Raw genomic sequence first — 117877 nt, 5'->3', positions numbered from 1 at the left:
ATATATAGGCGGTGTTTCTCGTCTGCTTGTGTTCGTCATTAGTTTTGTCGTTGAGAATACGCTCTGCTTCCTCGATCGACAGTTGTAATTGACGTATTATTTTAGCGGGCCACTTGCTCCTTCTCTCTACTGTGCGTCTGAACGATATTTTCGGCTTTTAAACGTACTATAACCTTTTGCATTGTTCGATTGTATAACACGATTGCTGTTGTTGATAGTGTTTAGACAGTCGTCGTTGGCTTCTAATTCTGTCGTTTCCACTGTTCTTGTTAACTTTTTTGTTATCAGCTTTGCCTTAAAAAAATAAGGAGAAACAAAAAACAGAAAAGAAATAGCAACCAACGACTTTTCGACCGGTCGAACGGCTACCGGCCGGCAACCGATCCTTCCAAGCGGCAACAACAACAACATCATCAACAACAAAAACAACAACAAGGACAGCGGACAAAGTGACTCGACGCGTTTTTCCTCGTTGCCATCTTCGTACGTTTGCTCGTTTTGCTGTCCAGCCGCACCCCTCTTCTCGTCACCCAACCTAACTGTTCCGGAACCCCTCCCTCCTGCCCCGGCGCTTGCTTGCTCCATTCCCGCTGTCTCCTCCTTGTCGTTCTGCTGTTCGCTCCCTTGACAATTCGATGATCAAATAATATATTGGCCAGCAGCAACTGTATTGAACCACCAGTAGGGCACCGGTGTGGAACAAGCTAGAGGTTGAAACAGCAGTACTCGAAGCGGCAGCACCAACGGCAGTAGCAGCAGCAGTGGCAAACACAAAGACCAGCTGAAGCGGCTCGTTGGCCGGAAGTCCACCGAAGGACAATGCTTTGAGTATGTGTCTGCGTAAGACAGATTCTGTGGGCTGCACCCTTACGCCCGCCTTCTCCCCAATAAGACCGTGTCGGAAACCGACCTCCACTCCTTAGCACATACGATGTCTAGCGAGTGAAAAAAAAAAAAGTTAAAATTTATTGTCTTCTCGTTCCCTCTACCTCAAATCGGATCCCTAAATTGACATAGTTCAAGTGGCTCTATCGCTACTTTGTCCATTTCCATCAGTAGGTTCCATGCCTATACGAAAACGAGGAATCTAATAGAAACGGAAATGGCGCAATCACTTCCTCTGCTACGCAACTATTAAACTACACATTTACAAACATACATACGTAGTGCAGCTACTGTCTTCTCTCTTTATATATTCCATTTACCCGTAACAAGGGCGTTGTTAGCAATAACGAACTATGAGAAACAAGTAGCGTGACAGTCAACGTTGGATGATCATTGTCAAGTTGCCTACGCTACCTTTTTCATTGCGAACATTTGTACTATTGTTTGTCGAGCTTAACACAGCAGTGTCACCTGCATAATTCATGCATGGCAGCTTCATGCAAGAAGGGGTCTTGCTGTTGCGACTTGAGGCTTTTCTCCGCAGATTAGGCCTTGTACTGACCTGTGTAGGCAACAAATTGTCGGGCCTCAGGAGCTAATATATGCGGAAGGTAGCACTAGACGAGATTCGTATAGATTGACGTTTGTGCAATAGTTCTTTAAAAAAATCGCTTTTCCAGATAGGCTGAAATTGCCACGGATGACGCTGCTTCTCCTATTAGGTTTATCGGAGCGGTACGTTCGTAATCGGTTTTGCATTAAACAGCACAACGCTTAGTCGTCTAACGGCTATTTCTATCTACATCTAGTTGTATACTGTAGTTCAATCGTTCACAAAGGCTGATTGAATCTACAAGGTGATACCTTCCAGTTGCAGATGGACGAATGTGGCCTGCCGAACCTGGTCATGCGAATCATACCATGTCGTAATCCTCCGAATATCATGACCCTGCCTCGGTGCTTGTTATTTTAGCCGCTACAATTACTACTTTAGGTTTGTTGGTTTTTTGCCCGTGATCTTTCCGAAGATGGACCAATGGCAATGCTGACGCAGCTACAGCGTAGGAAAAAAACACTCGCGAAAAACGCAGCGAAAGCGCAAATAGGCCACTCGCGTTCTTGCTGCTACTGCGGGGACCTTCTTGTTAGCTCTCTATTTTACGCATACACAAATAGATCGAGCTTTTAATTATTCTTATTCATTTGATAGACATTTATTTTTGAGCCGAGGAGGGCCAGCTGCTAGAACCGTCGCCTGCTACTTATCGGCTACTACGACGAGCGAAGCCAACTAGACATTGCCTGCCCGTGTCTCTGTGGAGTATAGACAATGCCATATATATGTATGTATACATGAAGCATGATTAGACAAACATGACCAAATTGTTAAGAGCGTTATTCATCATATCTTCAAACTGGTACTGAGGGGTAAAAAAAATGGGTGGGTAAATCCACTGCGAAGCTGTAAAGTAGGAATTCTCTCGATGAGTAGAAGTCGCATTATCTTCGTGGTCGACGTAACGAGTGTTACATGGTTCCTTTGCAATCAAAAATAGTTGCTACTATTTCAATAGTTGCTGTTGCCGACTAGACCGTGCACCGAGAGCCGAGTCAACGTTTTGTTGTTTGCTTTATCTTTTCTCTCGTCGCCGTCGTCATTCAAGTGGTCGCTTTTTCGGTCGTTTTGTTGATGGCTTAGTGTTGTACGGCCACAATACAGCGTTGGTTCGGCCTGGCGGCCGCCAACAACAGCAGCGTCACATCGCACGCCCTATCTACAACATTATTGCTTCTGTCATTAGGTCACGCCCAGGTTAGCTCGTCGCGTAAGGGACAAACGCTTTGGCAGCCCTTTCTTACTTCGTTCTGATGAGAAGAAACGGCTTCAGTTCCTCAGGGCGGACCGGAGATGACGGGTTCTTCATCCATCCTTTCTGCTTATTTCACTGCAATGCTTGTCTGCTAAACCATAGGCGGCGTGCGTTTAAGACAAATAGTACGCGACATATTATCCAATCGACTGTCGCTACCACCGGTGATCCTACAGCTGTCTTCATCACCAAAGTTTGTTAGCAACGACATTATTTTTATTGCTAGTATCGTTGTTGTTGTTGTTCTCCAGTAATTGCGCTGTCGGGGGAACGAAGGGTGGTAACGCACGCATTAAACACTAGCATGATAATCATCACCATCATCTACCACCGCAATATGATGTTATAACACGACATGGGCAGAGCCACCGGCAGCGGACAATATCGTTGTCGTCAGACATTTCATGCGCCTTTAGGCTGACGCGGTGACGCCGCCTTTGCGGCATGACGGAATAGGCGGCACAGCGTAAGCGGATAAACACCCGCGAAGCATGTGCCATCGTTATTATAATTTATCGCGGATCTTCCGTACAAGCATACGAAAAAATGTATGTATACGGACGAAGGCTGTGGCATGAAGGAACCATTTCTTGAGGGCGCAAACGCCCCGACGACGCCGCCAGCAAAAATCGACTCGTTTTCTGTGCTCTTTAGCCTTCCAGTGTTTCTTTTTTCTTTTGATTTCTCATTGTTATCGTTGTGAATACTTAGATCGAGTTTTCTTTCTCCTCGAGGAAAAAGAAAACTCGATCTAAGTAAGAAAAAGTGCATTTCAATATCGTTACTGACGGGCGTTTCCAGCCTTGTGTCCCCTTTTTTCTAGTTAAAAGCCCCTCCTCTCTGTTTGTTGGGCGCTTCTGTTTGACCTTCTCATACTGGTCGTAGTCGCCTTGGCATTTTTTCGTCGACGTTCGGGTGTCATCGTTCATACACGATTCATAATATTCTGCTTCCCCGTGTGATGAACGAGGGTCCAGGTGGTCCGGTACTCAGGGACTGTCAGCAGCTGTTCATCGGTTATTTGTGGGTGTCGCTAGGATAACGAAGTACGAAAGGCTCACAACTGACGTCCTCTGTATAAACTGGTAGCAGCTTTGCATAAGAGAAGAGCGCTTGTCAGGGCCGCTTGTGGCCAATCAGTATGGAACATAACAACGTAGACTATTCTGCATTGAAGAAGCGACTGCTGCTTAAGGCTGGCTTTTGCTATTCCTTCTCCTCCGTAACAGCGTCAGCACAAAAAGAAAAAGCTGGTACCCTTTTATCATTTTGGAACGAGACCTTTTAAGTGAAAGGAAAAAATCACAGGCTGTGGTAATGTCCCCGTTGTGGAGACGACAGCAGTAGCAGTGGAAACATTAACTAGACAGGCCAAGCTTCGACGCATGTGACACTATCGCCGGCTGTCCTCATCCACGTAGCTCAACTTCGTGTTGGGGCGCTATGGTGATAATGGCAAGCATGTTAGAGCTTCTCTTACTTGATCTCGATGGACCGGAATACCTAGTAGAACACTAACGCGAATGGGGAAATACAGGCATGCACATTTGTGCTTTTGGCATTGTTCTCCACTCTTAAGCTTTTGTTAAGTCTTTGCATAGAAGACTCGAGCGCGAGAACGTCAAAGTGCTCTATTTTATATGAATTACATAGGATTTGGAGCTCATTGGGTTAACGAGAGGTTGACGTCGTCTGAGTATCAGCTGATTGCACCCTCTATATAGAAATGGTATGTATGTAGATAAATATACCTATTTATGCGCGTCTATGTATGTGTATCTTAGCAGGAAAATGTTGAATATTGTGCGCTTGTGGCTGGTGGCTGTGGTCAGTGGGCCACACTCAGCAACTCAAAACTTTGTCGCCTGTTCTACTGCTGCTGTCGATCATTTTTAACCACGTAAAAGCCGTCTGCGGCAAGCACAATCAAGAAGGTTTTGTGGCACAACTCTATGGCAACGGTGATGGTATTGATCGAGTTTCAACCTGCGATTGTTTCGCCGGCAAAGCGGACCTAACAGGATAGGCCAAAGGATGGGGTGGGACAAAGGTGTCATTTTTGCGCCTGTGACTCGCGTCAACGATCATGTTAGGCACTACGAACAAGCCTACCGGTAGCGTTCGTTTAGAGGTCTATGCAGTGTGCCGTTTGTTCAGCAAAATAGCAGGATCGATAAGCAGCCGATCAAAGACACGACAATCGCAAAAGCAAAAAGACAATCCGTCAAATAGATGGTCTGCACATTTACAGTCACCGCTAGTGACGCCCTCTTACTTCTCCCGCCACCCCTTCGGACGGGTGACTGCAAAACAAGGCGCACAGTGCGGCAAAATGATCATTGTTTGTCGCTGGAAGCTCGCTAAACGACTTTAAATTGTGCGCGCGACGCTACCCCGATTATAAGAGTACTGAATAAAACACGATGTCACCCACTCAATCGTTGAAACATGGTCTATACTATCAAGTATCTAGACGAAGGATTAACGCTTGTTAGCTATGTAAAACTGTTGAGAACATGCGCGGGGGAGATCTGGAAGAAAGAGGTTATTACGACGATTACGGTGTAGCGGTTACGCGCACCGCAGCGTCCCTTGCGGTTTAAAAGATGAGCTTGGCACATCCGGCGTGCTCAGATAGGCGAGACAACTCTTCTCGTAGGTGTTGATGTCAGATAAGCTGGCAAACCGCCATTTCCAGTGTAACCGTTAGGGGTGCTTCATACAGAGGTACACCGAAGAGTGTTGCCATTTATTAGATAGCGCAGTGAAGCATTATCGGCTGATAGGTTTGTCATGCACAGCGTCGTCAACGGCGTGATCCAAGTAAGTAATCCTTCGCGGTACGGTCGCTCCGCCCGGGAGGCACAATCAGAGTTTTTGCTAATGTGCTATCTCGAAATGATCAGACAACCATGTATTCTGCCGTTTGTCAATCTCTCTGGCTCGACGATATTTCGTTCAAGCCATTGTACTTTTCGAAATTGCAATATTTGCCTACTTCGAGTGATCAGCTATCCTTATACGAAATCTAATGTAGTAATCAATATAAATCTACAAGAAGTATAATTCCGAAGCACTGTAACCATTAAAACAGCTTAGCAAGCGCAAACTGATAGAGATTTATATGACCTATAATGATTAGGTGAAACGATGTTACTATAGAGTCGCTTTATTAAACATGTACCTTTCTTCGACATCGTTTTAGTTTGGTCGCTTTAAGCGGGATGCACTCCGCCACCGCACACGCTATTGTTCTATCGGGGGTGGCGTGCTGCATGGTGTCATAATGACGATTATGTGCACGCGTACATATTGGTCTTTGGCTACATGCTTTTGTTCGATTAACCCGCTCGAGCCAAGAGAGCCACAGTTTAGTAGAAAGTGAAAATAAGAAGAGCAGCATTGTCGTGGTCGTGGACTGAAGCTAATCTGGGACCAGTTTGGCCTTTAGTCCGCTCGTCTATCGGCTACCGGGTCGGTTTTTCTGCCTGTCCGTGAGTGGACGACGGCAGACTATTGGGCCGGTCAGTAGGCAGTCACAAGTGTCATTAACTCTGCTCCGTCGTGCTGTACCACTGTGGAGTACGTTGGTGCCCGTGATAGAGGCGTGCGGCCATGAGCAGACATCTCCTGGCAGACAGACAGGCAGGCAAGCAGGTTGACTGCTAGGGTATAGGCAGCAGAGAGAAAGTAGGCAGGCGAGTGAACGGATTGTCAGTTCGCCGATGGATTTCGCTCAAGAGCGGATACTATGGCGTTGTAGAGACTGCAGCGCTGGTAGTGGCAAAGTCACCTTAACCCTAGTAGGCCTCTGGCGAAACACGCGGAGCTATTTTCTACTAGAAACAAGCGCTACTCTTCGTCGAAATGGAAGACCAGTCGAGTGAACGTGAGAAAGCAATGAAAAGGAAGGTTGCGAGAAGCACTTCCTTTCCGCTTCTACCCACCCGTTTATCCTTCTCTCTCTAAATCTCTCGTGCTCCTCGAACTCGTTGCTCCTCAAAAAAATTATGGACCAGGCGGGCATGGCGATGACGGGGGACACAAAGGCAGGGCATGACAGCGGCTGACTCGGAGGTTGCCATAGCACAAATATGCTTGTAGGGCCCTTCTTGAAGGCCTTTATCAGCAGCTGACCAACAGAGTCGGAGCATCTGTTGACTTTATTAACGCGACCACTTTAAATAGATCAGGGACAAGCTATGCCGTACAAATAGAAGAACAAAGAAGGGCAAATTGGAGTATGGCACAACTGAATAGTGATAGAAGAGAATGAAGACGAATCCATTCGTTGGCACTAGAAAGAGGTAAGAAAACTGGCGGGGATTGGAGTGCAGAAATCTGGCAAATGGCTTTCACATCATGAAAAATGACAACAACAACAACAACAACAACTGCTGAAAGCGACCGATGTAGAGATGGCGGCAACAGGAAAAGCAGGAAAGCTAATGAAACAGAGAGAAAATCGTCCATCCATACTATACTGTAACAAATTACAATGGAAAAGACGTTACATTGACGAGCTTCTTACAATATACGACAGCGCCCGCTAGCCACAACACGCAGATAAAGTGAAGCAAGCATTGCTTTACCATTTTCTCTCGGACCGTCGTGCGCAATCTGTCACTCGTACGACTATTTACATATAGACCTTTTACTCGTTCGTTTGCTTTCCGCTTAAGAGGCGATCTTTGCTGGACATTTTCAAGAAGGTAAACCTCGAAATAGAACAAAGCACCAATAATATGAAACTGTGACAAACGCTTCATAAGATTTGCGACTGCGGACAAGCCGGCGATCCGTTATCATCCGAAAGCCATTCTGTTCTCATTGCTATACCATCGGATGTCTACATTGCACTGCTGAACGCTTCAGTCATAGGCGAACCTTGGTTTTTTTGATTTTTGGCATAACTCACGGTATCCGCAAGGTACTTCTTTGCGAACCATTTCGCAATGGGTAAATTTGTCCGGAGTCAACCGTTAAACTCTATCGTTACCACGTTTTAGGCCTGTACGACAACGTCACCTCGTGCCTATAAACCGTGATATTCACCTTTGATCCATTTGTCAGATTTCTAACAACAACAAGTTTGTTTGTTCTAGTGTCAGCAATATATATATATAAGTATCATGATACACGAATCATATGTTTATGTCTGATGCCACTTCACTTGCTCGTTACTCTCTCGTAACGTTGTTAATTATAAATTATGCCATTAGAAATATTATATGTTTTGCGGGCTTCGTCTTATCTAATTCCGAAAAATTCGATCTGATCCTTTGTGTTAATCGAATATATCTAACGTGGCCACGTGTAGATCGCGAGAGACTACTGTAATTAATTGTACTGGACAATTACCAGTATAGCTGCTAACTGTCATAGATAGTATCACAAGTATTGCTATTGTTTAATACTAATTTAATAATGTAACACTATTAATAATAATTTAATCAACGGCTGTTTTTAAGGGCGACCGAAATCAATAAGGTTACATCTGCAATTTACAATAGTTGATGCATACGTACGATAGCACGACTTGCCTCTAAAAAGTTTTTCTAATGTTTGCATTTTCGAAGATGATCTAGGCGAAAGGTTTGAAAAGGTCGACGGACCAGTGTTTCAACATCTGGCGTTGTCCATTATTGCCACAGTTGCTATGGCGATACATGTGGGCGTTGCAAAAGTCCTTCTCGTTTAGGCGGATCTGGCCGCTGCTGATCGAAACAAAGTATCCCTCACCACCGGCCACCAGCTAAGAATAGTTCATTAAGAGGAACATTAGAGTATAGAAAAGGGAAGGTTGAAAATAGTTAGCAAGCAACACTTGAATTGCTATTCGCGCTTTCTCGGACCTCCCGACCTGCCTTCTTCTTTTTCTCTGTGTTACTTTCGCGGAGAAACTAGCAGTGATGAACGGGCGTTTTTCATCATGCAAGATAGCCAGCTGCCGTCAGAGTGAGCCACCCAAAGTGGCTTGAGCAACGTGGATGCCCGGCTATGGTAGTATATCCTGAAGTGGGGTCGACTACCGATACACTGTCATGACTACTTTGGGTCGTTTATTTCGAAGATTTAAGGCGGAAAAACGAGGCTTAAGCTATGGAGCTGTTGGCTGATACCACTCTGCGCGAATATGTATCTAGCAGTTTCTTGTGTTCAATAAACCTCAATATCGCTTGGCTTCCGGCCTCGATTGTTGGACGATAAGCGAAGGCCGGGCCAACATGGGTGAGTCTAGCTTAGGTGGCCTTTGTGTGTCTTATACGTAGATTGGGCGCCTGCAGCAAGACCTACCTAGCACTCAGTTGTTGTAGAACGACAACGTCACATACGAAGTGGCGCGGTCGTCGTCGGCAGACAAATCGTAGTGTGTGTATATGTTCTGTAGTCGTTTTTGGGACTGGCTTCAAAGGCAATGGCTAACTCGGCGTTTGGTGCTGCTAACGACTGTCACCGTTGCCATAGCCACATCGGTTACCACTCATACAATATATTTCTCCTTCAAAAGAAGAGATTAAATGCCCGGAACAGCTGTTGAGCGGCCGGGTGACGGACGAGCTACTACAGGAATAACGCTACAGCGGCTGCCGTAGAAGGACAAAATCAGCAATCACCTTGGGTGCCGTTGTTGTTGCTGCTGCTGCTGCTTTCCCGTTAGCCAGCCGGGTTGTGTCACCTAGTCGCACTAGGAAACAATGTCAGATCTTAATAGTACTTAACAAATTACGGAACATTTTCCTTTTTTTGTGGAACGGAAACACGATAAATGGGAAAATAAAACTTCATTAATAATTCATTTTCACAAAGCTCAAAACTATTCTAACCGTTAATACCCGATATATGTAAAATTTACGGATATTTTGCTTCGTTCAATGCGGCGCATAGCAGTAGGTCTCTTCCAATGTCAGGGATAGCCATGCTTTAATTTTACATTTCATCGATGAAACACGGTGAATTCAAATAATAACTCTACATGCAATTACTATTGAAGTCAACTAGAGTATAGGAGAGTGATAAAATCTATATTTACGATATAAAGCTTGATCCATCCGAACGGTTGGCGACCAGCCACAGCTGCTCCGTATCATAGCATATGATTTCTAATTCTAGCGAATCTACGAGCACCGATCGTTGTCCAATGGACATTACTACTGCATATATAATGGAAACATACTTTATCTGCATTTGTTTTCGTATCAGAAACAAAAGGACCAAAACGAAGATTAGAAGCGCCATGACTCAAGTGGCTCTTACGACTGTTGCTAGCGAGCGAGTACAATTCACTGAGCTCTGTGGCACGCTTACACGCAGCAGAGAGGCGAATGAAGGAAAACAGAGTATCTTTTGCGCTAGGGAGAGAGGAGCCCGGGGGAAAAAGGGAAATGGAGGGCTGAAAGGTAGATCAAACGACGGATGTAGGGAATGTCAAATGGTAGACCAGCCTCGATGCCACTCAACCATTGGGCTTCTCCTCCTTCTCGAAAAGACTCATACATTGTGTCACTACTACGGAGCTCTCTGACGAGAGAAAAAAAACAGGCCGAGGAGACGATTTCTACCACCAAAAAGCTGTTCGCTGTTTACCTGCTGCCGTGACATTGTCGCAGCATACTTTCCCATTCGTCCGTCCGTCGCTTGCCGCCGATTGCCAAGATCAGCAATCGCGAACCGGACGCGCCACTGAGCTCGGCGCAAAACGTATAAAGCTGCACTCGTTACGCTCTACGAGACGGCTCGTAGGGCTCAAGCCTATTACATAAACCAAGAGCAAGCGAATTAGATAGATACTGACTGGGTAAAAACAGCAAGTGGACCAAACAAAAAGCACCAATCAAGATAAGCACAGTAAAAAACCAGTGGAAAAGAACATAGAAAGGGATGAACCCGAAGCAGTAACGGGCAAGCGACACTGATGGCAGGAGAAGCCCACAACTGCGTGTATCTTTGTAGAGAATGGTCAAAAAGCGCATTCAGCGGCCGAACAAAGACAACTACTGATTCGTCTCTGAGACAGACAGCGCCAGGCGCCACAGCATCCAGAATTGCAGCCAAGAAGGATAACGTGACGCGTCAAAGAGCAGCAGGAATGGATAAGGGCGCCGGTCAAGCAACAGAGAAAGTGGCTAAGTAAGCGATTCGTGAAATCGTCGACGACGGAGCTATATTCGCTTAAGGGTGAGCGATGGCCCCCTAAAGCTGTTTGAACTATAACCGACCGCTTCCAACTGACGTCACTCAACTCCGATGGCGAAACGGAACAGAGAAAACGTGAGAACTCGCATCAGGTAAAAGTCAGAGCCTCACAGTTTTAATACAGTACGTAGATAATCAAGTGCGGCTCGATATGAATGTACCTATTACTGTTTGGCTTTACTTTGAGATCGAGAATACATCATCGCTATTCTGGCGGGATTTTAACGAAGCAAGGTGAATTAAACTTTCGTAGAGTCCAGCCACGCTCGCCTAGTTCCACTGCTTGTAACAGCAATGGTTTTCTATCGTTCAGATAAAGTAAGCAAAGGAACCGAAGGAGAACGCAAATAGATAAGCATTTTGCTTTGACATTGTTGCTGGCACTAACGGATCCTGTCAAGCCGTTAGCCATTGGAGGGGTCCACTTCGGCTCAGTTTTTAATGTCCGAATGGGTAGAAGAATCGGATAGAGCCCGAGTTATGCTTTTGGCGTGCTATGGCAGAGTTAGCGTTCATTGCACGACGGGCTAGCGCAGACGAACGACGACGACGCTTACGATGTTGGGCTACTGTTGGCGGCTAAGCTTCAAAAATGCTGTATACGCTCGTGAATATGTTTGTGAAATTTGCAAAGCAAAGAGGAAACTATAGCTGTAAGGAAGCAGTTTAATCCTTGACACTGGCTGGAGAAGCATTGGATGGGTAGATGATGGTTTAACAGGTTCGATAAACATGAGGTAAAAAATAAGCGATGCGTTGACTTAGCCCGGCAATCAAGCACGCTAAACGTGTACTGCCAGTAATGATGGCGTGGGTTGTTGTTTACGGCAGCGCCAGCTATTGGCCACTATTGGCAACAGGAAAACGATATCATCACTATCGTCATCAATGGCAGCTACTGCTTCTGCCGCCGCGGGCTGTAACGACGCAACGATGCAGCCATAAAACGGAAACGAGTAGGAAACGGAAAGGGAAAAGAAACGCCGAGAAAGCAACGAATGGTGGCTGACGCTCAGCTCGTGTCGTTGTTATCGACACCGAAGGATCTTCCTCACTCTGGCTGTACGGGATTCGTTGTGCTTAGTGAGGCGCAATAGACCTTAAAAACATCACAAAGATAGGCCATCATCTTGCACGGTATAACACAACATTGCGCGATGAACCGGACCTTATTCGTGCATGTTAGACGCTGCATAAAGTATGACGACTTAACGAATCTACTTTTTCCTTTTGTGGCATAAATTACGACTTCAGCCAATAATGCAATGATCCGATCTATGATAATTCACTGATCTCTTGCACGGGCCGCTTTGTACCCGCACTAACGAACTGTTAGGTAGGCCCCATCTTGCTCAATCCACAGAAGATTGCAGTTGAAAATGTTTTTTGCGTCCTGCATTTTAAATATACTTGTATATATACTTACGTACGTTGAAAATCGGTTAGCATCGTTAGTGTGTCATTTTATATTTGGACGATCGGGCATCGTAATCAACATCATAATAATATAATGTATAGACTTATACATTCTTACGGATAAGGGCAAAAAGTAAATCTTTATTTAAATTGCTCATTTCGTCGGCTCTTACAGAAACTTTTTTTCTGTCTGATAACCTAAGGAGGGCCTGAGGAGTCTATAAGGCCATTTCTTCAGACAATACGTACGAAACGTTGTCAACTATGGAAACAGCAGATATTGCAAACATCGCAATCCTGCTAGCAGCAGTACTAACCGAAAAATGAAACGCTTCAACAACACCTTGTGTTTCTTTACTGAGATGAGCACCTTAAGAAATGAAGAGGCAATATATATATATATATATATATATATCTCGATTGTGTGACACCGTTGCGACTTCGCATGCAAAATTTACCAAGCATTTCTACCTTTTTAGCGAAAAAAAAATGGATCCTTATTTGTGGATAGCAGTATTAGGGGTCGCTAGGGGCAGAGCGGACGAACAGATTCCAGTTGTCGTCATCGCATATAGGAAGCTATCCTGGCAGGGGCACTCCGCATCCACCTTTCGCCCTTTACGCCAACGACATCGCTACATAATTGATTTGATTAACGTCGTGGACTCGATCGCATTGACGAGGATGAGTCCGTAGACAAACAGACAGACGCTGACATTAGCGCCATTACTAAAAAAATTCGAAAAAATGATGGCTGATGCAGAAGAAGATCTACTAATCATTTTTCACACGAGAACTTTATCAGAACTTCTAACAATGTCAACGTGAGCTCGCCGAACGCAAAGTAAACCATCTTCTCACAAGACGAATCTGCGGAAGGGAACAGACGGTAGAGTCAGCAAACGGCGACACGAAGCTACTACAGACCATTTCTGCTTACACGCTTCCCCTAGAACATCTCCCAGACCTTTTTTTGGCTCTTGTATTACATCTTGTCATTACTTCCTCGACTGATAGCGCTGCAGTTGTCATCTACGACGAAGTGAGCATTTTCCTGCACGTACGCATATTTATCTAACTAAACAAAGCAACGCTTTGTCAATACCACAAATAATGTAGTTCGTCATTTGGACATGCGCCATCATTTCCTCTGAACACGTACGATCTTACTGACGTGGTCTACGCAGCTTATAGGTCAGTACTAGCATTGTCCTCCGACCACAACAAGAGTTTAATTTACTAGACACGGGGTATACAGAAGCTCATATATTCTCTTTCTTACATTTCTTCTCCTCGGCATCATTGTTATTATTATCATCAGCATCAGCATCAACATCGGCATCGCAGTCTGAGTCACTGTGGTGAATCTCCCGCTCGAGGGGTCGATGGGGTCTTTTTGTTCCATCACAGTTATGGCTATGACATGATGCTAGGCAGCCAGGCTACAAAAATTTGCCGCGCTGTCTGTTTTTCTATTTGCTTAGTTATTTCCTTTTCGTCTGCTTTTGCGCAAATCGACAGCTAGGCAAGAGGAAGCCGCATTTGCTGATATGGCCGTTGTCTTTGCCGGTTGTGTTGGCTTGAGATAAGAAGCGAGCGATAGCTGGCAAAGAAAAGCCATGAGAACGAGTGGCAAAAATCTAGAAGCGAATGACGAATGACTGGAACAGATATCAAGTCCGAGCCGTGACAGTTCGTGGTTTTTGCGTTACGCAGCAGCTAACGTAGAGACGCAGCAAGTACGCACCAAAATATTAGTAGTCGCGTTCTGTTGAATGAAGCGGCAGACAGAGACAATCCTGCTGTCGATCCGAGGTGGCAAAGCCGTATGGGCAGACGAGATGTATGTATGCGGTGGGGGCTAAGCCAGCGGCAAATCTGAAAGCGACAGATCTTTTCCACTGTTCGTAAATGATGATCGCAGACTCATACAGACAGACAGACAGACAGACACATACGCGCGTAGAATTGCGCTGAATTGAGAAACAAAACTGAACTATCAGATATGGGAACGGAGCACCACCGTTAAATGGTGCTCCGAAAAAGCATTGTAAAAGAGTGCGGAAATAACTATCTGCAAAATTCGTGCCGACACTTTGTGAGTGCGGATCAATTCGGCAAACGGTTCCCCTTCACACACTGCCGCTATGGTGTGTGTACCCTTTCTGACTAAACAGAATCACTCCATATTCTGAATGCAACTGTCGACTCAAAAAGCTAGACGCTATCACAGAAGATAGCGGTCTCAAAATTGGTACCCCGTTTAATCTTCCATAGCATTCAAATGTTTTAGATTATAAAGCGAATCCCGAATATTCCGATACTTCGGATGACAATCATGCTTGTGCATTTGACTTTAGAAACCTTCAGATGTTTCACTCTGATGGCATACGACATTCTAGTAACAGTTGTTTGAACCTCATAGATAAGGTCTGGCCATGTGAACTAGGCACACAGGGAAAAAGGGCATTTATTTTCGGGGAGGCAGGAGCAGTAAATAAGCGTTCGTCGACTTGTTTGGCTCGCCTTATTACCTTAATGTATGGTTAATGAACAGTTAGCTTGTGCTCTGTACAAATAAACAATAAATTAGCGTCTGCCAGCAGCTTTTTGCAGCGTGTGTCATATCTAGATGACCTGAGACATAGGCTGCACCAGGACAACATTGATCTGTTACGCTTGTCAAAATTCGTGATTCATCAAAAAGTAGCCACTATTTAAGAACAATCTATATTTAAAATGAGTAATTCAATGCATAGTCAAAATGACTAAGATCAGGGTTGACTCATTCAGATCCCGATGATTAAAACTACGCATTACATAACGTAGCTTGTTCCCTCATTTAATTCACTGATGACGTACGTTTTGCGCTACGAAGAAAACCAACTGTTTCGTTGCTTCGGTGTGCCCGTATAGCATTGTCTTACTTTTTCCGTGCTCATACAGAATGGCTAGACGTTATAAAAGGTGCGCGTATGCCTCGCCGCTCATTTAGTATTCATTTCAGGCAAAGTGGGCATCACTTGTTCCGTGAGGCAGTTCTTAATGACAGTATCTGACGTGAAATTGAAATATTTAATTATGTGTCATTTAGGCGAGTATTGCTTCAGATTGCGTCTGCTGTTGTTTTTTTGCTTCGCTGAGAACTCGCTGAGAAAAGGTTGTCTATGAAGTGTATAACATTAAATCCCTATCTTCCTTTCTCTATTCTACTGGTTAGTTTTCGCTAGCTACATTCTCGATTAGCGTTGTCCATGACGCGGCAATCTGATGAGGTCATGGGGCATCTATGACAATGACAATACTTTGTGATAAAATAGGCACCCACGATCATCTCGCACTTTTTCCTGCACTCCATAATAATATTCAATTTGCTACTAAAATAATAGTTGAACTACGGCGGTTTCGGGATGGCTAGCGGGTTGCGAGTCAAAGCCGCGGGTTCGACCCCTAGCTACCGCACTGTGTTTTTCTTTATCTTCATTATGCGTGCTTACGCAGTTATATGAGATCGTGCGTGTAGTGACACTTCTTCAAACAGTTGTCCTCCTCTTGTCACAAACCTTATAGCCCCTTAGCACCGTTGACACGGAAGTTCCTCGGGAGTGAAAACTAAAGGCATAAATAAATACCAGCAACTTTCTAACATGTCGTTATTAAATATAATAAATTGTATTCTCTATGTGGTAGAAATAAATGATTCATTTCAGTATTATTTATGCTCTTTGGTCGCATATATACATTCTAATACCTTGCGCTCAGATGTACACGGTTGTCTGTAGAACACCTATTTTTTGCCAGACAAGGTTGAGTACTAACGACAGCGGTATTGGTCCTCGATACGCAGCTGTTCGTATTAAGAATAAGCACATCCCAATGGAGCTCTTGTATCATTTGATAATGCACTATAGATCAATTAAGGCTTTTCTCCTCATTGAGCTAAGCTCGATACCGAAATGGATTATGTCATCCGAAGAAGCACACTCTACGGGTGACTGAAAAAGTAATAGGTTTGGATGTGTACAGAATTATGCCTTCGACGTAGCTGTTGGATTCTCATCTAAATAGAACATTTAATTCTATGCTACTCTTTGTAGTTAGAAGACGAACTAAGCGGGTAGTTGCTGCACAAAATCGGCTTCATAACGTGACTCAAGACGTGACATCATTAAAACATATATCAGAGCATTTTTATCGCGTCTAATTAGGGTTAACGTGTGACTGAGATACGCTTTTCCCATAGATAGCTATGTGCTTTCGCGCACATTGTCTCCAAATACTCTGTTTAAATACAAATTGAATATGCGATACGAAAAGCATGCATCTTCTCACCGACAAACTAAAAAGATCTATGTAACAAATTATATTATTTTAGCTAGATCAGGTTTTTTCCATCGTTTCAATATTGCCTGTTCGAGATGAAGTAAAAGGCTATTGCCAATGCCACAAGGGCTGTGGCCCGCTTTCTACTTTCGACAAGCTGCGAGAGTACGTAGCCAGCTAATGAGAAAAAAAGAAAAACAGGATAAAACATGTGGAAACAGACAGACAAACAGACAGACAGGCAGGCGCGAAGGCAATATTGCCAGCGCTCATGGCATTGCGCTGTGGAGCATTGCCCCAGGTCGCTGCTTCGCCCCTGAGAAAGCAAACGGGCTTCCCTATTCGACCCGCATCCTCTGTATGTGGACATGCGTTGTCATGTCGCTGCATCGCCTCCAGAAATCGCTTGTCTAAATCTTGAAGCACAGCAATCACCTGAGATGTAGAGGTATACAAGCCGTCGACAAACGTGACAAACAAGGACGCACAGAGCCATACATACGCATGGACGATTATTACGTTGTGATTACAGTATGATAGCATCACTGTTACTCATCCTGCTGATACTCGTGTGGATGACTCTTTGATCCCACATGTTGATATATCCTTCGCAGCTTCAAGACTGTCTTTTGCAAAAGAGAAAAGATTAAATCAAAGAGTAAATTCTTTCATTTAGCGAAATATACCAACTAGTTAGCCAGATCTATTCACGGAGAAGGCTGGCAAACTCATGATTTACGAACATGCCAAAAAAAAGCCAGGCAGTCTAAATCTTAGCCCCAGTTATTTACTCACATATATGCCGTTTAAATGAGAAAAACGCACCTTGTATTTTTTAATCATAATAGTAGTATTACTAACATTGTTTTGTCGGGCTACCGGGGAACCATTCTATTATTCACCGATAATATAACAGAAAAGAAAAGAACAACAGTAATCATACATAACAATATACTTTCTAATCACCTCGCTAGCGGTGGGCGTAGCATAGTGATCTCCGTGGTTTGCGATATGGATGTTGTATGTTTAAGGAGAAGGATAGGTATATACGTATATCTCTCATTATTTGTACGTTAAAATAACGGTAGCCTCGGGGTGTACGACACGGGTTGTTGTTGTTATTATTGTTTTGTCTGCTTTATGGGCACCTCTCTGATGTTTTGTGTTTCGTTCCAGGTATATCCACGGTGGCGTGCCGACGTGGTGGTGGGGCCGGGGGTGGGGGTGGGACAAACGCCGGTGCAGCAGCCTTCTACGCGGCTGGAGGAGGGGGAGGAGGAGGAGGAGGAGGAGGAGGAGGCGGCGGCGGCGGCAGTGGTGGTGGTGGTAACGGTGGTCTGCACTCCCCGCAGACAGGATACCCTCACACTGCCACTGATGAGCTGTCGGCTGAAGAGCTAACCGATGACGGAAGCAATATTTACGAGCAGGCCAATCCACCGCCTGGTCCCTGGCAGCCCAACGTTGTTGGAAGCAGCGTAAACACTGCAGTAGGAGGAGGACACAGCGGCCACACTAGTGGCGGCATCCCTCTCGGAGGTAGCCAGGGCGGCTATGGGGGACTACATGGCCAGGGGGTGGCTCTGGGGAGTCTCGTTTCATCGTTGGCGGGATCACAGCGCTACACAGCCCACCAACAGGGCGGGGGACCACCCGGTAACGCTACTTCTCTAGCCGGACAACAACAACAACCAAATGCCTGCCATAATCAGATCATTACGAGAAAATCCAATGGAACAGGCAGTTCAGGTTTGTCTTTTTGTCTTTCTCTCTAGACCGACATGGCTATATTTAGCTCTTGTCATGTTTCAGTCGTGCTAGTGACGTAGTTAATAATATAACACACAAATTATGATGATACCATACAGCGGCACGGCCGTCGCTATGTTAACTACGCAGCGACGAAACGATGTTCGTTCTGTTCTATTTAGACCAATCGAAGAGAAAAACCTTTTCCTGTCTTGACAGATGACAGAAACTCTGGAACAGCCTTGGATGCGCCTTACTACCAACATCATACTGATATGGTTCGCACTTTCTTCTACTCTATCTATCTATCAGAGGCGCAAGAGAGATCGTTCTATTTGTATTGTCGAATTAGGCCACGCCTTAAGGTTAATTGATCGATCATTATGAGATATTGGCATTTGTGTACCGCCATTCTGCTAGCTAAAATGTGATTTCCATACTACGAGCCATAAGCTGTAGTGATTCTATTGGAAAATTTACAATGAAAACAGTTTTATGCACGATTGTGTTTCACAAGACTCGATAAATAAAGAATATTGCCGGCGCTTATCCAGGTACAAACTCTGATGATGATGGAACGTACGCGAATGAAAGCGAGTTGACAGCCCTCAGTTCAACTGGCTCATCATCTAACAATAATAACAACAACAACAATAGTCAACAACAGCAGCAGCCACAGACAACTGCTATCACGACGGTGGCCTGTACGGGTACGACAAGCACAGGCCCGTTGCTAAACGGTTCAGCTCCAGCCAACATCACTGCCGCACAAGCAGCCCTCATGCTTCAACAACAACAACAACTTCAAAGGAGTGAGTACCCGCCATCAATCTCGACTCGATCATTATCATTCGACTGATCAATCTCAAACTTTACCTCGACTAGCCATTTGGCACTGTCATATCCACGTGCAACGTTTAGGCACGCTTCTTGTCATACAGAGCGAACCTGCATGATCAGAGGAGGGCCTGCATAGGGGTGTATTTGCGCCAATGATACGATGACTTTAATCAGATATAGAATCTCTTCTCTTAAACTAACTGTGAGCTTGTCAAAACAGAAGTCAAGGTCTACTTTAGTTTTCGTCTCCTTACAGTCAATGACCATCAGCAATAGACGAGGAAAAGGCTGGGACGAGTCTCGCTGTTTATTCCTTGTCTGTTTCGCATTCTGCCCGTTGCGCCAGAACGGGCAGTGGCGGCTCCATTAAGGGCAAAGACGCCAATTATTAACCAACTCTTATGAGCCTGACCTACGACTAGTCTCATTGGTCAGACTAGACCATATAACGAACATATTTATTTACTAGCAGCCATTAGCATTATATATGCAAGCGTTTGTATGCTTCAATGGTAGTATCATCCAACATTCATTAGTATTAATAGACTTACGTAGAGAACGTGCTAAGGAGCTGTCAAGAAGGAATACTCCCTCCCATCTCTGAGCCACACACAGCGGTTTTGTTAACATACAACCGATGTGTGAACATTGTAGGTTCCGGATCAACTCAAATCGTGACCGAATTAACTGAAACCAGGGAAATACTTTATGATAAAGTTCATGCGTCTGCTACGATTGTAAGCGATTGTTTATATTTCATTGAGTTTCGCCGCGGCCCCTGTTATTTTTAAATTCATCAGTAATGTGATGTGTTCGGATGCTTTACGTATCCGAAATCACTCTACATTACTGATTCGGTTCGGTAGTTGCTTATTGGAAAAAAGGTGTGAATCATCGAACGACGGACCATAGAACGGCAAGCGTAAGAGATTCATTTAAGTAGAACAGGATACGCCAGATGCTATTTGTGTTGCCATTATAAGCGAGCTTATATACTGTCAAGCTAAATAACTCTTATCTATATAAGAGAAAATTTTTGAATCGACCGGTTTGCCTCGCATCGTGTCGTAAAAAACTAAATACACTTTAGTAGTGTTTTACCTGCACTGTTTCAAACAAAAAAAAATGTGTGTGTGTGTGTGTGTGATTTAAATCACTAAGATAAACGGTACCGTTGACGTGCCTGATATGTGCATGCTCTCGTAAATACGATGAAGGATTTCGATCTTCTTCGCGCCAAGGTCGGTGTACCGGTCGAAATGGATGCATACAGAAGCTAACCCTAGCGTATTGCAGTCTGCATGAACGGTGGGTGACAGGAGAAAGGGGCAAATTGGAGCTAATAAGAGAGGCATTCACAGTTTATAAACATGTAGTTTATTAGTGCAAGTGATTGTAGCCTTCAAAGCAACCAGGCTCGAACAGCAAAGAATATATACGCAGGGCTTTCCCGTATTCTTCGCCACCATCGAACACCGCTTATTATCGATTAAATTTTCTTTATTATTATGGTTTTTAATTATACTAGATTTATAGTGATCTCGGCAATTACGTTAAATGGCCTGCTTCCGAGGCTTAATCTGAGACATATACTATTCCGTTTGACAATGACGGGTATAAGGAGCATGTTGAAGTTTTTTTCTGAGTGGTATCGCTAGTACGTGTCTTTTAGCACATTATCTACCTTGAATACTATAGTACTGCTTTGACGTTGAAAGGTGTCACTATTATTACGTTGTCATTTTGTTTTGCTACACGTTATGTAGGTTCTATAGATTGATATAAGATTTTATTAGTAATTATGATATTATATGGTAGGGAAAAACAAAAATATAGGCTAGTGATAATACTGAATGTTACTCATACATGTACACAGAAGCCGATTATCATTGACTTCGTTATTGTCTTCGTACGATTGAATACCTACAGACGTGCGAGGGCAAAGCCCCGCTTCGCGTCACTATGGTAATCAGTTTAGCTGCGCCTACGATATTGATAATAGAAATTGATACTGGACGGCGGGTGATACTGACTGTCGAGTACGAGCTGTCGTGTACACTCAATCTATGATCAGTGGGGCCACCACCATTGTTTTTTGTTTAGCAAACATCGATGGCTTCGTATATCGTACCTACATTTACGGCCGACTTTTTTTTTATATGGATCAAGCGCTGACAGCTAGATTTCATTTTCTGCCTTATTGATAATATAAAGGTTCTATCTGCTCTTGTTAGTCAATGCTTGCACCCGATAATTAAATCGCAGGCAATGAAAAAGGCCGGCTGGAAAGCTCGTGTGAAAATTGTGTCGAAGAAAAAAACTCTCCGATAAAGCTGAACATACGCTCTTCCATCAACTGATGACCGATGTAATATTAATTATTATTGTTGTTGTCACTCGGTTCGTTAGTTAGTAGGTAAATATTTAAATAAGTTGTGTATATTAAGTTAAGTCAAACTGTGCTGCTTCTAGAGGCTGTACTTCAATTGTTCTGATCCTGTACGCCATTCTAAAACGAGGACCGATCTGTGTGAACTTCAATACACATTTCTTTATGAAACATGAATATAGAGCATTAGATACCCTCTACTTGCGCACGGAAATCACCAGGCGTATGTATGCCTGTTTCATGCCTTGTTCTAGGTTCTCCTGTCAAGCGAGCAAATCTAGTGCTACCGCATATGAAGCAGATAGGAATATGTATGCCGAGCAGTATCATTATATTGTCATCGATTCCCGACGACCGGTCGAACTAAAAAAAAACACATAATGATATTGTATCGTCCCGATAATAAGAATATATCAATATCGTCGTTGTTTCACCCTCGGCTCGGTCCACGACATTCTGTAAAGCTTCGTAACATTGCTTGGCCGTTGTCGCCGGCGCCGCATGGATAATGTTATGATAACGATAGACCAGATACGCAGATCATTGCGCTGTCATGACCGCAGAAAATGGTTGGAAGGACGGTAGGAGGCCAGATCTAAACAGCAGAGCAGTAAGCAAGCGCAACGCCAAGAAAGAAGGCCGCCGAAAGAACCCCAAGATGGCTCAGAACGCACTGTACGTGCGTCATCTGCATTCAGCTTCTTTGTGCTCCACTATCTGTGGGCGCTGCTGGTTGTGGCTGGGTGGGCAAAAGGGTGAGCATGCGAACCCGAAGTAGACCAAGTGCAGACTGGGCCATGACAACGATAACATCTTGGGAATCAAGACGGAGAGGAAAGCAAGAGGCGAAAAACGGTAAGAATACCGAGAACGCGAACACACCTGCTATTATTACGGCGGTGCATACCTCTCCGAGAAGCAGAACCGTCATGAGCGGTAGAGGCAGAAGCTGCATACGTGTCGGTCGCCATCGCTTGGCTATCGTTATACGTAGACTTATATTTGCATGGCGAGCTTACAATGGTGCACGAGCGTCTCTAGATAGATGTAGACGAACGGCGGCTGACGGGCCACAAACACAAGCTGGCAGCGAAAAGAGTGGGTAAGAACAGAATGGGATAGCATCGGAATAAGGGGAACAGGGAACGTGCGTGGCTGTTGTATGCAGCGAAAGTACCCTCTGCGCTACACCCGAGGCAAAGCTTTTCCGACTACGGCCACACAGTCGGTCTGCAGTATAGCACCATAGCCCCACATCTCAGTATGGACCGGAACCGCGGCGGCTCTCCGTTCCTCCTGAAAGGAAAACTGGACGGTGCGCAAACGTGTCTACTGATGAGGATTTAATTACTGTATAATGCTCCAACAGAGCTGGCGTCGCTAAGCGGGAATGGAAAATAAGGAGATAAGGCAAAGTGAGTTTAAGTAGGGGGAAGGGCGTGAAACTTTGAAAACTTGCCACGTCACAATATAACTCTAGCCTTTGTCTGACAGCGGGTACGAGATGCTCCAAACTTGTAGCACACAGCAACCATGACATTGCACGATGTGCATGTGATTAACGGCATGGTCTGTCTGGCCTGGAACCTGGAGCTTGGAACTATTCCGTCGGATCTAAGTTTCCGTTACCCGGTACCCGCCTGCTTATAATGTTAAGTACATCTTCAATGGATACCTTACAATACTAACGGCGCATGCATTAGCTTCTTGACCTATTCCTGGATAAACTCTCTGAAGAGCATTGGGCATGTTGGCCTTATTCGGTGGATTCACGGCCTACTACAAAGAAGTAACTCTGAAGTAAGTCGATGTGTGAAAGCCCTTCATGGAGCAATGATTAGAGCCATCTAGCAACGCGGGTGCGTAAGAGCCGCCCGCACAACTCAGAATCAGCGTCGTCGTCGTCTTTGACTTGTAGATGAATCGCAACGCTCCGATTGAGCGCTGTTGTGTTAAGAATCACACGCGTGGTATAGTATATTCGGTGGAGAAAGAAGAGAGAGAAAAGGAAGCTGGTTATCAAGTAGGTGGCTTTTACCTTTTCAGCGATTATAAGTTTATAACCCTTGTATCGTTATCGCTGATGATGAAAGTGGATTCGCTAGGATTGGCGCCTTGCTAGCTAAGCGGGAGGCATAATGATAGGCAAGAAAGCGTTTGATGGGTGGCGAACGAAGATGCGAGCAAGCATAAACTTGAATGTGAAGACCTGGAATAGAGATAGATAGGTGAAGTTAGCTGTAAAGATGGTGAAGAGTTGTCCTATCTAAAAAATCCCTTATAAATTTGTTTCTAATGGCATTAAATGCCGCATTGCAACGATGTAGCTGTTTTGTGATGGGTTACTTGAAAAATAATTTGGAAAAAAAATCATCTTAGAAAAAGGTGTACTTTCGACCACGAAGCCCTGTAAAATACAGAGGTGGTGCAAAATATGTAGAGTGATGGTCAAGCGTTCCGCCTGGTCCCTTCAGAGAAAGCATGCAACGGTACTCCAACCTCAGCCCTTTGGTACGGTCTCACTTCTTTATAAAACAACTACGGTGTATCAATGTTAATTCTATAGTATACAATGTGCTTATTTTCACATTTTGTTTAGGCTTATATGCATACAAAATACGCATATACGTTTAAACATATGGATAGCTATAAGTTATCGAGCTAAATATAGCTGTACAGCCTGTAATCATAATCTTACGTGGTCTACAATGCGTTGCTCGAGAGGCATAATGAGCCTACAGGTAAGGGCTGTGCCGCTCGGCATTCTCGCAGACATCAGACCTGATCTGCATCGAAGCAGAGTGCTACTAGATAAGAACGAAGATTCTCTCCTGTTATTTTACATTTTCTACCATTGATGTCGACGTCGTGTCACGTATTGGTGCTTTGTCCGCGACGCGTATAGGAGAGTGACGCCACTCGCTACTCTTACCCAGAAGTGCCGCCTCGTCGTATGCCTTACGTCGCCATCGTTTTGGTTTCTTCCATCCATTTAAAGAGCAGCGAAAATACCGTAGATTGTCGCGTTTAAACCGAAATCACACATTGTGAAACTCTTCGTTGTCTTCTATAGGTTCTGATTGACTAGTTTTAAAGTCCTGCTGCGGCCAAGCTGAAATGGTCTCTATTTTGGATGTAAAGCAAGTTGCGTTTATGCAGAATATACTCCTCAGTAGATTTTTCTGACTTAAAGTAAAGCCTACTCGTCGCCATTGCCTCTGGAGGTTGTATGTAGACGAAGCTAAAGTTCCCGCTTCGTTTAGCATGGAAGCTATTAGTAGTCTTTGACAGTTTGGTAAGCGCGTCCCTTAGGAGGTACCTTTTTTTTTCACGAGGCCTAAGCCACGTATAGCAGTAAGTGCTTTTAATATTTGGCAGTTGGAGTGAAGCTAGAGTGCTGCGCAGTACCTAGCTCCATCACGTACGTAACGTGCACGGAGCACGCACAGTGTAGCGTGATACCTGCACAACATTGGTAAGCATCCACGATTTATGATGAACCAACTTTCAGCTTTGTAGAAATAAAAAGAAAAGCTTGATAAACAACAACTATAGATATATTTATTTTCTAGTTGGCTGACATCGAGAGGATGTGTTTAAACGGTGCTGTAGCTAGAATTTATCCTTAGGGACAGACTGACGCTTAGGGAGATTAGACGTGAAGCGCTTCCCTATACAAAGTTTGTATGCGTTTCAAAAGTGAATCCTTTTAAGGAATTGCCCAGACAAGGCAGGTGGGGAGAAATATGTTGTATTAGCATTGGTCGAGAAAACACGGAGCTCTGCTGATTGCTGACATATGCTTCCTTATGAACACTACGCAAACAGACACCCTATCTTGTTAGAAATGCGTGGCCGGGCCTGATCCGGATTGAAAGAACAGAAGGAATGTCTGATTTATATACTAATATACGTGGAGGTCAGTCAAAATGGGAATTGCCAGTGATACCAGAATTTCCTTTTCATATATCTTTAGGAGAAGACAGGCTTTTGTAGTTTGAGCCTTTGATTTTGACGCAGCGCGATAGAAGGACTCGAGAGGTAAAGCTGCAGAGAATTCGAACATGGCTTCGAAAGGAGAAAAAGGAGTTGAGTAATCCGAAACAAGTGAATAATATCTCAGTATCTGTCGTATCAAAGGCAGAAGCAGAGCGTAAAATTCTTAACTTGTTAGATACTTGAGGATGCATCGATTTCCTCTTACCCCAAGTATGAAGTGACTTTGCGAGTTTTACTTGATCTGAATAAGGTTTCCGTTACGTAGGCTTTGGAACACAGCAACTAAAGCCTCTTACGCTTTGCAAGATCGGAGACGGTGATGGGACAAGTGATAGACGAACTCGTGTGGATTCGAAACGGAGGACTACTGAGGTCCACACATTGGCCGTACGAAAATTATCAGATAGTGTCGAAGAACTACGTCTTAATTGTTTCTCCGATAAGAGCTTTTCTAGAGATCGGAAACCCCTTGGGGCTTGAAAGTTAATTGACTCTATAGGCTCTATTTTTCATTAGTTGAGAAGAAACTCAGGGTATTGTGAGCTCGGTTTTAATTGAAAAGGGTTTCGACTTCGGGGAGTGACAAATTAAGATACTGAAATACGGTTATCAAACATAGAATTGGATCTTGATAGTAACTAAGGTTATCGCGTTATTGACAGTCAACAATCGTTTCAGTTAGACTATTCTGGCATACTTCATTTAGGGTTCTCCAGATGATGAGCGATTCTAGAAATAAAAGCCTTGATTCTATGTCTCCTGACCAATGTTCAAGTGGGTGGAAAAAAAAAGGCAGTCAGTTTGTACTTCAAGGATCGGAGCACGGCAGGAGAATCCTTCATGAATGGACAAGAAGCAGACAGCTCGGTCGTCTGGGACGGCGAAGAACTTAATTCGAAGGGGCAGTATGCACTGGCAGCATCTAGGCATACACGCAGAAAAAACTGGATTTCGAGAGCGTCAAAGCAGGGAGCACAGAGGGTAAACGAACATCAGACATCGCAAGGAAAACGGTACTACGACGAAGGAGACAGGGAGGAAGAAAGCATAGGGAAAAAGAAGCACATATGAACTGAACGCACGAAAAAGGGTCTTCGGAAAAGAAAGGCAGTCGGCTGCTTTGCCCATCTGGGGACCGACCAAAGGCAAGGGCCAACGATGTCTTACCCGATAGGGACCCCACTGGGTGCACCACCAGCGGGATTTCGGAATTTAGATTCGTTCGGTCATCCATCAGCATCAGAGAGATTCGCAGTTCCCCCTCGCTTTTCTCGCGCCTTCCTTGCTGAGCTCTTCCATCATCATCATTCTGAGACAGAAGGAGCAGTAAAACCAGCTTCATGGCCAATACAGCCAGTACGAAGCTGAACGAAATGTTGTTACTTCTATACCCCGGTCTTGGAATAGCCAGCAACAGATGAAATCATGATTTTCCCGTATTCAAACGAAACGACTATCCAGCAGCGAACAGTACTGCTGATTCTGTAGTGATTCTGTCGGTACCCGGTTGCTTCTAGCCTGCGTCACTGAACTATTCTCCGATCCGTGCGCTCTATTACTGCCGCCGATCCAATCTAGATCGACGCCGACTGATTGGAGGATCCATAAGCAAGGCATGCGGCCACATAGATACATGTGACAACATGCTTCATATCAATTCATTATGAACTGAGTAAGCCGTAGAAAAGGTACAGCGGCGACGAAAGCCTGAACAGAAGCAGTAGTAAAGGCGGTTGGACAAATGAGGTGAAAAGCGAAGCAGCAAACTCTGCGAAGGGAAAAACAGAAATACAAAGCGCTCCATTTCCCGTTCTTGTTTCTAGCGTCTCATTCCCGCGCACTCTTACACTCACGCTCAGTCGTCCTTGTTGTTGTCCTTGTTATTGTAGTTCTCTTTTGGCTTCGTTTTGTCTTTTTTTGGTCGCGAACCACTCGAGCAGGACGCCTCCTTTTGTTCTTCTGCACTTCGGCCTTCTTCTCCGCTTCTCAACTGGTTCATAATTCGTCCGTCGAAGTTTTGTGAGCAGTTTTCATCTTGCGAAAGCATCGCTGCCTAAATTCGTGCAGCTTGTCGCTGGCCGCCTCCCTGTCACCAGCTTCGTAGTGTGTTGACACGTATGCTCAGTTCTCTGTTTTATGCCCAATTTCTGGGCTTTGTTCAATACGTTTGGCATTGACCCCCTGCACTTTTTCCCTTCGTGCAATGAGTATGTACTAATGGGAATGAGGTTGTAGCTTCAGTAATCGCCGAAGACCGTCTGCTTGCTCATTTGCTTACTCACTGTCGCTGTCCGATTGCAATTGAAATAGTTGTTCGGGTATGAACACTGTCCTACCTTCCCCATTTACGCATCCTTTGAAGTTCCAGAAAGCTCGTCCAAACCCTTTTGCATGTGAGAACCGTCAATCCTAAACTATTATCAGACTTAACAGGCAAAGGTTGAAATGTTTTCTGAAAGGTCGGTAGTTACTGGTCGTTGAGGTCATAACAATTTTAATGCAAGGTTATTGAGCACAGTTTTGGTTGGTTAGACGTTGAGTTGCATTACTATGATCAAAAACATTATACACTAATAAATATCCTCGTTTCTGTCCTTAGCCTGTTAACTCCACCGCTATTCCTAAGGCTGTATGTTATGTTAGAGTAAGCAATGGAAGTAAGCGTTCAGTTTTTGCTAAAAATTCGAATGATCATTTTAAGTGCCAGTCGTGAATAGTAGGATAGTATGGCGATACGTGACACTGTCTCTTCTGCCATCCAGCGTTATAGTACGAGTACAAGTAGGGATGAAGGTGCGAATTAGGACGGTTATTTATGTGATTCGTCGAGGAGCGCGAAGTTCACATCTTTCAACTGGTAATTCAGTTGTCCACTAGCTTCGTCAGTGGCCATCTTGCGTAAGAAAAGCTCTGCACTGAACGGACTTTGTTGCACAGCTGCTAAGCAACGGCAGTTTCAGCGCTTATATAAGGAGGCACGTCGGCAACCCGGACTTTCTGACGCTACCTGTTGGGGTGCGGCGTTGAAAGTGACTCGTAGCGTGGCCCGCTTGGTGACGGTTTCATTGGTGCCTAGTGGTAAGGGGACAGCAGCAGCCCAGACGACCGCACTCTTAGCCTGGAGTGTGGGTACGAGGCAAGCCCCTATTCACAATATCAACGTCGCCTTCCCCATTCTTCGCGCCGCAGGGTGCAGAAACAGTCTCATTGCTACTATTCGTTACCGCACCGTTGCTACGTCACTGCAGCTTTGATAGTAGCAGCCAACGTTGTTGCTGCTGTTACCTCTGGGTGTGGGCGTTCGGAGGTTGAGGCCGTTGTTATTATTTGGGCAAGTGAGGTGGGCCGAGCGTGCCTCGCCGAGCGTGCCTCGCCGAGCGTCCGCTTGACTAGAGCAATTGTGCGACTATAACTCGAACCGTTACCGTCGAAGTGAGTTCTGCACTCGGCTCGACTTGTACGATGCCCATTACGCTTTCTCGTTTCTGGTGCTTCGTCCTGGTTGCGCGATCAGCTCACTACCGCCGCTATTGCCGCGAGTTAGGCAACGAGCAGTGACACGAAAGGCAACGCGAAGGCAGGAGAGGCAGGAGGACGTGGAGCAGTAGTCCGTGGAAAAGCCCGTGACATGGCCTACTCGAAACGCCCTGAACGCCGGTTGTTTCACGTTTAGTCCCCTCATCCAAGCCCCAACCACTGCTATTACCAAAAGTTTTTTGCCTATGAAACACTTTATCCTCGAGTATATTTTCGTGGAATGAAGAAAGCTTTAGCTCGCAAAAGCGTCAAAAAAGGCGCTGTCAGGATAAATATCGCTCATCTGACTCGAAAAAGACGTTAAGAAGGTTTGTAACGAGCGCCAAAAACGAGTATTTGCGCGTACGCTATATGATGACGTTCGCCTTAAGTAATGTTACACGTTTTGTAAGCTTTTTTTGCTGCTGGTGAATATTTTATTGGTATTTAGAGTCATGTAGGAGTTGCATTTAAATATTAAATACATTTAAATGACCGGTTTTATTATTCTTCAATATAGGAAAAGTAACTTAAGTTACATAAACTTTTATTTCTTTTTCAAAGAGATCAAATATACGCTTTTGCGTAATAGTTTAATATTCTAATTCCCGTTCAGACATCATCATCATCAGATATCAACCATAGAAGGAGTCCGTGGTGATAGACAGAGTGAATTAAAGGTACTAAAATTTTCCTTGTTATCTGCCATCACAGATTTACTCAAGTCAGCGGAGCTCCTTTTTACCACCCGTGGGTCCTGCAAACACATACACGCACACACACACATACATATATAATATACACATATATAACGGAAAGAAAGAATATAATAGGACAATTATCGTAATCCACTTTATTAGCAAGCAAGAGGAGAAAGCAAAGGCGGCCTTTCTATGGCTCCTGGATTCCCAATATATGGCTATCCCAGCTAGGTATCTCTAGGCAGAAGAGCGTATTGGCAGCAGCGGAAAGTTCGATTTGTAAAGTACGAGTTAGGTTTTGCAATTACACAAAGTCTCAGATACTTTAGAGTTTTCGCGCACGGCACAAACTGAAAGCAACGAAAACATGAGCAACTGTATATAAACGCATTCGCACATACGTGCCAACGAAGTAAACCTTCGCATCGTTGATTGATTGCGGCTGAAGAGGCGTTTGAGCCAGTCATATCAGTACTGCTGCAACGCTTGACCAAGCGACAATCCGCACTAAGTCAAAGCTTCAGATACAACTGAACAAGCTGAAATATTAATTGAAACTGTATTGTGACCTATCGAAGGAATGCACTGGAAACTGACTGCTGAAATAAGCAACAAAAAAAAAGAGGAATCAGAACAATGAACGGCAAATGACAGACACACGTAACAAGGGCGTGACAAAAAAACGCACGAGAGAATGAGATAGGGTCAAACAAACGGACAAAGCAAAAAAAGATGAGAAGTTCACTCTAAACGACTAGTATCGTTGCAGCTACTATGAATTGTAGGTCTTTTTGCTCTTCTCTTCTGCACTGTTTCGCCATTTTCCGGTGCTGCTCCTGCCATGGCATTTCCGTACATTCGTGAATATTTTTGCCTGGCTTATTGACGTATCGATTTCGGCTAAGGACGGTCGTAATGGGACAGAGTTTCAAATCTGTCGCTTGTGCTACCCCTCCAATGCGTCCTCTCATGTACTTTCATAGAAGAACCACCGAGCTCATGGAAAGTAAGGGGAAAGAGATCACGTCGTACGTTAAGCTAGGGAGTACAAATAAATCACTATTGGTTGGTTGGTTGGTTGGTTGGTTCATTTAAATATATTTTGCTTTTTTTACACTCTTCTGCATTCAATCGTATAGCACAAAAATATGCTCTTCCCATTGCTTCCCCCTTTAGAGTTCTACTTTAACTGATTTGCGCCACTCAACTTCACTCGTGCATTTCCACCGCGTTGAAGATTAGCATCTGCTGCTTTTCCAGCGAGATTGGCACTTGAGGGAATCCATCAAAAGGCGTGTCTTATCAGCTAGGACCTAAATCAAACGATGGCAGCAGCTATCCTACCATATCTTACAGAGTAGTGTTAACTAAAGGACAAAAAAAGCTTTACCTCACACATTACGTATTTTGGCTGTATCTATTATTAATATTGTCATGAATTGATCTAATTCTTGATTTGTTCACTGGAACCATCTGGAACCGATATAATAAATATTCTTCTTTCTTACGCTTCTCTTAATGATATTGTAATGCTGGCTTTGTACGGCAATGAAGCTTAAGTGAAGGTTTGTAGCTTACGAAGGAGCTCCCACTGGTAAACTTTTGGACTACCACTTTTGGGGGGTAAACTGCAGTTCTTCATTTATGCTATTCTAGCCTATTGGGACTTTTCCCTTGCTTAGTTTTATCTGGCCAGCCCTTCCTGCGTTTTAAACAGGGCTGGATAGCCCAGGGCCGTTATGTTTCGTTGACAAAATTGTGCTTTCGATCGATTTTTTCTGTAAGTCCTTATTCTGGATCTTTCTCGAAGTGCCGCGAGTGATAGTGGTGCTCAACGGACTCTGTTATGCTGTTTATGTTTTGACCACTTTTCCAGTTGTTCTGTGACCATTCCATTGTGTCCATCGTTGTGTCATTTGTTGCGAACTTACGTCGCCTTCTTTCTTCCATCCTTCTGTTGCCGCAAGGTTTTTTTTCTTCTGTGTTCGGTTGTCTTTTATAAACATTTGTATGGTCTATACCTTTTGCCTGTTGTTTGCTTATCGTAACTTGTCGGAGCAGGCTTAGTAGGAATTTACGAGGCGAATACTCGTTGGGCCAGGCCGACAGTATCATTCTATTAAAACTGCTATTTTATTGACTTGCCTCGTCAGTCCCTTCGACTGTTTTCATCATCGCTTTGTTCGACGTACCACCTCTATTTTGATCGTGTCGGCCGATCGAATGGTTGGCACGTTAATACCTTCAGGCAACGTGTCCTACGGGCTGCTACGGTCACGGTGCACCACTGCGCCTAATAGATGCGTGCCCGTCCGCGGTAGAGGTACAAATGTCTCCCGTACGTGTATTGTGGTTGTGCGTTGACGAACTGGAACGGTGAGGGGAAAATTTTTAGGCCTGTAAGGTCAGCTACCTAGTGAACCACCAGAAGAGCGTAGCTAACAATGGCAGAACCTAACGAGACTATGACAAATAGGGAAGTGTCTGGAGATTTCTTACAGGAAGTGGTCTTCGCATTCTCGCTTTCACTTCTGCTGCAAGGACGTGTGTAGGAAGTATGTGTAGTGGTTTTCCTTCCGAGATAAAACAGAAGGACTTAGACCGCGTTTTCCTTTTTTCTTATGCTTTTGATACGATGAAGCTTATAATGATTTGACTCGTGATTGTAAAGCTTTCCGATACTACCCATAGGATATCGAAACGGAATACAAAGCTATTAGTATTTACACGCAAGAGACATCTCGTTGCGTTGTATAGTTGTCTAGAAATTACACATTTTTGTCGATATCTTTTAAAGGATGGGCCTATTTTATTTCAAGAATTGAAAACAAAGGCAAGCTTCTGTGCGTATTTTTATTCTTATGGTAGCCAGACTCAATCTACACTCTTCGTTAAGAACAGTAGCCGCCAAATTCCCTAGCAGAATTCAATAACAAAACTATAATTTTTGTTTTGCGTAGTTTTGAATTTCGGCTTGGCGGGATTCAGTAAGAATTTTATCAATTATCTCGCAAATGCAGTGTTTCAAGTCGTGGGTAATTTTTGTTCTGTCCTCAAGATAGTCCCACAAAAACCAACGAGAAAAGTCAAATCATCGAACCAAGATGGCCGCTCAGTGTCATAGCCACACGTTGAGACCAGTTGATGTAAGGGCTTGATCTCAAATAATCTAATTCCTTTTTGTGCGATGTGGCAAGCTGCCTCATCTTGTTACAGTGAAATGTCTTTGCATCGAAAGCTTTGTCCACGAAAACATCTTCAAGATTCAACGTTGATCGGCTATGCTGTTTCATTATCTACCCCAATGGCAGTTGCGCCCAGCGAGCCGCACTAAACATTATTCTGCAAGCTAATTTGTATTGACATTTCCTGGCCCCCTGAGCTCTAGATGGAACAATTGTGTTTACCAACATAGTCAATTGGCTAAGAACTAACTTCATAGGTGAACATAGCACTTGCGGTGTGTCACCATTTCAATTTTTTTTAAGTTTTTGCAAAAATCAAACGTTGCTCCGAACTGTAGCGCTCACTCATCAGAAACCACACGCGCTGATGCTGTGTTTATCGCCCTAAAGCCTTCGACTGTTTACCAAAATAGGGTATAGGGGCGAAGTCGAACTTAGACCTTGCGCCCATATCCTCTGTTTCGTGTTTTTTACGTCCGCCACCACTGTAACACATCCTATCAAAGGGCTGGCTCTCAGCACAGAGCAGGGTATGTTTATGCCCGGACGCGAACCTAGACCACAATGTGGCCCTAAAAAGCCTTAGTAGGCAAATATGTAACCTAATAAGCTATCACGGAGATCTACTCTATAACCAAATAAAAGACAGGTTATCGAAATCGCGTTTGTACTAGTAGAGTAAGCTATTGAACATCAGAAGTTATTGATGTAGTAGAACTCAGCGCTTGTAGACACATAGAACTGCTTTAACATCACTCTTGGATTGGAATATAAGCCTAGAGAACTAGTAGGCCGTGTTCTGCTTTTTACATTTCTCCGTCTGTGCCTCTTCTCCGCAATTCTCTAGGCCGCAGACATCTATATGCGACTCATCCAACCGGCGGTGACCTCGCTTTACCGAAGGACCACGAGTCGATCTTGTTAGATTTACTAAGGAAAGAAAACGGACATTCGTAGTCGAATAGTAGCAGTCCGACTACTTGCCGGCGGCCAGTACCGCTCAAACGTTTTGTGGTGTCACCAGAAGCCCTTCAAAAGGGCAGAACAGAAACAGCAGGCGCAGCTCCAGCAGAGGCAAGGGGGAGGTTTCTGCCGTGCCCTTAAATACCACAGCTACTGTGCTGCCACGCTGGAGCTCACTTTGATGGACTCCGTGTACCAATATAGACAACCTAAGCCTATACGACCCAGCTCATGGATTGATCCAGATTCACTCACTGCACACAGAAACTTACGCGCCAGCAGGAACAACAACGACTAGTTTAGTGGTGTTGCCCTTGCTGTTTATGTCTGCTGCTACGCTGCAGACTGAGTATATATACCCGCGATCATCGCTAGCCCGACAACAGCGCAGCGTTGGGGTGGTTATTGTCTCATCTTCGTTTGCTGTTTACTATTATATGGACTTCTATCCGCTTCTTCATAGGTTTCCTGCTACGGCCCCAGCGGAGTCTTCCGGCTTGTTGCTACTACAGCCACCGGAGCTTTGGCTAGGGCAGCTGTTCCGTTGCTGCTACAGTTGTTGATGCTATCTGTTGTTTGGCATAATCGTATTACCACGGGAGCGGCAGCGGTAAGCTGTGGGCAGCGAGCGACCAGTGGCACATACGACGTGGATAGGCAGACATGGCGGTTAAGTCTCTTCCGCCTGTGCATTGGGTCACCCTTTCTGCCACCACCTGCGCAAACCAAAAAGATAGACAAGTCGATAGGTAGCGTACACACGAACCTGCCCTTCAGTGGGTTCGCCCAACTTGCAGCTGAACGGGTCAAGATCTATAGTAACCACAGGGGATATGACGACGACAACAACAACAACAACAGCAGTAATATTACATAGATAGATGGGCCCAACGTTCTGCAACGCAAGGTGCAAAGAAACTGGAGTGATTTTAACTGTAAAAGTTTTTTTTTTTCTTTATTCAGTAGCACCAATAAACGTATAGGCTAATCGAGACAGAAATTGAGAGGTGTACGGAGGGTATTTGCATCTTCAATACCCCACCACAGAGCAGCATATGTCCGTAAACAGAATCGAAGAGCTTATGAAGAAAAAAGCGACAGCAAAAAAGAGCGAATAAAATAGGCCTTCAGTAGTATCTTTAGTACCGCATAGCACCTAAAGTATGAGCCGGCTGGCTTGTCTCCGCTTGGTTCGGGGGTTTCGCGGTCGGGAAGTATATGTAGGCAGTACGTCGGCTTGAGGCTTGGTTGCTTTGGTTGTGGCGAGGGTTGATTCGCTGTGGGACGGGGGCTCTCATACGAAGACTCACGCACGCTGCTAGCTGCTGATGCCGATCTTTGGGGCATCAGCTAAAATTGAAGTTCGCTTGAACGTCCGCCACTCTGTTGCGTTCAACTTGGGCCGGGTGGTTCTGGGGTCGAAATCGGTGACTCGATCAAGACGCGTCGAAGGCTACGCGGCTCAAATTTTAGCTTGTCTCTTCAGCCCTCAAAAACACCGCAAGGTTTCAAACCAGTCAGCCTCAAACAACGCTCAAACCGGTTCAGACAAACGAGCGGATCTAGAAAGAAATCCTGGTTCTGTAATGGCATTGCAGATGCACTATATAGTTGTGTATGTGTGTGTAAACGTGCCTCTCTGAACGTGTGCAGCAACTAACCGAAACGAATATAAGTTGAACTTGTTCTCTACAATGGATTATTTCCCGTCCGGCAGGGAAAGCACTCTTTGTGTCAGTTTACTGTGAATGCACAAAGTCTGTCCTCCACATCCGAAAGCTTGTCCTGTACTTTTTGTGTCCATGTGAGAATCCCCATCTACGTTTCTACTGTATTATTAGATTCGTACAAAATTACAACGGTATGTGTTCTACGCGCTGTGGAAAATTACACTACGGAAAATTATTCTAGGGTTTTCGATACGAAATTAGAGTTTCCAGAGAAGACGCCGTTATTAAGCAGTACGCAGTTATCGACTTCGTTGCCCTTCGAATCACAGGCATCCGCTCAATGAACAACCAATCTACCATAATTTCATTATCTATCGTATATGGGATAGACACAATCAATAGATACAAATGCGGTCGTATATCGTTAATCTAATTCTTTATTGTTTAAGCTGTCGCTTAAAAGTATAAAATGTAAAGGTGTCTTCACACATTTACATCACTCGAAATCCTCAAAGCAGATACGAAGGTCTGAATATTATCCGACGGAGCGTCTGTATAATTTAGATCTTAATAACTATTGTTTTGTTAACGCATGTAATGCATATAAGTCTGGGTTATTATGGCATAGACTTTCAGGTCTGATTTGTTGCAAAGAATTTTGATTTATTATAGATTACCGCAGATCTGTAGATTCGGTGTACAGTGTACATAACCGGTTGAGGTAATAAACGACTTCATTTTTGTCTAACCGGTTAATCTATCTGGCCAGCGCTGTTAATATCCGGTCGTTGAGGTCGTCTTAACTGATTGACTGACTGTTGTGTGCAACATTTGTTATAACGATGCTTTACATCAAGATAATTAACTTCCCCCTTGGTTCATGCCAGATCGTATCTGCGCTTGCGATCGTGGGCGGGCCGTACCCCCCGATACATACACACATTCTCAGTTCATACAACTGATGCCATAAATACTACGAATGTATAAAATCGCTTTGCAGAGCCATTCGGGCGTTCGTTGAGATAAGACTGAGCAAGTTGCCATGCCAGTGGTTACGGGGAAGTTCAGGGAAGGAGTTAGTGGGTAACTCTTCCATGTGGATGAACATCGAACGAAGACGATATAAGCGCCGCCATTATAGTTTGTCACTATTCATTCTCAGCAAAAACTCGAATAAACTTCGTGGCAATGTTTGCTTATGATGTGGGCCATATCGATACGCGAGACGAAAACCAGCCATATTCTCGGACGGAATACGAAGAGTGGCACCATATTTGAACCTGTCGTTCAAACATGGTGTCCTTCAGCATGGCAGGCGAGCAGGTAGTCGACCCGTCAGCCGGATTCTTCACATGCCGCTTGTATCGTCGCCTTAGGTACCGCTGCTTGCGCGTTAAAGAGATAACTGGCCAGGAATGAGCGGATGTACTGCGTGGGCCGGTCGGTCGGTAGGTAGGTTGTTGTGTCCGTAGGGTTTCGTAGGTTGACCCGGTAGTGGTGTATGGGCGCTTTGGGCGCCGACCAAGCAACCCTTAGACGAACCACGCAACGCTTGCAGCCACCGAGGCCGAGCAGACCATGAAATGCATGTAGCCTGTGTCGTAGATAGAGAGGGCTGTATAGGCTATACGTATACCATTCTTCCGTAGGTCGCTTGACTTCATTTGGTCTATTGCCGGTCGAGGTGGCGGTTGTTATAGTAGTTTAGAATAGAGGGTAATAGCATTCTGCACAGTGGGCCTTACTCTCTGCGGTGTGCCAGTATACATTATGTATGACACCACAGCTCCTTCATCCTACAAGCACATGGCTATCGCGCCCACACAGAGACACTGGTGCGGCACTGGCCGATAAGTCGCGTGGCATGCCGCAACCACAGCTGCCACTACGGCCACTGACTAGCCTATCGCCTAATGTGATTGATTGTGTATTTTTCGACGAATATATATATATGTATTGCGTTTACCATGCTGTGTGTATACCTTTGCAATGAGACATGCTCTCAGTCACAACCGCAATACGGACGAGCCCATATATATATATAATATATATTCGAAACAATGCCTTCTTCTCAATAGACAATTTCTTTCGAGGTGAGCAAAGGAGATAGTGGATTAACCCGCTTTGTAACACTCCACGCTGTAGAGTGGCTAGCTCCCAGACTGTGAACTTCAGCCTCGTAGCTTAGTGCGAGTGCCCCATTCAATGAATCGATGATATTATGAAGTCTATTTTGTTAACTCGCGACCACTGTTCACAGTAGCTCTTAACCTCCGATTTAAGCCATAACACGTTTGAGTACCGGTGACTTAGGCTGGGTCTCGATAAGTTCCAGACTGCGCGTCTATATATCTTGCGTTCAAATTTCTTCCAGACAACGTATGCTCATCTAGAATGAATCATATTAACCTGAGATAACTTACTAAATCTATATTATACGTTTAGTATTTTATGTTGCAATATATATATATATATATTGAAAGCATTAGTAAATGGGCGCAAAAGACGCTTTGCAATTTCTGCAAAATTATAACTACACAAAATTTTAAATCTTCCATTAGTTTTTCGCACTTTGAAAACGGTCAAATACCAGTCTAAATTTTACTCTGCAAGGTACAATAGCTAGCTATCATCCAAAATACCACTATGACGAACACCTTGATTATTTGTTATAATCCATATAACAATAGACTCGATCCTTTTTCTCGACAGGACCTAATGTTGTGTTTATGGTTCGCATCGATATGATGATGTATTGTTTCTAGAAGCTTCTATTTTTAAACACAAAATGGGTTTTTGTAAAATCAAAAATAGACATCAGTAAAGAGCAGCCACCGCTTAGCCGATCCTAAACGTAAATTTGGTTACGGTGACCATAAGGTATAATGAAGCAATCGAAGATACCGGCGCAGTCACCTGATCGGTGCTGTCGCGCTCACAATACGATAGGATACGATAGGATACGTTAGGATAGAACAAAACACACTGCATATAAGGACGGCTCTCCTTGTTCACTACCGTGGGCTGGGAATAATTTACCCGGATTATTTATTAATCTAAATAAATTATTTTCTATCGGTACGCACCTTATATCATCTATTTCGTATACAGAAGGTTTTTCTATTCTTTTCATTCGTAACGGTCATAGATGTACAATGGCATTTTATATTTGTTCAAATAGAACCGAGAAGAATGTCGATCACCAATGTATGGTACTTAGCCGCCCGTTGTCCGCTAAGATTTCATTAATAAGTTACATTAACTCTATACTATAATACTAGCTTTACCTAATTGTAAACTGGAATTTCATCAAGCCGTAAAGCAAGGAAATCAGAATGGTTAAAATACAGATCTGAGTGTACGTACCGATCAACACTAGCTAACCAACGGAGGGGTGTTCTTCGGCTGTTCATGTTATCAGGCTACCTGATAAAAAAAAATTACTATATAGAACAAGCTCACGTATATTATAGTTAAGTTGCGTTTTTCTTGTTACCGTTTTCGGAATTCCAGACGGACCTCCAGCGCCACCTAGAAACCTCACGATGGGGGGCCCTATGGGCCCCGGAGGCAGAGCTGGCTCAACGCAGTATGTGGGCGCTTGCTCACCGGACAATAGTCCCCACTACGAACAAGCGCGACATGCTCCATACTATTATACTCCAAACGGTAAGAACTCCTGACCCGTAAGTGAAGTCAGCCTGGTTTCACAGGAAGTAGTGCTTCTGAAACCGGAATAAATTACCAATCAGTAATTAATGCAAATTAATGTAAGTGCTGATCGCCGTTGGCCCAGATCACGCAATGCATGCTTAGCATTCTGGGTTATCTATGAAATTTTATTAACAGTCCCAGGTTGTTAACAGTAAAGTATACGTAGAACAAAAGTCGCCACTAGCTGCATGAACGTTGCATAGTTTGTAAGTATGACGATGGCGTATATAAAGAGAAAGGTTCATTATGGTTAAATAGCTGTACTGTTTTGGAAATGTGTACCGTGTGCAATGGAACGTCCGAAGGAGGCTGGCTTACGCATAGGGCTAATACATACGGGGCTACACTTCTGGACGTTTTCATGCGAATATTGTTCTAAATAACGTTAAACAGCATATGCAGTGACGATTCTGAGTCTCTTTTACGTGACATTAAGCTCTGTGTGTTCATACTTTTGGAGAAGATTTCCCGACGTCTGTTGATGGAGACAGTGGCAGCAGCAGCAGCAGCAGCGTGCCTCTTGACCTTAATAAGGGGTTACCGGCCAGCGAAAGTGCTTTAGCAGACAAGCCGAGCCTTATTCTGGAGAACGATACTTGGGCATATATGTAGTTTTGTGAAAATTCATTATTACAGTGAGTAGGCGTAGTATCTAGTGGCCTTATTTTGTCGTTTTGCTACTGCAAAGATACCATGTTTTGCCATAGACCTGCCTGCTACAAAAACGTTCATTATTGCTACAATGAACGTTACCCCATTCCCTTTAGTCTTTTGAGAATCAATCACTGTGTACTCAAGTGTGTACTGTTCGTGATGAAGATGGTACTACTTACTATTTACGCGCGGCAGCGTTTGCCCAGCTAAATCACATCTATATATGTCATCATCAGATCTGTCTACACGTAAGCACTTGAAGGGGCGTAGGCAACGACACGAACGCATACAAAGTCAGCAAGAGTCCATCTTTCTCCCTCTCACTTTCTCGCTCTCTTCTTTTCTTCTATCAACCCTATGGCGTGGTATCATCGCGTTTCGGACGCCATTCTTTCCACTATCCGTTCGCTCTTTCCAAGCTAGCATCAGCAGCCATACCCATTTCTGTCTTGCTTCTTTTTCCACTTGTTCCCCACTGTCATAGTCGCTGTGGTTAGCTAAAAGGGACAGCAATGACGATATCGTGCTCCTGTCCTTATCATGGCCTAACTTCCTTCTTCCGCATGGCGTCGTCGTGGCTGTTGTCGTCATCGTTGTTGTCTTCTTCTATCGTCGGTGACTATCGCTTCTCTCGTTGTAATGGAGTCCGCCCACAGCAATCACGTCGTCGAAGAGTCGCGCCAGTCAGCCGGCAAGCCCGTGACGAGATTCCCTTGACGTTCTTGTGCCATTCTCTTAGGTCTCCTGACCTCGCACGACTCCATGCCTCTCTATATCCATACAACACTCACACATTTTTTCCCACATGGACAAATAAGGCGGACTATTTTTCCGGCCAATGCTTCTCGTCCATCGCAGCCAGTGACTGCAATACCGAATTACGGTTGTATTCAAAATACAAATTGAGTAGGCGATTATTTTTGAAGCTGCTTATTGTCGAGTATAATGTTCGTTCAGTGTCGACATGATATATTTGTGAAAGCTGTGGACAGAGCAAAGGAACCACCTCGGTAGGCGCTTGCTCATACGACGATTATAGTTTTCAACTCAAGTTTTTTTTTGCCTCATACATTGTGTTATTGTGTAAGTTTGTCATGTCGGCAATTTTAAGTGGTACTTCTTTTGTGAGCTACATTGATGATCTTACTGCCAGTTATAGGCAAAACAGTTGCATTTTTTAACCAGGAAATTTCAATTTTCTGAATATGATTACACATTTCTAATTAACAAGAATCATTTGCACTTTCATACAGTGTACGGGCTTTCTACGAGCAACATGTAGAAAAGATGAAGAATTTTCAGACAGCTTCTATATTAATTTTGCGTTTATCGTCGTTGCCGTCGTCATCGCGGGTATAAATGGGCTGTGACGCCGCCTAGTTGAGTGGGTGTGGTCTTGACGTGGTACTTAAATTAAATACATGTATATGTATGACGCTAACAAATACCCAGACGACACGTTCATATACTCATACTGATAGCAACAAGGATAATAACGTTTCGTGTGTCCCGCAATCATACTTACATCTACTCTGCGGCTTTTTCTTGACGGTGCACTCACCTCCTAAACACCAGCTCCACAATCACGACGTCCAGTCTGCCCCTATGAGGCGAGTCTCTTTAGTTTGCGATTGCGACGATTTAGAGGTATAAAATGCCAGTTTGTGCATTGGCGTCAACTGTTTGTTGTTGATTAGATAGACAGCCATTCTAATACGGTTAGCTCTTAATGCCTGCTACCGTCTCGATTCTGTCTTACTGGCGCATAACTCATACGAACTAATGAATATACAAGCCCCAGTAAATGAGCTGCGTCGGCTGTTTCCTGGTGGGTTCCATGGCGAACACGGGTTGCCACCAAGGTTAGCGAAAAAGAAAATGGGTCAACAGTGCAGCAGCAGCAACAGAGGCGACTTCGGCGATCTACGAAAGGTCCAAGGAGAAAGGATTCTAAACGCTGAGGAGGATCGTAAGCAGTAGCGAGGTGTGCGTTCGTGCAGTTCTTGCCATGCGCTGTACCAAACGGGGGCATCTATCCCTATTAATACGCGCCTGAAATATGCTATGCTGCGGGAAAATCAGGGATGTCTGGCTAGTAAGGTGAACTGGGCTGTATTGTCCTCCCAATTCCACGCTATTTCTATGAAATAGTAAAAACGACAGCGCTGGCAGCAGCAGTAGCAACAATAATGGTAGCAATAATGCCGACGCCACCCGCTGGCGCGATGGGTCTCAAAGCGCAATTCACTAACAACAATAGCAGCAGCAGCAGCATCAGCATCAGCAGCAGCAGCAGCAGCAGCATCAGCATCAGCAGCAGCAGGAGTAGTAGTAATAGTAGTAGTACTAGTACTAGTACTAGTAGCAGTAGTAGTAGTAGTATTAGTAGTAGTAGTAGTACTAGTAGTAGTAGTAGTAGTATCTGCAGGCGTTTGCGCAATTTCCGAAATAATCGGCGGGAAGACAGGAGTACGAAGAGGGCAAAGCAGGCACACCGCTTTTACAAAGGAGGCAGCGGCTATTGCCCTTGTTAGTAGAGCGTCGCAGAGGGAGGTCTGGCTTTGCTTAGGCCGATGCTTGCGTTCCGCCTGGCCACGGCCCCGCTCAGAACGACCCTCTAAACAGGCAGCCGCACTTGATGCGGCAATAGCGGTTCCACGCCGCTGCTACTACTACGATTACTGGCTCTGCATTGCCGCTACTACTTGTATTGTGGGCACTATCCTCTACGGAAAAGATGGGGTTGTGGCTGTAATAGAAGGGCAAAGAGGGACGGTGTAAATATGTGCGCTCGCGTGCGCCTAGAGGACTAGGAGCCTGGTGGGAGGTTGCGCCACTGCTCCTGCCACTGGTTTGGTTGAAGGAAGAGGTCGCTCGTGTTATAGCTTATCGTCGTTGTCGTCATCGCACGACGAGTACAAGTGCTTTTCGTAGAGCTTCTCGTTGTTTTCGACGTCATCTTTCCACCTCATTGCGTTAGTCTCCAGTACTTACTCTTGCTCTTTTATCCCTCATAACGGTATATATAAGTAGGTGAGCATGCGTATATATGTAGATGTTTCTGTTAGCGTGCGCGGGCGGAGGAGTTATGAGGCTGACGGAAGCCTAGGGAAAAGGTTGGGCAGTCGACGGGATTACATGTGCATCTCGGCTAGCGCATAGGAAAAAGGGCTTACTCGTACAAAGGGCTCGAGTAGTTGCGTTAGCTGTGCTCGCTGGAAAAGAACTAGCTACATAGCGGTGAAGGGACGGAGATTGCAGACAGGGTTGCTGACACAGCTGCTTGGGGGCTGCATCGCCTGTAAACTAGCATCCAGCCGCCGTACGCTGTGATGAGGAGCGGAACTACAGACCTGCGCGCTAACGGCCAGACAGCGGCCACTGTGGTGATGGCAACCACCGTCGTGGCAATAGTGAAGCGGCTATAAGCGTTAAGTGGCTCCTGTGGTACAAGAGCACCCGTAGCACATAACTGTGCAAGCAATGTCGGGTACTCTGTACTGTAGCTGCCTGTATAGCTAAAGTTCGGGTGGATGGTTATGAAGAACGTAGCAGAACTCGATGTAAACTGCTCCTCAGCCTATATCAAACAGCAAAGGAAGATGCAAAGGACCGTTCGAACTAGTGCGTAGCACGAGCGGCATCAGCAGCGGACAGGAATAACCTCAATAGCAAAACAGAACGGGATCCATTCATAGTTGGGATATGACACTGTACGCTATGTTCCCTTACAACAGCGGCACCGAATGAAATGTTCAGACCCATTGGCCTGGACTATGTCCTTTTAACCAGGCCAAGGCCTAACAACCGCATTTGAATGGATGCGACTGGCGGAAGGTTCGACAACCCTTGTGTTGCAAGAAAACGGTGAGAACGAGCTACAGACCGCCGCCAGGAGTAGTAAAAGGTGCACTGGCGCAATTGTGGGAAGCCACGATCGTGATCTATTCTTCTACAAAAGTTGCGATTTCCGACAGACAGACAATGTATATCTATCATTAGTTCTCTATTATTCGCCCTCTTGTACGCGCTTTTCTCTCTCCTATAACGTTTTTCCGTCATTGTAGTGTCGTGGCGTGTATGCGTATAGGAAGTAGAGGCGCATCAGAGCAGAAATGTTGGACGTCTCTAAAGACACTCACAATCCAGTTCTCGGTCAAGGATCACATACACATATAACAGCTATGGTCTTCGAGTTAGGATGGCTTTATTAACGGTTTGAGTTGTGAAACAAAGATGGAGTGGGCACAACGAAGAAAATGTACCCAGAAACAGGTACTCTGCGCGCTGGGTTGCTATATACCCGTGGATGTATAATTCAGGAAGGAAAGATGCAGAAGGCTAAGAGCAAGTAGAAAGGACGTCTATCTATTGTAGGGATGTAGACAGTCGACTACACATGCGAAGTCTAGGTTTAGGACGATGATAATGAGTAGCAAGTACCCAACGGTCTATAACTGCCGACTATTACATTAAACATGATATTATGAGCGCTCTTGAGATGGTATGTCAACTATGGCCCCAACATGGAGAAGTGCATATAATGCACCATGGGGCTTTGTATACATTTACACGGCGTGTCGCCCCTCACAACAGCTTTGCCATCGTTGCCACTCGCAGGATGACAAGGACGCTTACTTAGAAAGCTGAAATGTTTATTACGCTTTGGCTCATTAAGCGTTAAAACTTGCAATTGCTATTTGCATTAAACTATCGTTTATGAGCTGGCGTGTGTTGGTCCATGGAGCAATACCATTCATGTACCCTGTGGAGTGTCCAACCTGCAATAACTTGACTGATCAACAATTGAAAACTATTCAAATCTTTTTTGTTACAGCAGCTGTTCGAAACAGCCATCATTTTTTACGTTCAGGACTTAAGACATTAGGCGTTACTTCAGATGGTTCTTACCGGACATACTAGAATTTTTCTGCAACAGGTCTGTGAAGCAACACGGTAGGAAAATACAGAATCCATTTGCCAACCCGAAAAATGCGCAAGAGCCACTCAGACTACGTCGCCCTTTACGTATAGGGACACCGTAGTCACTAAATTGGACGTACAGCTATAAGACATAAATTCTAACAATCTTCAATGAAATCGGATATCGAAATAGCATAATTTGAATAAATTAAATTGTGTCAATGTAACTCTCATTTTAGCGGTTTCAATAAATTCCCTCTTTGATAACAAACGAAGCTGGCGTACGCATCGAGAAGAATGGGATTTGAACTGTATAGTAAATACAAGCCAGGATTTACACAGATCGTTGAGAGGTTTTACAACATTGAGGACACAAAAGAACATACATGTATGATGCCTGTGCTCATCTGCACGTGCACTCGTGCAACGAAGAAAGTGAATAGACTGACACGGCAACCCAAACCAGCAGTTCAACATCTCCCTCTGTCGTTCATGTTACCCTTATTGCCACGAAGCGTTAACTAGTACGAAGTCGATCGACAAAAGACGAACAGGCAGCTCAGTTTAATTGAAGTAACAGGGCCAAAAGAAGCAATAACATTAACATCAAAACAAAAATTGCAGGCTATCAATGATAACAAACTGAAATGCAACAAGGAAAATGAATAGCGAATAGGGGCAAACGAAATAAACAAATATATCCCGCTGCTCCTGTTGTTAATAGGACCCCGAATCAAAAAATAGTACGAGAGAGATAAAAACCTGTTTACATGTCCGCCGTCGTAAAATAAGCTACTATGTCACCCTTATTAATACTATAGCATTACACCGGAGAATTTCAATTATTTTACCTAAAAAAGCTTCTGCGCGTGGAACGATCGTTAGCCATTATAATTATTATATCAAATGGCTGACTCCTGGCTCAAAACTAATCATATTTAACCTCTTCTCCCATATCAATGATCCTTGTATACCTACATGTGTCCCCAAGGTTCATTGACAGATAGGTTAGCTATGAATAACCATCAGACTTTGTGACGTCCATTACTTTCGACATTCGGCGCTTGCAGCCTACATAAAGGAAAGGATGACAGGTTACCTACGCAGCAGGTGGTGCGCTATACAAAGAAAGATGAAAAACCTTCTTCCGTTTCGTGGGAGTCTATCCCACAGACGCTGTCAGTTTTCGAGACAACTTCGTTGCCATTTCAACACATCGGCAACTATGAAAATAAAACCAAGCGGAAAACACAGTAGCAATGCTCGAGTTAGTTGTAATGGAAATTTTACTTCTGCTACATAATACAGCGTCGCTAACGATTAGAAATAAGAACGAATTAATCACGATGTTCTAAATAGTATGTTTGGCAATAAAGCACTCTGAGATTGCTCACAGAGCAAGCCTCAGCTACTGATAGATTATATCATACAAGTAACTGATATATATAACTTAACATACAAGTTGCCAGGACACGCTGTAGCAGACATGGCAAGGATATCCGTACAAATATCTATGGCGAACGTGACAGTGGGTGTGTGCCCTCCAAGCTAGCGACGCCCAGCGTAAGTTCTTCGATTCACTACACGAGAGCATTTTCTCGGGGGCACCATTTTCGGGCGCAGCAACGGCAGTAACATGGCGGGTGCAGTATCGCCTTTCTTTACCGGCGCTCTCTACCGAGGGAGACACAGCAAAGCCGTTATGTCTGTCTTTACTGTTAATGTATGTGCACAGTGTGCTCTAGCTACCAGGCTGTCAACAGCACCGGCCTCTTCTAGCGTGTGTTTACAAGTTACTACTACACCGTGCAGCAATGACGAGCTAGGAACAATAATGGCGACAGCGACGGTACAAGTAGCGATGACATCAACAATAACAAAAACGGAATGAGGAACAGGCGTTGGACACCATCGTCGCCATCACCAGCATTGTCGCCGCCGCCACTGCGGCCCGGCATTTATCTTTTTGCGAGCGGCCACGAGGCGGACAGCGGATGCTAATAAACGGCCCCCGTGAGGTGTCTATGCCTCCACTTCTCTTGTTATCTAGCCCTCTCGCGGAAGAGACCGCTTTTCTACGTTGCTCCTCTCACGGCAGCAGCAGCGTCGCTACTACTGTTGCTGCTGTTTATTCCTTTGCTCCTTCTGCCGTTGTAAAGTTCGTGCGTGTCCGCACGTGTGAATCCTACCAAGAGTGTGTGTGTCGCACTTGCGCCCGTATGTGCGTGTGTGTTGTGTGTACACCTATTTGTGCGTCTTGTGCATAAGAACGACAAGACGCATGACCAGACAGCCAGCTTCTCGCAACATTTGGGTGGTAAATGCGGTAACGATGGTGAACGGAAGCGACGCATTGCTGGTTTCTGATGAGCCTTCAGTGCGGTCGTCGAAGATGTATTCTTCTTCCTTGTGGTAATATTAGTGTATGGCTATGGGTTCGTATGTGTGGGTGTGCGTTTATGACAACGACGACCCGAAGGGTGCCCGTTGGGGCTGGGGTGCTTTATGACGCAGCGAGCCCGACAGGCACACTGTCGTTGCACGAGGCTCAACGGAGCATGACACAGGATAGCACAGAAAAGCGCGAAGAAAAGCTCGCAGCATACGCCTGCATGTCCATTCGCCAGATCTTCCTTCCGAGCCAGCAGCTCGGTCCGAAGCTTGTTCCGACCAGTATACTTCCAAGTTCTATGCATGCATCCAAAGCACTGTCTTAGGGTGCAGCGAGAGTCAGCGATAGCGGGAAAAAAAAGAGAGAACCGATGCACGACGACGCCAGCAACATTATCAGTACAGCATATACGTGCAACTTATTCTTTTTAATATCAGCGCGCACATGCACGTTCATGAGCATTCTCGACATTTAGTGGACTTCGGCAACACACAGAGGACTGTCAGGATTAGTCAGCGAAAACACCATCATTTTAACGTCATATCGAATCGCAGATCCGAACGGGAAGCTTCTCTTAAGAATCTTGCATTTATCCTTTTCGCAATGTTGTACGTTAGGAGCAAACACGCTTTTGTAGTTACCTCTCTGCCTATATATCTATATATGTAGTTGTGTCTATTTGCATCTTACAGGGGCAGCTATATTTCCCTGGAAAGTTTAAAAGAAGTTTGCTTTAAGAGCGTTCATATTACAGTTGTTAAAGGCGAAGGAAATACGCCAACAAAGAGTGGATTTAAGTGTGTAATACATTTGTAACAGGCGGATCTAAATACCATTTTCATGTTCTTATAATGCTATATTATTAACATAGGACACGATATTTTGATACTAATCAATAAAGGCGTTTGAATAATCATGCATACCGTGGCCTTGTAATAAAGTATCATGGGAATATAGAAATGGTATTAGGTAACACATGCCTTTCACAGTTAATTAAGTTTAATGATTCACACTTAATTGCACTATTTCTTGCGACGTTGTGAAATAAAGACTCTCCAAGTAACTTTTTCTCTAACTGTTCAGAGAATTTTGCTTCACACTGTATAAATAGCTGGCACCTACAGGATGTTTTCTGCCTATGTGTATACTGTTAGTGCGTACTGAAAGCTTACAAAGTACACGGGGCAATTGATGCCGACGAGTGCAATAGCAAGGCAACCGCTGGGCTGACCATCGCCAAGCAACATTGGGGAAGGGGGGGGGGATAGAATCCGGGGCCGCTGTCCTAGGCAGACGCCTTAATGGGTCCTGTCGTCCCTTTGCGTCGTCCACTGAGTCAGCAGAGGCGCGTATGTGTCGAAGCTTTGAAAGTTGTCATGAACGCAAAGCGGAGGCGACGGCGGCGCCTGTTTCGACGCAAGCGGCAGGCAGAAAGATGGTGGAGCATCGCCAGAAGCCACCAAGTGCAAAGTGTTCGGGATGTTGTGTGCAGAGTGTCCGGGACAAGACCGGCGGTAAGAGGTGAGCAAAGGCGCTAGAGGGGCTAGTTGCGTCCCTCGTTTTGTCGTTCCGGCTTTTGAGCCACTCAAGCCGAAAATTGACTCGAGTGTTTGGTAAAACTACCGATCCTGCTTTCGTTGGCATCGCGAAAGGCAGCACTCGGGCCTCGAAAACTCTCATGCAGTGCTCACCAACAACGTGACTTGCAGTCCTTTAGAGGAACCAAAGACAAAGGTTATTTTATTTATGGAGAGAAAGAAAAGGATGACAAGCACTGCAAAGAGAAAAAGGAGGACAATGTCCAAACAATCATCCCACACACACTTGTTCGTGATATCAGAAACGTGCACCCTCTTAAGCAGTGTATCGTGTTTGCTGGCGTAAGCCCAAGGGCACTCTGTAGACCCATGAGTGGAAAGCTATCCTGTCCTATGAAGGGGCGGCCACCGTTTGACCGCAACGTACATCGAAGCCATTTATCGGCTAAATAGCTTAATGAGTGAGTTTTGTTACGTATCTGAGACAGAAGACTAAACGTCTTTAAAAACATCTTATTTTATGATTGCACGCATTACTATAGTCACCGAAATGCTATCTAGTCAACGTAATGTATCCTTTACAGCCTAATATTTACCATGTTGATTTGTATTTAGCTAGGGGCTACGTCTGATTTCAATTAACTATGAAGAAACGAATATTGTGGAGATAATGAAGGTAAGATAATATGTCAATAGAGTTCAAAATGGCAAACGTTGCAAGATTTGTGTGATATTAGACAAAAAAGTGTTCGTTGTAAGCTACTTTCGCAATAGGGTTGGTTATGGAACGATTTTGCAGCGGAAAAATTTAAATAATAGAATTACATCAAAACTCTTTGACGCAAAAGAGCGCTGGGACTGGCCATGACTACCTGAAATGGCCTTGCGTATCTTCTAGCCAACTTGCCAGTGTTGTCCGAAAACCTGCGTCGTTACTTTAAGCTATCAGCAACGAAGCCTTTCAAGACCAATATTAGGAATTGGGAGCAAATATTGGCGGAATCAGGAAAAGGACGCTCCTTAGGATTAGACAGGGATGAACCGGCTAAACAGACCTGTTGTCATTTGCTCTGTCGCGCATGGTATCTACCATAAACTCTACAGGAAACCGGCTTTCCACAAGCCTGATGATACATGTACATGTTCCAGATGTGGAAGAAATTGCAGTCCTGTACAGTCCTTAGAACCTCTGCCAAATCTTTCAAACTCTCAATCTATAGACTGAATATAATTAATTAAACTCACATGAGGTAAATTGTTTAGTAGATCCCTTTACGTGCTCTGATCCTAGAATGTTGCCTTGATGACCTGTAAGTATGACGTACTACCAGCAAAGGTGAATAAGCGAGGTTCAATATTCATGTCCATTCAAATAGATGTTACCTTCAACAAAAAAGCAGAGATAGGCTAGAAAAAACGAGAACGTTTTAGCGCCAAGGTAGAAGCTTTAAACAAGAGTCTCAGGTGGTTTCTGGCACAAACAGAGAATTCGAAGACGCCTTCCTGCCGCTATGTAGAGTCGTTAGTTAGAACGGTGCCTATCGTAAAGGACGATGATACTGTTCATAATGCCCCAGCGTCGTATAATCGCTGTTAACACCCAGCTTCTATTTTCTGTAAAATAACCTATTAAATATATAAAATTAAAAAAATGAATTGTTAATTAAGTGAAATCTTAAACATTTTATTGCACACTTATAATTTATGCAGCACTTTTTCGTCACAAACTTGCTAACGCAATGAAGTTTATGGTGTTTGCCCCCCCCCCCCCCCGTTGGTACAGAAATAATCATGCAGTCATCCCTGGGTGCCAATGGGTGCAATTTCAGAATTACGTTGACAAAAATGAATTGGGAGTATTTTCATGAAGTTTCCTTTTGTTAATAATCTCTTTATTATTTAAGATTATACTTAAATAAAACATTAATAATGTAAGCGATTTCACTTTTCTTAATGGCTTTCGATCTTTGCTTTGCCCAGTTTTTCGCTTATATCTAGCCTTATCTCTGGAACTGTGGTACGGATATAGGATATTGGATAGGTTTGCGCAGAGTACGTGAATTGTCATAGTATACCTCGCATCTTAGTACTCCCATAAAAAAAGTTGAGAGGAGCATTTTCACATGACCTAGAAGCCATTCGATATCAGGCCGTCTGATGATCAGCCGTTAACGATTAAGGGGTGGCCAAAAGCAGACGGAAGTGAATAATGGCCATAAAGAAAACCGAAGAAGCCAATTTTATTGATTTTGTATTTGAGTAAAATTTTAAACGCGCAAAATTTACCATTAAAAAGAAACGTATGCGAATACTTTTAGATATTTGTTGGCATCATTTTGAGTTACTTCCAAATCGCGACTTATTGTGAAGCTGTTGTGTGGGTTTACTGATCAGTGAAATAAAATAGCGAGCTGTTTACTACGAGCTACTATCGGTAGATAAATGCTGTTGAAGTAATTGTAGCAGACCAACAGCTTCTTGGTCTAAGAGTTTGTCTGCTTGGTTGGATGATGTTGGGGGTGCAGGGAATAAGGCTGCGGCTAAAGGGGAAAAGGAGATGCCGGTGCAATAGGACTGGGACGAATGGCTACAAGATTAAGGAAGAGGGAAAGTAAACGAATAGCGGAGTTCTCGGGCCGAACGCGATAAGAATAAATCGAAGCAGCGATGATGGAAACGGAAGGAGATGGCCGGTCCTTGCTTGGTAGCTTTCATTTTTCACGATGCGCGCATTTCTCTCAGTTTGTGCCTCCCCCTGCCGTCGCCGTCGCTGCCATTACTTCTGCGCCAATCCTTTCCCTCAACAATTGTTCTCGAGTCTATACGATCGAGCATCGTATGGAGACGGCTGGCCAAGATTCTCTCGATAACTCAACTATCAGTCCCTAGTAGACTTACAACAGAAGCGTGCCGCAATTAGTATTGATTGTAGAACATATGGCTAGTAACATTAGACACGTTTCGGAGCTACTTACCCTTCGAATCATTCTACCGAATCTAGAAATATAATAAAGCTGTTTGTTAAAGTCCAGTCTGTGGGTTCTACGATTAAATTATCGCTTTTTTTATGCACAAATGTGTTTCTGAACGTTTACCTCACATGGCTGGTATAGTAAGTGTATACTACCGAAATCCTTTGATTGTTTTACAGCGTTATGCACAGATAAATATGTGAGACGTATACAAGTGCTGCCCCCCCCGCAGACGTAGAAAAATAAATCAAATATTCTAATTGAAATACTTAGGCATATTGATATGAAAAAGCTTGCGTACGAGTTATTGCGCTAGATTGGATACTTTTATAATCTTATGCGTGACTGCTTGCGTTATCTCCGTGAACTACGCATGAATAGGCTGGTAGGGACAAAGAGTGCCCCTTTCCAACCTCCGTTTGATACTGTAGTTGTCGTCGCTGCTGCCAAGACAACCGACACCGTTTACCGTCTTTTACACGATGGTTTGACCTATTTTCTTTTATTTCATGTTTCTCCATATCATTTTTCGCCCTCGACTAGACCTTGCCTGAGCAAGCTGCCCATATTTCTCCGTCTTTCCATGCTGCCGTTTTTATCTTCTTTTCGGTAGGAAATAAGCAACAAACGAGCATGTAGAGAAGCCAAGGTCACTCAAGAGGAAAGCATGTTGGCTGGATGTGTGAAGAATAGGCGCAAATCAGCTTTCAAGGAACTACGGAGAAGGTGTCGGCCAAGTCGAGCCACTTGGGCTGCGCTAGGGGCTACGGCAAAAGCCAGGGGTCAGATGATGCATTGTTTTCGCTGACCTTACGCAAAAACGCACACATAAGTACACTCACTTACAGTCAAACACACACATTTCAGTCCACCTTTCTCCTGTGCTTAGCCAGTACCTTTTTTTCCATTCTTACTATACCGCAATGAAGATAGGCCAGCGGTTTCTCGCAGAACGCCGCTACTGTTGTCTCATACCCCCCAGTCTCCAGGTGAAAACCAGGCTCACAAAGTAAACTGAGCACGAGCAAAAAATGGAGCAAACATAGGAAAGCAGGCACTGCAACTGTCCAACAAAAGAAGAGCGGGGATTGTGGACAGAACTGGACGCAACCTAAGAAGAACGATGAATTTTTCAGCCACTGGCCACCGAGTTTGTTTCCTTCACAAATGCTTCTCTGCCTTCTTTCCTATACTCTACACCACTGGACAACAATACCATATTGCCTTTTGTCATATACAGACATGTATAGGTTTAGAACGGTCTACGGCTACATAACCTATTCGGTAGACACCGGGCTACTTACAACTTTTGCACGAACCTACACTAGAGAAGTAGAGCCTTATATCCATGGGAGTCGAGCTGGTCCCGTCCAAAAAGAATGACTGGTATCGACCAAGTTGTGTTAGAAGAGACTAGCCTCTGCTGAGCATACAAGCTTCACCCAGCATCGGTTCTTCCAGGGTTCCGCGTGGGGAGCCCCGCCGCTGTGCAACAATACACTGTGGGGCGTCTCATGACGTTCTCCCAAGCGTTTTTTTTACGACGGAAGAAAAGTCTTGAATCTCCGTTTTTCACCCGCTCGGAAAGAAGGGACTGCCGAAGTAGCAGTCGTCCTACTAGGCATGGTGTACAACGGTCGTAGCAGCTGCCCTTTAAGGGCAGCTGGCTTCCATCGCCGCGCCTGCAGGGTCTCCTGAGTGACGCCGGGCTATGCCGGTCGTTGATAAAGTGAACTCGGTTCGCCGGTCTTGTGCAGACAAGCGATGAACGGGAGCGAGACATACGAGCTCAAAGCAAAAGCACTGGGAGCAGCAGTAGCGGCATCGGTGGGTAGGGTCGTCTTGGCTTCCTCTTTCTTCTTTTGAACCTTAACGAAGCCGTGGGTCGGCGATGAATCCCGCTGCAACTTTGCCGTCTTACCTGCTGAGAGACGCAAAACCCCAGAAGGCGCCACCTCTAACAGTGGGGTTATCCGAAGCGACCGTGATGGGGGGGCTTATGACGGCGTAGAATTTGTCACTCGTACGTCACTTCTTATTCGCGGCCTTGCTCTCTACTCTTTCTTTCGGCGTCCGTCTCGTGGGATTGCAATAGATCTTACCTATTTTCGACAAACACTGCTCACATAACATATTCGTTTAAACTACGATCATAGTTTGATGTTCGGAAATGCATGGAGAGTTTATTTGTTCACGAAGAGTTTTCTTCGTATTCTAAACATAACCATTTCTGGTTATATTTGTATTTGAATAAATATGCCTTACTGAAATAAGGCACATATACGAATTGGTTTAGAACTTTTTTAACAATTATTTTTCATCACTATCTATCGGCGCGTATCAATAATCATTTTCGGGCGTTAGACCCAAGATTTGGAACTTTAAGTTGCCAGCAACACGTCCGTCTTTGCATTACCAACAACGTATTGAATGGTTACAGAGCGGCAGTGTCTGTGCTTTTCGTTTAGATAGTTCTGTACGAAGGCGCTCTGTTACTATGGTTTCTACCATCTTTGTTGCAACTAAGAAACTGCTCATTTTAAAGCGGACGACCACGTGAATTCCGTTCATTTTGGTACGAACAGACAAAGCAGACCAGCGATTCCGGTGGAGCCTAGTAATATAGTGCTCCACAACTACTCCCGACGCCTGTCCTCTGTTCCCAATCCAGCGCCATTCTGCGCGCGTTCCTCACGACCCCCCCCCCCTCTAATGCTGGCTTTAATGATGTTCTTCTTATGTTGTAAATTCCATTAAGATCCACGAGTAAGACTGGCTGCTACTGCTGCTGGATGAAAGCACTGGCCCGCGCCTTCAGTAGCCTGAACTCGCGAGTGAGCTCTCCGTCGTCACTTGCAGTGCCTCCTCTTTCTCTCCTGCCACGTCACCCTAGAGTCTAGATCCCACTAGGTCTCGTGTTCATTAAGGCGATTTTTAGACGAATGAGTGAACGCCACAGACCGAGTAGTTGAAGAGATCAGATGTGATCAGAGGGCGGATAGTTGTCTTGACTGATTTTGCCCGCTGCTACCGCAAAGCATACGTCTCAGTAAGATCTGGACCTCACTGCTGAAAGTCTATAAGTTCCTACCTCAGACATTTTGAAAAGAATACAAGCAGGAATCCTTGGCACTTTATGAAGCATAACAGGTTTCGAGAAGGTGAGTGGTTTTTAGGGAACCACTTCCCTATTCACATTAGAAAGAAATGGAAGCTCTTGACCCCCCATGGGCCTCACTCAATCCTGATTCCAATAACCGAGAGATTCATGGTTCATATCGGTCATTTTTTTGTTATGCTAAACTTTCATTAGCGTCGTAATTTGATTACTGTGGAAGTTTTTCAAGTAACTTGGAGCCCTCGCCATTTCACCATTAAAAAACTGATCACTGTCAAAAGATCATTACTGAAAAGGCCAATATGCGGAGTAACCTCTATTCAAACAAGCGATAGTCCGTTTTTCGCGTACGACAAGTAGGATCTTCTCGAAGGCTAGGTTTGATACCTATTTTAATGTGAATATTGCTATACCGAGATTTCCGATTTCATGAGGCTTGCGAAATGCAGCGATGAAATTTAAGTGGACGCAAATGCATCTGAGCCCGGTTTGCTTTATGAGAGAACTAGCAACAATTTCGCATTGAAATGCCTACGTGTGTTCGTCTATCACCTCCAAAACGAAAAGATGTGCTTCCCCTAATGGGACGTTATGTTGACTTTCCCACTATTGCGTGGCCTTTCGCCTCTCGCGCCGTTAGTCACGTGCTTTATTTCACTGTTTCGTTCTCCATTTACGTGGCATGCCCCTGCCACCGCTGCGCCAGTGCATGACTGAAAAGTTGTTTGAGAAAAAGGTCACCGACAATTGGTGGTGCGGGCTCTCCACACTCTCGCACGGCCTCGGTCGGATGAGCATTGTTGTGCCGGACAAATGATGCCACAGACGGACAAAAGTTAACGGTTCTTTGGGGGAGAAAGCTCATCTCGAGTAGCGGAAATGGGTCGTTGTCGCGCTATTAGCACCATTGCCGCTACCAACTCTTCGACATCAACTCATCCTTTCCTCCCCCGTATGTTTCTTCTCTATCACACACAAACCTCCCTAATGGACCTACCTAGGTCATCTGACAATTTCGTGTTGGACTCCCCTCGCCTTTCGTCTCGTTCCGACCACAGTTCTACCCAAACCCCCTACACTATCCACGACGCCCTCCCTCACCGCCAAAGCCTCCGCTACCGCAGCTGCCAACTTCTAAAGTGCAGGTGTCGAAACTTGCAGACTAAAAAGCGTCGACCATTATCGCGAGTAGTAGCCAGCTACCTTCATGTACCGTTGGACAATAGAGATAACGAAATAAAATTGACATAATCAAACAAGCCTTTCTGCAATAGAGCAGGCGCTCCTCCATCTAAACCTCTAAATCGGTTCACTTATCTGGTTTCAGAGTTAAAAAGCAACACGTTAACCAATACGAGCAAACACGGCGGTCTCGCAGCTTCGACCAATTCGCATATCTACCATTGCGGCGATGACCATCTGCAGACGAAGACCGCTACCGCAGACGGTTACTCACCGTTTGCCTATTCTGGCACCATGAATTCGACTGTTCCCGTTCGGCCCGTGCAGAGCAATCCTCGGCCGTACCACACATTAAGCCAACTGAATAACGCGCAGCACGGAGCGCAGGTGAGCATGTTATCATGTCACACTAGTCATATTTCCGTCATTTTAGTGTTGCATCACAATGCTGTTGTTCCAAGCCAATACTTGTATTTATTATACTTCTACTTGATGATGATTCAACAGATCGCTGGATCTCAGTATCAATTTCATCAGCCAAATCGGAATCTTCGAAAGGCCCTGGAGTCAGGCTTTAGTTGGAAATGTTCGGCGGTCGCGTTCATCTTTATCGCTCTCGCACTTCTCGCCGCCACTGGATACATTTATTGTAAATAAAGTTTTGCTTTTTTACTCACTAATTAGTTATTTACGCGATAATTCAATTGACTATTTCCTGCAAAATGTTTCGTTTATACATATATGGGACACACAGTAGGGACCTGCTTGTGCTAATGAACTAGTACTGCTTTGTTTTATACTGACATTAGAAAAAGGTAAGGTTCAGTACAGGCACTGCTCGACTAAATTATACTTTCTAGATTGGCCCTAGTAATAAAGCACGATCACATACTTGCACAGATCTGGGTTATTGGCAATTTACTGATTGAATGTTCGGAGTCTGTGAACAAATTCTAATTTGATATACTGCTGTTTCTACCGCTTTTCAGTTACCCGGACATCGGGTCGAACTGGCCAGCATATGCCTGTCGTCGTGACGGACCTACGCTCATCCGAGACGTTGGACACACGGCCAAACCTTAAAAGTAAGCAAGCAAACAAAAGCGAAAAGCAAGTACTACACGGCATCGGCGTTAACGTCACCGAGGGCGTTGTGACGGTCTTAATTGCTTTGGAGAAGAACGGTCTAACAAGTTTTTGGACGAAACAACTGCCGAAAGCTGACGAGAACGTTGACATCAACCAGTCGTTTACGTTGCCATTAAAAGCCTTATCATTACGTTCTTTTAACAATTCTTCGTTGCATTCTTTTGTTGACATTGAACTTTTAGCACTACCTTTGGTTCAGCAAACTTGGGTTATTATGCACGGCATTAACAAGCCCACTGTAGCTGTTGACATCCCTGCACGCGAAGCCCACAAACATCTGATTAATCACGATAGGGTTTCGGTCGATATTCACGAACGTAGATTAATCATTAGAAAAGCTTTCGCAGAGGTGGTGGATACTATAAAAGCCAGTAGTTTTGATACTGAAACCACTAACTTTAACAGCCGCATTGGTGGCGCCACCGCTGCCAATGTCGATAATGCTCCTGGTCAAAGCGTCTCTGAAAATTCACTTTGCTCTTACGTCACTAACCCGAATTGGTTCAACGGAACTGAAATGAAGTCTGTAAGTCATCGCGCTGTGGCAGGAGTTTGCATCGTTCCGTATAAAGTTGTGCATTTGCATGCAGCGATAAATAGGAGTCAGGCGGAGTCTCTGCTGCGGTATCATATTGCGCCGGAGTGCAGTTCCGACGACATAGTTGTGCGGCACCAGGAGCAGAAGGAGACGGATACGCATAGACAACTGTCCCAAGATTCTGCTGCGACCACTGGTATGCCAATGGAAAAGCGCGTGTCCGTTGTGCCCATCACCACTTCTGCCTCGAGTGGCTCCAGTCGCGGTAGCGGCTCACACAAAGGAGGCGTCGACAGCGGCAAGTACATAACAGCGGATGCAGTGGCGGGGGTGGTAAGAACTTTCAACAATAGAAAGCTTCTGTCGATAGACGCGGAGGGTGGGAGCGGTGCGGGCCGGCTTCCGGAGGAGACGCTACACTCGAGCTACCGAGAGAAAGAACGAGATAGTGTGGGCAGATATCAATATTTCGAGGCTACGTTCCCGTCGAGTTCGTCGATGGAATCCGAGCGACACGAGATGAGACAGGATGTCGAATTGGTTCGTCCGACCCTGGTCGATGCCGGTAGCGACGATCAAGGCCCTGATGGCGAGGAGAATCTTTGGAAAGAAGCAGAAAGAGACTATTTTTCCCATTCAGTAACGTGGTCCTCGGGCGGCGACGGTAACGAAGACGGGATCCCTGGTCCGGATGATGATAATCTCAATAGCGCACGACGGACTGACGATGTCGTTGCGAACCGCGTAGACAAGGCGGCGACTTTTAGCAGGGACCAACCGGCTGCCGTCCCTTCTATTCTAAAAGAAACGTATACAGCTAAGATCAATACTGAGCAATTTTTAAAAGGAAACGTTGTTGCAGACGAGCTGTTGTTGAGTCTAGATCAACGTAGGCGTGACTCACTAGCCGACCATGGTCTAGGCGAGAAAATGTTACAATCAGACGACAACTTGGCTGGTCTGATTAATTTTGACTCAGGTTCCGGGCAAGATACTGTGGACGGCTCTGGATTCGACGTTTTACACGAAGAAGCAGAAGGAACGGAGTCGGACAGCGCGACAGTGAATTACCTGGAGAGTAGAAACGGGGCGTTTGTTACCGAGATAGGTAAAACCACTGCCGAAAATTCGCAGAAGGGACGACTAGAGAAGAACACCGAAGGACTCAACAGCATTGATATCCCCAACGGAAGACGAAAAAAAACTGTGGAACAGAGGTCAAAGCCCAGAAAAGAGCATAGGAAATCACGACGGAACGCTGCCGACGCCAAGACAGCCTGTCAAGGTGGCCTGCCGCTTCTGCCAGACAATGCGGAGATGAAGACATCAATGATGTTTGGAGGACGAACCGTTGACATGAGCTGTCACTGCTCACCCATCAGAGAACGCACCTGGCGGCGTCGAGTCGGAAGAGAACAGCCGATTATTTCTCAACAACAGATACCGAGGTTGAACGATATTGGTGACGATGTTAATGATGATGAGGAAGAAGTGGCGGTGACGTTAGTGAAGCGGGACGAGGGCATCGTTCGAAAAGGCAAAACAGCTGGTCTAACGAAGAAGTTTTCGGAACAGCCTATAAAGGAAGATGACCCAAACTATCGCTCGGACGCTTCTGATGATTACGATTATTCAGAAAATGACGTGGACGATACTGATGCTTATACTCCACCTTCGCCACCATCACAGAATGACTTGTACCCTTACCTTGTGGACAGCGCTCAATTTAAAAATGAGTTTCGTACAGCTAAGGCCTATTTGCGGCCAATGATCGTCTATGCCATTACAAAGCCAACTCTGAGAAAAGAAGGGAGTGAGACTACATCCACAGTCAAGGACAGTTTTGCTTACGTTACCGAAAGGCTTGACAGACCTATCGGCAAGGATAAAGTTCGCATGCAGGATGTAGAAGACACGGTGGCTATAAATCAATTCGACGACAGGCTAGAACAAAAAGAACTTATGTTAGCCCTCTCAGCAAGTAGGGGTAAAATTAATTCATTTTTTCAAGACATCAAAAATTCAGGAACAATGGCATCATCAGTTAACGGCGAAGGTGCAAACACTTCCGTTACCGTCAATAATGATGGCGATAGGAGTCTGTCATCTGTCAATGGACCATTCTTGGGCCATCGTCCCGGTTCCTCTCAAGGTACTTCGCACCAAGGGCTTTCTGGTAATGAGTCTCGCCAAGGAAAAGGGAAAGCAGAAGGACGGCCCTATGTTGGACTTAATGGTAAGGCGCGCGACCTCAAAACAGATAGCCACGCTCAGGCTAACCCCTACAATTTCCCTGCAACCTAGCAGCAAGCAACCCGCTTTTTCAAGTAAGCGCCCTCAAGCAGTGAACCGTCGAAGGACGGCACCAAACGACGCGGGACCTCGACCCGACCATCCGCCTGTTCTCGCTCCCCGTTGCAAAAACAACCCCGCGGTGCAACCGTTAGTGTGACTCTAGAGCACATACACGTTATTGCCGCTACGTTCTTTATCATTCCTCTGCTTTCTATCATTTTGGCGGCGTGGTGCTCTTCGCGTTTGCCTTCCATTTCCTGTGCTGTCTCTTTGCAGATGCTACTGAAAAACCGCAACTTTATTTCGTCTACGTGGACCCTCATTGGTTACAGAGCTAACTCAAAAGCTCTTCGACGACAGCAATCTATCATGACCAAGCTTTACCAGCAGCCCCTCCGCCCCTCTTTTCCCTTCCTCGTTTGCTTTCAAACCATCGGGCACGGGACACTTCGCCGTTAGCTGACATTTATTCTTTCTCCGTTTCAACTCGTTTTTTCTCTTGCTATCCCGACCCCTCTGGCATCGCCCATGAATGCTATCGCACTAGAAGCATTGGCTATCGTCATTGACATAACTTTATTCAATCGCTTTAATTATATCTTCAACATCGTACAATGTAGATGCGCGCGTGCTAAATACCATTAGTATTAATGGCATCTTAATCTACCAGTAGCGCTGCCTCTGTTCTTCCGTTTCATGTGATGTCGCGCCTTCTAATTTGATATTCAACAGAAGCGAAAACGAGAGAAGGGTACTGCATGTCCGAGCACAACTCATAATATTTATGCAGTTAATAACACTATGCATACCTGTCTGCGTATAATTACCTTAGTCACACGGTATTAAATATAGTTATTTAAATATTGTTTTTTAAGAGGACTGGCGTTATGTCAGTTTGCCTTAACTATTATAATTCGGAAAATCCTTTGAAAGTATATTTTCTTTCCGATTACTTATTCATCACACTGTCATTATTATAAATGTCAGATTGTTCAGTAAATTTTAGTGCTAAAACTGAGCAGTTTTTTACGAACTTCTCTAAGATTAATTAGCAACCACAATGCAAAATGCTTCAGTACATCACTCTTGCGAACTGGCAAGCTCTTGTCATAGATATCGCTGAAGTGGCAGTCTGCCTTCAAGCGGCAGAACGGTAGACGCGTATTGCCAGTAGCACTCAAATTCGTCTTTCGCCAGGCATCGATTCGTTCCTCACTTTGATCCCATAACAAAATTCAATCCAATATCCTTCACTAAGATGCGCATCCACTGCGCTTGGGGTTCGCGATGGGATGGGACAGAACCGGAAAGGAGCAATCCCAGCGGGTGGCTGATGCCTCTCCGCCATGCTCTTTCCTCCGCCAGCACTGGGCGTTTGGGACTAGAACTTAATAAGGTCACCCCGCGCGTACACAACGCAGCCCAGATTTCCAATCGGGCTTTGAGTCTGCGGAAAAGGGGGGATGGAGTTTAGGGGAGGAGAGTGGCGGCGGTGGCGACGGGTCGTACGCGTAAGGCACTGGACGGCTCTCGCTGACGCTGCCGATGTCCGGTCGCCAGCTGTGACCAAACAGAGGGTCCGCCCTTAATGAAGGTCCCCGTTACCGTCTCTGCCCGGTGTGCCGTCTCGCGTCCCCTCTACCACGGTGTGCTACTACTCCGGCTGCCATTGCTACTTTGGCCTTTCTGCCCCTGAACTCGCCCAGTTGCGTCTTACTTTAGCGCTTTCCCGTCGACGGTGTTCCTAGCCACTTCAATGATCTGTCTCTCGAGCGACAACGCTCGCTTATTCCCGCCCCGTTTTAGGCTCGTGCCATCAAGGCTTCTCGGCACTGTTCCGACTGACGCGTCCAGTTTCTCAAGTCCACCCATGATTTGGCCGCCGCCCTTCCTCACTGGTCCGTCCTACATCCACCGAATCCTCTCCCCGCGTCCCGGTGAAATGCACCCACATCAAGCCATGACTCCATGAAGCATTCCGTCGGCTTCGGCTTCTCCATAGGCAGACAACGCAAGAAACGCGATAGCCTTTAAGAAACAATCCTGCAAACCAGCCACTCTCTCAATCAAACGCTTTTCCATTATTTCCCCGATACGCCACCGCGCCCCATTCATTCCCGCTGTGATAGCGCCACAAGGCACCAGCATCAATCCGCAACTCGCCATTACCATCGGGGGCGGGTCGCACAGTGTTTCTTCCCCTCTGTCCCTCTTTCCGAAGCCTTAAACGTGTCACCCGCTAAGCTCTCTATCTACTTGCTCACTTACTACAGGCAAACGGATCTTTCTGAGCAACTTTGCCCTTCAGTAGCAGTTGATAGCATAGCAAGCCTCCTCTTTTAGATGACATCCACCCAGCTAGCTAGTTACCCCCCCCCCCCCCCCCCGCCCACGAACTGGTAAGAACTTGTAATATTACTGCAGCAGTGTGACACCATGCGGTAGCGTTATGCGAAATTCTGATGCCCTAGGTGGTTTAGCAGCTCTTCCTATTTGCTGGGTGATTCCTTGGGATTCGCGTGGGATGTTTAAATTTCCGAGCTCCTGTTTGGCCTCCCGCAGTGCCGCCCTCCCCAGCGGGTGATATTGCTGACAACTGTGCCCTCACCGAGTTGTCTGTACCAAGCGACAATTCACCCGTCCTATCATCTTACGTAGGATACTGGCCTTTCCTCACCCGGTTACACATAATATATAGTTGTTTTGTTTGTATGCGTTCGCATGCGTATAAAATGCGTTAATAAAAATGAATGATTTTCAGAACTGTATTTTAAATAGAATGAGTTGGTTTTGTTAAAAAAAAAATTGGATCCCGATTTCGTTTAACTTCTCTCTGGGCACATGCTAAACATTATTTAACCTGGTGGATCAAATGAACTTGAACATATCAGAACGAGTGGCGGGGCAGTAGGATCGTTGCCTAATAGTCCGATAGCTCGAGAACGTTGTTCGATTTGTGAAAGTGGGACCCAGGCAATGAAATCGTCTGAAAATGTAAATATCTGCTGGGGTGACACGTCGTATAGCCGTAATGAAAAGAATATAATTACACTAAAGAGAAGTATGGCAATTTGCATATCGAATAAAGTCCTTTTTTGTAGTTCAGGATAAAGAGCAAGCGTTATTTTCGTGTTTTACCTTTCATAAAGTAGCACCGTCATCTGCATAGTATATGACGTACCAGGTACATCATAAATCGATATTCAAGGTGAAGATTCGCATATACGCGCAGTGGTTGAGCTAATTGATGCCAATCGTGTACCACTAGACGATTGGTGTCGAATAAGCACCGTTATGTACAGAACAAGTATAGGCAAACAACGCTAACTAGTAAGACATTATTCAGTGACTGGAGCATTTTGGATTCTGCATATATCGTCATCAATATTGCCCGTTGTGGCTAGTTCGGTTCGGAACCGTTGCGTCTGACTGGCTCGTGTGAATGCCCCCCATGCAAGGTAACAGATAAACAGACCTCCGAACTTGTTACATTTTTCGCCAGTTCGTGTCTGGGTGTCAGGTGCTATTTTGATTTTTCTCAGCCATTCGAACACGAGCTTCTAGTTTCATGCGTAGTTATACAACGTATACTTTAGCCTTCTTGACGTCAACAAAAGATCACTGGCTTACTGACCCTGTTTGTGCACAAGCAGGTCGACCTCCTTCAGTATGCATGTCGGTTAGAAAGCTTAACTACTTTTCCTCTTATGAACCTGCACTACGTTGATCTTTATGTCTGCCTGTCCTCCTGCTGTTGCATGTAAGGTTATGTTGCCACCTATTTAGTGTTTCTTGAAGTTTTGTAGAGATTTCAATTATTTTGGGACCTTACATTAGCTGGCGGCCACATGTAGGTAGATAATGATAAGAAGTAAGCATTTATGATATATATGACATTTTATCTTCTTCTTTATGTGACAGGCTTCTTTGTGTTCTGTACTATGGACACTTTGTCTGTATATGAGTCCTGGCTACCAAAAAAAGCGTTAAGCGAACGTGTAACGGTCACACAGACAAATTAAGTTTGCGTTTGACACGGCAACTCCTAACCATGGTCAGAGCGATAAGTACTCATCATTTGAGTGTAACATATAATATTCAAGGCCGAGTCAATATTCTTGCCAATTGTAGACTTTACATCCGCTTATTGTGTGTAAACCCCCTCGACTTTTAGTCTACACTAATTAACCGCTATAGAGATTCATCTAATATCGAAAAAAGGTCTTTTTGTGTTTGATATTACGAAAAATTATTTTGAAGTAAACGTGGCAAGTGTGGTCCTTGAGTCATGTCCTAAATCTCTTGAAACCGAGATGATACATTACATGTCTAATGGAAATGCCTCAAAAATATATTCGAAACCCAGAAATCTACATAATTTCCTTAGTCGAGCATTGCTCTCCTCCTCTACTTGAGGCCTGAAGAGAATTCCCTCTAGCTCTACGCTGGATATCAGTATATGTTTATACAGGATAATTTCAGAAGATTACTACGATATTCTGCTTAACTTCTAGATAGTATCTAATTGTTTTTATCAACCAGCTAGGCTAATAATCTTTGATCTATCGGTCTAAAACGAATACGTGACTATGCGAACTTGAAATGAGCCCCATTTGATTTTTCAGTGGCCCACATAATCTCTGCTTTTCTTGCGCAAAATTTAACCTATAGCCATGCTTAAAACGAAATAAATTTATATTTTTGATGTTTTACAAAAATTACTACCGCTGTTGCCTCATGTATATAGATCCGGATACATTACCGACGAAAACAGTTCCCCCTGCTACAGTCGATTCATTTACTGAGCTCTCCGTTGGTCATCGACACTCCCACACGATATTCGCGTATGGCCATTGGAACGTACAATTCGTACAAAGTGAAGCAGCACTGGTTAAGTTCAACTACACGTTACCTTCAACTGCGAGCTTAGCTGTATATGGACGTCGTAACAGGTGAGTGTTTTTCTTCCAATCGTAATGCTATGAATCACTGACAATTTTTGCCAAAAAATATTATAGGTATCAATGCGAAGCAATAAAAACAAATGTGTGATGAACAGTTTTGTTGGCCTGCACAAATGTTTTTCACAGACTTATCTATCACGCGCCTCTTATACGCACATAACTTATGATACATGTATATTAGATTTAAGAAAAAAATTTTATGATTTTTCAAATAAGCTCGCTTGCGCCTACAAGGTTTAAGGCCGTAAGCATTTAGGAAAGGTACATGCTTGAGCTGAGTCTGTGCTGGGATCAGAACCGAGTGCGCAGATGAACCCATGGAACGAGATGTGCCCTATGTGCTCCAGCATTGCAAATGCCTCGTTAAAGGCCCTGCTGTCTAAACAGACGATACATCCGTACCAGAATTAATAGGCTAATTGTAAAGAGGGACAGCCTGATCATGGCCATGCAACGTCGGCGCGTTGTTACCTATTGAACCTGTGACGTGATACCTTAATGTAATCCTCCTTAAAAGTAGTTTACCGAAGTCGACGGCGTTGGCCGTTGCGGTACACATGTAAAGTATGTTTGAATTTCTCCTGTATTTTAGGTGCGCCTTATACATAGAAGCTAAAATGACAGGTAACACCCCAGCTTCAGTCGTAACGATTATAAATTCCCTTACCCGATTCGATCTTAGTTGGCTGCTAGACTTTCGACAAAGAATGCCAGTGATCCAACTTTAGAAGCACAATGATAGTAAGGCGCTGTTTACTTGTGACTGGCGGAAGGAGGGCGCTATCATGAGGTACAGGGTCGATAATCAATCGCTGATGGAAGGACGAGGTCTAGGTGCATTTACATCGCATGATAAACATGGCATGGCTAATCTGACTGAAATCGTACAACGCTCGCAAAGAAATGCTGACCGACCGACCGGTCGGCCGGCTGGGTCGCTGGCTATCTGACGATCGGTAAAACCGTCTATGACCGGTTACGTATGGTTATAGATGGGCCCACCCACGCCACGGTATTATGCAACACGACGATGCTAACTGTCATTAACCCATTGGCTTAGCGTTTTTCATACCGGGAGCAACCGTGGTCGATTAGACGACGGTCGCTATTGTGGTATGCCACCATAACGAACACTGAGGACTGGTCACACAAGAGAAAAATCGGCAGATTAACAATGCTAATAAGACTTCGCTGCTCAACCGTGGACTCAGACAGAATCAATGGAATGAACTTTGTGAGATCCCTTGACGCGTTCATCGATCGAAGTCCACGTAGGGTAACAACAGCGACGTCAATCGAACTCTATGGCACCGCCTTCAAGCCAAATAATAATATCATTGATGTATTCATAGAGTGTTCTTCTAGGTATACAGGCGACAGCAAATCAGTATGATTCGCAAATTTCGATCTTGGACCAACGATGTTTACTTGAATGCATGATCTTGCTCAGGTAACTGCGTCTGCTTTTCTGTTCATTCGAGTTTTCCCTTTATTTTCAAATAAACTCAGATTAGCAGAAGCAAATATTACATTGTAAGAATTAGGCATGAACACGAAGGCGCATGGCTACCTGTCGTACTTGCAAGTGCTTTTGGTAGCCTAGACTGTGTAATGTGATAAACCCTTGGGTCACTAGAAGCCAGAAATGATGCCTTAACTTCTAATATTCTGTTAATTAACAGCGTATTATAATACCTAATTATTCCAGTCGTATCCTATATCATCATTCGACTATGCGGTCTGAATACATACATTAGAACGCTTATTTTCCCAGCGCAAACAACTTCGTATAAAGTCTATGATTTACGAATGTAAGAGAATACGCACCTTCTTTGGCCCACTTTACGGGTGGCACTTGATATTAAATTATGACTGGGCGAAAGTTCGATTTTTACGTCGTCACTGAAAAGTTTTTTTACGCTTTTTGGCTCCGTGGTGACATTTTCTAGCTTACGATGTATAATACCTCGTCACCCGCCGACGTACACCCTTCGTGTACAACTTCGATTTACTCGTCTGCCAAAATGACCTGGTGCTACACTTGTGATAAGTTCAGTGTTTCTCTAACTTGTGCAAGGTTAACTAGTGAAAGCACCCCAGAATTTGTTCTGAAAGTTGTTCGATATCACAATAGGGCCAAGAACAGTACAGCACTAGCCTTAGTTGTCTATTATAAATGACTTCAGGCTAAGTTACTATTATAGCTATTTTAAAACATGAACCCAGATAGCATAATTACTTTAAATTGGAGCCGCTAGCAGTTTTAAGTGTACATGCTCTTTTAGCGTAACTTGCAACTGTGTAATTGGACGGTTCTCTCGGTGGACTACGCGAGCAACTCTTTCCAAGTAGAACGCATCGGGCGGCGACCAACAATCTCTACAACTTTCTGGAACCCAAGGGACGTGTTCAAAGACGTCTGAGGTCACTTAGGGGACCAGTCTAGACAGCATCCATGTTCCATTGGGGCTTAGCCGAAGCCTCAAGGTATAATTCGAAGCCCCATTACATGCTAAAAACCGAAGACAACCTTTCATGATAATTGCTTTGGGCCAAGCCAACGCAAAGCTTCTAGTGCAAGGCTAAACACACACTCGACATGCACGTATATAAACACACTTATATACATACATGGACACGTACACAAATATGCATACTCGGCACAAATCATCACCGCAATTGGAAGCATGCCGCAAGTCACATCGATCCAACTTCCTATGGACATGAGAGCTCAGAGCAGACGCTACTAAGACAGCGAGCGCATGATCCTACTACCACCGCATAAAAGACACTGCGACTTCTTACTGTGCCATACAAGAAGATTAGTAGCTAACGAAAAATTGTGTCGTTCAACACGGCACGACGTTGGCGCCACGAGAGACAGAGGTTGCCGACAGAGCACGACTAAAGGCAGAGAAAAACCTATGGCTTATGCGTATACAGCCTGAGGCAGTGTTCATCTTTTCTCCACGAAAGGCCTACGAAAATCAGTAGATGAAACTTTCAGCGAAGGATGAACATTGGCAAATCCAAAAGGGAAATGTTACGCTTGTAATCCGTAAACGGCTGTACACAGACATGCAAATTCGATGTAGTAATGCGCTAGATAATAGCACCATATCGCTTTACAAATGTGTAGTGAAGTGGAAATCGGTATTAATCGGCATCTTGTCGGCTAGTGAAAAGAGCCGCGTTACGACGAGATCGACCTTGATAGCAAAAACGAGGCCATTCCCAATCTCTTCAAGAATGTGTCCTAATGTCGCAATCTAAGGCCGTATTGGTGGAGGGAAGGACGGCAAAGGGATCGATGTGTTATATTTAAAATTCCTGCAATCGCATCACGTTTTTCGCAGCATCCTCTGGTAATTCATTGTGATTAAGCTGTGGACGCAGCAGGTTAGATCCGACAGTTGTGACGATTTTGATCAGTAGCCTAGGTGCAGCGCTGGTGGTGCCTTATGGCGTACAATGGTAGGATTTTTCTCCGCTTTAACAGACTTCTGAGATCGCCGCAGTAGCGGTCACTCATCGTACGCTACTCTCCTAGCAGTAAACCTTACATTTTCCGCGCGTAATTTATAGTAATTTCTATTGAGCACGTGGAGCATAGACAGGGAAATCGACAAGACAACCTACAAAGGCTTACTGGAGCACAGTAATAAATTATCTGATATGCCGGAAAGAATATATTTGTGAAGATACACGCAAAGAAACCCTGCGCGCGCTACTTACCAGCAAAAGAAAAAAGTCTATCGATGATTTATTTAATAGGGCGTTTGACATTGTTTCGAAACGTCGCAATTAAAGGCGATAACGGCATCTTTAAAATAAATCCTCTCTAGTAATGGTGGAAATAAGTAAGTAAAAAAAGAAGTAATGGAAAGAAATAGAGCAAGCAGGTGAATGTATTATTCGTTTAAGTCGTCACATACGAGAAGCCCTACTTGATAGAGCCTGATATGATCCTTAAGTAGAAGAAGAAGAACAACCGCATTTAACACGATGTAAATTATACATGGAGCGAAGCTATATTATTACGTGCATTGTATATACATATACAATGTACGTAACTGGCGTATGTATATATATCTGTCAGTTGTTTTATTCTTTATCGTATTGTTTGTCATGCATATATATTGTAGAAAAATGTACCTGCGAATCTGTTTCTATGAATAGATTAAGGAGATAGCAGGTGTTCTGGATGTAGTCCACGACTGCAACAAGCTCCTTCAACGAGAAGGCTCATCTCTAGTAGGGGCTGCGTACCGCTATGTCCCGATTTGCTAAGCACGTGTTCGAAGCTGTCGCGACTCCGAGGCGAATATTGCCCGCTCCATTGAAGTTCGTTTTAAGCACTTCACTTGAGAGTGTCCTACTTACTCTGCTGAATCACAACATCCACAAGGTAATAAAAAACTTCCCGAGTTGCTCTTGTGCCGTACTGACCGCGACTGGCCAGCCCCCGCCATCTGCAACTGTCGTACCGCGTTGGATTCAGTTTGTACACGACGGTAAAATTAACGCAGCGTCAGCTGCAGTCGTCATGCACCTGAGCTACACAGAAGGCGAGGTTACAACCTTATGGTAACCTGCACAGTTCGGCCAACTAGTTCGCCTCCTGAAAGGATGTTGTTTTTCTGCTTTATCATGAAAACCGAATCCTGAGACTGGCTTTCAGATAAACATTAATTGCAAGCACATTTATTAAATAGTATACAAAACAACCTATACACGACTGGCTTGTAGGTCAATTGACTATATAATTTAAATTTTGTTAAACGTAATTAAACTTAGGACCATATCAGGCTCTATCGCGTAGGGTTTTGCGTTTCGCAGGTTACGCCTTAAACGAATAATATATTAACATGCTTGCTCTATTTCTTCGTAGTTTGGTGTACAATGTAGCAGTGCGCGTTTTGCTACTGTTAGAGGGGATTTCCTTTAAAGACACCCTTTATCGCCTTTAATTGCAGCACATTACTCTTTTATAAAAAAAAAAGTTCCGAACGCTTCGAAACAATACCAAATGCTCTACTAAATGAATGATCGATATATATTTGTTTTTCTGTTGCTGGCAGGTAGCACGTGCAGGATTTCTTCGCGTTTGTTTTGACGATACGCATTATTAGTTCATCTGTTTCCCATTCACTACTATGCTACAGTGAGCTCTTATCGTCTATCTCCAGTGTTTTTAACGGAAGTAGTTTAGCGCGCAATATTTGAAATCCTCTCCTGACAGAGCAGTAGGCCGTTATTACTGCAACTGCAACAGCCTGTGTCCGATATGAAGCATGTTAGTGAGCGTAACAAAAATTAGTCGAGCACAAAGAACGAGAGCGATCAGGAACTATAGGAATCGTAGGCTGATTCTGACCATCGTAAGATCAGTTTAGAAAGAAATCTCCCGCTCCGTGATACGTTAGCATTAATGTCGATTTTTCTGCTTTATTTACTTATAGCCCTTCTTCTTTTAATTTTCGTTTACTCATACTCGACGAACACCGCCTAGTCTTAAATATGTTGATGCAGCGCCTACGGTCACATTTTCATTTCGAATTGGTTTAATAGATCGTAGTGTGACATATTTTCGGCTTTGTGGAATCATCGTCTAATAGACTTTGCAACGTTTACATAGGATTGCACCCAAAATCAACCCAAGCTCTCAAATTATTCAATTAGAGGCTTACTAGGGTGGAGCGAAGTTTTGGCGGGTACAACTTACTTCTGGCTGGTCCTAGCATCGCCATCTACCATCTAATATGTGCTTTTATTTTTCCGTAACTTTCAGCGTTCCGACGCATACCCGATACGACTTCTCTGAGATACTCAACGCCCGATCATCGGGCATTCGTAGCCGCAAGGCCGCTACGTCGCAGGAAATGGTTTCTATCGAATTTATTCATTTTCTCGATCGCGGCCACTGGTATTTGTCGATCTATAACGATGGTGATCAGCAAGAAGAGGTGTCCTTTGTGTCACGAGTAGCCGGTGGGTGCCCACTTCCGCTGAATTAATGAAAGTCGATCAGTAGATAGATACAATTTCTTTCCTTAGAATAACTAGAGCCTGAAGTGTGAATCAGACCGAGAGAACAATCACATCGTTATAAAACATCAAAGTTAACAACAGGGTGATATGCGCTCACCTCGTTTTGTTTGTCGAAATACGTGTAGATTACATGCTTTACGTCGCTTAAATACCATAAAGGTGTAGATACAAGTATATTAAAATAGTCACATAGTCAAGAATTATCGCTGGCTATTACCCTTTGCAGATGTATCTTCGCTTCCTTGTCCGTATGACTGTCACGGCCATGGAACTTGTAATATGGGCAAATGTGACTGTGATCCTGATTTTACTGGCGAAGCGTGCGCCTATCGTAAGTTGAATCCTCAAATTGCTTTCCGCGCATATATTTTCGCACGAAATAGTAGGGTATGTAGCAGTCGTGCAATAGGGTACGGTGCCTTAATTGAGACTTTTGCTGATATTTTGGTTTCTAAGACTGGATCCAAATAAAACAAAAAAAAAAAAACGAAATTTCGACATGTGCTAGAGGTGTTCCTCATTTCTGACGATCACGTTTATTCGATATAACGATCATATACTACGACTACAACTTTGAGCGAACCGCAGGCTCGTTTTAAATGTCCTGTTTGCCATTCTGTTAATAACTTGTTGATAGCTTGAATGAGTGAGCGGATGATGTCATGTTTAGACCTATTCAACTGTCGCCCAATAGTAATAATAAGCCCCAGTAATCGAACGGGTTTAAATCTAAGCTATTCTGCAGCCATACGTGCTTACCCCAGAACATCCTTGTATTCTCAACGAGACAATTCTGCACTGATTGGCTTGTGTGAGCTAAGATGTATGGCCTTCCTTCAAGCACGCCAGCTATCCGCGGTTGCATCAGAGTTTACAGAACACGCAGGCACTTCTTCAGTAATGCGTTTGCTTTTTTGGATCAAGTCTAATAGCACCTTGCCTTCTCATCTAAACACGCACTCAACACATGAACTTTGGCCGAAGATCTGCTTCTACCCACAAGAGACACATCTTCTAAATAGCGAGCCAACCACTATCTTTGGGGTTAATTTTTACTTCGAGAATAAGGAATATATTGTTAGTGAAAAATCAAATGCGACCTGCTACTTTCTTCTCGAAAGATTTGAGTAGAAAAATAACGCTAATCAAATCCCATGATTTTATTGACCTCAAAGAGCATTTATCTGGCTTTTATGAGGTGCATTTGAGGTCTTCGTGAGCACTCCGTGACATCGTACACTCACTCATTCACATCAACTATCCTCAATGACGCCCTCACCGAAGTGGGAGGCGCTCTTGGACAACAGCCATTAATTTTTTTGTTCTGTCGTAGACTTCACATTGTACTACGTTGCGTTGCCCCGTGGCGCGCAGCGCATACTTCTTTTGCAGCATCCACATAATCATTTACGGCATGGTACACTATCAACGTGCAATGACCCAAGAGGCTTTTAATCCCCATAAGTGTTCGTCCACTGCCTAGAGTTTTGGTAATAGCTGATATTTACATCAAGTCCGGAAACAATGCAATGTTGTTCACCTTAACTAGTTTATTGTTTTTAATTTATTTGTTGACACGTATTAGATGGAAGAACTGGCCTTGGTCTAATGTCAGGAGTAGAGAAGGACGCATGCCTGTAACGACAAACAGCCTATCAACGTATTTCTCAATTTAGGTGCCGCACTCTCTGTATATGCAAATATACTGAAAATACCGAAGAACTAACGAGTGGTGCTACTTCGTTGCGCTATGTTACGCGATTTGTCAAGGATATTCGTTTGATGGATTGTTTTTATTTTCACTTTTGGTTAGAACTCTGCCCAGTGTTGTGCAATGGTCGCGGCAGCTACTCTGGAGGTCGATGCGTATGCCAACCAGGTTGGAAGGGCACTGAGTGTCAACTACGAGACGAAGAGTGCGAGCCAGCAGATTGTTCAGGACATGGAGAGTGCATTGATGGTGCCTGCAAATGTTTCCAAGGATACAAAGGTTCTGCTTGCGATCAGGTACGAGCAGTCATTCGATGTTCCAACAAAAAATGTATGATAGATAAGGAGGCTATTTTGGCATCTTTATATATAAATGAATGGGATCACTTTATAGATGGACGTAGACTTTGAATTGACGTTATGTTTAGCTGCGTGATCTGTGCCGGTGTGTGAACTATGAAATAAATATTTATGCTACGTGTCCATCTTTGCGACAAACAGGTGGACTGTATTGATCCCGACTGTTCGGGTCACGGGATCTGTCTATCTGGCCAATGTATCTGCAAAAAAGGCTGGAAAAGCGTCGACTGCTCTCAACCGGATGAGGAAGCTCTTCGCTGTCTACCCGATTGTTCAGGACATGGCCGATTCGATGTCGAGTTACAGCGTTGTGTCTGCGAGGCGCCTTGGAGTGGACCTGACTGTGCAGCAGAGCAATGTGCATTGGACTGTGGTGAAAGGGGCCGATGCCGCGGGGGTCGATGCGAATGCCTAGAAGGCTGGGCAGGACCAAAGTGTGGTCAGAGACTCTGCGATCCCCGATGTTCCCAACCACACGGTCAGTGCCGAAACGGAACTTGCGTCTGTGCTATCGGATGGAACGGAAAGCATTGCACCATGGGTTAGTAACCGAATAATTTAACTTCAATACATTAACTTGTATGCAATCCTAAGTTAAGCTGATGTCTCTTGCCGTTTAAAGTAACCCACCCAAAGTAGCGAGTACCGCGTTCAGTGTACAAGCTTGCCCATCCTCGGCTAGCATGAAACAAGCATAATTAGTTCAGCGCAAATAACATTCGGCATACTGTGATCTTTGTTTTAGAGGGTTGTCCTGTAGGATGCAACCGTCATGGCGAGTGTGTGAGTGTAGGCGGTGAATGGACCTGTCGCTGCCATGATCCTTGGTCTGGATCCAGTTGCAGCCAAGCCTCCGAGAGGAAGTGTGGAGACCGAGTGGATAATGATGGAGGTACGTAATATATGCCGCGTTACATTCGAATAAGCCGACGAATTGACTAATTACAGCGATTGTTGCCTGACTGCCAATTGCTGATCGTTGGTCTCCTTTCGTTTAGATGGTTTGGTGGACTGCGCTGATTCCGAATGCTGCTCGGCGCCTGAGTGTGCGTCGAATCCACTTTGCTTCCAATCAGCCGACCCCCGCGACGTGCTGTTGAGGAAGCAGCCGCCGGCGGTGACCGCAAGCTTCTTCCAACGGACGCAGTTTCTCATCGAGGACGACTCGGTGCAAAGCTACGCAGTCAAAGGAGCTTTCAACCACAGGTATGATCTTTACTGTTAAATGCATGATTGTGATCTACCGAAAGTATATTGGTCAGACTAGACCATAAAACCTGGCCAGCTATCGGACTCGATTCCGTACGACGCAGCAGAACTTTTAAATTATCCACATGTGAGATGGTAATTTAATCCAGAAGCACTTGTTGGAAATGACGTAATATTTTTTTTATTAGTCGGCTGGATTCTAAGAGTTCTTTCTGGTTGAGTTCCTTTCGGGTCGTATTCACTTTGTTGCCAGCAGCGCCATAAAAACAGCACAAATCTCACATTACAGCTTCTAGACACTGTGGCACAAACCTGACGGCAAATGACTGTTTCATTAAAATAAAAGGTATATTCAAATAATATCCTGAGGTACATGTGTGTGAAGAAGATCATTCAGATCCTCACCTGTCGCCATATGCCGAGCCAGCCAGCCAACCACTAGATACGGTGATGATGCGTGATCTTCAGACACCTAATTTCATTCCAAAGAAGCAACGAAAAAAAAGATGTGCAAGAGGTGCTGACCTGAAATGTATCATGATGCAACTGCTCCTGCAGGATGCTGCTTCTGAATGATTCATAGAAATACTTACGCTTCTTTATTCTCGCTTTCGTTTGAACCGTTATCATTTCGACAGATACCAGCTAGCTTGCCAAACGAATCTATTCTGTCTTGAGCAATGTACCTGTAGTGTGCTGCCTGTCCTAGGCTGGCTAGTTGTTTTTGGGTGCGTCCTAGTGCACAGATCCGTCGGCAAGGTGGTGACGAGGCCCTGCCCTTTTCCTCCTGTACTAAAAATGGCACAATAGCCTTTTTTAAATATCGGACCAACCTAAAGCTAACGACGCTAACATTATATTTACATATCTTTATCGCATTACACGCAGCACGCTTTGGAAGCATTTCAACTCGAGGTACGTCGCCTTGTGTGGACTGGGGGAGTTCGATGTTAATCTCAGGGGGTCGCAAAATTGTAGTACATGTCGCTTGATTTGGGTACGGAATAATTTATAGGGTGATACCATCGAAGTTCCTCTCTTACGTCATAGCCTGATTAGTAAATCATACGCAGACCGGGAGTCTGGTTCCAGGGAGGTAGCAGGTGAATAGCCGTAAGGCGCTGAAAGGTTTTTTCGTAGGCCATCTCTAAGCACCTTTATCCACACCCTGTTTCTATCGACCCTATTCTTCCCCAACCCATTTGCACCTTCTCTCTTTCGCTCTTCCTTTACTTTTTTCCCCTTTACTAACTCTCACTTTAAGTAGGGCTAATTTATAATCATGTCTATATAGACTTATCCGTAGCGGAGCCTTAATATGAACACGCATTCGTTCAAAAACATCGAATCAGATTTTTCTAGAAAACATTATAATCTAGAAAGAAAAGGAGAAAAAAGTATTTCTAAATCGAATTGCCCGTGTCATCAAAATGAAATCAAGAATACCTTCATTTTCTAGGACCAAAGTGACAGAAACTTAACTAATTAAAGATATATTAGGATCAGGCCAAACTTTGCGAGTTATTTCATCCTTTTTGATGAGTTTCCGGTCGATTTCTAGTTAACTAACATGTCTCTTTTATCGATTGATTATGTAGCCGCGCATCGGTTCTACGAGGACAGGTGGTATCTTCTTCACATGCGCCATTAACGGGGGTAAGAGTCGGAGTAGCTTCTGACGTTACCGCTGGATTTACAGTTTCAAGAAGTGACGGTTGGTTTGACCTCATGGTAAATGGAGGAGGAGCTGTGACCTTACAGTTCCGCAGGGACCCGTTCAAGGTAAGCAGTAGTATCCGCGGCAGCTATTTCGTTGACTCTCGTCTTTATGGAAAGCCCAAGTAGATTATTAACATCAAATACGATAAAACGTATCGACGTATAACTGTCACGGTGGCAAATCTAAACGAAGTATTATTGCATTTTTTGAGTCGAGTATTATTATTTAAAAAACATTAGCCCGCGTCATAAGAGTAACTTCTTTAGCAGTATGTATTAAGCACAAATGTGATGCTTTTGTGAACAAAATCGATACGTGAGTACATACGTTATGCGCGTCTCTGACTTGATCAATTTCTTTCCAGATCCATGAGCGGACACTTATGGTTCCTGTGAATGACATTTTGGTTCTGGGTGAGGTAGTCATGACACCCGGTGAACTAAAGGCTGTTGATGGGCCTAAGAGTAACGCCATTTGTACTGAACACGATTTCGAAGCAATGACACCAGTAATTATGGCAACATGGCGGCATGGCTTCCAAGGCGGCTGTAGTAATCGTTCAGCCATACTTGCTGAATCGCAGGTTGTACAGGAATCCCTGAATATACCTGGCACTGATCTGCACCTTGTTTACCATTCAAGTCGTGCTGCGGGATATTTTTCCACCATCCAGCTTAAGCTAACACCTGACACGATACCTGCGAGCCTTCGATTGATCCATTTGAAAATCTATATCGAAGGCGTGATGTTCGAACGGGTGTTCGAAGCTGACCCTGCCATCCAGTTTACGTATGCGTGGAATCGAAGAAATACGTACAGACAAAAGGTCTACGGAATCGCTTTGGCACACGGTAAAGTTCTATAATATTCTTAATAGTACTCTATTATCGTCATTGGTCAATACAGATAATATAACAACGTAATGCTTATCAGAAGCGTTGTTTTATATAGGAAATAAGTTCAGCTAGGTTACAATGATACGTTTACAAATTTGTCTCACTCAGACAATTGCTTCTGTAAACCAAGAGACTCAGTAGAGTTGCATTTCTGTAGATGATTGCAAATTAATAATGAAATAACACTTGTCTGAACAATGTCTCACTGATCTTTTAGTGCATGTCGGATACGAATACTCAACATGTTCAGACATCATCTGGGAGATCCAAACAACCCCGGTAAGCGGGCACGACATGTCCATCTCGGAAATTGGTGGTTGGAATCTTGGAATCCACCATCGCTACAACTTTCATGAGGGAATCCTTCAGAAGGGTGACGGTGCTAACGTCTACCTTAAGAACAAGGTACATATGCATTTTTTTTTCTATCTTTAGCTGATGACGTGAACAACTGCACACCTAAACGAACCGATAACAGCAACAGGTTCATTCGATTGGACAACTCTAACGAAGCCCATAATTCATCCACCGAATGACGCCTATGTTCATACAGACACCCGATTTGTTCCTTTTTTACAGCCAAAAGTCTTGTCAACCATAATGGGCAGTGGTGAAGAAGGCCAACAACGTAATCTTCATTGTCCGGTTACTCAATGTAATGGCTTGCCACGTGACCAACGCCTTATGGCACCGGTCGCCCTAGCAAGCTCACCTGATGGTTCAATATTTGTCGGTGACTTCAATCTCATTCGGCGCATTTCACCAGATGGTGGACAAGTAGTCACTGTTGTCGAGCTGCCACCCTCTCAAATTGCCTATTCTTACCATCTGGCTGTCGGACCGGCCACGGGTCATCTCTATATCTCCGATCCCGAAAGACACCAGGTAATAGCGACTTTGAACAACGCAGAACTCGCACAGCTGTTCACATTGAACATAGGTATATTATCGATAAATAATAATGTTATTCAATTATTGACCATTTAAATTTTAATGAGTGGGTTTCTAAAATTAACGATGATAACCATACACAAACTGAACGACATAGAATTACGAACCGTTTGGGACCACTGTAGCTTATCGAATTGATTGCCTTCTGCCAGGTGCTGCGTGTAGTTCGTTTGGAAGCTGTAGAGGATCCCAGAAACAACCTTGAAGCTGTAGTCGGCTCAGGAGCTAAGTGTTTGCCAGGAGATAAGTTGTTCTGTGGAGATGGCAGACCTGCTCGAGAAGCTAAACTATCGTATCCCAAAGGCATCGTTGTGTCTATGTATAAAGAAGTATGTTACTGTTTTTAAAATGTACTATTACTACTGGTTTGTCTCTTATTAATTTTTTTTATGTAGCTTCATTTATATCAGAAACTGCGTACACTATATACCCAGCCTCTTTCTCCTTGACACCAAAGCCTCTCACAATGATGTCGTTTCTGTACTCTAATAGATATACATCGCTGATGGAACTAATGTTCGGATGGTCGATCGTGCGGGTATCATGAATACCCTTGTTGGTGATCATCATCATAAAGCTCACTGGAAGCCACTATCGTGCGCTGGGACTCATTTGTTGGGGCAGACAAATCTTAAATGGCCCTCAGAACTAGCTATCAATCCTGTGGACAACTCGTTACACATTCTCGATGACCACATCGTCCTGCGACTGACGCCCGACCGCCGTCTTCGCGTCATCGCTGGAAAGCCGGTCCACTGTGCCAGTACTCAGACAAACGGCAAAGGGGACTTTGCCACAGAAGCGCTATTAGAATCCCCAATGGCTATCACCTTCTCTCCGCAGGGTGATCTTTATATAGCTGAAAGCGATTCACAAACAGTGAACCGAGTACGGGTGGTAAGTCCAGATGGAAAGCTGACTCACGCTGTGGGTGTAGTTGAAGCTAAATGTTCGTGTCTTGACATCAACTGTAAGTGTTTCGACCCCAACGAAGTGCTAGCAACCGCAGCTAAATTCGACTCAATTTCTGCCTTGACAGTTACACCAGACGGTACACTGCATATCGCTGATAAAGGCAACCATATGATCCGATCGATTGTCAATCAGCTGCCCTCGCCGTCCGGTCCTCAACATGCGATTGATATCTATTCGCCGGAAACCCAGGAAGTGTATACATTTAACCGGCATGGTCAACACACTTCTACTCGGAACATTGTTACAGGCCAAACCAAGTACACGTTTACTTACAATGTTAATACAGCTAACGGAAAACTGAGCTCGGTCACCGACGCTTCGGGCAATAAAGTTTTCATCCTGCGTGACACCAGCCACCAGGCAAAATCGATTGAGAACAGCCAAGGGGGCAAATGCGTCTTGGATATTGGCTCGCGGCATTCGATGCTGCTGTCGTTCGCCACCGCAGACGGACATAAGACCTCGTTCGAGTACCACGGCTCTAACACAGCGCTTCTAAAGTCAAAATCAGACAGCTCTGGCCGCTCGGTCCTGTACTCATACGATCATTACGGCCGACTGACTGACGCCATTGCCCCTAGCGGAGAACATATTCGCTTGTCGTACAGTCTTAGCATCCGCGGAGCCTCCGTTATGGTTACACGAAACGGACGCGAAACCTCTGAGCTTCTAATTCAAGGAGCCCACGGCGTCGTAAGCCAGAAGGGCTCGGTTGAGGAAAAAGTAAGAATGGGGGCAGATAACGGACTTGTTCTAGGGCAGGATAACGGCCTAATCAAAGACATCGAAACTCAAGCGTTCCCGCTTCTTACGGATATGAACTCTGTGTACTCCGAGATTTTCCCTGTTCCAACGAAACTGAGGCTTGGACTTAGCGAAGATATAACTCAACGGCTTGAATGGCGGTACTACGCGAAGCCTGAAAGTGGCGTAGGCCGCAAAAGGACTGGCATCGATCAGGTGGGTCGACGTGCGAAGGTTAACGGAGAAAACCTGTTCGCAATCGAATTCGATCGGCAACTTAATACCGAATCGGTCATCGACAAGAATTCTATGGCTTTACTGACGGTCAAATACAACCACAAGGGACAGCCAGAATCGTGGACGCCGAGGGCCAATATCACTGGAGTAACGCTTGAATACGACCGCTTTGGCCGTGTGACAAAATGGGAGCGTGGTGATCTCATTGAAAGCTATTCGTTTGATTTAGCCGGCAGATTAACTGACGTGCGTTACGCAGACCATTCGGGCGTCATCTACAAGTACGCCGAAAGTCCCGCTACTGTGGTAAGTAAGGTATATATAGGCCACGATTCAGCGGTCGTTGTATGCAACTAACCATGTCTTAGGGATTAGGAAGAAGGCTGATTATCACTGAATTTGAAATGAGTCATAAGCCTAATTTTTCAACATGCTATGAACCGACCTCTGCTTTGCCTTATAATATTGCAGCCGAATGAAATCATCCTACCCAGCGGAAGCCGCTATCAGCTGATGTATAATGGACACTCGAGCTTACAGAGCGTCATAACTCCAAACGGTCATCGACACGAAATCGCCTCGCAGACATCGCTCGGCTTCTACAAAGTACTCATCATTATCTTGTGTTTCGCTTTTAGTTGTTGATAAATCTCAAAACAGTTTCCTTCCTTCGAGATATCCTAATCGTTAGCGCTATTACAGTGAAGATCGTTGTTTAGCGAATACATGAAAATTATAGAAGGGCATAATTGAATTTTTTTGGAAAAGCCGCAAAGTTATTCATTGTAATCACTATTATCTTGTTATAGCTGTTGTACCTACCTCCGGGCGCGAACCATCCGTACGTAGTGCACTACGACGAGCGCGGCTTGGTGATAGCCAAGTATTATCCACACTCGTTGGGGCGTGTCTCGTACGCGTATAATGACGAAGGCCGATTGGCCACCGTACTATGCGGGCAGGAGAGTACCAACTTCTACTATGGAAACAATAGCGCACTCGTGAAGTCTATTACTAAAAACGTTCCATTGCTGGATACGCGAGTTGACTATAGGCATCACGGGAGCCTGCTTAAGGAAGAACGATTCCGGTTAGTGATGGATTTTATTAGTAGTAGGAAACTCAAGGGGTTTGCATAAAATGTAAAAACTACTTTTTTTCTTTATTTCTTTGTATTAAATATCGCTACTTGACAATGGATCCTTGTTTAGATCAAAGCATGGCCTAAAACATGTTATTTTCTTTCGTAACAGGTACAATTCGAAGAGCCAGCTGGACAGCGTAAAACTTAAGTATATTTATGATGGAGGGAGGCTGTCGTCGGCAGACGTGGAGATTGGAGGTAAAAGTACCTTTCAAGCTCGATATCGATATAACGTTGTCACAGGTCAATTGGAACAGACTCACCAGTTTACTATTAATCGGCCTAAGCAGAACTCTGTGTTTATTCAAGACGAACAGCGGCAATTTAGTACAACTGTCCAGTTCGATTCGTTTGGTCGAATTGAAGCTCTAGCCCTGTCACTATGGAACAAGGAACTCTTTGCCTACGTACCTAGGTACAACAACCGTAACCAAATTGTGGCCATTACCTCAAAGGTTGGCAAAGACGCCACCCCCGTCGAAACAAGGTTTAATTACACACTCGACGGCTTCTTACAACTGGTAGAACCGGTGTCTTCCCCTGCTCAGTCTTGGCGTTATGCGTACGATATCAACGGAAACCTTGAGATGATTCAAGAAGGCCCAAAACAAACCCACTTAAAATACGACGCCGGCGATCGTGTTGTTGGTTATGGAGCTACTGAGAGCATGTACAAAGCTGATGCCAGGGGTTTCATTACAAGACGCGGTGAAGAATACTTCGAGTATAATGCCGAAGGTCAAATGGTGCACGCATGGCAGAACCGTGCCTATGATATACACATGTTCTACGATCAGCGTGATCGTCTCGTCGCCACCAAGGATCACCGTGGCGGAATTACGCAGTATGTGTACGCCGATCCATTGCATCCAGAACGTATGACACACGTACATCATCCGAAGACTGGTGCCAGTATTTCCTTTGTTTATGATAATCGAGGCCACTTGATGCATATCCTTAAAAAGGACAATAGCAAATTCTATGTGGCTTGCGACCACCGCGGTACCCCAATGGCCGTCTTCACTCAAGACGGATCTGTGATTAAGGAGATCAGACGCGCACCTTTCGGGCAGGTGACTTACGATAGTAACCCTGACTTCTTACTCCCCGTCGACTTCCTCGGTGGAATTCGCGAACCTGTTACCCACTTGGTGTTCTATGGGTCCCGGCCTTACGATCCGACATCCGCGCAGTGGCTGACGCCTACGTGGGAACGAGTGTTCAGTTTAATCGCACATCCACCATTGGTCCATCTTTATCGCTTTAGGAATAACGATCCTATCAACGCCGATCAAATACCGGATAAAATGACCAGTAAGTTCATACCTATAAATCGCAGCTATCGTAAAATAGTATGTACTCAAGGTGATGGAATAAGATGAGAAGTGGGCAGGTGATTTTTCGTTCAGTCATCATAATAAATTATTTAGGTTGACATCATAATACCTGCACCTACTTGAAATATTTTTCTTACTTCCATCAATTTATCGAAATAGGTTTTGTCTTACCTAAAAATGTTCGAATAGTAGTATAACAGAGGCTGCCTGTACTTTAACTTTTTTTTTTTACAATTTTAGCACTGGACTCATGGCTTGTAGCTCTCGGGTACGATCTATCGAAGGTGATTGTTCAGCCCCCACAAATCATGACGAGCCCCGTAGTAGGACAAGCTTATCTCGTTCCCCTTACCGCGCCGACGCTACCTATTGTCTCAGGTTTAAATTGCCTCGCCAGTGAAATCGCCGCCGATTTCAGCAGACCTTCCGCCGTGGTACCAAGTGTAGTTAAATCAAGTCAAGGTTTATTTGAACGAGCAATCAATTCCCGTATAGCGAGCTTACCAGGCGTATTCGGCAATGGAATCTTACTCAATCGACAGCCATCAGGCACCGTTAAGGTGCACGTCCTGGCCGAGGCCACACCAATTTTGCGTGATGTCATCAGCTCCGTTTTCAACAACACTCTCATGCTCGACGTGCATTTCAATCAGCACGGCATCGACTTATTCTACTTTTCGCAGCCACAGCTTTCGAAAGCGGATCGTGATTGGGAGCAGTTGGGCAGATTAGGATCAACCCTTTTCAATATCACTCGTCATCCTGTAGTCGACAGCGAGAGTGGCCGAAGACAACAGATCGATATCCGAGTGCACAGCGCTAATGTAGCTCTCAACATTAAGTACGGAGCGACCGAAGCGGAGGAAAAACAGCGTGTCATCAATCACTTCAGAAGGTAAATAGCTGGAGATTAGTTTATTTATACCATTCTACCTTATTTTGAAAATGTTGGCTAAAAATCCGGTCAAGGCACGTTCCATCAATCAATGCTACCACTACAATCGGTCTAAACCCTTGCTAACCCTTAAGTTACACCTATATATATTTAAGGCAGAAACCTTGAATGCAATCTGGACGCGGGGAAAACATGAAATAGCCACTTCTAATATTGAGCCACTTATATCGCTTTATATATAACATTAACAGTAATAGTTAAATATACAACATACTAAAAAAACGTATGAGGTTTCCGACAGGAAGGCTGCTTTGCCTAAGTTACGATTGCTTGCATTTTGCAGAAAAGCCGTTCAGGAGGCGTGGGAGTTAGAAGCGGCACGAGTAGCGATTGGCCACAAGGGTAGCACTCACGATTGGTCGCGGGCCGAGCGCGACGAGCTAATGGCCAATAAAAAGGTTGAACGATATTATCCAAACGATATTCACGGCATCGATGCGTATCCGGGTCTAGCCGACGATCCCACCAATATCGCCTTCCGCAAAGAAAGCGCGCGCAAGAGGCGAGCAAAGTTCCGTCGAAGGAAGGAACAGAAAGACAGGGAGCAGAAAAACAACAATAAGGAGTCCAGTAAAGACGGAAAGAACAAGGTTAACAAAGACAATAATAATGATAGTAACAGTAATAAGGACATCAAAGAGCACAAGTAGAGAAAATAGCTATGGACTAGGTGTCGACCAGCATCAAGCTAGCCTCAAAGCAGCACTCTTTGAAATACGTAGTGTACGTCTGAACTAAGGCCTTTAACTCTGTTAACAGATACGATTAGTTTTGATTTTCAATCTTATAATGAGTCCGGCTCACACTACCGCCGAGTAACTGAGCTCTGCTGGTACGCCGAATAGCTTTACCGGTGATGTCGTTGTTACTACGTAGACTTTGAAATGGATCAGTATTCAAACAGTAAAATAACTATAAAATCAGGGATATGCATAAGAACAATCCTTCTTGCCTCGACTCTCTGTGCAAAAAAAGAAACATGGAATGAGCTAAGCTTCCAGCCAGTGCTCCACTCGAATAGTTCCAGTGGCGATGTAGACGAAATGGCAGAGAGCTAGAATGAGACGTCACGTTCTGAAGTGTCAAGAGTATTTTTTAATTTAAAAGTCCTGATGACAACAATGAAAATAACAAATACAATACTGTGTATATTCTAGTCCATGTACATATGCTTTGACAAAAAAAAACTGAGTGAACGGCTCAGTCCGGAAGTCCTGCCCGAAAGTAAAAAAAAAAAATATGAAAATCGACAAAAATTAGTAATTGAAAGATATACATAATACTGATGATGAATAATTGTGCTATACGTGAACGAGTGACAGACATAACAGACAATAATTGAAGAGAATTTCCTACGAAATCGAATAAATTAATGGTGCGGTTAGGCACTCGCGAGTTCGTTCTCCAGGGTTTGTTGATTGCAGCACCCCCCAGACTAAGCAGGGGGCTTAATCAGTCCCGATGACTGGAAGGAAGCAAAGTAGAAAGAGTGGATAATGCTGATAACTAGATAATGTACAGTGATTGAGACATTTGCCGTATCGTATACGGGCTCTGTATTATAAACGAAAGAGATACATAAGTTTACATAAAGAGGAGACGGAGAAAAGGAACACAGGTGGTACGTGCATGGGCCACAGTGTGATTACATCAAAATCAAGGGCAAACATGTCAAGCGGCAGGCATCATCTCAGCGAAGTACATGTTCAAGGAAACAGCAAATTATGAATTGTTTTGCAACTATGAAAATTCCACTTGGTTGTTCTCGGCCACGAAGCGGAGCGACCACCTTGTAGGCCCTTAAGTGAACCTAAAACGTCAAGATCTAATTTAATTTTAGCTAATAGATGCAGGACAGTGCTGAGAGATGCAGCCTTGACCAGGTATATAAACAGACACAAAGACAAACGTAGATTCACTCATAGAAACATGGACGACGTTAACGAATAGTTACGGCGATATCGTAGGAACTCATCTTCTTAGAGTTGTGTGCGGGGGCAGTATCTGCGACACACAACTAACCAAAAAAAACATTTCAACTGAATGAACCGATGAGCAAGGCGCCATGTGATGTTTAACTGTAAAAAACTTCAACAGTAGATATAATAGTGTGAAATATGCACGAAGTTGAAATACGAAGGTCCAGTGTCATAAAGGGTGTGGATAATGGAACAATTCATCAGTTCAATGTTCACCATCATTACTATTTCTGTGGACTAGAAAAAAAGATCAATGATATATACGGGCGGGAAACATCTTGGACTCGTCGACACCGCCAAATATCAATTTTCCAAATCACACATCCAAATACATCGGTATGGAGCTGTGCGTGCCGTTGATTTGTGAAAGCTCTCAATATTCAACGCCACCTAATTACCCCCCAGTGTGCTTTTTTTTTTCGGTTTTTTGCCTTGCGATAGTATTTTTTGTATATTCTTCCGCTGTCTGCTTAACCTAGAAGAGTTGGAGGCGTAGTTACCTACTAACAGCCAACGCTCACACAGACACAGAGAAAAAACAACCCCAGATTAACAAATTACGATCAATCGGTAGGACTTTAAGTGAGCTGAACGATTCACATTTTAAAACTACGACGATTTTAATTATCATAAATGCGGCTTATTCGGTTCCCTTCGCTAACCCTGTTCTGTATATTCCTACGATTTTATTTTATAAAAGCAGCACATTGGCATACAAACCACATGGACGCCATATGTTCGTCTGCAAAGCGAGTTCATCTATCCCTCGAAGCATCATTGTGTGTACAAGGGCGTTCGGTACAAATTGGTACGCCGCTTTTTCGTGAATTTCATTAAAAAAACGCATTTTTCTACATGCGCCGATAGAGAAACATTACTAAACGACGCGTTTGTTCAGCTCGATTGCCACTCTCTCATCGAAGTCTCCCTAGAGTAGGCCACCACACAAACGTTCAGCAGACTTAAACTTATGACTAATAGTAAGATAAAAATACTAAAAATCCAAAAGCCCAATTCAGTCCATACGAATAATTATGGCAAACCACACGAACGAGCCTATAGAAAATACCATCTTAAAAACAGCATACAATAACCGTATCTAAATTCGCCAGAGATGGCTTCCGAGGCTCTTTTCGATGAATTCCTTTTTTCATTCCCCGATGTCCTCAGTCACCGAATCCCTCTTCTATGTTAGCATGCGAATATCTTTCACGAACCCTTCGCACGCCTTATATTGACCGGCGACAGCATTAGATGTCTGCTACAGTCTATAATCGTGATGGAACCTATCCGCTACGACGTCTTTGGACTATATCCACTTCGCTCTTCTTCCTGGTCTAATTCATTATTTACTGTTTTTTCATATACGAATTAAATTGCCTCATGACCTTCTATCTTCCCATCCGTTTTTGTCAGTTTCTTTCAATCGCATGCTGTAAATTTATTTTGTTTTTTTTAAAAATAGTGTGATTTACCAGCGTACTTGGCTGTGTGAGACCATATGACTTGCCTGACCTCCTTGCTCAAGAACTAACAAGAACAAACTCTAATTACGCGATAAGCTGTAGCGAGTACAGAACGATGACGAGGAACGCAAAAAAGGAAAAGCTTTAGGATCTACTTAAACTTTTCTTGCTATCAGGAGCAAACGGAAACACTACACGACGTTTTGCTGTCCTCAGACTTACTTTATTGTTATAGGAAAATCATTATATAAAATAAATTTTAATGTGAATAATTATGTATGTACATTTGTCGCGAAATATTTCTATCCGTACACGTGTGTAAGTGTGCATATATGTACTAAAAAAAATTTTGGTCTAGCTACGGATGACAAGTGTGCGTGGCATAGAGGATATTAACAAAAGAACAAACATTCAGACTTTACATTGTTTTGCAATACATCGAATCAAACGACTGATTACTTGCGCGACTGTACACTAAGTTAGTTCTTGGTAAAGTTTCTAATTCATCCGGTATTGAGCTGAGTAGAATTCAGGGACGGATTTGGCTACTCGGAAACATTATAGACAAAGGCAAAACATGCACTATTACCAATATGTGTTATCGCAGGAAACGTCACTAAAGAGCACACAAGTATATATAGACGCGTTCTCGTATGTGCGTAAGTTCATATAAAAACCCAACAGATGAAAACGATGGAACGTGAAGTTTATAAAGTGACACGTAACACAGCGATGTAGAGTAAAAACGTGGAAAAAAAAACACAGCGGAACAACTAAACTGGTCGTGCCAAATCTCAGCCGTCGATGGAAATCTGTAAAATATTTATAAAAAATAAAGGAGAGCATTGTTATGTACGAAAGAACACCGACATATAGCACGGCGTATGCTAAAGAACACGAAGGACAACGATGACCTATCCGACGTGTACCTAGAGTAGGAAAAGGAGTTGCAAATATCGGCGCAAGTAAACACAAAAGAGATTTTGAAGAGAAGCCGTAAATTGACATTCTTACCAGAAATATTCACGGTACCATATATGGTTATCTATTTCACTACCTAGCATACTAACAAGATATACATGTCTTGTGAAGAAAAACAGTTTATGTATTGTAACATGGTATCTCTATGTAAGGCTAAACACGTAATTTTGATCAATTAATGTGTACTATAGTCTAATTTCTGTCGAATGAGCTTTCGAGCGAAGCAACGTTTGAAGGACGGGCACAAAAAAAAAAGAAAAAAAAAAACAACGAGAATGATAATCTCTAAAGCAAGCTGGATATTGATTATACAAGAGCCATTATTATTATTATTACTATAAATGTAATGATGACTGTGGATTAAATTGAGCAATGCTGGAAAATTTGGTGGATCCCAAACCGGACGTTACTCAGAGCCAGATGAATAGTGTTGTCGCAAGCTGCTCTCACACGCTATCCTTACGTGGATAGAAAAACATTACAAAGATTCATTTTTAAGTAACGAAAAAAATGATCATATTAAGAATAATTATTATTTACTAAATAAAGGAGCAGAAAAAATACGAGAATAGAAGTTCTATGTTATTATTACCAATTATTATTACTAGTATATGAGATATGAGGTGATGAGTAGTGTATTATACGCAAAGAGAACTCTATACGAGTATATAAATATAATAAAGAAATATAAAAGAAGAGATGGTGCCGCGCAGGTGGTCGATTTGTGTTCGGTGAAACAAATCCAATGATTAAAATGAAGATATTGATGGAATCGAAAATTGACCATGATGACGATAATAACAGCAGACAAAAATAAAGAAAACGTCTTACAGAACTAAAACAGCTGGCCTTTTCCATTCGCAATAGAAAAAAAGGACACGATTTTTATGCCTGTTACCATTTAGATTCAACAACCTTCTTTTAATTACTTTTAAGATCATATAATGAACAATCTACATTACACTATATATATATACGCAAACGTATCTAAATAATGACAGTAAAGAGATTCGTAGGTCAGTCGCTGACGCAACAGATCTGAGAAAAAGTGTTTAAAAATATACTACACGAGCAGATATGCAATACAACAAAACCGGTAGAATCAGGAAATCAAACATTGATTTGTAGGTTAGTATTTAGCTTGACTTACCTATATAGGAAGGGTATGATTATTTTTATATTTAAAAGTGGGCGATTAAAGAACACGCTCGTTCGATACTCCACGATAAGGAATTCGATCAGGAACAAAATGTCGTTACATATTTAGCCATATGATACAGTTTCTCCACTAATAATAAGTTACACCGAAGTTCACTCGAGTACGTTCTGCTGCAATTTCGTTTACTATCATCTACCGGGTTCATGGTTGTGTATACATACATTTCCTTTTTACAATTTTCATTCGATTTCCTTTCACAAATTTTCTAATGAAGTTAACGATACACATATAAGCTGAACTGAAAATTAATCATGAATGTTTTATCGACCTTTTTGTTCTCGGAAGTTCGGAAGAGGTATGGTCACTGTTAAGCAACGAGACTATAAGTTGATGTTATCTGCAGCTGTGTTCGTTATTGTATTGCAAGCTGAGATGATAAGAATTGGTAAATAGCTATGATATTGCTGTTTTTGAAATGCTTTACCACGTACAAAGTAGAAAACCGTCCAGCCCGAATAGCGTTGTGCGTAGGCATACGCCTTTACGCTATTTTCTACGCTAAACGATACAGAGGCGTAATGCCTTTAAGTTAACTGCGAAGCCGTTTGATGGGTGACATGGATGTGCGCCTTGTTGTTAGACGAAATATATCTATACGACTAATGCTTACACATTAGTTTATGTGAGCAAGTTCCCGGGCACGCACGGTCTGGCCGGCCTGTTTTAGCAGACGATGTGGCTCTCGCGCTCCTTTTGCCGCCGCCGCCATCTTGATCCGCTACTCTCCCCTGAATAGAGGCAGAGGGGTCGTGAGGGGTATCTTCCGACCCCCGGCGTAGGAACCATCCATTACTATTCCTTAGGTTAGTGCCTGCTCAGTGTCCGCTGTTCCGCGCACCCACCGTGTGCGCTATATAAAGGGAGACATCTAGTCGTACGACCTACAGCTGCCTACAATTGCTGCCGTGATTTTTTTCTTCTAATCGCCGCGTATCGAATTTACAGAAGCAGCCACGATACCCACAAATTGTAACGAGCTGACAGTTCGTTTACCGTTGTGGTGCTAATCGGGTCAAATCGCATTGGACGAACGGCTACCCGACAGTGGGGGCTCGTGGTTTTTTGTTGCCTAGGTTCGAGTTACAAGCGCCTTCATATGGTCATCTGCTTATCTTCAATACGTATTCAGTATTACGCCCGAACAAAGTACTACTCTAATAAACTTCAACCACCATCACATGCGCGAGTATAGGCAACGCGATAAGCGAGAAATCGTTTCGGTCAAACTAAGGGCCTCCTACGCACACTTCATCTCCCTGTTATACGGTATCGTCTCCTCACCCAGGCAAAATCTGGCCTTTCGTCAATCTTGGGTGAGTTGTATAGGGTCACATAGGTATTTCCTTTGCGTATGTTGATAATTATGTATGAAGTTATCTATATCCTCCTCGATGGACCGTACGCGAGTAATCGATATTACTGGCTATTCAACTTAGGGAACATCGTTCTCGCACGTTTGAGTTAAAACGCTCCGACTTTAACATAATGCATTTATTAATCTAATGTTTGAGTAAAGCAACTTAAAGTTCTGGTGTATGAAAATTACTTGTTAAGTGTCCGTCCACGCGCAGTAATATAATTTTTTAATATACAATAAATACACTGAGTGCTTGGAAAGTTACGCGGGTTCATTATTCTTACCAAATTACCATAGACACCCATGCAAAGTATTTACGAACAAATTACGCGTTAAACGTGTTCAACATCATAACGCCTGAGCGTATTCGGAACAATGCTACGTCTTTCTCAGAGCGCGTTGTAAGACTGATGAAGAAAAATATTCTATAGGGATGCGTTAATGCGTCGGTTAGATAAACTACTTTTGTTTTCTATATACAATTTATAGCATCAGCTTCTACAGTTCTGTAGTAAACCTTTGCTAAATGCGCTTTCCCAAAATATATACCCTATGCCAACAACAAGGTTTTCCATAAATTAAATCTTGTTAATATCTCTATAAAACACACACATATAACCTCGAACAGTTATCGATTTCTTAAAAGCAGCTGAAATTACTTGTAAGCCTATGGCTGTAACGGTTATTGGTCACTTTTTGTTCTGACACAGTACCTCGTCACTCGGATCCTTTGACCTTCTATATCGGCCAGTGGTGAAAGGAGTTTTGCCGACAAGAGTCCCAACATAAGTGATCGATCAACCTGCGAACAAGAAAGGCTGGACAGGGGAAATAGATAACCAGATAACAATTTCATATTATCGCTATGTTTTCAAAAATCGCGTCACTCACAGAGTTCATTCAAGGTATGGAATAAGCTAGAATGTCGTTTTCGAACTTCTTCCAGGACCTACGACCTAATATAAATGTACCACTATAATAGTAATCCTATAATGTATTGCGATGTTTGGTACAAGCACAAGCCTAATTTCGAATATCATTCGGATTGTTAAAGTTATTGTCAAATATGCCGAATCAGCTTTGGATTATTCAGCAAATAAATAACGACAAACCGCGTTACGGTCAGTTAGCATAACGTCATCTGTAATGACCCAGCTTTCGAATATCCATTCCAGTTATTTGACACGTGAAACAACCTCTGCCTTGCTCGTTCAAGAACAACTGAAGTACAAAAAAAGGCTATAGGTAACATAGCAATGTATAACGTTCTCTTGCGGATGTCGTCTACGTTCTTCAATGTTCTTACTCATGTTTACAGGTCTCGCATTCGCTATGTTCGTGATTGCTTCCGTGTTACAGGTAGGTTCGCACCAAAAGAGTTCCGGATGTTCGTGTAAAATCCTTACCCGAGCCCTATGCCACTTCCATCTAAAGTTACAAATGTAATTAGTGTTATTTTTTCATGAAACAAACGATTTATATTGTTTATTTCTAATTGTCGACTATATCTACGCTTGAAGTGCAGATAGATAGATAGATGCGCGATAAATCTATTGCGGCTTGAAGAAATTAGAATTGATTAAATGCAAAATATGATTCTCAAAACACTTTACCTGTTAGCTTTCTATTTAAGGTTGCAAATATACCTGACCTTTAACAAACAGTAAGTGAACCCTAAATTTGCCGTTCTCGTGTCCACACGGTAGGGCCGTAACGAGTTTGAAATGGTTTCTTCTTGGAGCATGTTATCAAACTGGATAGCATCTAAATCCCTTTAGTCTCCGGCATCGAAAGGCTACCAGGATCACAGTAGTCAATTGCAGTTGAGAAAGTACGACAGATCCTATCATAGGATGCGTTTAGAACAAAACCGATAGTACTAGATCAGTTAGTTACGGTTTATATAAGAAGAATCCTTCCAGACACGATGAATATATTTGCTCATCTATCTTCGACTTGCTCTAGCTTCGCCGTCCGAATGATATGGCGGTCGCCCCACACTCAAAGTCTTTTTATTTTTTCCAGCTATTAAATATGTTTCAGCTAGGCCAAGTGGAGAACTGTGCATGATCGTCATCCTTATTCCTGCTATATTGTTTCAGGATCTATAGACAAGTGGCACAAATTATCAAAAGTGAAATAGGCATTTGCACGTAAGAAGTATCCTTCTAACAATTGTCGTTGAATCAGGTAAATGGCGTTTTAACGAGTCCGGGTGCAGATTTAGCGCGCATCATTCGCTTGTTTTCTATCCGTCACGGGCAAATAATTCAACCCACAGCATCACAGGCAAATGGTGCGCGATACTTAAACGATACGGTAACAGCAACAAATGAAGATTGTTTAATTTGGTGCTGGGAGACGACGCAATGTAACGTTGCCATTTTTGGCACCCTGGTTAGTATGAATCTACGGATAAATGCACGAATTATTATGGTTTCCAAGTCAATTTTTACCGTTCAGCAATCGAAGTACTCATTTTAACAATGTTACAATGCCTATTAGATTTTGCGTAAAAATGAGACGTTTTTCGTTTTTACAGACACCATTTGAGAGTGCATGATACCGCTTAAAGACCACCCGTTCAGAGAGGGAACTGTGATTCCCTCGGAACTCTGCCTAGCTAAACAAATGGACATTGCTGAAAGCAAGAAGATTCATTACATCTACTATTGAATCAGCCAACTGAATACATTTTACTTAGTGGCCCGTTCTCAAAGAGTTGCTGTCTAAAGACAATGCTCGTTTCGTTCACCGAGTGCCAGCCAGAGGCCCATTCGCGACAACCATGTGTGGAAATAAGCTTCCTATTTGAGGAAAAGTAGCATATCTTCCCTTTGCTACAAGCTGGTGTTCTGCTGACGAGCGAAAAGTAGATGACAGCCTATTATCAGTTGCTGTCGTAATAACTAGTGACCCTAAGTAGTCAACACCGTCATAACGCGGCTTCGATACTTGTGAAAAGAGACGAAATACGTTTTTATCCAGAAATATTCTACTAAAGAGCGTATCTGAAGACATGCCAATCATTTAACTATGTTTCTAGCCAGTAGACTAATTCACAGATCGGGGGAAAGCAGAAACGCATTTAACACATGATACTCTTGACCGCAACGCGCTTGTCAGAGGACGAGCTTATGGGGAATGATTCCCAATAAACGCCTGCTGATCGTCGATTGTTCCGAAACATAAATCGACAGTTCAGTGAAGCAGGATTGATTGCCAGCAGGAAATAAGGCTTCGAGAGGTCCAAGAAGGGTTACCTAGAAGATCAAGTCGACGAATTCTTGTATGAGCGCCTGAGTGCGGTGTAAGAACGATTAGGATACTCCAAAGTGAAGAGTTACACCTATACCGTTAGCAACGTGTTCAGATTACATAATGCACGCATTAGTGGGCCTATGTGAATCCAGATCATTCACCTTCGGACTGATCAGGTTCGCTGTACCGTATTCATTAAAATACAATCTCAAAGATCTCGCTTAGTAATACGCTTTCGTTATAAACGTAAAGGTTACTGTATTTTTGAAATAGCACTTTGAAGGGAACGTGGCGCAAAAAAAACGAGGCGCCAGTACACTTTGGCGCTATAGTACGCAAGATATGAGAATGAGTGTGTTTGTTAAAAGGGGCCCGCCGCACGGCCGTCCTGATCACTTCACCTGTCTTTATTTCTTCAAATCCCTGTTGAATCGTGAACCCTGAAGAGCTAATCGCGATAAGTTCTTTGATCGTTAAATAAAATACTACTTGATATCGTAAAAAAAAACGTTACTTTATTTCTTACTAGAATCGAGACTTTCCTATGGTTAACGGTTTTCGGCTACGAGTTGTCACATCCGTCACTTGAGCTAAAGAACTAAAGTATCTACCTTGAGGATGTGTGTATATATATATATGTGTTTAAATATTTGGAGAATCTTCATTCTACATCTGTTAAAGTAGCAGGAAATATGTGAACTATTAAACAATCAAGTTTTAAAATGAGCGAGTTTTGTCGAAGAGGCTGTCCAGCAGTATACTGCAGCGTATGATGGTGCGCCGCATTTGGGCCATATCGCACCACGTTCTATACAGACAGACGTAACCCTCAACAAATGAAAATCTACTGTCGCACAAATGATCCGATGAAGCCTGTCTACCGTGAAACGTATACCTATATTCGAAAATTCGTTCTGCCCGGCCCTTTCCAGCCTCCATTTAGCACAATTAGAATATTATAAAACTCAGTATCGATGTGCTGATTAACCCACATAAGATAGGAATCGGCAGTTTCTAGCTGCACCTCGAGTCCTACTATGAATAGCGATGTGTCACCTAAAGAATATGCGTATTTGTTTTAGCACGTTTTAGGAACAAGGTTCAAGTCTTTCGAGCTGCTTTAATGAGAAGTGTTTCCACACAATTTGTATTCCGTGGGAAGCAATCCAGCCAACTTTTATTTTTAACAAGGCCATAACTTTGCTCAAGTAAACACTTAATGGTATATTCCTACATTCGCAACCATCGTTTGCTGCGCTCTATTCATGATATGCTATGCGAAGCTCGGGCATTCACCCCTATACAACTGAAGCTACCGACGTACTTCAAAACCGTTCTGTCGAACGATGCGCACATGCGGAGGCGATGGCCTCCACTGCAAAACTTCATGGCATCTCTCTGGCATATATTACGACGGCCTGGCGCACGCGCAGTGAACAGGAAGCCGGCTTCTTTCAAAAATGACAGAATCATCGGCATACAGAAATCCTTTTACCTGTTTCGCTGGAGTGATAGGCTATTCAAGAACGGAAAGAAAAGAAGAGGGTTCAAGTTATCATTCTGCGCGATACCAGTTGGTGAAACGAGTCACTCTACATAGAATACTTGAGTTTTTTTTCGGTATCGCTCTGGTAAAATGCAGCATGCTCTGTGAGACTTCGTATTCTGCTAGCCTTATTAAAACCCATTCTCTGTCAGCTATATTGAACGCCGACTTAAAACCCCCAACACAGCGAAGAACACCTGTACGGGTCCGCGACAGACTCAATGCGGTATATCACATGTTGTGCGAATCGTGGGTGCTATGAAAAATCCGCAAGGAACAATTGTTCAGCCGGAATCCATGAACGAGCACCCAACAATGTCGTCAACTGGCGTGTATTGAGTTGACCAGAAAGTTCATAGCAAAAGCTTTCGTTTGCGGTCGCCCTCCATAAAGCCGAGTCAAGTGGGTGGCTTTCTGGATAATGCGTTGGGGAGGGTAGCCGTCCTCCGGCTTGCTGGTAGGCATCCATGTCGAAAGTAAGCACTACACTTGTCTAGCGGTATAGGCTAAGCGCTCATTGTGGGTCAGGTCCGATCCAGCTGCCTCGTTCGATTGAACCTGTGCAAGGAAGCGAAGTACCTCAAACACAGAGAATCTATCTTCTAACTCCTCATGCATTCTGACTGTTTGGTCTTCCCAAGTACTAGTGTACATAGGCAGGATTTGTGCAATGGTGCACGCCGCCGCATCCTTCGAAAGTAGTTTATCAGCTCCTCGGAGGTTAGCTATAGCCAACTGTATGGTTCCCCTTCCGCTTGTATTACTGACCAGCACAAAGCGCTACTGACGAGCTGACTCGAATATTTGCAAATGCCAATTTTTCAGAATACCACCAATTGACCCATGGCCGGGCAACCCTTCGCCGTTTCCCCCGACAGACGTAGCGCGGCTGCGGCCAATTTACAGCTTATAGCGGACGCACGGCCGCCATAATAACATAGATTAAGCCTAGCCGAATTGCTAGCAGCATTGTCTTTTGAATTTCGTTGAATATGTCGTATAACATGTTCCATGGCGAGCTGTGGCTAGAGGAAAGTGTTCTTCCAACAGGCTAGGTCCTTTTATGGTGCTTGGTCTGTAGACCTATTAGCGTTAGAGGTAAACGAAATAAAGATATTTGGCCGCACGTATACACGTGCGGAGACAAGAAATGTATCGCTCGTATCGAGAAGAAGAACATATATGTCACCTCAAGTCATAACAACTCAGCAATTTCCTAATTCACTACTCCAGTTTTGTTCAACTGTCCAGATGTAGGACGAAAGCTCAAATTATCCAGAGACTTCTACTCTATTTTATTTGTATGTATGTACGTATGTACACATTAACTTATTGAATGATCGCCGTTTTTCGAAGATTTTCACGAGAATAGAATTACAGAATAAAGCATAAGACAACGATATGGCGACTGATCTAGTTAGATATCTTCTAATCATAGTACCGTGTATCATATTTACGTACAGCTTGAATGAATACATAGGAAAATATCTTTATTTTAAGCAATGAATGCTTTGAAAGTGATAAATTTCCGCAAGTTTTTGCAAGTCTTCAATGAAAAAGCAAAAGAAGATGATAATAAACATTTCAATGGTCATTCGTTGTTTGCTTACATTAATGTTTTTTTACTTAAAATATTATGTGTGTTTTTTTATTTTCGTCTAATGATTAAGCGCAAATAGTTTTTTTGCTACGGCTAAATAGAAAAGTCCTTTTGAAAAAATTCAGTATTTTCTTACGTCTTCGCAAATGTTAAGATTGTACTGTTAGTTTACCCGTAAATAATTGTGTGATTAAAAAGCGACAATATTGAAACAGTGTAAAAACATATTTGTTGCTTAGGAAGATCATGTTTATATTTCATTGTAGCCTCCTTGTAATTAATTTGGACAACGTCTTAGTAGAACAAGAATTACAATATGTACACTGTCAAATAGAACAATGAGCTACTGCTAATCTCTAATGTTAATTAAAATTATTTGAAATGAAACCAAGAAGGAACTCGATACTGTTTGGTCAATTTAGGACGAAAACACAGTCGTCTTTCGGGACACCTGCAGTTGCTATAGTGATCAGTAGACAAAAACATAAGAAGCAATTTTAGCGGTAAGCAAGCGAAGAATATGACTAGAGTGAAACGCTGAAAACCAGTCACGTATAATCTGTTAATGTACAATAATAAAAAAATCGTTTTGCAAAAGGCTGTCGCTAATTGATAATTGATTTCAATCATTTGCGCAGGGTCGGTCGTCAGAGCTGCTGGATTATTTTCGCGATGGTAGCGCTGTCATAACGAGTTTACCTACCCGGCGAAAGGACACAGGGGTCAACATTCGAACACGGCGCCGTAGACCAGCGCATTTTCGTCTTTCGACTAAAAAAAGAAAAGAGAAATAGAAAAGATTATATGTATATTGGAATTGCTTGTTTTAGCTGACCCCGATAGTTATGATCAATCGTATTGAGGCCCTTACCCAAAAGTATCTCTGCGGCAGTTTTTCCTGGAAAATTGAGAGCGGGCTATGGAAAAGCTTTTGAAGCGATTGAGTCAGGCTTTCAGAGTAAACATTTGTACCTATAACAGGCAAAATATACTTATTCATATCCACTAAGGAGGTAGAAGGTGCATGACTCGCCGAATGTTTAAAAGCAGTCGATCGTATATTGTAACAAGTGGAATACGTTACAGCGGGTGATGGCAGGAGTCGTAAACTGGTACAAAGAAAAACCCCGCAGAACAAAGCGTAGAAGGGCCCATATACAGAGCTATAGAACATAATATAAGTCGTACATACGCAAGGCTTCACATCGGGTAAAAACGTAATGATGCTGGAAGCAAATGAGAAGACATCAGGATGCAGCAGCCGAATGGAATAAGGGTTAAATGCACATTGATGGGCTATACCTATTTTCGAATAGAAATATTTCCAACAATACAAAACACTTTAAAAATGATTATGTCTTAACTGGGCGACCTTGCCAGTATATTGTTACAAGCTTCAATGATTTCTTCAATATAGAAATGCTTTACAGAGGGTGGAAGAGGTGCAAGGAAGAGATGTTGTGAGTCGGAAGTGCTATTTGTTCGACTGCGGCCCTGGAAGTCGCCTGTGCAGCTTCACGGAGAACGAGAACTATATCACATCGTGCCTCACCCATGGATTGCCAAACCACGCTCATGGTCACTCGCAGTTACAGAAGCAAACAGGAACTTACCCTTACCAGTTAACTGCAGATGATTCAGCCTCTCAGGGCAAGAGCTCAATACAGGATCTTAACAACAGTAAGAACAATGGCCTCCGCGGTTTGGAAAAATCTAAGAATAACCCAGATACTAAAGGTACAACCTTTGAATATTTCATATATTGATTTAAATTCAAAATTATCATTGAATACTATCGCCTCCAGAGAACTAGCCACCTTCTAGAGCCCGCTCTGTTTCGTAATTATAGATGAAACAGCCAAATTACCAACAGTAAACTGCGCTTTTTTGTGTGTATCTATTTAATTTCCAGCGTAAAAGTCCACTCACTCTTGATTAGCTTAAGATTTTACTAATAAATACTCGATATGCTGAACGGCTCTCTGGATTTACTCGTTGTCTATGTAGACTGTGAAAAAGCTTCACCCAGTTAAATATAGAAGTGCATAAATAAGCAACAGGTCGAAAACAGCTTATCAAAGTATTACCTCAGACTCTAAGCTATCTGTTATACCGTTGTATTACGTGAGAAAGAGATTGTTCTCACGTAAGAGTTCTCATACCGCTGACAGGTGGAAACGAAAGTCCACTTGGTGGATGTTTCCGATGTCTCGACGATTCTTCATGCATTTCTACGGCAAAACTTTGCAATGGGGAAATCGATTGTAGAGACCGAAGTGACGAAACTTCATGCCAAAATAACATCTACAACAAAAGCAACAAAAACTACTTCAGGTAATGAGGTTGTAACATAAACAATGTCGATTTTTCATTTTATAATCAGCGTAGCAAAAAAAAAAGGCTAGCAAATATATAATTTATTGTATAATTGCTGTCACGTCTCGCTACCTTCTCCCATCTATCAATGAAGCAATTTATTATATAAGTAACTCTACCTCACCAGAAATGATCAGGTATTATTCAACAAGGCTTCTTTTCTCTAATAAACGTACGGTTTTCTATTTCATTTGGCAATGAACAGAAAAGATGAATGGGAATCTGGTGGTTACAAGAGAGCGTTTTGCTCTTGCACAGCAGTTTTAGCACCGCTTACCATGTATGATCCGGCATTTCTCGTTACCTATCGAGTCTTTCATATTGAAAAGCCTAGTTCGCTTAAAGCAGTTGGCCCATATGGAGGTTCCTGTTAACAGTCATCTTCTATTCGAATAATTCCCAGTGTATAAAATCGCTTTTGTATCTCAAACCCAAACCATAGTCCTCGTGAGATGAAGATCTGGCCAACTCTGAGCTTAAGCGTATCTTCCTGGATTATTAATGTCACTCCATGCTTTACAGCGACGAAGATACACCATCCTTCTCGTCCGTCACAGCTACCGGGCGAAATGTTCAAGCCCAATGTGCCTAATACCGTCTCTAGCACACCATAGTTTCTAATTTCTGATGAAGATTGATGCATTCAAAAAATACACGACGATTTTATGATGTAACATTGGCCTGTTAACGAACTGTTTACTTTTTGAAGCTTTTATCGAGTGAAATAGGGTAGATGTTTTATTTGTCTCCCGAGAAACGTCCATATCTAAGGCTTAAACTCGGCGTAAAGTTTGAATATTGGACTTTGAATATTGATAAAGCTTAATAGAGATACGATTTAGTTGAAATTAATAGATATACTGCTTACATTTTTACGTTAGGTATCGGGGTGGCGAGCCAGAGGATCAGATGGTATACGCGGCGGATTCATCTGTACGTCTGAAGTCTGTTCATCATCGTCCAGATCAAGCAGACAGTAAAGCAAAAGGACATAGCCATTTTGGTACCTCGAGAATAGGTCAAGAAAGGCACTCAACGCCGCTCCAAAGCCAGGCCCAAATCTTAAACGCAAAAGAGACTTCAACGTTAAAAGTTAAGAAACCGGATCAGCACGATGATGGCTACGAACATGATTCACCCAGTATGAGTATAAGTCTTACGCAGGTAAGCTAAGCAAAAAAAAACTAAATTACATTATAAAAAAAAATGAGCTAAGATGCACATTAAAAGAAGAGGAAATACTTTGCATGCTTGTTACTTACGAGTTAGTCTAAATGGATATTAACAAACATCCTGGTAAAATGATTATTGAAACGCGTAACAAGACCCCGAAAACTTCTTTATATATATATACTAAATGTGTAATAGTATATCTAAGTTATTGTTTGTTTGCAACACTTTCACCTCTATGTGAAATCCCGTATATAAAGTTATATAATCGGTATCTTAGTAAATAGCTTCCGTAACGAAGCCTTATTTAATTTATGCGACTTATGAGTGATAATAGTGATACGACCACATATTTGATCATCCTCATGCTGCTGCTGCTGCTGTTGACCATGATCATGTTGCTGATGTTATTTTCGCTGCAGGTGGACTCCGGTGAAAAACATGCAAGTCCTGCTGAGGCCCAATCTGGAGTGATACTAGCGATCGCCCTTGGCCTTTGCGTAACTGCACTTCTGCTCGTCCTGGTCGGATGCAAACTACGTCTGGTCAGGAGGTTGGGTCACGCTTTGTAGCCTCAACCATTCTCAGTTTCTCCTTAGCCCCGGGGCCTAGATCGCTTGACGAGTCCCCGATTTGTAGAAGATTGTTTGTTATCGAAGTCCGCGTTTATATACGCACCCATTCTAACCAACCAATGCCTCTATCCAAAAGATTCGTTGGAACATATGGTTCTTCTCAATTTAGTAAAGTCTTAACAAAAGTATCTAAACACTCGACAATAATTAAATCTATGTTCTGCTAAGTGACACACTTATTTCTTCAAATAGTACAAGAAAAGATAGATGTAACGTTTGGAATATGTGGTCTGCCTTGTTCATTAGGAGACTCGTAAATTGGAGACGCGAAAACCGCAAAGGACTTAGCCTGCTTGCGGATGATGACGATGATGACGACGACGATGATGAAGATGAAGACGCTGTTCATGGGATTATTTAAACGTTTAAAGGCCGGGAAAATGGACGCCGACGACTGACTTAAGCCAACATCCGCTACGAATAACAACCGCTACACGGATGTCTCGTGACACGATCTAAGTGACGGAAAAGTTGCGGCGTCCGTTAATTACAGGACAACAGGAGCCATGATTCCAGTACTATGCACCATACGTGAAGTGACTAAGCACAAAAACCCAAAAGACTTCTCTAAATTGTGCTATATTGACTGGTATTATTGACGTTGATGTTAATTTACGTTGTTGGACGAATTTGTCTGACAATATTATTTCATTTCTACACAAGTTAACAAAGTACGATGATAATTTAATGACCAATCACCATTAAGGCTGCTCGTATGAGCCAAGGGTGGGCAGGGGAACAGGGTAAAAGCTGGTCCTCTAGCGCCTGATGATCGCTAGCTAGAATATACGACGCTCCTATGATACGTGGCGATGTGCGTTTAGGCGCAAGTACTAAGTATATTACCATATCAGTCTGTTTCCTCATCTTTAAAATAACAAACATATTGCCTGAAATATGGTTCAAACGTTTATTCTAAGTGATCGCGTGACCTGCTTATGACTCATGACTAGTATGATCCTGTTAAGTACTTCATTATAATTATTATTAGTACTTTATTAGCAGTACTACTTACAAGACGTGAAAGCTCTTTGAAGTCGTTGCGTACGTATACATGTATCTACGCAGGTATAGCTAAAGATATACCTAGTGCATCGAGTGAAATAGGTTATTGTGATTACGATGAGGATTATTGTTATTATTATATAATTTATTGTTATACTATATAACTGTACAATTCCTGGTTATAGACGTATGCGTTATTACTTACTGTGTTTTATATATAATGTATTACTTTGTATAACGACGCGCTTCAAATAATCTAGGGGCGGAGATTATATTGATCCTCACTCAGTTAAATAGACCAGCCGAAGTGCCCCAAGTTATGGTACAGAGCTAAAATTGTTTCCATATTACTCAACTGTTCTCACTCAAAGTTCTAAATCTCTCTGTCGATTCCTTTTGTTGTTCTAACCTCCTTAAAGGATTATTTCATTTCTTGAGCATTCTAGGGGAGTAGTTTTGTCAAATTAAACAGTAATGGAAATATTTATATTGGTAGCAGCAGTGGCCATTTTCAATTAGTGTCGTAGCTAGGCTTTGCCAATAGTACCAGACAATTACATATTACGAGCAGAATTCATGATATATACACGCAGACTAGTCTCATACATTTTTACAAACAGTATTACATAAGTTACCATCTTCATCCACAGCCAAATTGATCGATATACAACATTTATATGTAAAAACTATGTAAAGAGTGTTATTTTGCGGGTTCGGTTTGTATTGGTACGCTAGAACGCAGTCACTTGATGTATCCCTGGGCTACCTTATACGATTTGTAATAACGCTGACTAGATAGCAAATATGCACGGACTTGGCCTTAACCTGAACTTTTACAATGGACGAACAATACCCAAGCAGAACAGTACGTGGGTACCAATCTATTGTTATTTGATTGTGTAGGACACTCACGGCTTCTAGCAACGTTTCGGCGTTGAGTCCAAACTTTCACAGGCCGACTGCTAAAGCCTGCTGAAATTTAGACGTGTATTGAACGGAGAAGAAAGGTCGAAATGGGAAAAATTGGGTGTTCCTATCGGGGCTTAAGTATAAAGCATTCTCAGAAGCTAGTAAATCTATATAAAGACTCGGAAATTGTTGTGAAGATCTTATTAATGATAGGGAATAGCGCTTTTTCTTCCGTTATAACATGATACCTGTATAAGGTGTAAACGTCAATACTGCCGCCTCTGTCGCTAAGCGGCCCTATACACCTATATATGTGTATAAACCTATGGACGGAACATGTGCGGCCATTCGGGGATCTTTCAAGCAGTTATTCGGTTCATTATTTACGTCGACTAAATTCATCCGTCAAGAAATAAAAAAAATACGCTCTCTCCATGAGAGCCTGCATAGGGCTCGATATATACGGCCAGAATCCACATAACACAGTACCAATACATTCTGTTGCTAGCGTTTTTCATACACTTTTTTTGTAAATAGCCGATTTCAGATAATAAATACTAACTGAAATAATAGCTTATGAAGGTGTATCGCACCGATTTATTTTTTGCCGTTTTCAGCGCTCTAGTGGTTATAGTCTCTCCGTAATTTGGGACAGTTGGATAACTAGCAGTCTACTAGGCTGCTTTACGTTAGTGTGAATCTGGTATCCCTAAAAAGTCGTTAATATCTCGAAGCCGAAAGTCGTTGTATTGTGAGTAGGAAGTTCAATGCGCAGCTTCTGGAGTTGGCAAGTTTAAGTTCTAATAGCGCGCGATAAAAATCACAGAAGTGGCAGGATAAGAGGACAGAGCGATGAGGGAATGAACGGTTGAATATAGCAGCGACGAAACGATATACCGATGTTCTTGTTCGACATAAAAAGAAAATGTTTCTCTACATGCATTGTCTGGCACCCACTTATACCACGATGTGTTGTCTGTGTCCATCATAGGATATAGTTTAGTTTAGCAAAACGATGAGCTACGCAAGAGTTGAGTTAACGCAGTAAGAACGATAGTAACTTTCGAAATGGCTCACAATTGGCTTGATATATATATATATATATATATAGAACCTTACTGAAGAAGTACTACACATTATTCATAGTACTAGTAGCGTTACTATTACCACAAGCCAATCTTAGCAGAAACATATGATTCTGATACGTTTAGAACCGGTTTGTTGCTAGGCGTTAACGTCAACCGGTGGCGAACTGTAGACAGATATTTATTTACGATATAAAATAAGCGAGTGAAATAAGGTATGAAATGTCGGCCATCAGGACACCCTGCCAACAATCTTCTCCGTTATATATTTTACGTTATTTCACAAACTCTAATCGTAAACATGTAAGAAGAAATGGAACGGTAGAGTATAGTATAGTAATCGAGCGTGAGGTAAGAGTTGGCAGCAAAAATAGTGATTTAACCATTGTTGTTGTTGTTGTTGTTGTTTGTTGTTGTCAAAACTATTACCGATTAATTGGAGTGTGAGAATGGCCACTGCGTTTTTACCCTCCCTCGAAACAGAAATACACTTCGAAATTGTTGTTGCTAGGGGCAAGATTGACAAGATTCGTCTATACGTTCCGTACGACAGCCATAAATAATGACAGCGCCTATACAAACAGATCACGCTTCAACGGAAGCCAAGCAGCAGGTCAAGTGATTCAAAAAAAAAAAGCTAGTCCGACTAACTGATGACCCTATATTGAAGACAATTGTCGTTTAGTCTGGGTCATTGATGTTGCTGCGTTTGTATATCATAAAATATTGTACAAATTAGTTTCAGATGTTAAGGTCAATGCGTTTACAATGCTTGAGACTTTCACTGTAGAGGTGTTTGTGGAGAACAGAGGCTTTTGTGGTTCTCTTTGTCCGAAAGGTAAACGCAGATATCACTGCTTTCAACTCGTCGGCGAAACAATGTGGTCAGATTTGTAGTGCGTTTACACGGTTTCCTATTTACTCCATACGTTATGGATATGGACAACTAAACATCATCATCTGGCGTGGTTTGCGCTAAGTCAAAAGCCTAATCCAGCTAACATTCCGAACCTTTCAGGCCTTGGGGCATAAGCGAATGCGGCAGTTCACAGCATACCAAGGCTATCTTCAAAACTAACACCTGAAAGTTGTCTTTGGGCAGAAGAATCTTCCTAAGCTCTGCATGGATGATTTATACTGGGTGAAGTTTGTATTTGCTGATTTCATTTTTCGTAATTTGCTGTACCCTCAAAGTGGATCGTACCTTCCGTGTTCATTTGATTAGTCGACAAGAAACTCGTAGGCTAAGAGGGGCACTTTCGCTCCATACTTGGTCTGCGAGCTTCTTGAGGACCACCTGGTCATTGCACACAAGCTTTGAAGAACATATATACACATATGTAGTGCACTATAATGCGGTATCGGTATTTCACACTGGAGTTTGTAGCCTTTTCTCAATGGTTCCAGGTCGATGTCAACTTGACGACAGCCGGCAGGACGAGTCTATTGAACTTAATCATAAAATAATAATAATAATTTGCCTACGTTCCCGGGCCACACCACCATCACGGTTGACGAACACATGATCTATAGTCAGTAATAAAAAAAATTAAACGATTATGTGTATTTCACCTAAATAAATTCAAACGCTATTTGACTGATGATGATTCGTAGTTGGGGGTTGGCGGGCAAGAGGAACTTTTTACCTTCAGTCCCTCTTGCTCATGTTTAACTTCACACAATGCTAATGGCGGGGCGACGACCAGAATTCTCTTAATATAACTAACTACGAAATTAGATGGCCATTTAGTAACGTAACGGAACGTATCGCTTAGTACAACAGCTTTTTGCCCACGGCGAGCGTAACCATATTTCAAGTCGATAAAACTCCGTTGTTATCCGAATTATATTAATAATATAATATATGATAAAATACCGAGTCGAAGACGGAAAGAATATTGTTAATTCACCGATATTTATAACAGCAGACCTAAGCGTGTATAACTGCAACATACGTGCCACTGAAGGAATGGAAAAGTTCCTAAACACCCAAAAGGAACGCGCTGAAGGCCTATGTGCATTTCTACGAGTGAGATTAGAACATTAAACAGAACCTAAATTTTTCTAGTGTAGCATTTTTCAAACGTAAAATCTATTCCGCTAGCGAAATCGAAACATTCGTTTATTACACATTGACACTTTTTTAATGCGTTTCTCTACCGCAGGGAACATTATGATGATGTTGGAGTGTTTACAATGTCTAGTCAACCAGTTCTTTTGGTAGTCACTACGACGATGGCGTATCCGAAGGATATACCAACACCGTCTCTATCTGTTCGTGTTGAACAATAACGGAAAAAATATGAATACTAGTACATAGTGTGTAGTTACAATTTGTTTGTAAATAGATGTAAATAAACGTAATAAAAATGCTAAATGTCATTAAGTGAAAAATGTTCTGTCTGTTCTTTAGGCCCTTCCTTAGACGCGAGCTGGCCTATTGCAAACTGCTCGGTCTCTGTTCGCGTTAAAACACGAATGTTACACTTCATATCAAAGCGGATATATCCATATGCAAGCGAAAGCCGTTACGAGACAGCCTCTCACTTCTTATCTTCCTAACGAACAACGACTGGCCTCTCAGCACGGCCTTCACTATCCCGAAGCCTTACGAAGAATTAGGCGACCATTGAGACAGACCACTGTGTTAACTTGGCCTCCTTCGTCGATCTTCTAACTGTCATCCTTCGATGACAGTCCCGTGATAGGATGTCTGTCTATTAAGCTTCAGGTCTAGCAGGGCTGTTTAGATTTGGAGCCCGGTAGAGTCATACTTCGTATCGTAATGAAAGCCAACCGTCTGAAGCAATGCCCAGCAGCAGCAGCAGCACCAGCACCACCACCACCACCACCACCACCAAACGTAAACATTCGAAATACTCTACGTAGAACATCTGCGCTGTGAGAGTGATCTCGATTGGCAAAATTTGCTACTGAGAGAGAAACGAAGACAAAGTATAGATAGCAGGGGGCAATAGAAAGGCAGCAAACTGGGCAATTTTTTAAGTGTGATAATTTCGTTACATGAAATCGCTTTATTGTTGTGTAGCCTTGATATAGATTGGCACGCTAAATAGTCAATACCAGTATACTTTAGAATTTTGTACTATGCCCGTACTTTGATAGATTGAAGATGTGTACTTTTATAGATTTTATAAAAGACAATGCTCATAGAGAAGCAGTTATAGACCTCCATAGTGTAGCCAAAACTCCATGATTTGCTTTAAGATATTTTACAACTTCATTCGCTTCTAGATATTGTTTACCGTGTTGTCAGATTTTTGATGTATTGTTACCAATGTCATTTTAGAAGGCGACAACTGTGGCTTTTTTAAAATTCGAGACTCATAATAGTAGCTAGATACGATCGGTTGATCGTTTCTTAAAGCTTTTTCGTTCTCCACTAGAAAGAGCCGTTATTGAGCACGGGGTTCGTAAGTACGGAGACGTCGCGAAATAGCGAGCAGGACAACTACCTCATCTTTCTATTATGTCTAATTATATTACTTAGTTAAATCAATTGCATTTTAAATAATCAGAACGCATCGTAGGTCTTCCACAGAACAATGGAAAATTTCAGTTATTCGCTATATGGCTTTTCCCTGATTTGTAGAGCGTAGAAACTGGCCCGACCGAGCAGCATAAAATTCATATATACAGTTGGTATCCAAATCAATAGACCTAGAACTAAGTTAAGTTGATTCAACTTGTAGGACCAATTAAAATGGACCTTATCTGTAGCGCCTCTGTTCCTTCGTGTGCGCGAATACCTCTATGACTTGTATTGCCATCAGTTACGGCATACACTTGTCATGTCATGGACCACACTTTTTTTTTTAAATTGAACGCTCCACCTTAAATGGGAGACGTAAATAATGCATTAAAAAATTGCAGCTTGAGAAAGATATTTCAAATAAAAAAAGATCGTGTGTGGGTGTGTAGGAACGCTTATACATGCGTAATGAGATGAGGTGGATCTTCTTCGATCGTAGATCACAGGATGCATTGTACTTAGCAGCCGAAAGAATATACTGTTATGCAAAAGAGTCGACCTACAATTTACAATGTATTCTATCCATATGCTTCTTATCACATGATAATTAAAAAGTTTGACTTCTACATAAACGGCAGTCGTAAGACAATAATTCCGAGTACTCCGAAGATAGATCTTCGAATAATTTGATCTAATTAATACGATATGAAATTGGTAAGCGACCTGTTGTTCTTGTTCCTTTTCGTAGCGCTCTCCGTATCTCTCTACCGAATAGGTTCAAAGGAAACAATCGAACGCACTCACTGAAGAGCTCGGACTGTTCCTTACTGAAAAGGGGATAGGCCTTAACGGCTGATCGAATAGATGCTGTAGCAAATGTAGACGAGCTGTAAAAACTCGTAATTAAAAAGCAAACATTATGCCAAGATCTAGCAATAACCGCTAAACAGAAAAACTGCCTCGTCCTTATTGTTCATTAGATCGCAATAGAATCTGTCGTTGAGTTCTCTACTTTAGAATATCAATACATTTTTGTAAATGTTAATTAAGGACTGACTGACTGACTGAGCAATGAATATTTAATGCTTTGGACTCCGCTTGCCAAGTTTTCGCAAGCGTTCACATTGAGAAAACCTTGGCAGAGTCCTTGAAAAAGGTTCACGCCTCTCCTATTCACATTCAAAAGGGCATTAGGGGGACAGATGGACGGGGGGAATGTGAGGGGGAGTTTTTAATAGACAAAGATAACATTCTACTTGAGACAGCACCGGCAAATTTCACAAATATCGAGATTTCAACAGGAAGCTCTACCGACTCGACGACCCGGTGACACTAGCTCTCCAGGTGATCTCTAGTACAGACTATTGGAATAAAATGGTAAAAACATTAATTTAAAAAGTTTATCAAGATCGCGTTTTAAAAAACTTGTGCAGAAAATCGCAAATACCAATAACAATCAATATGTTCTCCCCTTCCTAGTCCTAGACATTTTAACCGTTCGAAGATAGAACCGTAAGGCTATGGGGCAGTTTCGAATAAAACGACTGGCCAAAATTTAATGAGCAGATATACTCCGCAGTGTTTTTACGAAAGAAATTATTCATAAACCTAAGAATGCTAGCATAGCGATGCTGTTTCGATTTGTAGGCACAAAGAAGGCCTACAAAAGGCAACTCCAGTCAACGTCTAAAAAATCATTTTCAGGGAGAGGGCAAATGTCCTGAAGCGCTTTCACTATGTCCAGTTTTTACCAGACATTTGTGTATAATAAGTTAGGTTTTGCCTTGGGTTTTGGTTATGAACAACATCGTGTCCTTAGTCAGAGGCAAAAATGAAGGAAGCTCTACCGAAAGAGAAGGTAAAAAAGTAAAGTGCAGGCTCATTAACCCTGAGCCAAACATCAGCTACATTTTTATGGGTACAGGAAAGGCTGCTTTGATCGCCTGGTTAGTTACTTACTTGTTAGAATAACTAAATTATAGATACAGTTGCTTACAAGTTCCATTTTACTGAGCATGTTTTAGGAAGTGAAAACACTGAGCTAGTTGCGGGTAAAAAGGCTATAACCGGTTCTTCAATGTTTTAAAAGACAAAGGCGATCCGCTTTTCTGCGTAAATGTTGTACCGTATGGCCGCTCAGGGCTGGAAACTCGCAGCACGAGCTTCGATTTCGCAATAGGCCCGTTGCTTACCCAAGTAGACTATTATCTCGTGATTAGCTGACGTGCCTGATTTCGTGTTGTTTCTTCTATTTCATTGTCAATTATATACCTAACGAAGATGATGTAAATAAAGTACTTACCAATTTTCGTATTTCGGTTACATATACTATAATGCCGGATTACCTCGAACGTATCCTAAACTAATATGCATATTACCGTAAAGGCTAACCGTGCGTCCGTTCGCTGTCGCTTCCATACTTTCAGTCTATTGGTAGACCTAATCGGCACACCTCAAAAAGGATATTTTTGCCATAGACATACACCGTATAAGCGACGAACGCGCGGCATAAGATGCTCGTAGCGAAAGCGGACAGAAGTTGACCTACGTGAACGTTTCCAACATTTCTTCAGTCTCAGTAGCTATTGCATACAATACACGCTCTGGACGAAACAGGTCCAGATCTCAAGAGGACATCTAGTTCCCTGTAATAAAATCGGCGGACATATTGTTAAACCTACATGGACTGAAGGCTTTCCTTCGCTCACATTTCAGGTTTTGATAGATAATTTTCTCAGGTTGTAGTTGTCGAGTTATCATTATCAAATTATAACAGTTGGCATAAAGGACGAAGACTACTCTTATCGAATGCTTCAGTTTGTTCAATCGACGTTGCTAGGTGGACTTTTCTCACATTTATTTTTATAAAAACACTTCAAAGTTCTATTTACGAACATCGGTTCGAGTTAATGCTAACCTTAACCCTCGATCTTTGTTATTCTATAGCACAATAATCAATTTGCGTTCCATGTCACTAGGGGGTGTTTCGTCCAATGGGCAAACCCTGCACCACCAATATCTATAGTAGTAAAATTATCTGAATTACATATTATCTAAGGATGGGTTTATATTTTGCGAAACGTTCAGAATATGGGTGGGCTGAATGTTGAAAAGCGATACCAAATGCAATCAAATTGTGTTTTAGTTAAAATTATTTTATTAACCTTGCTTGAAGCTGTAATACAGCCGCATCATTACACATATGCGTTTTACATTATACACATATATATACATACAACTCGAATATATTACAAAGAGTTTGGTGTTACCGATTTAGAAATGCCTTTAGAAGACCAATTCTTCTTTTTTCCACAGCGTTCATCTGATTCGAGATATCCGCCTTATCCATAGTATCTGCCTGCTCTAATTGAAAGCTGAGCGCTTCGACAGCAGTTTCCAGTTCCGCTTGTTGATACTCAAATAGGTCTTTTCGTGGACCTGGCTCGAGATAAAAAGCTAACGGATATGTGTATTGTAAAGTGTAACGGGACTTGGCAAGAACGTCCATAGCATCAAACAAATATTTCCAATCGATCCATGTACCTTCTTTAGCCATCACCCGTTGGTTTATTTGTTCGTTGATCCTTCTTTTGGTCTCCTCTTCTAGACGAAGGGACTTTTCGTGGCTATCCCATCGCGCGTAGTAAAACAAATATTTGGGTATTGCCTCTACGTTATTACCCTTACCTGGATCTCCATAAAGCGAACACTGATGAGTATACTCCAGATTACAGTCCATACAAATCCAACAGAAGCGACAATTGCACTTTTTACAGGTAATCCAGTTACAACCACCATCCTTGTTTATACTCACCCCGCATCCAGGACAGTCCTTGGTATAGTTATAAATGTAACTTGCCGTTTCAGAGTCTTCCGCTTGTCTGACCATCCACTTCCTCATGGTTCGACAATCCGTTGGGGCATGATAATTCTCTCCGCAGACGAAACAGAATTGACTCGTGCACATCGCACATATGACGCGTTTTGCTTCGTTTTTATCAGCTTTGATTATTGCTGCGCAGTCCTTGCCCGCACAAAAACGTAGTTTTGGGTGACGGCGAACCCACTCGTTGAAACAGGATTGCAGGTAGCGTTCTTTCATTTTGTCATTGTCGAGAGCAATTAGTTGTAATACAAAGGCCTCGGGCAGGATCAGAACACAATCGCGAGCCATACAAGCAATATTCATCGGCCTACCCTCCGTTATCTCGACCTGAAGGTAGGCTATCCAGCAACTAACACACGATGTGTGTCCACAAGCCAGTGATCGAGATTCCACTTCTCGCAAACTTTCGAAACAGGTTTGACACTCTTGAGCATCCCTACCGCCATCTTTTGCTGTCGCACCTACTGCAAGAGGTCGCACTCCCACTTGTTCAAGCGTTTGTGATGGACTTTCCCTAAAGTGCTTGATAATATCTTCGGTGTGCCAGTTGAAACAGTGGAGCAGCATTCGGGCTTCTCCAAGATCGGAAAGGTTCAGGGATTCCCGCAGTTGTGTTGCCTCCTGAAGCAACATCTCTTTGGCCTGTTCAGCAGTAAGGCATTCGTAAGCGAACGCTTCGATATCGTCGACGACTTCCGTGTCAGGGGGTATGTCTGCGCCTTCGTCGTAGATATCATCATCGCTGGACATGACTGGGCGGACGCCGTGAAAATAGACTGTTTAAAAAGCCTACCTTTAATCCCCTTCGATTTTTTGTGTTTACAAATTTATCGTGTTGCGATTTATCTGCGACCTGTAAAGCTTACCAGCGTAGTGGTTCTTTCTGAAATGAAGCATCAGAATACACATGGAGCTAAGGTTAGATTTTAATGTGTGCTGCCTAATTCGGACAGTCCTTTAGCTCGAACATATCCGAGGGAATTAGGAACGGAAACGCGTATGTTAGTGGTGTTAGGTGGGCTTAAAAAACAGAGTACGCATAAAATCATATGAGATAAATGGTGTACTATCACAGGGGCCATTGTATGGGAGCCAATATGCTCAGTCGATGCCAAACTAATTAAGCATAGAATCGACGATTTGTAGTCTTCAACAATACAAGATCGTTGTACAAATCTTTATTTCAACGATGATGATGATGAGATATGCTTCTTAATTTAGCAATCGTTACATTTAGAAATAAATATATCAATATTGACACGGGAACAGTTTCAACAAAAAGTAGTTCTGTTTGTTTTAAAAATCAAGCACCTGTAATTTTTTGCAGCGACACACAATAACTTTGTTGTCATAGCAAGCTTCCTTTCTGAATAGTAACTCACGAATGGCTGAAAGGATCCCGGACCTTATGTGACAACACCAGTATCAACATCAAGGTTTTAGCGACACTTAGCGCGCTAGTTATGATCTCAAATGCCACCATAATAAGGCACATAATATTTTTTAAACTGTCGCACAGATCAACGTCTGTGGTCAAAATCCATCGAGTGTTCTGAAACACTAGCAGCAGCAGCAGCAGCTCTACACAATGAACGTACTTTCGTTCATGCGTGCATGCAAAACACAACACGATGTTCATTCATCTTTAGATCTATCGACGGTATAAGCATGCTTATACACTATTGATGAATTTTAAAGATACGTTCTATCATTGCCGTTTCTTACCTATTAAACCTTACCAAATATGGTCCTATGGAGCATGCCTATCCGTTGTACATTTTGTCGTCTATCCGTTATACGTTTTACGAAACACTTGATTGATTTAGTGGAAAAGAAATGCTTGCTATGTCACCCATGAAAGGTCGTACAATTTACAAGTATAACTTAATAGCTTCGATCGCGGCCGCTTGCTCTATTATTGCAAGCCATTCCACAAGGCTTTCGATGCGGCCTACGTTGATTCCTCTAAATTTCTCGTCCTCGGCAAGTTCCACAAGTACAACAACCATAGGAAAGCTTACGCAGCATATTTTAAGCGATCTTAATTTGGTACCATACATGGTACCGTACATTAATGCAGAGCAGATTGATGTTCGTTACCTATGTAGGCTCAAAACTTTGCACGAGATACTTACAATTACAACTATCGTCGTCTTTACCCTTCAACAGCAATGTGTTTACCACAAAAGTCATTTGCATTATTATATTCACTATATATTGCAGGATATGAAGCCAGGATCCATGATGTCTCTGGGAAGAGGCGAGTCACGGAGTTTCTTTAGACGCCCAGCTCCAAATGGCAACAACAGACCGCCTGTTCGATTACTTTGCACCAACCTGCACCTGCATTGTGAGGTGTGCTTCTGCCTTTCTAAACCGAGAGAAAGAAAGAAAGGGTTTCGTTAACGTATGACTGTCGTTCGAAACAGGTGAACGATCTACCGTATCAAACACGAAAAAAGCCATTGTCTTCAGTTCCACGAAAAAGGGTGCGTAATAGTAATCTGAGAAAACTAAAGATTGACCTTTTTGGATAATTTAATGTAATAGAAATTGCTCGACAATCCGGGGTAACGCATATGCTCCTCTCGAGAGCATGTTAGAGATCAGTGATCTGCATACAAACTTGTCTGTGCAGTTACTCGTCATTAATTCTACATGTTTCGATGGATGTATACATTTTGTTCCTGGGACACCAGCAGCGTTATTTGATCTTCCTTTTTTGTTACTAAATAATTATATATACCATGTAGAATAAGAACCTAAACATGTGATACGTCTCGGTTGTTATATTGGTTCTTTTTCTCAGGCGTCACTAAAGATTAAAAAGTTTTATCATTTCTCTTTTTTTTTCTTGTAATAAATATTTACATATACACTGAAAATACTGAAATGTTTGCAAAAAATCCATACCATTGCAAAAAACAACGCTCCATTAGTCGCTTCAACTTTTCGATCAACATTTGCTGTTGTAGTATCGACGAGTACTTGGATGTGCCCGTCTTTGCACTATAAAAGGACAGGTTAACAATATAAGCAAAATGGGGGGCCACATAAATAAGCACCGAAAGAGGGGTCAACGCTGTGTTTCCTAAACTCTGCTATTAAAGCAGCGCCGAAGTGTGCTTGTGGCGGCAAGCGCGATTTTACGAATCGTGCCTTTGTACGCTGCCGCATGCACTTAACAATCATTTATAATGCGCGACGAGTTGGGGACCGAGTTCTCCGTGTCTGAGGTACTAGGCTTACTGAAACAACTCGGAACAAGCAAGACATCCGAACCGCACCTGATCCACAATGAGTCCTTGAAGAGTGTATTCGACATTTACCCTCGGTGGACAAGCCTTTTCATTGGTTGCTTACGACATGTGCGTCTATCGACACCTGCGGTGAAGCCCTGTTGAGCATTATACCTCAAGAGAAAACGGTAACCTTCCCGACCTACTTTCATGGAAAACGACTGCAAATAAAAGCTGCTGCTATAAGCATCCGATTCATCTCAACACACGGATCTCATTACACATCGACTGATAAGGTTCGTGTAGGCTTGTTCACGTATTCCGATTCAACAGTATGCATTCAGTATAGGACATTTCACCCTCACAGTATATAACATAATGCATCAGGGCGTACATTGGGTCCAGGCACAGACCAAAACAGGCATTCTTTGCAGTGTTCATGAATTTAAAGTCGACGTTTGATATGGCTCCCAGAAATAAGATTTTTCTAAAGATAGCAGAATGCGGAGTTACATAGGATATGCTGCATCTAGTTATGGCAATACCATAAAAGAACTCAAGCGACCCAGCCGAAGGGGTTCAATGAATTAACTGGCGTTGCACCTTTACTGAACTTGAGCCTTTTGCTGTTCCGTGTCCTGATAAATGACCTGGCACAGGTGCAAAAGTTGCTGTACACCGACAATCTCGTCAGCTTTAGAAGGATTCGGTTTTAAGTTCAGCAAGTTCTCACCAGGCCGTCGTGTTACGTGGATGGGCTATTGATCAACTTGAACAAGATAGAAGCTACGGAGGTGCGCCGTGAAAGAAGCTGCGTTGCTTTCGACGCGCTTTACATGGGTAGAGCGATCTTGAAGTGTATAAATGGCTTCATGCATCTGAGAATGATCGTGCCCATGGACACCTGAATCGTCGAAGAGCACACTACAGGCAGAGTCTGGCAAGCGATGATTGCGGGTGCGGGAGTAAGTACGTCTTTTAAATTTCCCTTGCGCTCGGCGCTGGCCTTGTCCAAAGTAAAGATTGAAGATCAATTGTCTAACGTAACCTATCGTCGAAAGAGCTTAAAAGGTTGGACCGAGTCAAAACATCAGACGTGTACATTCTATGCCACACACTGTTTTCTATGGAAGATGTGAGACGCAAATTCAAGTTTACTATCGTTGCCCATTTGAAGTTCACCAACGCGTAGGAGAAAAAAAATGGTGGGGGTTAATCCTGACATTTGTAATATGGGACCTGTGACCAATGAAGCCTGGAAAAGACCGAATTTCTATTCGGTACAGACGCGTAGTGATGTGTTTCATAATACATAGGCTTGCACACATCGTATATGAACAGTGGGTTTTCTTTTATTTAGCAGGATTGCGTGCATATTCACAAAGTGACGTGCCACATGCTTCAGATCTTATGTGGCATCGTGCGCCGCTGTGCCATAGTTGAGCAATCTTTCCGTTAAGTCAGACGATCTGAATGTTTTACATTATTCGGTTTACACCATAAGTTTACATAATATAATCGCATTTTTGTAAGTACTATGAAGCTGCTCAATATCTGCGCGGCCGGACTAAAGCACCACGTACGGGCTTCGCCTCGAGCCTGTTCTACTATTAAACACATTTTATTTTGACCTGTGTAGATGTAAAAGGCTAATCTTATATCGATAACAGAAGGGACGTCGAATAATAGCTGGCTATCCCCGATAGCAACAGACACTACTGCATTTAGTACAATATAGCTGGACACAGCGTTTCATGGTTATCAAGAATATGTTGAGTAGATTTATCGATGCAACACAAATGGAGTATACTATCCACGCAACACAGTTCTGACGTTATGTCAGCGAGCCCGATACTGTTAGCTGTCTTGTAAACACTGGTGCGGCGTCGTTTTCAGATATGGTAGCTGCCCTCTACTTACGATTAACCTAATTAACATTATGCTCCATTAAAGAAGCAATTTTTTTTCTCTGCGGAAATAAATCTGGTTCCATTCTCCGCGCCGACGTTTTTAAGGTTAATGCTAGCTACTCACAAAAAATCAACCCAGACAGACTCCTACATTAAGGGATCATTTTAGCTCCGACAGACAAACAAACGTGAGACTTAGAAGCATACCATATATCGATATAGGCCTGTTTTATGTTACTTGTATAACCACTAATGATATTTATAAAAGAGATAACATCAAATATTGTGTATATGATGTAGTTGTTTGATATCTTCTTTTCGAAAAGCCTTTGCTCATGGTATATTTCTTGTATAGTTATTTAGTTCATTTTTTTAGTTCATTTAATAATTTTTCATCGTATAATTTAATTTTTAGGAGAAATTTACCGTTCCCTTTTTGAGGAGGTATGCCTTACTATAACAGCAAATTTTGACATGACCGACATCTCCCGGGACGTTTTTTCGGATACGTTTGCTCTACGCTGTCAAAGGCTTCAAATACTAGCACGACGTCGATCATTTGCGTTTTCTACCATCTGATCGCTTTCGTAAAAGAGGCAATAAATTTTTTGGCGGAATGAAATCAGCGGAAGACCGATTATTTGCTTCTTCAGATGTTCGGCGGCTGATGGTTCTCGACCATTGTCTTTAACCATGATCATTTTGGTATGATGTGGCTGGTTATTAGGGTACGACCTTAATGGACGCAAAATCTAATAGCGTCTTCCACGATACAGCTTGAACGCAAATAACACCATAACACATTCTAAACGAGCGAACGATGCTGGTGGCTGTAAACGCGGGCGCAGTGTTTCCTTCAAATATGGAAAATGACAATGAATCCTGCTGTTGGTTAATGATCAACCAGATTAACATTACATTCTACTGGAAAAAAACTCTAGCGATTCACAAAAATGTCGCCTAATCGTTTTGAGTCCCCAAAACTTTTCGTAGGATCGATAGACTAAACGGATTGGCGGGCTTCAACCCCGCGCCTGTTTTGCGTCAATTGATTTAACTCAATTAATTTGCTGACGTTACCAACAGTTGTCCTGGTGTCCTTAACCGTTCTTCTTTGGCAGTTACCTTATTAAGCTCTCTAATATGAACTGATTTAGTTCGTCTTATATCTAGCCTAGAAATTCGTTCAAGAAATCGCCTTTCGATCGATTTTTATATGGGTAAATTCCAATCGAATTAAATTCCGCTTAAAAGACCATACCAAGTTTGCCATATAAGGGAAACTATTTTTTAACCCTTTTGACTCCGAAATATTCATTTCGAGTGTGT

The 117877-nt window shown here is 43.2% G+C and overlaps 3 protein-coding genes and 1 long non-coding RNA gene across 8 annotated transcripts; 3 read left to right on the top strand and 1 right to left on the bottom strand.

The window, feature by feature from the left end:
* The first annotated feature begins 8983 nt into the window (after positions 1-8983).
* Positions 8984-88698, top strand: LOC111271647 (teneurin-m). Its single transcript, XM_086972984.1, has 27 exons — positions 8984-8987; positions 17868-18440; positions 18995-19252; positions 39217-39372; positions 56342-56583; positions 56704-56845; positions 57186-60157; positions 60455-60632; positions 64926-65130; positions 70934-71133; positions 71420-71524; positions 73007-73200; positions 73405-73804; positions 74009-74155; positions 74262-74469; positions 75361-75387; positions 76071-76254; positions 76557-77043; positions 77306-77493; positions 77668-77973; positions 78192-78368; positions 78532-80301; positions 80467-80601; positions 80805-81085; positions 81249-82453; positions 82717-83371; positions 83715-88698. The coding sequence occupies exons 1-27, from the start codon at positions 8984-8986 to the stop codon at positions 84079-84081; spliced, it is 11766 nt and encodes a 3921-aa protein (XP_086829110.1). The 3' UTR covers positions 84082-88698.
* Positions 88699-89858: 1160 nt separating this feature from the next.
* LOC111271646 (uncharacterized) lies at positions 89859-106414 on the top strand. 2 transcript variants are annotated; one of them, XM_022852578.2, is made up of 9 exons: positions 89859-90389; positions 91144-91338; positions 91752-91792; positions 92624-92830; positions 98271-98577; positions 99012-99174; positions 100098-100380; positions 100809-100939; positions 101268-106414. In XM_022852578.2, the coding sequence occupies exons 2-9, from the start codon at positions 91299-91301 to the stop codon at positions 101380-101382; spliced, it is 1287 nt and encodes a 428-aa protein (XP_022708313.1). In that variant the 5' UTR covers positions 89859-90389; positions 91144-91298; the 3' UTR covers positions 101383-106414. The 2 variants fall into 2 exon arrangements, with proteins under 2 accessions (XP_022708313.1, XP_086829111.1); XM_086972985.1 differs by lacking the exons at positions 89859-90389; positions 91144-91338 and adding an exon at positions 91452-91554.
* A 4233-nt stretch (positions 106415-110647) lies between these two features.
* Positions 110648-113675, bottom strand: LOC111271649 (putative E3 ubiquitin-protein ligase ariadne-2). 2 transcript variants are annotated; one of them, XM_022852583.2, is made up of 2 exons: positions 113535-113675; positions 110648-112282 (listed from the first exon to the last, which is right to left on the bottom strand). In XM_022852583.2, exon 2 carries the CDS (start codon positions 112147-112149, stop codon positions 110779-110781), a length of 1371 nt encoding a protein of 456 aa, XP_022708318.1. In that variant the 5' UTR covers positions 112150-112282; positions 113535-113675; the 3' UTR covers positions 110648-110778. The 2 variants fall into 2 exon arrangements, with proteins under 2 accessions (XP_022708318.1, XP_022708319.1); XM_022852584.2 differs by lacking the exon at positions 113535-113675 and adding an exon at positions 112711-112873.
* A 98-nt stretch (positions 113676-113773) lies between these two features.
* Positions 113774-116847, top strand: LOC111271650 (uncharacterized). 3 transcript variants are annotated; one of them, XR_002686997.2, is made up of 3 exons: positions 113774-113888; positions 114375-114934; positions 115298-116847. It is a non-coding gene; the product is annotated as an uncharacterized LOC111271650 (long non-coding RNA). The 3 variants fall into 3 exon arrangements; XR_002686996.2 differs by having other exon boundaries at positions 114339-114934; XR_002686995.2 differs by lacking the exon at positions 113774-113888 and having other exon boundaries at positions 113898-114934.
* Positions 116848-117877: the final 1030 nt, after the last annotated feature.

Source organism: Varroa jacobsoni, unplaced genomic scaffold (assembly GCF_002532875.2).
Source record: "Varroa jacobsoni isolate VJ856 unplaced genomic scaffold, vjacob_1.0 contig00824, whole genome shotgun sequence".
NCBI lineage: Eukaryota > Metazoa > Arthropoda > Arachnida > Mesostigmata > Varroidae > Varroa > Varroa jacobsoni.
The sequence above is the reverse complement of the archived record's forward strand: the minus strand, read 5'-3'. Positions and strand labels throughout refer to the sequence as shown.

What these genes read in the sequence shown, in the direction of transcription:
- LOC111271646 (XM_086972985.1), top strand. Translation starts at nt 91,500, where the DNA reads ATGCCGAATCAGCTTTGGATTATTCAGCAAATAAATAACGACAAACCG. An exon ending in TTGCCATTTTTGGCACCCTG is followed by an intron (nt 92,831 to 98,270) that starts GTTAGTATGAAT and finishes AATGCTTTACAG; the next exon opens with AGGGTGGAAGAGGTGCAAGG. An exon ending in TGAGTATAAGTCTTACGCAG is followed by an intron (nt 100,381 to 100,808) that starts GTAAGCTAAGCA and finishes TTTTCGCTGCAG; the next exon opens with GTGGACTCCGGTGAAAAACA.
- LOC111271647 (XM_086972984.1), top strand. An exon ending in ACGCGCAGCACGGAGCGCAG is followed by an intron (nt 56,584 to 56,703) that starts GTGAGCATGTTA and finishes ATGATTCAACAG; the next exon opens with ATCGCTGGATCTCAGTATCA. An exon ending in CATCGCTCGGCTTCTACAAA is followed by an intron (nt 80,602 to 80,804) that starts GTACTCATCATT and finishes ATCTTGTTATAG; the next exon opens with CTGTTGTACCTACCTCCGGG.
- LOC111271649 (XM_022852583.2), bottom strand. Translation starts at nt 112,149, where the DNA reads ATGTCCAGCGATGATGATATCTACGACGAAGGCGCAGACATACCCCCT.